This window comes from Meriones unguiculatus, chromosome 1 (assembly GCF_030254825.1).
Source record: "Meriones unguiculatus strain TT.TT164.6M chromosome 1, Bangor_MerUng_6.1, whole genome shotgun sequence".
NCBI lineage: Eukaryota > Metazoa > Chordata > Mammalia > Rodentia > Muridae > Meriones > Meriones unguiculatus.
The window spans coordinates 48,717,574-48,838,692 of record NC_083349.1 but is presented as its reverse complement, the minus strand read 5'-3'; the positions used below and the strand labels follow the sequence as shown (position 1 = coordinate 48,838,692).

Below are 121,119 nucleotides of genomic sequence, written 5' to 3'. Positions count from 1 at the left end.
GGATCTCAGCATCTGCTTTGATACACTGCTAGGTAGAGTCTTTCAGGTGCCTTCTGTGGCTGATATATATTGATGTAAGGTCTTACAAAATGATTTATGTACGCCTTTCCAAGATTTGTTCACAATTCTGAAGAGTTGTCATGGCCTCTTGGTAGCTCTTTACACTTCATTGCATACATTTCTTGGCCTACTTTGCCCTGCTAATTGATGATAAGAGCCACCAGGTAAATCTGGGGAGAAAACAAAGAGGAGCCACAAATGGCACCATTCATTCATTCACTCTTTTATTTTTTGAGACTAGATCTAACCGTGTAGCCTAGGAAACATTGAACTTCTGATCTTTCTGCTTCTACCACCCAAATGCTGGAATTAACACATGCTTCTGTGCCTAGTTACACAGGGCTGGCAATCGAATCCAGGCCTTTCATGTATGCTAGGCAAGCAGTCCACCTACCGAGCCACATCTGTAGCACCGAGGGATAGCTGTGAGTTGGCTATTCCTCTGTTAGTATTTGTGAAGATCAGTAGGAAAAAGTTGCATCACGCCATTAGAAGTCAACCAGATGCTCTGGAAGAGGCACCGGCTGTAGCCTGAGGGCCATTGAGGTGAGAGCAGAGGAGGTGCACTGCCGTAGGCACACACCACTGCTAAGGGAACACAGTGGAGGCTGCGGAGGGGGGAATGCAGACAGTGATTTAAGCTTGTTGGTGAAGCTGGGGGAGGCTGTTCCTATAAGAACAAGGGCTTTGGCTTCATCACTCTAGATTGTCTTGCCATGAAATGCTGGGCAGAGGGTGATAAGCCACCTCTGAAAAGCAAGTGCTCAGCTAAGACCAGGAGTCATTTACATCTGAAGTTCAAGCTAGAGAATGACATGAATAAGGGCAAATAGCCTCTTAAAGCCCTAGAGAATTGTTACTGCTCTCCGATTACACAGTGTTCTGACACCCTCAAGCAGCCATTGATGCCAGCCAATACTCAGCATTACAAGACAAAAGGACTAGCTTGGTCTTCCAGAGGTTTATTGAAGAGCAGATACCAGTTGGACAGCAGAACAGTTACACTAACTGTAGCACTGCAGCAGAAAGGCAGCTTACTGTCTTCAAAGTCACAATTCGCTTGTTAAGGCACTACAGTTCTGTCGTGTCAGTGACTGTGTCGTCTTAGAGGCAGCAGTGAGTGGCTCTGACAGAAGGGAGCACAGGCACAACACAGTTGAAGACTCACTTTGCTGTGGTCATGGTACATAACTTATTCTCAGAAGAGCTTTTATTAACTTTAAAAAGTAGCAGTATGAAAAAAGTGAATTTCTCTTTTCAGTCTGGGGTCTCTTCCAGGGAAACCTGTATGTAAATGATGCTTTTTATTTATGTATTCCTTGGCAATAAAACCATCAAAGGATGTCTCTCGACAGGCACAGTCTGGAAACTTGTAACATTGAGAGTTTGGGATACCCTGAGCCCTCAGTCTCCAAGAAGGTTGCTTTTTAGCATCCTCAAGGAGAGCTTTGTTGAGTAGCTTCAAGGAATCAGAACCTGCTCTTGTGCTGTCTAAGGTAGACAGGGACCCCGCTTAGGAGTGTGGCGGCCTGGGCAGTCTTTCGGTGTGAGCAGTATTGGCTAATGCCAATTTTGTGTGTTACAGTGCTCAGCACCCCCAAAGCTTATGTACATATCATCTGTTCACTAGGATAAAGTTTGCATTTTATCTTCAGATACCAACAGTTTTAGCTTCTCACTAATTTAATATGTGGGTTTGCTTTGGTTACAGCAATCAAATAGGTGCCTCCTTAAGGTAACTACAACCACAGCAGAGTAGGGAAAGAAGTCTTCTACAGTACACCCCGACGATTCCTAAATCATCAGGGAAAATTCTTCACTAAAGCACACTATGGAAGAGTGCTGTTGAACTAAGAGTTACTATTCATAGAACGTCTCTTTGTATTGGACTATGTCATTTTCACTGCAGAAGTGAACTACATAGCTCTTTCAGATTTCATTCACGTCTTCACACACGTTTCTTCCAGTTGCATCTTCAGTTCACACACTGGACAGTGAGGCCGTGTGTAGTCGTGAGGTAAGCTGTTCACGGGGCGTATTGCTTCTGGGATTCCAGGTTGGCAACATGAAGCTGGTTAGTATCATTCTGTGTTGGGCAAGTCAATTAGGCATAGTCACATTTCTAAAAAGTCTGGACATCTGCTGAGATGAAGTAAAATACAAGTGTTTTCACTCTGGAATGTTTAACAGTATAAGCCTAAGACTTAGTTTCCAGTGTGACTTCAATAAATGTAACGAAGTTGCCTTTAAATTATAGGCACAACTTTTTACCTCGTTGTAAAATACTAACTTCGAAAAGTCATCAAGGAGCAATTGGATATAGAGCATCTAATCACAAAGATAGAAAAAAAAAATCGTCAGTCAAAGAGCACTTGAGAAAGAAGCCAGAACCAGGGACACCTAGTTCATCTTCTCCAGAGACCTGTAATAATCTGTCAACACCTTCCATGCTTTGGGGGCCATGAAGCCATCTGGGGGATCTTCTCCTTCCCGGGCAAGCTTCCTCATACGAGTTCCTGAGATGAAGTCAAACTCGGCATGCCTGTCAGTACAGCAACAGAGAGCTCAGAGCAGGGAAGGAGCAAAGATCCCTGGAGTTAGATTGCTGGTGTTTAGAGTCCCCCCACCCAAACACAGCCGCATGCTTTAAAATAGTTCTCTCATTCTTCTGTTCGTAATCTTACAAAAGAGGAATAAAGACATGTCTATGCAGTGTTTCATTTGCCTTTTTCGTATCTTGAGGCCAGAGATTACCTTGCGTGAACTTAGTATGGGGCATGAATGTACCATAAATGCTCACTGACAACCTTTTCCCTTATGTCCGTTCACCTAATTTGCTAGGTGCTCACAGTGTGTACATAAGGTATATATGTGGAGAGGGACAATTTTGTTGCTATTTTGGAGTTTCATATAGCCCTTCTCCCACCTCCTGTGTGCTGTGACTATAGGCATGTGCCAGTATGCCCAGCTCGAAAGAGCTTTTTGTGGGGGTGCTGGAGATCAAACCCAGAGCTGTTCACGTGCTGGGCAATTATTCTACTAGTAAGCTATACCCAAAGAGATATTTGTGGACCAACAGCCACAAGCAGAAGACTGCTATGATGTCAGGTGACACAGCCTGTGCAAGAGCAGCTCTTAACTCCTAAGGGAGTGTCTTTCCAATTGGGAGCATGTAAACTGGGGATTTTCCCAGAGGGTCAAAGTTTTGCCTCCTCATGCCAATTGTGCCAATGAAAATTTCCTCTAGACCTACCTTGCTGGATCATAAAAGTCCATGGCCTTTTTGGTTTTATTGTAGGCAGCCACTCGGAATGGAATGATTTCCACAGAGGTGAGGCCAGGGGCCATACTCAAGACCTTGCCCCCATGGGTAGGTTCATACAGGTCTTTCTTTGTCTCAGGGTGGGGCATTCCAGCAGGATCCCTGCCCACAATGTAGAAATTGGCCCCTGCAATCATCCGGCACCTGCAGTGCCACTGGACCTGGAAAAAAACCACATAGGGGACATGATGGTCGTGGGCCAAGTCCACAGGTTCCTCTCTGTGCTGATTCCTGTTTTCAAGATGATTGCGAGAGGCAGGTCAACTAAAAGTAGCAAGGAAGTCCGTGAGTGCTGAGCCCTGAGCACTTTTCAAGGTGGGTTGTATTGGACAGGAGCTCTAAAGTCATGAGCTATAGGGATCTCAGTGAAGCAAGAAATCAGAAATACTATTACAAAGGATTGTGCAAATTACACATTTTAGCTTTGGGGCAAATCAAATTTTAAGCGATGTTACAGATTCTAAGTCATCATCGGATTGCCAGTAATGAACTAGTTGCCTTTCATATATAAGTATTGATTCCAGTTCAGCATAAGACTTGCTATCTTTAAAGCTCAGGACAAAACAAAAAACAACAACAACCAAAAAAAAAAAAAAAAAAAAAAACCCATAGGATGGAAGGAGAGCTGTAGAAAGGTGTGGAACTCTGATGTAACTGAAGAGAGTTTCTTAAACTCAGTTAAGGCTGTTTGGAAGAGTTAGTTAAGATCCTTTCAATCGTACTTCTGCAAACTCCAAGTTCACTGCATGGCCAGTGCTGAGGGACCAAGAATCTCAAATAGGGTCACTGTGATATTATGACAATGCTGTCTTTTAAAGATCTTTCTCCCTTCTAAAAATTCCTGGGTCATAGTGAATCACATAGAACAATTGGCACTAATAAATTGTTAGCTTAGTATGGTGGTCTGAATGAGAAAGTTCCCCCCTTAGTCTCAGGCATTTGAACAGTTGGTCTTGAGTTAGTCCTACCCTTCAGGGAGCTTTAGGTGGTATGGCCTTGCTGGTGGAAAATGCCACTAGGATGGACTTCGAGTTTGAAAAGCTTCATCTACTTCAGTTTGCTGTCTGCTTCAATTCATGCTTGTGGTAAAGGTTGTAAGCTCTCAGCTTCCTGCTCCTGAGCTCAAGCCTGCCACCAGCTGCCATGCTTCCCTGCTATGATAGACTCATCACCTTGGAACCATAAGCCCACAGAAACTCAGGTCATGTTTTATCAGTAACAAAGGTAACACAGATACTACTTGCCCCATGACTCAGGTGAGTTGTGCTGGCTACCTACTTCAATCACATGCCGACCTCCATATTCTCCAAACAATGTGTTTATATTGGACTTGATGCTTCCAGCATCTTTACAAATACAAAATGGTTAAAGTTTAGCTGGGGTGGGAAAAGTAGAATTGGCTCATTAAGAATGAATCCCAAAACTTATTTTACTCTTCCAAATAAAGCTTTAGCTGGCATTCTTAGTCCTTGGCTGAGCTCAGGGAATTGCTCACCTCTGTGGGGCCAGCATATAACATAGGAGACGGAAAGATGGCAACAATAGTTGACTTGGGATCCAGGACCCCTTCCTCCAGGACAGCTGCATGCTGCTTCATCCTCCAGTCCAGAGGCACATCGTCGTCCTTGGTCCAGCCCCCCAGAGGGTGTAGCAGGAGAACTGGGTGCTTGTAGCCCCTCTCCAGGAGCCTGCGGCGGGTATCCTGCATCAGCAGAGCATGACCATTGTGGACAGGGTTGCGCAACTGGAATGCAAACACAGCATCTAGGAAAGAAGAGCCAGGATTCAAAGTAAGCAGTGTTGCTTGTCCATAAGAACGGATGGGGAAAGGTGAAGTAGTAGATTATTCAGTTCCCTCGTTCAGTCCTCCGGCTTTTGACAGTGGGAGAATGTGCCTGGCTGTTAGGGATGTGAATCCAACATCAGCAGCAGGGCCCAGGTGCTTGGACAGGATGGAATGCAGAGGCAGGAAACCGCACAGAAGAAAGCATGAGTCATTAAAACAGGTGCTGTCTACACCCTTACTGAAACCCCGGGCTGCAGCACTCACGGGTGTTGTACCTGTTGCAGGCGCACCTTCATGAGAGCATGAGGTAGAGCACACAGAGATGTGCACAGGGACCACAGTCTACAGGTGAAAACCAACTGAACCTCTACTTAAATCTTAAAAACACTTGCACTTAAGCATGAACTTGTGACGTTTGTATTTTTTCTAGTTCTAAAGTGTAATTAATATAGATATACATACACACACACACACACACACACACACACACATTGCAGAAAATGTAGGAAATATATAAAAGCCCAAAATGGAAAATGAAAATCATGACTTCCTACCATTACCACTCTCTCAAAATGTACAGAATGAAAAATGAAAAGGTTTCCTTTCTTGTTCCACCACCTCCAGGAGGTAGCACCAGCAGTCCAGTGCTCCCAGAATCCTTTGTGCTTCTGTAGACAGAAGTAGGTTTGTTTGTTTGCTTGTTTCAACTTTCTTGTTTTCTAACGTGTGTCTGTATCGTTCTTCTGAAATTTGCTTCTGTACTTAATGGATCCACTTCAGAAATTATTCTACACCTGCATATTTTAAACAGCTGCATAGTGTTCTAGTATGCAAATGTAGGGCGATTGTGGTATATACAGACCAATAGATGTCATCACTTAAAAAATGCTGGGTTGGAGAGATGGCTCCATGTTTAAGAATATGCATTACTCTTTCAGGGAACCCAAGTTTGATTCCCAGCACCCACAATCAGACAGCTCACAAACTTCCCACAATTCCAGCTCCAGGGGATCTGACCCCTCAGATCTGATCCACACATACCTGGCAACCCCCTCCACACTCACCTCATTAGAAGTAACATACCTCTCTCTTTTCAACATCATATTTTATTGATTCTTTAGGAATTTCACATCATGCACCCCAATCACACTCATTTCCCCATCCTTCATGTCTACCCTCTCACCTTTCTGACCTCTCCCCCTGCCCCAAAAATTTCTTTAAAAAAAGTTCAATTTCTGTTATCTATATACTCAGTGGAGCATGGTCAAACTCTTAGTGTCTCGCCCTTAAATAAAACCGAGTCAACTGTGCATCTGCAATCACCCATATCACTGCAAAAGCAGCTTCCTTGCTCTTTATAGTCATCTGAGCATCAATCGTGGACTTACACATGATTTCTAGCAACCACAGACCCTGAACACAGACCCAGACAAGGCCCTTGGGGGCATCCAGAACCACAGACATCACCATGACCTCAGATGGCAGCACAGACTACTCATCAATATGGCTTTAGGGTGCATTACAGACCACTGGCATCTCCATAGCCTTTAGTGGCAACACAGGCCACAGACATCAACACAGACACTGGCCTCAGCAGGCCCTGACATGGTCCTAGGTGGCAGCACCAACCTGGCCATCATCGTGGCCTCAGGTGGCAGTGCAGGCTGCTCACATCACATTATGGCCCCTGGCAGCTGTACAGTCTACAGATATTAACATGGCCAGGCTGCAGCCCAGACCACGGACATCCACATGGCCTCTGGCAGGCTTCTACCTCTGCGCTTTGAGGTGGGAAGGCCTGGCTGGCTTCAACCTCCCTCTCCTCTTCTCCCCCAACTCCCACCCCCGCTTTTAAATGCTGATTCAGCCAGGCCTGGTGGTACATGCCTGTAATCTCAACATTTCGGGGCAGGATTAGGATCAAAGAGTTCAAAGTTACCATTGGCTGTAAAATAAATTCAATGCCAGCCCCTATATTTAAAAAGACAAAACAACAACAACAACAACAACAAACCCAACTGATTCGTGGTACACTTTAATTTCTGGCTAGAGTACTAAAGAGTATTGCTGTCAGTATTGCACTAGAACCAGATTACATACCAGCATTCATGTCTTTACACTTCTGTTTGAGCTCTAGTGGCGTCAGGCGGTATTGGTCCAGTCCATCATCCCACCTTATTCTCTCCAGCACCTGTAGGTCTCCACCAACGAGCCAATCCCCGCTTTCCATCACCATCTAGAAGGAAACATCACTAAAGTTAATACTCACTAGACAGATTTCATTTTACTTGAAGTATGTGTGTACCTATGTGTACATACATGTGGAGATGAGAGGGTAGAGTTGGGGGACTTTATCAATAGCTCTTTATTTTTTGAGGCAGGATTTCTCACTGCACATGTAGCTTGCAAATTTGGCTAGACTGCCTGGCCACTGAGGCCCCAGGATCTGCCTGTGTTTCCCTCCCCAGCAGTGGAATTAACCTCCTTGGCCACACTGCACTTGGGTATGTTACATGGGTTCTGAGGGGGTTAAGTTCAGGTCTGCATGCATGTACAGCAACCTCTGGGCTGCCTGAGCCTTCTCCAGCCTTCCTGTTTATGAGTTACTGCACTGCATCGTTTCTAACAGTATCAGTCAAATTTTTTATCTCTTAACTTCCTTGTGATCTTCTCAGAACTTTCTGGGGAGGTAGGTAGCAGAGCAGGAGCACGGCTGAGTCCTAGCAGCACAATCACATAACACACATATTGAGGAGCATCCCCCCAAAGTTTCTGTTTATACGGATTATAGCGTCAGTTTCCGGGTTAGAAATGAAAGCTGAGAAACTTCAGGTAGAAGTAGTAATGAGTCTATTGCCTGTTAAAACTAAACACTCCTCCGTCCCCTTCCCCCCAAATAGAAAGGCTGACATTACTTTTACCATTTGCAATTCTGCTTAAGTATGGCTTAACAGAAGACAGCTACATTTTCATAGCTACTCCTTCTAATCCAAGCCCAGAGAGGTTCCTGTCTCTACTTGCCTCATGCTGGAATTACAGGCAGCTGTTGCTGCGTCTGGCTCTACGATATGAATACTGAAGATGGATCAAAATCAGGTCTTGTTGTTCAAATAGCAATTACTTCACCCACTGAGCCATCTCTCCAGGTTAGTTAGCCATTTCCTTCCAAGGTTAGTTTCTTAAATTGCACTGTGGAATCTGAAACTTTATGTACTTTTCATACTCTCTGTTACTAAAACTCCATTGTTTTTTGAATGAATCTTTTACCTAATAATAATTATTATTCTTATGCATAATAATTACATAATACATAAATATATAATTTATATATAAGATATAAATTTATTATTATTTTACTATAATGTGATTGTCAACGAGAAGCTGTTGGTTCGCTGAGTTTGTCAGCCTTCAAAGGCTGACATATTTTATAATTTTAATTGACACACACACTGGTAAGCGTCACTGCTAGTCCTAGAAGAAAATCTAAGTATGAACTTGCTGCCGCACTCATAGTGATGAATAAAATGTTTTTGTTTGAAACCTCAAGGTTAATCGTTGACAACTGATAAGTACTCTTTCTTCTTTTTCTTGAAGTAACATGGTTTTGTTCATTTTAAACAAAACAAAACAACCCCAAATACTTGCCAAGTGTTCATGTCTGAAGACATGCATTTGTAGCGCCACATTCATGACACCAGGGTTTCAGTGATATTTAAAAAGGGGGTGAGGGGATGGATAGCTGCTTTTCCCAAAGCTCAAATAACTAGCCAAGAACGTTTCCTTACGCAGTCATCAAGTCTCGGTGTATGTAGCAGAAGTATTTTTTATACTGCTTTGTTTTGGAATAAGTTACAAGAAAAAAAACCCAATATGGACTCAAAGGTCATTTTTACAGCATCATAAAGAATGTCCTTCAGTGAAACTGGTGGTTTTTTAGTAATTGTCATAATCCGATGAGGCGCCAGCAATTTACCCACTATTGCTTTTACCAGCCATGCCAATGGCAATACAGGAAAAAGGCTAACACTGTTACATGGTTCTCTGGCTAGGTCATGCTTACTGATAGAGTTCAGTGAACCATACTTTGAAATTTTTTGCTGGCACATTCCTATTACAGTCCAATATTTTTATTCTTGGTTGTTCTCAATAGAATGTCAAAATCGAAGCCATAGAGGAAAGGTTGTGTTTGTTTTGTTTTGTTTTGTTTTTTTCTTCCTACCAAGTAATTATTGTTTAGCACAATTTCCATGGAAATTACCCACAGATGCAGCTTCCTTCATTTATGCCCACTTTAGAAATAAAAGAATCCACCCCATGGGAGAAAGCCAAACCCTGACACTATGAATGCAACTCTCCTATGCTTGCAGACAGGAGCCTAGCATAACTGTCTTCTGAGAGGCTTCATCCAGCAGCTAATGGAAACAGATGCAGAGACCCACAGCCAAACAATAAGCCAAGCTCATGAATGTTATGGAGAGTTGAAGGACTGAGGGAGCAGGAGAGGTCAGGGACACCACAAGGAGACCTTCAGAGTCAACTAACCTGGGCCTATGGGGGCTCACAGAAACTTAAGGACCAACCAGAGAGCAAGCAGGGGCTGGACCTGGACCCCCTACACATAGGTAGCAGATGTGTAGCTTAGTCATCATGAGGGTACCCAAACAATTGGAAAGGGGGCTGTTTCTGACTCTGTTGCCTGCCTTTGGATCCCCTTCCCCTAGCTGGGCCGTCTTGTCTAGCCTCAGTGGGAGAGGGTGTACCCAGTCCTGCTGTGACTTGATGTGCCAGGGTGGGTTAGTACCCATGGGTGGCCTACCCTTCTTTGAGGAGAAGAGGAAGGGGATGTGAGGATAGGACTGGGAGGAGAGGAGGGAGGGGCTACAATCAGGCTGTAAAGTGATTAAATAAAACAATGAAAAAATAATTAGGGGGCTGGAGAGATGGCTGAGAAGTTAAGAACACTGGCTGCTCTTCCAAAGGTCCTGAGTTCAATTCCCAGCAACCACATGGTGGCTCACAACCATCTATAGTGTTTCCCCCTTCTGGCATGAAGGCACACATGCAAGCAGAATACTGTATAAATAATAAATAAATATTTTTAAAAATAATTATATATTTATTTTATATGAAAATTATAATAAATGATATATTCTTTTATATGAAAAAAGAAAATCCATCGAGCAGCGAAGTGTAGCAAAATCAGTGTGTATAATGAAAAACAGACTCAGCTAAAACTCCATTTTCTCAAAGGATCCCTGGCCAGGATACCAAGAGCACTCTCTGGGGAAAGGGACAACCTGTTGAGCAAATACGTTGAGGTAACTAGACACTCACATGCAAAAGGAAGAAACGAACCCATATCCCATGTATAAAAGATTGAAATTATAAAATGCTTAAGAAAATAAAGGGAACAAGGCTTCATGATATCGTGGTTAGCAGTGATTTCTTGAACATTGTACCAAAAGCACAGACTACAGAAGCAAAAACAGAAAGCGGGAACTACCCCAAACTGAAAACTTTCTTGGAACTAAAACACCATGGGGTGAAAAGCGAATCTGTTCATGGAATGACTATTCCAAATCATCACATCATCAGGGCCGTTCCTACAACCTGGGTGTGGTGGTCCCTGCCTAGAACACCAGCACTCAGGGGGCCAAGGCAGGGGACTGGAGCTTGAGGACAGCCAGGACTACAAAGTGAAATCATATCTCAAAAGAACAGAAAACTCCTCCAGACCAATCATAAGTAAAATAACTCACAATTAAAGTGGCAGAGCTGGCGAGACAGCTATGTGTTTAAAGGTGTAGATTCAAGTATGATGGTGTGAGTTTGATACCCGGGACCCACTTTGTAGGGAGAGAGACACAACTCCAAGAAGTTCTTCTCTGATGTCCATACGCTCATGCACCCTCCCCCCTCAAGAATACAGGCACATCACTGAAAACAACAACTTACAACCTTTTGATCCAGCAGTCCTTTGGGTATTTCTGGAGTGGGGGGATCAACTCTGGAAAGGCAGCTGCGTGTCTAAGGCGCTCTGACTATCCCTACAACTTCCAGCTCCCAGGAAGGAAGAACCAGCATGTCATTACAGCTTAGAATTCCCCATGCCCTTCCGAGCTGCCTGACAAAGGCTTATTGGGACTTGAAGATCTTGTGGGCTGAACATCTTCGCTTGCAGATAGGGAGGCCATGTTACAGAAGGGAAGTGGCCGAGTCCAGGTGCACACAGCTATTGTACCAAAGTCAGGGCCCCAATTTTGAACTTGAGAAAACCAGGCTTGCTCTACCACCATAGCCACTGGCTCTCATCAACATCACCCTCAGTAGTGCCTGTTACAGGTACGGACAGTACTCATTGATCTGGGAGGACACCAAAGCCCATTGAGTTATACATATGAATCAGGGGAGGTAGGACTGACTTCAGGAAAGGAAGAAACAAGATGAGAATGTGGGAGTGGGAGTGGGAGTGGAAGGAATGAACATGATGTGATGACCATCTCTGGAATGTCTGGAGAAGAAATGTATGGGTGCTAATGCTTCTGGGCTGAGAGGTAAAATCTTTGCAAAGAATCCCAAATAAAGTTTGAACAGTTCTTTGGCTGAAGAAGGGACAATGGATTAAAGGCACATAAACAAGAAACAGAGGGTGTAAAATCATAACACTTGGAAGGAAATGCTGCTGAACTTGGTAACTGAAGAGGAAAGGGAAGGAGAAAAGGCAGGAACAGCATGCACATTTCGTTAATGGGCTTAGTGCATGCTGTCAGGGAGGAAACATGAGAAGAATGAGTCTGGGGAGAGGTTGACACCATTAACTTGAAGCACTTTCAGGACGTATCTAGATAGCTCTCAACCGTTTTATGAACCTTCACATTGTATGCCAATCATAGGCAACTTCAAATTCCCAAGACCCAACCTGGCCCCAAGCCAATCAAGCCAGAATGACGTCTTCTGGGAGACGCAGTTTGGGTTATTTGAGATAGGGTCTTATGATATAACCCACGATGGCCTTAGCTTTGGGGTCCTCGTGCTACAACCTCCCTGATGCCGGAATTGAAAGTGTGAACCATCACGCCTGGTATAACATGTATAAATTTTAAGTGACCCCATTGATCTTGCTGTTCATCTGGTCTTCATGTGGAGACAAGGGCTGCAAAATCTCGGTTCCTGCCTTTCACTGGGAAGATGTACTTTGTTCTTCTGATTTCTACATCTTTAAAATGAGAGTGATCATTTTTACTTAACCAGGGAATCATGAGAAATAATTACTGGTTGATAAAACATAGAGCCATGGATAAAAAGGTGATGGGTTTCCTCCAAGCGTTACTTCCACACATTCTAGCTGCTCCTCACAACAACTCTCAGATTATGCCATATGGTGCCTTTGTGAGTAGAAGGGTCACGTGGTGATCTCTATAAGTTCATATAGTGACTGCTTGGTCATTAGGGAGCGGTGCTAATTGACATGGATTAAGAGGGTGGCCTTGTTGGAAGAAGTGTGTCACTGGGGTTGGGCTTTGTTGTTTCAAAAGTTCAAGCCAGGCCCTCTCTCTCTCTCTCTCTCTCTCTCGCCTGCAGATCTAGATATAGAACTCTCAGCTTCTCCAGCACTGTGTCTGCTTGCATGCTGCTATTCTCCCCACCATGCCGACAATGGACTATGGACTGAAACAGTAAACCAGCCCCATTGCAATGCTTTCTCTTATCAGGCTTGCCATGGTCATGGTGTCTCTTCACAGCCCTAGAACAATGAGACCGATCAGGAGTACCCTTAGGTAAGGAGTTGTGGAACAGAGACAGGCCATTTCCTTGCTAACTAACAATTTTCTCTGAATATTCCCAGTGCCATTTGAAAGCACAACAGCCACAGTTTCTATTGTGAATAAAACTGTAAAGGGCCTTTGTGTTCTAAAAAAACAAAACAAAACAAAAAACAAACAAAAAGGTATGAAAGTATTAGTATGAGTTTCAGGGTATTAAAAGTAAGAGTTCCTTTACTCAATAAAACTCATTCATTTTGTTCTTGTGAAGTATGCCTTTAGGAAACCCAAGTGTAATATATATGGAGTGGATGCTTTCTGGTTATTTATGACCCATTTCTTACCATTAGTTCCTCTAATGGTGAATAGTTTAGAGTCACTGACCATACTGCCAGAGCCACAGGTCCCATTACCAGTCATCCTGCCTTCTCAGAAGCTCTAACTACAACTGCTGACATACATCACAAGACAAGATGAAAATAAATAGCCATTCAAGTTCCCCTAATCATTATCTGAGGTTAGTTTTATGTCTTTAGTGCAAGTCACATGGGTATTAAGATGTTAGACCCAAAGAGGGGAGATCTTTGAGCAGAGATAATGGTAGGCCGTTATTCTTTGGGCCACTGAAGAAAGATAAGGTCTCAAACCTGTGTGATTACAATCATAAAGACATGGTCAGAAATGTAATTGAAGGCCAGAATGTAATATTCTCAGAGCAGCTATCTCAAAGACCTTCTGCCAGACTCAGGACGAGAACGTCCCAGATGACTTTGACCTGCTCGGGCATGAAGACAAGAGATGCTTATCTCGAAGGCTTATGGCTGTGTGCAAGAAATGGAAAAGCTGCTTCCCCTGCTCCCTGAGCTCTTCTGTTCAGATTAGGATGACTCTGAGGGCCACTAACTGAACCTTGAGACAGTCTTTCCTGTCTTGTAACATTTCACAAGTGAAGAAAAATGTAATTTTCTTCAAGGTCATAGGGGTGGAAAAGTTGTTTAGTATATCTCGGCCTCATCTTTCTTCAGAAGAGAAATGGAGGACAGTTTAGTTTGCCTGGCACAAGGTCCTTGGGAGCGCCACGGTGCGTGGCTGCTCACAGTGTTACACATGAGCTTGAAAGCGAACCAGGCTGGGAAGCTGAAGAAGTCAAACGAGATGAGGGCTGTTTCCCTTCGCTTCCACCCAGACGCCTGTGTCTTGGCTGAAGAATAGATTTCCACAGAGTTTTTTGGGAAATGGGCTATATCCGGTGACTTCTTAATACCTCCTCACCCCCACTTCGCTACCAGCTGCTGCTAGAAGTTGCTGAGGAATCTGATTTGCCTTTAGGGAGGAGAGTTCACCCTAGTCCGACGAACAGGCACTGACGAAACTGTAGTTATCTTTCTTCTCAGAACTTAGCCACTATGTCTCCTGATCTTTGTTTACGGATCGACGTCATTGACACCTCCCCTCACACACACACACACACACACACACACACACTGGCCATAGAACATGAACTCTGAGTTCTTTTCAGGGGTTGGTTGGGTCCATTCCATGGGTTCGTTGTGCACTTTTGTTTTTGGTTGCTGTTGGTTTTGGACAGAGGCTTCTGTAACCAAACCTAGCCTCAGACTAGCAAACTGGCTATTTATTGGAGTTTGACCTCTGACTGGGCCTCTTTCTCCCTAGCATTGGGATTTCTAGGCTTTACCATCATACCTGGCTTCAGAAAAAAAAAAAAAACAAAAAACATTTCTATACTCAACCATGAATTTGGGGAGATGGCTCAGGCAAATAAGGTCTCACTGCATAAATATGAAGAAAGACCTGAGTTCGGACTCGGCATGTAAAAAGCTGGGTGTGTAGGCGCATCCTTGTCCTGTTAACTATGGGAGGCAGGGACTGGCAGGTCCTGGAGTTTGCTGGCTACAACTCCAGGTTCAGTGAGAGACACTGTCTCAAAAAAAAAAAAAAAAAAAAAATCAGGTGAGAACAAATGCCGTATGTCAGTCAACCTCTGGCGTCCTCACACATGTTTACGTGCATATGCTCTTGCATGCTCGTGTACATACATATGAGCACATACCACATATGCATGCATACAAAAAAATAAAAAGGGATTTCCAGATGGGTCAGTTAATAAAATGCTTACCTTGCAAGTATGAGGGCCTGAGTTCTGACCCCTAGATCCCTAGATCCCACGGGAACGGCCAGGCACGGTGGGCGTGTGCCTGGGGTCTCAGTTAGATGAGAGGCGAGATGAGAGGTGGTGATGGGAAGATAATGGAAAGCTCTCTGGCAGAGAGGTGTTTGAGACAGGGTCTTCTACCGGCTTGGGACTTGGCCACACACACACACACACACACACACACACACGCCTTTGAAGAAACGTCCTTCCGAAGGTTTCCTACTTACTTTGATGTGGGGGTGCTTTGCAGTGGCTGTCCCCCACACGCGAGAGCAACGCTCCTCTTTCCTGTGCTCGTAGAACTCAGGGTCTTGTAGGACAGCCACCCTCCGGCCTTCATACATCAAGGCAAACTTGATGCAGCCTTCGAGCCGCGCTTTGTCGTCCGCAGAAACGGGCAGTACGATGGGAATGCTCATGTTGATGACGCCATCTACGGAAAGACACACACTGTGTGTGAGTACCGTATCCCAGGCGAGGCGTCCCTCAGGATGGCTAATAGGTGCAAAGCCTCTTCTGGGGCCTCAAGACCTACATCCAACATTAGACATGCCGCTGTTCTGCTTTCTCTAATGCTGTCATGGGAACTTCTTGACAGATTCTTGAGGTTGGTTGTCTCAGTAAGTAATCTTTGGGGGCAGGATGGAGATATCTCTTCTGGATTGCCTTTTAAAAACCTTGGTCCTGACCCTAGTGCGCTATGAAGAATACAGTCCTTTGTTGTTATTGTTGCTGTTGTTTTTAAGACTATCTATTAATCAATTTACTTATTTATTTAGAGAGAGGAATATGTGTGTGTGCACGCGTGTATGCATCTGAGTGCACCCAGAGGTCAGAAGAGGACTTCAGATTTTTCTGGAGCTAGAGTTTTAGACAGTTGTGAGCCCAATAACACAGATACTTGGAGCTGAAGTTGGGTCATCTGGAAGAGCAGCAAATACTCTTATACCACTGATCTATCTCTCCAGCCCAAAGCTTAGTCTTTGAAAACAAAAAAACAAAACAAAACAAAACAAAGCAAAACAAAACAAAAACAAACAATGAAACAAAATAAAGATTGGTCAAACTGAAAGCTCTACTTGTTCTTGAAAATGAACCTGTGTCCATGTTGGGCATTACCAACATAAATGAATTAAAAAGAAAGGGGGAAAATCACAGAGTTTACACCCCAGACAAGCAACCCCTTGATGGTTGCTTCGGGCCAGATGCAACGTTGAGAGACTGACTGTTAATCTCTCCTGTCTGGGGAAAAACAGCCTTGCTAGCTCAGCTACAATTAAAGCCGTCACTTAAAAAACATGGGCGTAGGGCCTGGAGAGACGCTACCTGCTTAAGAGCTCTTGCTGCTCTTGCAGAGGAAAGAGATTTGGTTCCCAGCGCCCACACAACAGCGGTAACTCCTTCTCCAGAGGATCAAATGCTGTCTCCTGGCATCCGCAGGCATTGCTGTCATGTGGTGCACAGCCATACACGCAGGCAAAACACCCATACGTGTACAATAAAAACGAACAAATCTTTAAAAAGGACATGGAATGTTACAAAGCCGTTTAGTAAACTTTGCTAAATGTGCACTTTCTCTAGAGAGTAAGACCATCTCCCCTCTGCTGAGTTTCTCATGTTAAAAGACATTTAGAGGAAGCTAGCTTCTCTAATCCCTCTGTATGTAACGTCTTCATAACATGTGCACATGTATGTACATCTTTGTAACATGGCAGCAGCTTGGCCAAAAGAAGGGAGAGGAAAACTTGAAAACAGACATAGGAACTGCTAGTTAACTTTATGTGTTGATGTGACGGGGCTGTGGTGCACAGACATTTGAGCTAACACTCTCAGGGTGTCTGTGGATTTTACCTTTAGATGACACTGACATTTAAATCAGTGGGTCCTGGGTAAAAAAAAATCAACCTCTGTAAGGTGAGTGGGTCTCATCCAAACAGTGACAGGCCTGTGAAAAGAAGACCTGTTTCCCCCAGGAGAGGCAATTCAGGTAGCAGAATGACTTTGAGCTGAAACTGCATTTCTCCACCTGGGTTTCCAGCCTGCAGGTAATCTTTCAGGTTCTGAACATTTCTAGACTCCATAGTCACATGAGCCAATTAAAAACAGTTTTCTCTCTCTCTCTCTCTCTCTCTCTCTCTCTCTCTCTCTTTCTTGAACTATCTATCTATCTATCAATCTATCTTTCTCAGTTGTATTTCTCTGGAAAACACTGGTAAGTACACACACACATATATGCATCTGTATATTATTTTTTAATGTTATCCTGTCTCAAAAAAAATGTAGGGTGCTGTAGAAACAGCTCTTGCAGAGAACACATGTCAGGCAGCTCACAACTGCTTATAACTCTAGCTCCAGGGTGATCAGATGCCTCTGGCCTCTGTGGTGCCGGCACTCTGTGCATATTTTCACAAAGAGACAAGTAATCTAAATAAGCTTTAAAAAAAAATTCATAGAGGCTTCTCACTATGGAGATAAAAAAATCCTACAAGTATCTCAAGTTGTCTTATGAGGGTTGTGTGTGTGTTTATGTATGTATGTGTTATGTATGTGTGTATGTATATATGTGTATATGAGTGTGTGTTTTTATGTGTGTGTGTGTGTATGTGTGGTGTGTGTTTGTTTTGGTGAAGCTGTAGATTTAACAAAATGCCTTTTACATATTAGGTAAGCAGGCTACCACTGAGGTACATCTCCAACAATTTTTTGTGTTATGTGAGTGAATAAGATTTTTTTAAAAAACCACAGGGTTTATTTTTGTTTCTTTTGTTTTTGAGACAGAGTCTCTTGTAGCCCTGGTTGACCTAGAACTAACAGGATAAGATGACATTGACCTGCTGATAGATCTTCCCAAGTACTGGGACCATAGGCCTGTACCACCAGGCCCAGCTAAGGGTTTGCTGTTGTCTTCATAGCAACAGCATCCAGGAGCCATAACCATGACTGTAATCCCAGCATATGGGAGTAGAGACAGGATGCTCAGGCCCTCAGGGCATCCTAGACTATCACAAGTGAGTTTGAAGCCAGCCTGGGCTATTTGAGACTATCTCAAACTCCATCCACTCTCCCAAAATAACTATGAACATTTTGAAGAATTTAGATAAAATAGTTAAAAAGACTACCCCCGCCCCCTGAGGGAGGAGCAGCCTTGCCAGGCCACAGAGGAGGACGTTGCAGCCAGTCCTGATGAGACCTGATAAGCTAGGGTCAGATGGAAGGGGAGGAGGACCTCCTCTATCAGTGGACTTGGAGAGGGGTATGGGAGGAGACGAGGAAGGGAGGATGGGATTGGAAGGGAATGAGGAAGGGGGCTACAGCTGGGATACAAAGTGAATAAACCATAATTAATATAGAAGTATAAAAATTTAATTAAAAAAGTTAAAAAGATGTGGTTGCTTTCTAGTTTGAAGCTTAAAAGTATAAAAACTGGCTCTCATTTCTTAATGATGCTAGATAATGTGAAAAATTATGAGACCATGCCCTCTTTCTTTCTTTTTTCTTTTTCTTTCTTTTTTTTTTTTTTTTTTTGTAAGCGTACTCAAAGCTCTAACTAGTCTGCCTTTCTCAGATATACTTACATAAAAAATTAGGGCCTTAGTTTAATGTGCAGTGTGAGAGATTCAGAGTGGGGTCATGGGTTGGAAGAGAGTGAGAGGAAAACCAAAGAGGAAACCCCCCAGGGGCAGAGAATCCTCTTGCTTTATTTGTGGGCGTGAGAAAATATGTTAGTGAAGTCCCAAAATGGCAAATACATTAGCATGCCTCTGACAGGTAAAGATCTGCCCTGTTTTCCTGTGGGACATAAAACTGCCTTGCGGCTATGAAACCCAGTTACAGTCAGGCGGCTTGGTCTGCTTCAACTCTCTCAAGCTAGTAAGACCTGGAAGGACATCACAGCTATAAACAGCCACCGCCAGCAATAAAGATACCCAGTCGGCCAGAACAGCCTGCAGTATACAGTGGACGCCTTTACAGATTGCGAGTCAGATACCACGCAGGAAGGTCTTGTCAAAGTAACTATTTCAAAGTTCACGAGAAGGCGGAGAGCCAGCCCCTTAGCAGAGGACAGCAAACTCAAAGCGGGGTTCATGAAAAACGAGGCGGCACTGGGCACCTCCTCAGGTTCCTGGACAGCACGTGCCGGTGAAGCAGGGCATTTGTAGACGTCTGTGCTGAAGCACAGCTAGATCCGCCGGGAAAGGGGGGTCGGGAGCAGAGAGCCACACATTCAGACATGCTCTCGGTGGACTGCGTACCGAGACAGAGGCCGTAAGCTCGGTTCGGCTTTCAGAGCCTTGGAGCAAAGGTCAAAGGGAGTGTCAAGAAGCCCGGCCCTGCCTGCAGCATGCCCGCAGCGAGGCATCCCGAGGACGCTTCGTTCTCACACCAACTCTCCTGACCACACCTGCCGGGATAAAGACTCAGCCTGTGGTCCCCCAGGGCAGGGCTCCTGCTAAGTAATAATACAACGATGCCCACGTGTCAGGGACTGCAAATGGGCCGACGTGGCCACGCTCACGGGTTCCCCGGCATCCTTCCTCACTCTTGGCGCTTTGCTTGTTTGTTTTTGGCGGTGGCGGGGATTGAACTCAGGGCTCCACCCTAATTACAGTCCCAGCCTTTCCTCTACTTTGTCTTAAGAGATATATTTTTAAAGTACGTGTATCTGTGTATGGTAACGGGCAGGTGAGTGTGAGTGTCCGTGGTAGCCAGAGGCATTCGATTCCCCTGGAGCTAGGGTTCCAGCTGGCTGTGAGCTGCCCATCACGGGTTCCGGATCCCAGCTCCTACCCTCTGCAAGAGCAGAACATGCTCCTAACCACTCACTCATGTCTACAGCCTCTTCTCTACTTAAAATATATATATATATATTTATTTTTATTTTATGTGTATGGGTGCTTTGCCTGCATGTGTGTCTGTATTCCATGTATGAGCAGTGCCCAAGGAGGCCAGATGAGGGAGTCAGGTTCTCTGCAACTGGAGTTAGGGGTTGGTTGCTAGCTCCCACGTGGCTGCTGGGACCCGGTCCTCTTCAATGCTAAGCCACCTCTCCAGCCCCCCTAGTTTTTGGATACATAAACGTGGACAACAGTTGAGCTGTGCTGAGCATCGTCTGTGGCTTCAAACAGTCCCTGAGCTTTTGGCCTTTCCTTTCATGTGCTTCAGCTCTGTTGAGAGTTGCCTTGGTTATTTCATTATGCTTTATCTGAATTTGGAAGACTATTGTTGTTTTTAAACATAGGGAAAATCCAACAGATAATTTCCTGTCTAATTGAATAATTCTTCTTTTGCTTTAAACAATTACCAAGCATTTTCTCTTTAGCATAGTAGATCTGCTTATTCTTTCCAAAGGATAAAATTAACCTTTATTGCATAATTTGACTTTTTAAAGGAAAAAAATGATGAAAATAATCTCTGAGATAAATGATGTTTTTGGGATTTTACTTCATTCTTGCTCAATGGTGAAATTTACGGTCCGGGTAAAAGTGTATTTCTTTTCACTTCTGTAGCTATCAATTATGATAGCTTGCAATTAAGGCCATGCATAATCATACACTGCAAACAAACAGGGAATGATCGTACACAGTCCAACCAGATACGTTTGCTTTAAATTGAGTATAAAATGGATTTTTTTCACTGACTTGAAAAGGTTTTGTAAGTGTGACAGAATATTTGAATTTTTCAAACTTCTGAAATGATAAGGAGACCAGAAGTCATTAAAAGAACTCGGGAACAAAACGTGCAATGATAATTTAGGAACAAGTTTGCTTATGTCAGCCAAGTTCAACACAACAAACAATAGTTTGACCTGATCAGGAAATTTCCTGTCGTTTGTGTTTGAATAAACAGAACAATGTGGTGTAGTTTTACTATAACTGGTTGGATTATGAACTGACCAATTCCAACTTGTTAATTTAGATTTAAAAAAAATTATATTCTAATAATTTCTTAAAAATTAAGTAACATATCTAATTACAGAAATTTGACTACTCGGAAAGTGAAGTACATACCACGATGGGCCATGCCTAGAGAAATGCAAACACAAGAAACATGCTTTCAGCTCTCCACCATGAGAATCTCGAAGTAACCATGCCCAGGAACAAGTTCCTATTATGACACTTTGCATAGACAACATGAAAATATTTTCAGCTCTTCTTATGCTATTTTTTTTAAATAAGCACATGGCACCAAATATATGATAATATATGATAATACCATTTTTTTGTGGAATATTACTCAGTCCACTCTAAAAACATTGTTCAAAGGATTATCCGTTTGAGATAATTGTAACGCGTTACTCACTCTTTTAATTTCAGCAAGCCTGCCAAGTGGCTTCCAAGCCGGACGCTGGGAGTCGGTGTGGACACACAAAAGCCCCAGACTGTAGAAGCCCCGATGTCTGGAGGCCCTGACCGCGTGTGCCCAGGAAAATAAGCACAAGTGCTGGAATGACCAGAACCTAAATTCGAATGCCAGCTTCAGGTGGGATCCTGCCCTATCTAACACTCACTGCCTCACGAGAGCTAAACGTCCTCATGCACACTAGACGGGGTAACCTGCACTAAACTGGGGTCGTGAGTGCTCAGGAAGCCCAGAAGGTTTATGTGGGGGCCCTCGTCCCTGTCTTGGAAGGTTAGCTGGTGAAGAACAATGGAGTTGTCCTCATTCCACCCCCGCCTCATATGTGACATTTAAACCAGGAGGGTCTGTGGCAGCCCCGAAATGACATTTCCAGTGAGAGATAAAGCGACAGAAGACATGGATGTGAAAATACTAGCTCAGAGTAATAGCTCTGGGGAGTTATTTTGTTTCGGTTTTGTATTAAACCAAATTATCTTTGTAGACTCAGGGTAAAAAGCGAACTTTAAAGAAAATTAACAACTAACAAAATGCTTTGCAGGAGACCAGGCAAGAATGAAGTCTATTACTTCAGATCCTAAGCAACCAAAGGATGGACAGTCTGACGGGGAAAGGTGTGGCGTGGCTGTGCGGCTGTGTAGATGCGGCACAGCGCAAACGTTTCAGCCTCGGTGACGGTGACTCCAGCCTTCACGAACCGTCTACCATGAAGCAGTCTCTCTATGAAAGAGCTCTTGCTAGCTAATGACCTTATCTTGGCTGACGCCAGCTGATTTGACTCCAGACAAGCCATTTCCAGTTTCCAAGCCCTCTTAAACTGTCTGTAGCAGGGGCTGGTTCTGTTCATAGCTAACATGTATTGAACTTCACGACTGGAGCGGCTGTTTTCCCAGGGAGGCAGGCACTGTCGTCACCATCTCCCTCATACAGGTGAATGACCTAAGCCCGGTGAGGTGAGGCAGTTTGGTAGGTTCACAGCTAATGACTGCAGCCAGCTTGGCTTCCCAGCTCACACCCTCACCCACGATTACATCCTATGTCTAGTTAGGCCAAGCTAACTAGAGAGAGATAACTAACTAACTAACTAACTAACTAACTAACTGAGAGATAGCCATGATGTCTGGACATTGAACTCAGGGCCTCACCCATGCTAGGTAGGTGCACTACCACAGAGCCCCATGTCCTGGCTCTGCCCTCCCCACCCCCCCTTTATTTGAGGGTCTCACTAACTTGTCTAGACAGTCTTTGAATTCGTGATCTTCCTGTTTCATCCTCCAAAATAGCTTGAATTACAGGCCTGTGCCCTCTATTTTTTTAATTTAACTTTTTGGTTCCTGTGCATGAGTGTTTTTCTTGCAGGCATGTGCACCACATGTGTGCTGTGCCCATGAAGGCCAGAAGAAGGGTGTCAGGTTCTCTGGAACTGGAGTTGAAGATGGTTTTAAGCTGCCAGGTAGGTGCTAGGAAATGGGCCCTCTGGAAGAACAGTCAGTGCTCCTAACTGCTGAATTCCCTGTGCTATTTTTTATCAGTTAGTTTACATAAGAGCTGAGGAGGTTTTGGGAACCATGTAGATCTTTGAACCCTGGTCTGTGTAGTGTATCCAGTGGACTCATAGAGTCTCAGACAACAGAGAATTCTGGAAAGAATAAATAGAATCTCGTAGAAATTCTCAGAAATATCCTGCATGAGTTTATGGGAACTAAACAAGCATCCAACCTTGAACACAGTTTAACACAGCCTCGCTGGAGCCTTGGGATAAAGCAATCTGTGTAGATTACGAGAGTATTTACACAAGGCAGAATCAACCTCTGGGGAGTCCTCATCTGAGGCTAACCCAAAGGTACTGAGAGTTTCCTACCCAGAGACTGGTGCTGGGAACTTTGGTGTCTGTTGAATGCAGAGATCCACATAGAGCAAGTAGCATGTAGTTTTGGACTTACTGTGGGGGACACAGGAAACACACCTACGGGTTCCTACAAACACTTGGGTTTAGGTTTTGCAAAGAACTGAGATTGTACAAGCAGGTAAGGGGCTTGGAGCTAGTGGACTCGAGTAGTAATAGGGTCAAGTTGGGGCCTTTACGGGAAATGGTAAAGAAACGAAATAGAAATGATAAAAGAGAAAGCAGAGAGCTATTACCTAAATCATCCAGAACCAGGAACATTTCCTTTTGCCCCTTTCTCAAAACACAAGACCTAAGATGACTTTGCTTCCCCCGCCCTACAGTCCTGGATCTCAGGCTGAGGACCCTCTACCTCCACTGGCACTGACCCCAGGAACCCTGGCTGCCACTCAGGCATTTTTCTTTATGAAGCAAGTCCTGTACAATGCACTCTTTGGAATGAATCCTCCTCTTCAGTGTGGGTTCCCCTGTCCGGTGGCCAAGCCTGCAGCCTAGATGCTCCCTCACAGTCAACCTCTCTGATATGGCTGGCTGCTGAGTCCAACGTGTGCTTGATGCAACTGTGTTTACCATGTGTCAAAATTATGTTGTCAAGATGAATGCCTTATTTCCTTGTTTAGGCATCATGGCTGCCTACAGTCTGTTGCAAAGGACATTGGGAGAGTAGCCTGGTGTAGAGGGAGTATCAGACACGAGTCTTGACTCTGATCTTGGGGCCTCACGAATAAGCAAGTCATTTATCCTGGGCTCATTTTCCTCATCTAAGAAGGGGATCATTTCTGTGGGTTTTATAAAAATCAAAAGAAACAGTGCCTGTGGCTGCAAGCTAGACTTAAACAATGTGTGGGTTTGGAATGCTACTTAATCTGAGAAACAAAGGCTTCGGGTTGTGGGGCGTGCTCAGTTGCAGCAGAGGAATTAGGGTGAGTTCTGGTCTGTCTTAGCATTCTACTTCTAGGCCATTCCCTAGGCAGCAGCACAGGCCCGGGAGTATCTCTCCAAACACCTCCTACTAGGCCTGAAGCCTTGCCCAGGACTATATGTTCAGTGTGATTCTGCAGTACGTCTTTCCACTTAGCAGCTCTTGAAATAGAGAACCCATGTCTGGGGACCTCAGAGGATTCTGGGAAGGACATTCTTAGAGAGCAGCCTGGAATTTTTCTGAATAATTTGGCACTTGCTTATGACCTGGGCCAGATCAGTCTTTTTTTCCAAAGCCATTGGCCTGTGAAAGTTACTATCACAGTCCCTTGTCGGGTTTCAGAAGATGGAACCATCTTCATGTATGTCAGGGGAGGGCTCAAGCGCTGACACTTCAGCAGCCATCAAAGAATGCAGCCCTGTGACGTCATGTGGTGGCAGCGCGAAGGAGGAAGGGGAGTCCCCACAAACCGCTGTGATTTCCGGATGCTCCCAAAGGGCGCCTCCGAATACGGACCCAGCAAAGGACGTTGGGGCTCAGAGCTGTTACTGTTTTTTGGCTTCATGTACAGGTAAAGCCTTCATTTCTCAGAAGCTTGCTTTTAAATAATAAATCCTTTGAGAATGAAAAACAGAAATCCTAAAAATGGAAACAGACCCAGTAGAAGGGACACACTGAACAATGTAAATATTGTCACAATAGGATCTTCAAACAAGGTTAGCAGTCCTGTGTATGTGCAGACTCGTGAGAGAAGTACTCTTTCCTTTAATGATAAGCAGTGAGAGACAATACAAAACATACCATCCAGCAGAGTGTCGAAATGTAGCGTTTGCAAGTACTCCTTCTCCCGCATGAAACCTTTGAGGGGAGTGGCCCAACCTTCACTCAGAACCTGCACCCACTGCAGGTCCAGCTGGAAGACACAGAAAACAAGGGAATGTGTCCATCACCTCTCTTTTTTAGGCCTTGGGTCCCCAGGTACATCTCCACCTCCCTTATTCAGCTAGCAGGAGGATAAGAGAAAAACTTTAATGTTTTAAGTGTTGCCAAGTACTCTATGGACTTCTCATTCAAGGGCCAGCTCTGTGTAAGTCTAGAGATTTCCTATAAAATCATGATCCCATGATTCCAAATTGGGATTGCTTAAATACTTTTAGCTGTAACTGTTCCCATAATGGACAACAGAGTTAAAAATCCACTGCGCCCCCACCCTCAAATGTTGGTTTTCTTGTGCTTTTTCATTAGATGCACGTACTGGTACTGGTCATTTGACTGAATTGAGCAAGCCATTGACTCTAAGACAGAGGTCAGTGTTATTATTGCAGCATGAAAACTCTTTAAGCCCCAGCTCCTGGAACCCATGGAGGAGAGGTCATCTCCTTTCCCTCCCTAATTGGGACCAATTTGCCAACACTGCAAGGCAATGTGTGGTCGAAATACACAGGCACTTTTAGCTGATAGGAGGCTAAGGGCTGTCTCCCGTCTTCTTGACCACCTGAGAAGCTCTATTGATCTTTTAAAACTCAGCACACAGGTTATTGCTCTGAAACCTCTCCTGTGGTCCCTAGGTACAAGTCCATGAAAGAACCGGTTATTGGGTTCTGAAGTTCTCTATGCTTTAGACCACATTGTTGTTGGAACTCTCACACCTCATTGCTTTGATGTGCTCACCTGTCTGCCCTGAGTACTGGGGGTGCTTGAGTTCATTTCACAGAACCAGGGGGCTCTGCTCATAAATCCTTTGTGATGGCCCATCTCATAAAATCTCCAGATTTCTAATGAATAATAAAAAGATAGCAAGAGAGACTTGACCATCTTGATGCTTAGGTAAGACTGACCCATAAAAATGCTACAATGCGGTCAGTAGCTGGAGTTGCATCTCATATCTCCTAGCTAATGAAATCAACCAACAGAAGCTGTCTCCCTCTTTCCTCAGGTTGGACTCTCCCTGATGCTGGAAGGGTGCAATCTTCCCAGGAAGCTTCTGGAAGAACCACTTTTTCTTGCTTATCTTGGATCTTGCAGTCTTCACACTTGATGATCATGGTCTCCCATATGGCTTTGCACTTCAGATCTGGGTCTCTGAGGACATATTTGCTGATGACAGCTTTATCCAAGAGGATATGCACAAAACCCCTTGTGGGCGAGAGCTGATTACGGTTATAAATTTTCCCAGAAGACTTATCTTTGTCCTGTTGGTTATTTTATTCTTGCCTGCGGTGGCTGTCATTTTGCAGAGGCGGCAATCAGTTCTAGGCACAGGAGCAGGCTCTTCATGGTAATAACTTTGTGTTTAGAGTGGCATCCAGCCAGGATCAGCACCACTTTCTGGAGTTTCATGGACTTGCACATATCAACAGAACCAGCAGACACTCAACAGAAAAGCCTTCATTGTTTTAGATCAGGGACATCTGTTCTGTCCCCCTCCTAACCCCCATTCCTTCTCAATCGCCAAGAAGTGTTCTCATTCTGGACAAACTTTCTCAACCATTGTTAACAAACTATTCCTGGCATTGTGCCTCTATTTCAGCATAAATGAAGGCGTTGGGGAGCTATGCAAATTGTCCTATGCAAATATGACAACTTTGCATATTTTGCAGTAGGCATCTCTACCTGGCCTTTGTGAGAAGTTTGCTCAGAGAGAAGGTGAGGAGGTAGGGAAACGTCTCTGTAGATTCACTTTTACTCGATATTTCTTATGTTCACAGGAAATGTAGGGCCTGCAAGATGGCTCAGTGGGTAAAAGTGCTTGCCACCAAGCCTGCTAACTGATAACTTGGGTTTGATCCCTGAACATGGTGGAAAGAAGAACAAAACTGACTCCAAATGTTGTCCTCTGACTATACTCATGTAGTCTATCTCACACACACACACACACACACACACACACACCTGAGGGTTGGGGGCAGTGGGGAGAAACACACAGAAAAAAAAGATAGCTTTAAAGACGAAATTGTGTAGCAGTTTATAAGGTTAGATATGAAAGCCAAGTCAAGCAGTCTGTACTCTTACCTTGGTTATTGGTAGTGACGGGAGGGTGTCAGCCTCAGCTCGGACTTGATCAATTTTGTTTTCTGGCACAAAGAGTTCGTGGATGCCCTTGATGGTGGCGTGGGGTACAATGTTCTGCAATGAAATTGGAGTTGGCAATAGTTGCAAATGAAGAACGGTAAAGGGAGGATTTTAGTAAAGAAACTCGGGTTATCCTTCAGCACACACACACACGCATGCACGCACGCACGCACACACTGCATGCAGGAACAAGAACCACTATCCTACCTGCTCTTGCAGAAGCTCCACCACCTGTTGCACACAGTCGCTTACTGAGGACAAGTTGGTCTTGAGCACACACTCTGGAGTTTCAGGTTTCTCGTAATCAGAGTCGATGCCTGTAAACCCTGCAGGGCATAAGATCTGAATCATCTCTGCGCCCGTGGAAGAATGTTGTCAGTCAATAAGGCAGAACACACACTGTACCACGTGTGAAGCTGAAAATGTGATTTTATGACTGAAAAGCTCAAACTGCCGTTCCTGAGCCTCTTGCTGTACGTCAGGAAGACACAGCCGTATTTTCAATATGGAAAACCTCAAGTTAGCGATGATGTCTGGCAAAAAGCCAAGCCTTCTACCACTGATTAGAATTCAAAAGGAAAGCCAGGAGGAAGTTCAATGAGACCCGTTTCTAAATCCAGTCTCAGTTGTATGTGACTGTCTTGAAATGTCATTCCTCCTGCCTGAGGCGACAGTTCTTCAGAGACAAACCCCGAATCTTAGCAAGCCCTTGTCCACCCTGAACTCTCTGCGCTTTCTTAAGCGTGTGCTTTCTGCAACTGGAACACAGAGCACATAGCAACAGACAGAATTGGAAGGCTGGCAGGGCCAGCGACTGTCCAAGGTGCTGCTGGCTGCGTCTATACCTTTAATCTCTCCTGCTCGTGCCCGCTTGTAGAGCCCCTTTACATCTCGGCTTTCACAGATGTTCAAAGGTGCATCCACAAAGATCTCAAAGAACGGGAGTCCTGCTAACTCGTGGATTTTTCGGGCATTTTCACGATCCTGGAAAACAGTGTGTTTAAACGGATAAACAGAACCCATAAACCCAGCACTTAAGGAAGCAGAAGCCAAGGGTCAAGAGATTCAAGGATCCACAAGTTCATGGCCAAGCCTGGGGGATGTGGGTGGGGTGGAGGAGTGGGCCCCAGTGAGCCTGACACTTGCTCTTTTTTTTTTTTTTTTTAATAAAATCGTGTACGAGGCTCTCACCAGATGACACTACGCCCTTGGGTCCCAAAGCCTCCAACGACACGAGCCAAATAAACCTCTAATCTTTATAAATCATCAGGTCTGGTATTTTGTTAGAAGAGGACAAATGGATGAGGACAAATATTCCCAATGAGATTTTTTTTTTTCATGGCAAAACACAGTGTACTCTCGGACTTGATAACCTTCCAGTAACATGAGGTATGTAGCCCCGCAGAGTCCTTTCAGAAAGCCCAGAAATGTCACTCTGATAAGCACACTGTCTGATGAACTGCCAGAGCCAGCTACGGGACACAGGCCCCTTAGCAATGCTGTGCTCTTAGCATGGAAGGGGTTTGCTAGCAACCTCCTGCTTTAGAAGTCTGGGACACCCGGGTCAGTGCTGTCCCCGCTAAGCCCAGAGAAGCCAGCGCTGGGCTGCTCTGTTTGGGCCAGCTAAACATTCTTGCTCCCAAGACTGAAATACGGGCTGTGGAGTTCTTGCTCAACTCTTTCACCTCTGACCGCATGTTCCTGGTGACTGTCATCCATAAAGGCTTCTTGTCAATTGGGTCACTGGCTTCTGGCAATGAGGCAACCGTCTTTACATAACCAACAGCAAATGAAGGGAATGAAGGGACGCGTGAGGAGAGGGGCGATGGGTGGGGAAGTGGGAGGCTGGTGGCCATCTGATCTCCCCTAGTTCCGCTGGCTGAGGGCCACAGCCGAGGGAGGCCAATCTTTTTACCTTTGCAAATGGAGAAATGAAGCTGGTAATGCAGACCAGGCCAGCGTCAGCAAAGAGCTTGGCCACCTCAGCGATCCGGCGGATGTTCTCTTCCCGGTCCCCAGAAGAGAATCCCAGGTTCTTGTTAAGGCCATGACGGACATTGTCCCCATCCAGGGAGTAACAAGGGATGGCGTGAGATACAAGGTACTCCTCCAAAGCAAAACTTATGGTTGTTTTTCCAGCGCCAGAGAGACCTGTTGAGAATAGGAAAGACAGACTTAAGATGAAAAGTGACCAACTTGGGAATGCTGGAGCAGGCCTATAATCCTAGTGCTGGTGAGGTGGAGAGAAGAGAAACGGGAGTTCAGGGCTAGCCTCCGCTCCAGGAAAGCCTTATCCCAATAAACCAAAGTCTCTCAAAGGATGAAAAACCATGAGGTAACCTGTTTTTTTATACATGAAAAACATATAATACACAACATACATAGACTCTTATGATAACACTCCAGCCTTAAAAAAAATATATCATTAAAATCCAGAAAGAGTACAAAATCTGAGTACTCGCATTTATTTTATGTTCTGGAAGTTTTTTGGAGCAACTGGGGTTTGTAAATAGGAAGACCATGGACTGTTTTGTGCTGTTTTGCCTACTAACATTTTAAAGATTAGAAAGGTGTTGGTGAAAATTGAGGTGCTGGCTACTCTTGCAAAATCAAAGCAGCAGTGACAGCAGCCTTGCCTCTTCTGGTAGCACTTTGAGGACAGGGGGACCGGCACCCAGAAGACTAGCCCACCTCCCTGCGGACTCCGCTGAACAGCCACCAGGCATCAGACACATCGGCTGAGGCGTTTCTGAGCTCTTAGGTGCATGGGCACTCTGACCGAAAGACAGTTCGTGTTTGTACGTAAAAATGGAGTCAAGACACAACACTTATCATTCGATAAGCATGATAGGTCACGATATAATTCTCTAGGTAAGGAAAACATGAGAGGAGAGAGAGACAGAGAGACAGAGAGAGAGAAGAACAAATTATCAAAGGGCTGACCTACCCCAGAAAGTTTGTACTGTCGCAATTCACTTGTCCTAAATATCTTTGAGCCTGAAGAATATTCCAAGATGCAAGGCTGATGCCTCACAGAACTCAACATGGAAATGGGAAAATTGGGAGAGAAAGAAAGAAAGGGGGGAAAAAAGGCAAGAAACCAATAAAAACACAGAGAAGATAAGTGTGTGTTCTCACGCGCTAGTGTGCTCACGTGTGTGTGTGTGTGTGTGTGTGTGTGTGTGTGTGTGTAGAAAATGGAACAAAGCTGGAACAAAGCTCAGGGGAAAGGAACCATGAAGAGGGAAGAGATGAAATCTGCAAGTGTAAATGAATAGTCCCCAGGTTTACAGTCTCATTTTAAAGCCATGCTCTTAACTCTGACAGGGGGAGCTTGAAAACATGGCTGTGGAAGGTTCTAGGAATCTTTACCGAATCCCCACAATTTCTTTTGAATAGATCTCAGTTCTAGAGTCTTCTTAAAATTTATGTCAGCTTGTTGGTGATGGAAAATAGGAACCCTGACTCTCTGTATGTTCTCTTGCGTCTGAATAATGAAATTAATTTCCTTCTATTTGCCTGTTGGAGAACAAAGGCCTCGCCTCACTCCTGGTCAGCATGTAGCCTAGCCTGGAATATGCTGAAGTTGCGCTGTATTTGGGTGGGGGTGTGGGGGCAGACTTTGGGCTGAACGCATTGATGCCTTATTTCACTTAGCTCCACCTACGGCGCCCATGAGGCAGGTTCTAATCCGCCTTAGCACTGATATAAGCAATGATATTGGGATTCAGAGAGGCTAAGTGACTTGTGCAAAGCCACACGGCTGATGTGGGTGGACTGGGTTCTCAAATCTGAGCCTCCGGAATAATTGGTTCCTTTCGGTCTGCGTGGCTGTTGTCAAACCTTTGAGGCACAGAGACAAAAATAGAAAGTCTGGAAAGGTAGAAGGAGGAAAGGTCAGAGGAAATAAAGCCTTCGCGTTTCCCCCATCTCAGACCTGCCAGTTTTTCTTTTCCTTTTTAAAAGAGTGCACATTAGGGAATATGAACTTTATGTGTCTGCCTCAACACAAAAGTGAGCTTCCCTAGTAAACAGCTGGAGAAAGCAAGCAGAAGCTGTGGGAATACAGGTGTCTGCTGCTACAAACAGCGCCTTACGCCTTACGGAGGGAGCTAGGGGACCACAGCAGACATAACAACACCCAAGCCTATCCTAGTGGCACTTGGGGCTCATCATCTTGGCATGCAGGCTTCCATGCCCATTGTTTGACTAATGACCTTGTTTTGATGCAAATCCCAGCTGTGAATGAAACCAGGAAACCACAGGCACCAGAACAAAATTCAAGAATAGCAAAAGAAGAAGAAGAAGAAGAAGAAGGATAAGGAGAAGGAGGAGGAGGAGGGGGAGGAGCAGGAGGGGGAGGAGCAGGAGAAGGAGGAGAAGGAGAGGAAAACAAAATAAAAACAAACCAAACCTGGGTGTGTATCTCTCAGCCCTAGGATCCCAGCACTGAAAAGCTAAAGCAGGGGGATTGTGTATTCTGGGCCAGCCTGGGCAGACCTTGTGCATTCTGGGCCAGCCTGGGCTTGTCTCACAAGCCAAAAACAGTCCAAGTGGACAATAACAACAAACAGAAAACAACCAGGAAACATTGGAGGCAGGTCCTCCAGCGCCATGTTCTTCCCAGATGCTCTCAGATTAGACCTTTTCCTGTGTGAGCAGAAAATAGCCCACGTGCCTCCCACGGCCCAAATAAACATGCTTTTGTTTCTGGGCTCCTCCCTTTTTGGGAAAGTCCTATCTACGAAAGAGTTTCCTGTTCTATGTCCTGACTGTATCAACTCTCTACGTGAGGTAAGAGCTCAGACCTGGTTTATCAGGGTTCTTAAGGCCTAATTGGCAAATTCATTGCTAAGCTCTCGCTTTGGAACCCATGGTTCAAAAAGGATAAGAAAGGGGACATTCCCCGGGTCATCTCCATGGTACCAATCCTTTGCCAAGATGAGCGTTCCAGTAGTCATTCTCACAGACTCTTAAGTTCCTCAATGAAATAGGCCCCCAGAACATCAAAGCATTAGGAAACAAGCTCTAAACATCCATAACCTGACAGACTGCCAAACACTCAGCGTCAAATTAGGAAAAGCACAGTTGTCATGGCAGGAAATCCATTCAGGGGTGAACATGAGGAGCTGAAAGGTGTCGCAATCCGCTTATCTCATCTTGTGCTGCCAAAGAACGGTAACTAATAATTAGTGACCTCCCTCAGCGCGTCAGTTCTCGAGGATAGGGTGATGATCAACAGCCCTGTGTCTGCACAGCTCTCTGTTCCACTTCCTCCAAGGTTTCAATAAACACCTCTAGGTGTCATATGTCACCCCGAGCTCCTTAAGATCATGTCACACGCCAATTTCTGATTTAAAAAAAGAAGTTTCTTGAAAAATGTGTGTGTGTGCATATGTGTGTGCATGTGTGTGTGTGCATGTGTGTGCAAGTGTGTATGCTCATACCTGTTAGCCACACGGTACATCCTCGGAATCCTCCCCTGGTTCCCACCACCTGTCCTCTCTTATTTCTGCTTACATGATGGGCCTGGTAGACCACATTGGTGGATTTTTGCTGGTCCTACAAAACAAGATAAGATCACGCATAATGTTTGATTAATAAAATGTGTATGCTTTACACAGAACATTTACACTCATTTTAACTTGAAATTGTAGAGTTGCAATATACAACAGTTTCTATGAAACGTATTTGAAAAAGTCCCGCCCTCATCTCCCCGGGTTTGAGCCTCCTTCATCCCATTTAGTTACCTACACGTAAACCAGGAGAATTTTTGTTTCCACAAAACAATTAATTTTGAGATATTGACTCATGATACACAACTAGTAGAATTATGGCTCTGGCCTCCTCAGCTGCATCTCCTTTTCTGGAAAATGGAGCAGCAGTGATTAATTTTACTAGTTTAGAGACAAACCCCGCCTTTAGAACAACCTCCACACTCCTTTCAGACTATTCAAGTGAAGACTATTTGGATGTTGTCTTAGGTCGGATTCCATGGCAGTTAAAGTTGGGAACCCTTTATTGGGAGGGGGAGAGGGAAATGTCTGTTTCTGTAAATGCTTGTTCTCCCACGGAACAACCAAATACTCCGGCAGCACGGTGTGTGTGTGTGTGTGTGTGTGTGTGTGTGTGTGTGTGTGTGTAATTCTAGTAGGGCTGTGGCCCACCCTGTCCCTATGGAGCCGGGTGGCTCGGTAAAGGCTTACTAAAGACAAAGCCAGCTGTGGCCGCTCACACCTGTTATCCCTGTACTTGGGCGGCTGAGGCAGAAGGGCAGCCTGGAGTTTGAGGCCTGCCTGGGCTGCACAATGACTTTCAGATCATCCTATGCTCTAGTATGAAATGTCTCAAAAAGAAAAGAAAGCAAATCAGCTTGGTGAGCAGGAAGAGGTTAGTCTTCTTCTCAAGCGCATTGGCCACTGTCTCAAAGGAACTAAATTTTGTGGGTTTTTTTTTTTTCTACTTCCCCAAGGTCAACGTGTGAACATTGTCACCTTCCAAAATCCCAGCAGAAATGAAAATGTACCAGTTACAAGGCATGGAGGCCATCCCACACCTCACACATCTGCATCTGTGTCCTTATAACATCAGCCTAGCCAGGTCACACAGACTGTCAGACCAGAAGGTGAGATGTCTGATGGATAATCAAAGAAAGGTAAAATGAGCCAGCGAGCAGTTTGGGGTGAACTTTTATAAACATAATCTGGCGGATTAACAGATTTGGGACTACTCATGTATGTCTACGATACAGTAATTTCTGAACTGTAAATCTCTGTCTCTTTCTTTGTGTGTGTGTTGGGGGCTGTGCATGGGTAAGGGACGGAGATCAATGCTGGGTGTCTTCCTCCATCACTTTCTGTTTATTTCTGAGATAAGCTCTTCCACTGAACCTGGAGCTCAAGATCCAGAATTCTCTTGTCTTAGTCTCCCTAGCCCTGAGGTTACATGTATGTACTGTTACACCCAGCTTTTTATTTCATTTACTATTTGAGAATGTCACACATGTATGCAATTAAGTATCATATCCATCCACATTTCCCTCCTCCAAACCCCCTCCATCCACTCCCAACACACCCACCTCCCTTCTCATGTCCTCTTTTTTTTTTTTTAATAACCCACTCCATTCACTTAGTGCTGCCCTCATGTACACGGGTCTGGGGCCATCCACTGACAAGTATCCACACCCCCAAAGGTGAAAGATTCTTCTCCCTTAGCAGCTGTCCATAGCCAATGGCTCTGCGGTTAGGGGTGGGGCCCTGTGAGCCCTCCCTCCCTCCCTCCCTCTGCGCCCCCCATATTGGCTGCCTTGATGTAGTGTGGGTAACCAGAGCTGCCACGGGTTCATGAGTACAATCCCCCTGTCTAAAAGACAGCTTTCTGCCTCCCAGTCCTCCAGCCTTCCATCCTTCCTGCCTCCTGTTCTGCAGTGTTTCCTGAGCTTGGGCAAGGGGTGCCCAGTTTTTCACGTTGGTGCTGGGACCCAAACTCTGTTCCTCAGGTTTTCATGCCAAGCGCTTTATTCCACCGAGCCGCCCTTCCGGCCCCTCCATGCGCTTCACGCACGCTTTGACCCACCAGAGTGAAGAAAACATCGACACTTTCGAATGACTCCTCGAGGATCCTAGAAAAGTCTGGGCTGCTTGGAGGCAGCATTCATGTGCAGAGCTCTTGTCTGTATCTCCCTTAGAAGTTAAAAAGCCAAGGGGGCCACAGGTAGAGAGAGGTTGACATGGATAATGAAGCAATATGTCCTGTCAATGCCAAAAAGCCACCCAAATGCTGTACTGCTGGCCAGTATTCACTGTCGACCCCAGCACAAGAAGCTGCAGACACTGCATTATAACCATTCGCTTGGGCCTCCTTAAGACACTTGAAGGGATCAAGAATGGCAGGGCGGCCCAGAGGGAGCAGGTCTAGTAATGAGGAAGAGCTCACCCCCATGGGGCATTTGGCAGGAACAAGCATAAAAACGGTGTCTGAGGAGGCCAAGAGGAAGGTGGCCCACCACCCAGGGTAAGGGGGGATGTCAGCCATGTTAGCTACCTGTGTCTTCAAAAGAGGATATTTCTGATGCTGCATCAGACAAGTGATAGCTCTGGTCCCAGCACACTATGAGCTAGACAAGGGTTGAACTAGAGGGTACACCAGTCACTTTATAATTCAAGGAGAGCATTCATCTCCTCGTTCCGTCTTTGCTAGGTCATCAAACCAAGATGGCCACGTCTAGACTATCAAGACTAGAAGGCGGTTCATTAGTTCCTTCCTTGATTCGTTCAGTGAGTGTTTATTCAGCTCCTACTCTGTGCTAAGAATCCTGGGTATTAATCCAGCAGAATCCTTGGCATCATTTTGAGTATGAAGAAGAGGAGAAAAAAAAAAAGGAAGTACCTCTACTCCTTTTACTCCTCTGAGAAGAGCACACTTGAAACAGTTGTCATCAGTTAAAAAGAGAGAGAGAGAGAGAGAGAGAGAAACACACCCCTGATAAAAACCCAGCTCAAACGGTAGAAGGGTCACAAAGTGGAACGCGATTCAGAATGGATGGCTGAGGTGTACAATGTGGATGGAATGAATGGGAGGCCTCCGTCAACTCCACGACGTCTTACAGAAAACCACTGATTCCCTTCATGTGAAGTCCCAAAACAGGGGAGACAGATCGGCCACACTGGAACAGCAGCTGCTATGGGGTGACGCCAGCGTTTCTGTGCTGATAAAGGCTTGGTGGGTCTTTCCTCATTGAAGGCACACTCAGGGTGTGTGTCTCATGGTGAGTTAGAGTTACTAGATGCATGAAAGTCAAGGAGACATAAAGCATGTAAAATTTCAGACAGAGTCACCGCCTTGCTCAGTGCTGATGTGTTTATGAAAAAGGACTTAGCTCTTAGCCACAGGGCACCAGACCACGGTGTCCTAGCCAACTGAGCGCAAGAGTTTACTCTGTCTCTTTTGGGCTATTTTTTTTTTTCTCTGCATGTGGGCAGAAATCCGGAATGAACTCAGGTTCTGTTAATCTTCTGTGGGTACTTTGACATGATACTGATGCCATCCCCAGAAGTTTTTCATTTAAAACCAGTTCAACAATCTGCCGGCCAAAACTGCTCGGAGGTGGTATTCGTTAGAGTTACTTATCTACTGTGTTTGGACCATGGCAGAGAGCCTCAGCCTTGACGTTTGTGTCTGAGGAGAATAGCCTGGGAGAAAGACTTCTGCATGTTCACAGTGGGCTGGGGCAGTCCCAGAGCCTAGCCGAGTCACAGTGAGGAGTGTCACAAAGCGGGAGAGCCCGGAAGGAAGGAGGAATCCAGGAACTGCATGTCCCGCTAAGTTTCCTTTTGAAGGAAAAAAAAAAAGTTGCTTGTGAGGGCAGCAAAAAAGAGTTAATAAGTAGCAAGTTCAGTTGAGTTTTTCTCTTCACCGTAGCTCACCCTCCACAGTGCAAACAAACCCACAAGGTCCCTAGAACAATCCACTGGCTTTTGAACTTGACCCCCGCAGATGTTTCACCATGCTTTTGTAGCTCTCGCTGGCGAGTAGCTCCATGGGAGGAAGTAAAACTATGCAATTTTTCTCAAGAACTTGGAAGCGTCGCTCTGACTCTCTTCTGTGTTACACTCTGGCTTTAAAAGAATCCCTGCAATCATGACATGCAACTCTTCTTCAAAACTATTCCCAGCAGCGCTATTCAAAATCATCAGATTAGAAACCACAAACATCTCCCCAGCCCCCTTAAACTCACAGTTTAAACATAGGTGTTTATATGGTTTATATGCAGAAGGCTACAGAGAACAAGAAGTCTGGAAAATCAACAACAGAAACAGTAATAGTCATCATCTTGAGATTCAGGAAATTTTAGGTACTTTGTTTGCCATCTTATTTCTGTGTTCTGGTTTTCCTGCACTACATTTGGAAGCAATATGTTTTTCTTTGATATAAAGATTTTGCAATGAGAAAACAAGATGCTCTCAAGGATTCCAGATATGCAGGCAACCGCTAGTTCTGAGGTAAATTACAGCCAACTGAACAATCGCCAACCCAAAGCAGTTGCTAAGCAAACCCACAGATAACCCCGATACCCGAGGAGCCGGTTCCCTGCAGGCCGAGTCCCTCTCACAAGCTCGTGAAATGCGATGGACTACACAGCTTTTCTAAGTATTTTACTTAACCGTGCTGGCTACCGTTATCTAGGCTGTAATTGCTTCCTTTGGAGAATAAAAAAAAAAGAATGTCCTGAACAAAGGCCTAGCAGCTTTGAAAAGCTACCGCAGATGGGAACCTCTCTTCCTCAAATTCTCCTTTGTAAGCCATTCGCCTTCTCCATTTGCGTATGTGTCTGCTGTGTTTGCCCTGCAAACTCCCCACAAGGCATGCTAACTGCATAGGAGAGTCTGGCAGCAGCTGAGCACAAAGGCCGTTTCCCTTGGTACAGTTATTCCCCACGGCACAGCCAGCATTTGACTCCAACCTCATAGTTATTGGGGGAGCAGGGAAGTTTTAAGTGAAGAGGAGTCACTAATTTTTATTTTTCAAGATAGGGTTTCTCTGTGTAACAGCCCTGGCCGTCCTGGAACTTGCCCTACTATAGACCAGCCTGTCCTGGAACTCATAGAGATTCGCCTGCCTCTGCTTCCCAAGTGCTCGGATTAAAGGTGTCAATTTTTAAAATAGTTCGTGTATTGGGCAGAGCGCAGGGAGTCTTAATGGAAGAAGAGGGGGTTGGGATTAGAGGGACATGGAGGGGACAGGAGCTCCACAAGGAGACCAACAAAGCTAAAGAATCTGAGGGGGTCCTGAAAAGACTGATGCACGAACCCAGAACCATGCATGGAGAAGACCTAGACCCCCTGCTCAGATGTAGCTGATTGGCAACTCAGTCTCCATGTGGCTCTCCAAGTGAGGGGAGCAGGGGCCGCCTCTGTCATGAACTCAGATGCCTGCTCTTTGATCACTCACCCCTGGTGGTGTGCCCTTGCCTGGCCATGGAGGAAGAGGATCCAGGCAGTCCTGGTGAGATTTGATAAGCTATGGGCAGATGGCAGAGGAGGAGGAGAACTCCCCTTTTCAGTGGACTAGGGGAAAAGAATAGGGGGAAAAAGGGAGGGAGAGTGGGAATGGGAGGAGTTGAGGGAGGGGCTTCAATTGGGATAATAATGAATAAATTGTGGAAAATAATAATAATAATAGTAACAATAATAATAAAAATAGTGCATGTATGTTTAAGGAGTTTATACAGAGAAAAATGTGGTTTTAAATGAGTGTGTATAAACAGCCCAAAGATAAAGGAAGTTAACAAATGACCCTGTTCAATCCAAGCTTGTGAGTACAGTTTTCACAGTAAAGTGTATTCACTAATTACGTACCTGAGCTTTCTGTAATGCGACACTTCCTGAGATGTCAGGAAGGAAAGTTCGTTTGGGCGCACGGTTTTAGAGTTTGTACTCCCTGATAGCTTATGGTTGTGGTATATCAATACAAAAATATATATATCAATACAATATAGATATATATTTTTTGAGAATATATATATTTTTTGAGAATATATATTGAGAATATATCAATACAAAACATAACAGGTAGGCTCGTTCACTTTACGATGGCCAGGAAGCAGAAAGAAGGGAACAAGGTCCCAGGACCCCCTTGGGCGTACTTCTTAATGACCCGACTCCTTCTACCCAAAATCTTCCATCTTCCTCTAGAGCCACGGGCAAGAGAACAAACATTTGACACGTGGGTCTTCAGGGGACACTTCAGAGACAGCCAGAGCACAGCACCATCTATCATGCTAAGCACATTTCCCTAAAAAGTGTTTTAATACCCTTGAATCGTGAGGGGGGAAAAAAGCCACATTAGATGTCCAGGGACAAAAACGCTAGTGGGTGACAACTGAGACAAAAGAGTTGACAACTCACTTAAGAGGACTAGTTGAAACATTTGCCAAAAAAAGTTATTGCACAATATAGAAATGACCCGAATCTAGAGTTTATTACACAGAAACTGTGACCACAGGGCAAGTGTTATCATGGATTAGAATTAGAATTTCCTTAAGACCAAGTGGATCCCTCCCACCAGTTCCCATCACTGAGAGCTTAATTGACTAGATTGTACTGGTGAAAGAACATTATTTAAAGAGGAAATTACCTTGACAATTTAGATTACTGGACTTTTGGAAGCCATCCATAAAAATGCACAGACTGACATCAGCTGGATGATAATTTGAATAATTTTGGTAAAAAAAAAATAAAACAAATATATTTTAAATAAATATATTTTACAAATATATAAATACATACATTTATGTATATTTTAACAAATATACATAAGATTTGAAAAAAAAATATGTGTGGCTCCCCGCCCCCCACCCCCAAGCTCTGAAGAACACATGTAAAATCCTGAATGGCAGATCCAGTGAGCAAGCATCAGCCACATATTTTAGAGGAGATTACGGGCGCTCCTCTCCCTCCTGGACCGTGTGCGCCGTCAGAGCTCTTCCGGTGTTTTTGTGAGAAGTCAGCGCAGCGGAGACAAACCAGGCAGCGGCTGGAAGGCCAGCACTACGGAACTGCCAACTGCCTGCCCCTAGGCCGGTGACTCTGCAGTCTGGCCTTTCCCCACGCAGAATTCTGCAGGAAGGGACAGGCCCACCACCCAGGACACTAAAGCTAAAGCCCTACATGTCCCCAGGTCCCTGCTGAACTTTCACTTCTAACCGTCTGTGCACATAAAGCTGTTGGATTTACTGAACTGGGCAACAGACATTGAATCTCTCATGCTCATTCCCTCAGTGATGCCTGTCCTTGCGTCATTTCTCAACTTGCCTGTCGCCACCCCATTACAATCTATAACAGTAGCAAATTCCGTCATCAGGTAGCACCGAAAACAACTATATGGCTGGAGGGTCATCACAACCTGAGGAACTGTATTAAAGGGTCACAGCATTTAGGACGGTTGACAAGCATTGAGACCATAGAATCTATTGTTTCCCAGACACTGGTATTTGTGGGAACTTCAGCTGGCGATAGCCAAGTGTTCCTAAAGGTTCATATAGGTCAGCCCACGAAGGGCTGATTCCCCTCCTCTCCCCTCAGGTTACACAGCCTTTGTCTCAAGGGGGTGGGGGTGGAAAGCTACGCTACTCAGTTTCTGTCGTCACAGCACACAGATCCCATTGTCACCCATGTTCAGGTTCCAGGAGCCAGGCCGTGAGAGACTCCTTCACTAATGCTCGAAAAGCTGCTCCTGATCCCGGTACAGATCCAGGGTTTTCTTTGATCATCACAGCTTCCGGGACAGGACATCATCAAGGCCTCCAGCTGTGTGCTGAGTCGTGGGTTTTCCCTTCCTCTGTATGAAAGGTCAGACCTGAGGGGCACCGTCTGTCACTTCTACCTATGTCTTCCTCCTCACCATCTAATTCTTCCTGTGGATTCAAAGTTTCTGGATCCCAGAAGGGCTCTTTAGTAACATATTGTTTGATTTCTGTTTATTATAAGCCTCCCAGCTTCTTTCATAGCAGCGCTCTCCCCATCCTGTTTTCTGCAGACCTTCGAGCGGACACGCAGTGATCTCACCTGGTAGTAGACTTTGCCTACCACCAGGCTGCTAGAAACCCCAAATCTGTACCTCTAGGTACCCCAAATGCCCATTACTTGTGGTTCTCCCCAACCACTGAAGCAGCACAACCAAGATGGAATTCATCCTTTTGTCTCTGACCCTCCTCCACTTCCCTTCTTCCTCTCCGTCTGGCCAGAACTCATACTGCTATTCATCATCTCCTTTTCAAAGGGTATAAGCTTCTTTCTAAGTCTTATCGCCAGATTCAGCCAATTATTCTCAGACCATCCTGTTCCTGTTGGCCAGCTGTTCCCAGGAGCCTTCTTGACACCTTTCAAAGTGGAGTGCGTGTGTCTCTCTCTCTCTCTCTCACTCTCTCATCAATCCCTCTACTGGCCAAGGGATTCCCTTGCTTCAAAATCTACAACGGACCATGTGACTTTCAGAGTAACGCCCATAGACTTCATGTTGGGACACAAGTTAACGATGTCAGCCTCTCCTATTGCCCTCCCCTTTGTCTGTTCGTTTTCTAGGCAACCCAGGTTTACCTGAAACGGGTACTAATCCTGCTTCAGCCTCCCAGAGCTGGGATTACGGCTCTATGGCCCCATGCTAGCTCTTTCTATTGACAGTCACATGAACCCCATTCTTCTTTCTAGAACAAGATATTCCTTTTGAGGCTTCTAAACTTCGGGCGCCAGAAATCTCCTTGCTTAGTCGCCTTTATCTACTCATGTGCTTGCTCACTCAGGGATGCCTGGCTCACACGCTACAGCCAGGCTTCCGTCACCCTGCCCACCCACAGACTCGCTGCACAACTTCCTTCTCTTACCCCACAGGAGCCTGTCTGCCCTGATAGCTGCTTTCTCCACCTTGCCTAATTTCTCCTTGTGGAAAATACCGATTCCTAGGGCCCTCCCCAAGAAATTCTGATTCAGCTGGTGAGAAGTGGAGTCCATGAATCATGGGATGGTCTTATCGTTTAAACAACACCAACAACACAGTGTCTCAGAGGACTTCAGTGCTCAGGCAGATCTAGGAAACGCTGGCCGATATGCTCAAGCGGAGGTTACAAACGTTTGTCTGCTGACATACCTGTTTCTCTGCTCACACCTGCCTTTGAATTCATGTGCCTGCAATACCATAGGGCTTCAGATTTGCCAGATAGGGTGCTGGAGATGTCTCAGCAGTGAAGAGCACTTGCCAAACAAGAATGAGCCTAGACTTCAGATCCCAGCACCCTCTGACAAGGCAGGCCTCCTGCAAACACCCACAACTGTGGCTCCGGGGAATGCACTGCTCCCTGCTGGCCTCCACACGGGCACAGATATGCACCTTCCACATGCATATCCAGTCACACACACACATGCAAATAAAATCTATGAGTTAGGGCGTATGTTAGGGGAATATGGGAAGGGTTGGAGGGGAAGTGAGGGGTAGATATGGTGTTATTTTGTTGTATACACACATATATAACGTACATCCACACATACACATATAAAATTCTCAAAAGTAAACATTTTTCAAGGGTTTATTATTTTTTTATGTGTATGAGTGTTTTGTCTGCCTGTATGTAAGTGTACCATATGCCTGGTATCTGTGGAAGCTGGGAGTGGGTGCCCGATCCCTTGGAGCTGGAGTTACAGATAGTTGTAAGCTGATGTGCAGGGGCTGGGGACAGAACCCAGGTCCTGAACCTCTGAGACATGTCCCCAGGGCAAGAGATAGTTTTAAAGTGCTTATAGTTATAGATTTGAATAATACAGTTTATGGTTAAAAACCTGACAAAGAGGGCTTATGTATGTCTAAACTCAGCAGAAGGAGCATATCTAATAGCAAAATATTTGTATAGTAACTATACTTCAATTAAGCTGCTGTTAAAATTACTGTATTGTGTCAAATAAATAATATTAAACAAAAATTAAGCTTAAGAAAAGAATATATTAAATTTTGATAAGACGATTGTTGTTTAATCACTACTCAATCCTAGCGCATCCCTCCTTCTTACTGAAGTGGGCGTGACCTAATTAGTATTGAATTACTTACTTCCATGATCTAGTTTATTAAGTAAGTTAACCAGTTACAACCCCAGATACGCTATTAGTTGCGTTATCTTTTCATAAATGTAACTTTGTGTTTCTGCCTTGGTTATGAGAATCATACTATTTTTTAGGCTCTTTTATTCCTTTAAAGTTTCAAAAAAAAAAAAAAAAGAAAGAAAAGAAAGAAAGAGACCCAAAACAACCCATTTATTTCTCACCAAGCTATTTACTAAGATCTGTGGGCTGGAGCTTCAGAGAGCAGCGCAGATACGCAGCCCGTAAGGCCACCTCTGAATCTTTCCACCATTCAGCTAGTAACTCCTCAGAAAAACTGTTGAAACCATCACGACAAAACACCAGGCACTTAGTTAAAAAATAATATAATATGTTCAACATGCTATTTGGACATACGTAACACTAATGGAACTGTTAATTTATGCAAAATTCAAACTCACCAGACATTTTTGTATCTTAGCCTGTGAGTGAGGGCTAACCTCTCAGAAAGCAAGCCCCAAACTTGCGTTAATTCTGTACGTACGCCATCCGAGCACTGTAGGTGTTTCCCTCTGTGCCTTGTTCACCTGCGATTTTGTGTCACTGATAAAATTCTAAGGAACTGATTTCAAAGGAATGCCTGGCTCCTCTGATGTTGATCTGGTTTTGATTTCAATCTTTTCACCGCTAAAAAAAAAAAAAAAAAAAAAAAAAAAAAAAAAAAAAAAGCACTGTGGAAGAGCTATATATCTGGTCTCAAAAGCTTGCTCTACGGTTCATTTTGAAATTTCAGACATAATAATTTTTTTTCAGAGTTTAGGTAAGTTCTTCCAAGACATGCTATCTGGTCTATCTGGTGTTGAGCATATCCAGCTTCTAAACATGGCCTTGGAATTAGCTGCCCACCTGTTTGCTGGCCAGGAAGTCAGGGACGGGATCCAGAGTCTGCAAAGGTTTGTGAGTGGGGTGTGAAGGGACTGAGGCATAGAGAATACAGCCTCGCACTCCGGAACCCTGAGTTCAGACTTTCCGCCTCCCTCTCTATGAACCAATGAGTAAAGGCTCCCTCAGCCCCCATCCGTTTTTGTTTTGTTTTGTTTTTGTTTTGTTTTGTTTTTTGGAAAACTGCCATTCCCCTTCTGGCTGTCACAGCTCACAGATTCTGGAGTGGAAAGGAGCATGTGGGAAGAAAGGACAATGTTCCTCAGAGGGCAGCTTGTGCACTTGTAATAAATTTCTTGGAGAAAAGCAATTATTAAAACATAGCTGTGCATACATTCCTAGTCACCTGTGTTATTGATTTTTCCCATCTAGACTGGACAGTCGCAAACATTGCCCCCCATTTTCCAGGTCAGGAAGCAGGACCTGGCACGCTCTGGGCATCTAGCAAGCATGTAGCTTCTGGTAGGATAAGGTGTGGGCTCCTGACAGGAGGAGGCAGTGAGGTGTACCGTGTACTCTTATCACTGCACCGAGCCGACAGGACATTGGCAGAATCAGAAGACTTCTGCACTGTTCTGAAATGCCCAGGGAAAGACACAAGAGCAGAGGACCTCATATCACATGGCGAATGTGGCAATACATTTATACCCTTTCACTCCTATATCCAAGACCTCTTGACACCCGAGTCTTTTTCTGTAGTTCCTACCTAAACGTGTCTCTGGATGAAGAGGCAAGAAACATGCTTTTTGTGAAGATTTTATAGATAAAGGCAGAACCAAACCAAATACGGCTTGGCATTTCTTTTCTTATAAACATTAAGATGAATGTGCCACATGGGTTAAGGGGATTTCTCAATCAAGGAAACAAAAGTGAAGCAAAACAAACATGTCCTCAGGGCTCTTCATTCTCCACATGGCAAAAATGGAACCCAAGCAGAAAGAGCAAAAATACCACAGCCTAAAGACATGCCAATTTCCTGCCAAGAGCCAACTGGACTTTTAGATATCTTTGGAAATGGGAAGCCCTGCCTGAGTCTGCAGAGGATTTCTTGGGATTCAGATATATTAGTTAAACAAGGAAGCCTTTCCCTAAGCAGAAAACTTGACTCTGGGACCAGTGCCGAGGCTGAAGAGGAGTCTACGAGAGCTGGATTTATCTCCCCACTCAGCTATCAAAGCCTCACGCTTAAATCCTTCACAGAGAACAGAGAGAAAGTTGGCTGTGCTAGCTCATTTCTGTGATCCTACCCAGGAAGCCGAGACAGAAGGATTGCTGTGAGTTTGAGGCCAATTTGTTCTGCAGAGTGAGATGTGGTAAGAGACCCCAAACCAACTACCAGAATCCAAACAAGGAAACAAAAAGGATGGAAATAATAACAAGCGCCCAACGGTCAATCGACAGGAGGCTAAGGAAATAAATCATAATACTTATACAATGGAATACTACACAGCGATGACGATAAACAAAAAACTGTAACTGTTAAGGACAGATCTTACTAATGTGCCGCTACAAGAAGTCACAGAACACATGCTAGAAGATTCCATTTGCCTACACCTTCGGTCTAAGTAAATAATCCATAGAGTTCAAAACACAGCGGATGCCTTGAGTAGCTGACTATACTGGACAAGTCATACCATAAATGGGACTTGTCATGGGAATGTGACAGTTGGGGACTCTGAGGCAGTCTTAGGAAGCTAGACTCCAACCTGAAAAACATCGGTTACCATTGAGACCGCAACTGAAATGTTGGCGTAGCCTACCCCATGTCTAACCACATTCTGTCCTTGTTCTCATACACACAGACAAGAGCGAACTTTTGGCAGCAATTACCCTCCAAGTCCAGACAAAAATCTAGCTCCTGAGGGTGAAGTCTAGGAATTAACAACAAGAGCAACAACATGTTCAGATTAACCGATGCTCTGGCTTCAGTCTTCACTGACTGCAATTAAATCATGGAGTAACTCTATTTTGCTGCATTTTGTTGAAATGTGCTGGTACAGTATGGTTCGAAGTAGACCCCCCCCCCAAAAAAAAAAGCCTGGGCAGGCTATAGGTCAACTTTATTCCCCCTCCCTGGCACACAGTAGACAAAAGCCATTGCATTTGAATAAATAAAAGAAGCTTAAAATAACTTGTAATGATGCCCTGGGTTTAAACCTTCACTAATCCACATCAAAGATGTTTTCAACCGCAATTCTTCAGGCGCATGGAGCAGCCCCTTAGCTCTCTCCCGCAAATTCACACTGACTATGCGTCTAGGCTGGTGGCAGAGGCCTGGTGAGCCAAGGCGCAGTACCCCTCACAGTGAGACCACAGTATCTGAAAACATGCTTGTGGGCTTATGGGTGTCTGGGTCGAGATCACAGGAGATCACAAGTGAGCTGCCACACACCTTGAAACACTCCTCCCCATCCTCGGAACCCGGGGGAAAGGTGCCAATGATATCCATGGGCTTCAAGCGCTCTCTCGCTGTCTTGTTGCTTTCAAGCCTAAATGGAGAGAGGCTTCCAGTAAAGGGGAAGCCTTTACTGGCTTGGATCTACTTCAGAATTGCTCAAATTGCTCACAATCACCAACGTGCTCTTTCTTATCATAGTTCCTGCCAGCCACCCAGGGAGGACAAAGAGAAACGTCACCACCCCCACTTCTAAAATCTACACTGTCTGCATCTTCATTTGAGGCAGATGGCTTGACACCAGAGGTGGGAATTTTCTTTACTTTTCCATGCTTGTTTGTAGCGAGCATTTCCTTTCTTTCTTTCTCTCTCTCTCTTTCTTCCTTCCTTTCTTTTTTCTTTCTTTCTCTCTCTCTCTTTCTTCCTTCCTTCCTTTCTTTCTTAAAACATTTTATAATGCAACATTTTATATTTTTTGTTTAATAAAATTATTCTAAGGACTTAATCCTAAAACTCTAATAATTCTCATAGACTTGAGGTGGGAAATCTTCCCAGAAGGAACTTGTTTTTTTAACTTGAAAAAAAAATTTTTTTTTTTTTTTAAAAACACCATCATGCTATGTGGTCCCAGCCTTTCTTGAACTCCCTGTATAGCCCAGGCTGGACTCAGGTTTGTGCTGCTGTTACCTCTTCAGCGGGGCTAGTGTAACAGGTGTGTGGTTCAAGGCTGTGGGAAGAGGACAGAGACTGCACCCTCTGCACGTCTGTACACTGAAGATCAGGCTACCCCAGCCAACCTGAAGCACGGATCTTTTCTCGGACCAATGTCAAAATGGAAACAGATACGATAAGCAAGATTTTCAGCCCCCCTCTTACCTTCCTCCCTTCTCTTTCTTATTTTCATTGATGGAAACATAGACCTGAATTTTATTGAATGGACAGGATAAAAAACAGTATTTAGAAAGCACGAGGGATTTACACTACCTCCCCTACCCATTATTTACACAGATGTCAAGTTTTCTGAATGCTTGATTGAGCACAAATGTAACTGACTCAACAAATAGATAGTGAGTGAGCTCAATTGGATAACTAAAACCTGAAGGGTAAAATTTCGTGCCAGTTCTTTAAGATGAAGCAATGCAGTTGGCTGCTAACTGCCATGAGATAACATTATCAGCAGCCAGAAACTTTAGAGATAAGCCTAATCTCACTCACTCATATATATATGTGTATGTGTATATATATAAATAAATAAATATTTATATAAAGAGATTTTTGAATGGTAATGGAGGACCTCTTTAATTTTAAGCTAAAATATGATGGATTTGATTACTAAGATTTCAGTCTAAAATTTAAAAAAAAAAAAAACAACCCACAAATGATAAAGATGAATTACATCAATGCTTCACAAGTTACTTTCTTCAGAATTCCCTCTGTGATGTTCCTAGGTGTTTTCTTAGAGGGCATTTGACAAGTAAGCTAGCTTTGTCAGCCATTTAGCTATGCTCCAAAGTCCTTGGTGTACTTTCCTCACAACAACTCATAAGTGAAACAACTCAGATGTCTCTCAATCTGTAAATGGACCAAATTAAAAAAAAAAAAAGGTTTATCTATACAATGGAATCCTACTTTACTGTAAGAAGGAATGAGGCCCTGACACCTGCCTCTCTGTGATTAGCCTTGAAAACTTGCTAAAGCAGACACAGAAGACCACATATCATTCCACTAGTGGGAAAGGAAAATACCTGGAGATGAAAATGCTGGCAGTTTCCCTGGCCTCAGGGCAGGAGCCGGAACAATTGCACAAGGGTCTGGGGACTTGTGGAGCAATAGGCAGGTTCTAACATCGAAGCAATGGCTGTGCAACATTTCTAGGAATCTCTGGATTTTCGGGTTAAAATGAGTGAATTTCTGGTATGAAAATTACCCCCCAGTGAAGCTGTCTTTAAGAAAAGTCCCTTCGGTGTTGGAGAGAGAAGTCCACAAGTCAATTGCTTGCAAGAGCAAGGACCCGAGCTTGGATCCTCAACACCTTCATACAGTCAGTTGTGACAGTGCCTGTAACCCTGGGCTAGGAGGAAGAGGCCAGAGCATCTCTGAAGCTTGTGGGGTAGTGAGTGGAGGCCAGAGGGTGGCTTTCTGTTCGGCAAGACACTCTGCCTCCAAAGCTAATGTGGAGAAAGACTGAGGAAGACACCGGGTGTGGAACTCTGGCTTTTACATGCATGTGAGCCCACGTGCACATACATAAACATGTACACAAATACATTGTACACACAAGGGGTGACTGTCATCTTTGGGGGCTGGAAAATGTCTCAGTTGGTAAAGTTCCTGCTGTGCAAAGCCTATTTCTTAGCACTCATGTAAAAAAACCAAAAATCCAAAACAACAACAAGAACAAAAAACTATCAGGCATGGCGGCAAATGCCTGCCTGCCTACTGCTGGGGAGCCAGGGGCAGGAGAATTGCCAGGGTTTGCTGGCCAGCCAGTCCAGCCAAATCGGTGGTCTCCAAGTTCTGTTAGAGATCTATTTCATTACTGGCCTTCACATACACACACGAGTACACACACAAACATGGACACAGCACATGCGTGTGGGCCCTTTCATTCCTTGACAAAAAGCTCGTGAGACTAGCTCATTCCTCTCTTATTTAGAATCTCTTCAAAGATCAAATAACAATCCAAAACTCTGACGTTTTTTACTGCGGTTGAGATCATACACAACAATTCATCTTCACCCCAACGCTTGTTCTCACCATTACAACTCCTCTCACTAGAATGTCTTCTGTTTTGAGAGAAGGATCTCATTATATGACCCATGCTAGCCTCAGTCTGGGGAGATTCTGTCTTCTGCCTCCCAGGGGCTGGGATGTCATGTGTCCATGGTCATGCCTGGTTGCTTGGTAGACTCTTTAAGCATGTATTCAAGAAGTTCAGCTGGGCGGTGGTGGTGCACACCTTTAATCTCAGCGCTTGGAAGGCCCAGACGGAAGGATTTCTGAGTTCGAGGTCAGCCTAGTCAGCCTAGTGAGTTCCAGGACAGCCAAGGTTACACAGAGAAACCCTGCCTCGGAAAACCAAAAAGCAAAACAAAACAAACGACAACAACAGCAACAAAAGCTTAAAGCCACGTCTAGATTTCACAATGCTCATGAGAGTACACGCGTTAGGCTCTAAGAAATACACAGGTAAATAAGTAGAATGATATTCATGTGGCCATATTCCTGAAGACGATACCGACTCTGTCTCCATCTCAGCACTGGTTGTGTTTCATGCCTGATGACTCTTGTCTGTGTTGAAGGGTGGTTAGCAGCAACCTCCTTCCTAGCTCAGCTGTGAAGATTATAAAATCCAACGACCGGCATCTCCCTCAACATGGGACGAAATGAGTCCAGGTGTGAAGCAGCAACAGGCATGAACAGAGTCTGAGCACCCACAAGCGATGCGTGTCGTACACAGGCACAGCGCACGGCACGAGGAGACGATCATGGGAGACCCTGCAAAGCTGAGTTCTGTTTAAGAGAGCTCCAAGCAGTCTTGCTGATCAGGAGGGAGGCACGAGGGCTGTGGGAAGTATCCTGTTTCCTCACCAGGTGCTGATTACACCAACACGCTCACTTTGTGCAAATCCAGTGAGCCATATACTGAGGGTTTATATATTTCGTTCATGTATATTATCTTTAAATAAAAAGCCGTAAAACATGGAGCAATGAAACATGGGTCATTGGTGCTACAAAAAACAGGGCATTTCAAGGTGGCCCGGGAGAGACTTAACACCCGCCTGAAGGTGCCAATTCATCCTTTAGTTAGACCCACCACGGCTCCTGCTGGGCCACCCCAAACTGTGAATCAGAAACCCACTGTGTTCCATTGATGAATGTAAGCTTGTTCCTGCCACACACTTCGTTAGCCAGGTGCCAAAGCCTAGACTGAACCTCCAATTCCAGTTCTCGGCTCGGGCTTGCAAAGCACAGGCTTCCAATCGATTTCATTGTGACATGGAGCCAGAGAACAAACTCCAGAGACCCACTCCAGTGAGAAAGAAAAAAAAAAAAAATGGCGTCACCTCCCAAACCTGGAGCCTGACAAAGCCCCTTTGGGAGTGCCGAGGTGGCATGCTTACAGCTGCACTAGCTGTTAGTAGGAAGAATGGATTGTGCTGATTCATTCACGTTCCTAATCTCAGTTGACCAATAACTAGTTCTGACAATAGCTGGCCAGATAGGAAAATGGAGTTTGTGACTATAGCGCCCTTTGTTCCCGGCTGAATCAGAGATGCAAGATTCAGGGCTAATAATCTAATCAATAAAGAATAAACACACACCCCAGACAGCTCAGCTAAGAGCCTTAGGGCATCAAGAGTTACCTTTAGCCTTTAAGCTTTGCCCACATTTGCAGAAGACTGTATATGAATCTATTTTTTTTCCTTAATTAAAAAAAAATTATATATCACTATTTACTGTTGAGATGGGATTTTTGCAGTGCGGACCAGGCTCATCACAAATGTGCTGTGACTGCCTTTCCTTAGCATCTTGAGTAGCTGCATGCTACCATGCTTGGTTGTTTGTATTCTTCCTGTCCTCTCTGCCTTGGAGGGTATAGTTTGGTAGGAAGCATTGACTCCTATGGGCTTTAGATGTTTTGGAAAATAGCCCATGTCTTGTATGAGCTGCATATTACTTCTCAGGGTGGCTATCATTTGATTTTTGTTTTAAAATTGTAATATCTGAAACTTTTTTTTTTTATTACTCTCATCTACTCTCACGCACGTCAGAGCACAGCTTGCGGGAGTCAGCTCTCTCCTTCTAACATATGTGTTCCAGGGATAAAACTCAGGCTGTCAGGCTTGGCAGGGAGAGCTCTTGCGCTGAGCCATCTCACTCCAAAATATTTCCATGTGAAACACATGTTGCAGTATCCGAGCATATGTCATCACCGTCCTGAGACTGTAAACCCGTTTTCTTCTTGTGGTTCTATGCTGTTTATTTTAGTGGTTGTTTTTGTTTGTCTCCTCTAGCAAACTTCCTTTTAAAATCAATTCTAAAAATGCTCGTCTTTACTTACAAGGCTAAGCCTGTCTTCAAAACAAGGTCATTTTCTCAGCTCCATGGATGTTTTTTAACTTTCACTTTTTGGTTGTCACTGACTTATACGGCCTTAGATACAGCACGGCTCAAAGTCTAATACGCTCCTACACACACACTATTAACCTTATATGGTGAATGCTGTCAACCCACAGAGACAGCAGGTAATCCTCCAGTGCCAACTTTACTTTTCTTGTAGTTGCTGAAGACTGAACCAGGGCAGGTGACAGGTGAGTGCCTCCGCTGAGCTGTCTGCTCGGTAAAAACTCTACAAAAGAACTTCCTACTGCACAAAAATGTGGAATTATACTGCTGACAACAAAGAAGATGACCCGGAAGAGACAGAGCTTCCCTAGGGAAGCAATTCACTTAGTTATCAGTGCTGCTTCTACAGTGTGGCAAAAGGACTTGGCAAGGAATTGCCTTCCCTTTATCTCCACCCCAGTTCCTGTACACCAAACCACTTCATCTCTCACTTCTGGTCCCAAGTATCCTGACCATTTATTTTCCATTCAGAGATGTATATAGAAACGAAAGAGGAAGCACAAAGTTTAAATTTCACGTACACATTTGTGTTTCAAAACAGTGTCACTAAATTCACTTTACAATAATATGACAGGAAGAAGAAAGTAAAGGAAGGCTGCTGCCCAGCCACTGAGACATACCAGGGGCTGGAGAGAGGGCACAGTGCTTAGATGTACTTGCTGGTCCCCCTGAAGACCTGAGCTCAAGTCCCAGCTCTGACCTTGGATGGCAGCTCACAACTCCAGCTCCAAGGTATGAGAGCTCTTCTGGCCTCCATTCTCTCTCTCTCTCTCTACACACACACACACACACACACACACACACACACACACACACACACAAAAATTAATATATTTTTTAATTTGTTATAAGCTTAAATTATCTAATCGGAGTAAGCCTGAATGCCTCCCCTACACACCTGCCTTTTGGTTTGTTCACGTTCTAACAGTCAATAACCTTTATGAAGATCACAGCTACATAAAGTAACATATTAGTTTTACATTTCATGGGATAAAGATAACAGCCACAACTAGTTAAAGCAATGCCGGGTACCTATCAGTTTGGATGAAAAGTACAAAGATTGTAAGTTCATTTTATTCACTGTAAGTATTTTAGATGGCAGGTATTAGGCATAAGTAATAAGATTTCTGTCCTTGAGGTACTTCTTAAAAATTTCTTAAAAATTCCAGATTTAGGGCTGGACAGATGGCTCTGTGGTTAAGAGCACTGTCTGCTCTTCCAAAGGACCCGGGTTCAATTCCCAGCACCCATATGGCAGCTCACAACTGTCTGTAACTCCAGTTCCAAAGGATCTGACACCTTCACACTGAAATTAAAATACAATTAAATAAATTATGTTTTTAAAAATTCTAGAATTAAGCCAACTCATGGAGGAAAAGCAGCTTGCCTCTAGAAGTTTCTTCCAGTTTGGTCATTGACATTCATGTCTGCCAGATGTGCTAAGAGAATTCTTATAGACTTATTCCTGTTCTAACATTTTACGGAGCAATAGTGAGATCTTGCGTGTCAACTCTCAACCATCACAGAAGAACAGAGAAAGATTCAGGGACAGCTGATGAGAAAAGAGCGCATTCAGTCATGCTATCACAGCACAAGAAGAGCTAGCGGAATGCTCCAGCCAGCCTGGTGTTTAGTTTTATACCTAGTATGAGGAATGTGGTGACTGCAGAGCTGGGAATGACCCAAAAGACGTGCTGAAGCAGAGTAAAACTACTGGCTAGCCCTAGCCAGGCCCTGGCTCGTTGCAAAGCTTCTGAACTGAGGAATCTCCTCAACAGCTTTTAAAGACTGTCACTTTGCTCCAACACAGACCAGTTTTGTCAGATGCTCCAGAATGGGATCCAGGCTTGGTAAGATTAAGAAGCAGAAGACATAATCTTTGTGCTCTCAGCCAGATCTCAATAAAGGAAGAGATGCAATCACATAACCAGCACAGTGAACAGACACAGGAAAGCACGAAGCCCGTCAGGTAGATAGATGCAAGTCTCTAACATATAACACTGAGCAATTACATTCCCAGGTAAACCTTGGCTTCCTTGTACATGAACAATACGTAATATACTTGACTGAATATAGGCGCAGAATGACGGGAAAGACATTAGGCGACTGGCCTGCACTAGCATTTGTGCTCCTTATGAATTCCAAATCTAAAAAATACGTACATAGCATATTTTGAAAACCCAAAACAGAAATTCTTTTAACACAAACTGTAATTCAGTTGTGAAATGACAGGCATTTAATTGGTCGCTGGAAAATATTGAGTAACACAAGATGCAGGCCAAGCAGAGAAAGAGGCAATGCTAAATGATTGCTTCTAGCATCACTTAAGGCTAGGACTATGAGGGTGGTGCAAATCAATTCCTTTAAGAAAATCATGTGAATGAGAGCTTCAAAGTAAATAAGGGTAGCTCAGTGGTTAAGAGCACTGGGTGCTTTCCCAGAGGACCAGTTTTGATTTCCAGCACCCACATGATGGCTCAAACCGTCTGTGACACCATTCCAGGGGATCCCATGCCCTCTTCTGGCCTCTGCCAACACTGCATGCACGTGATATACACATAAGATCATTTTTAAAAAGTAAATAAAACTCTCTCATATCACCGACTATCATGAAGCTTAGCAAATAGCACGAGGGTTCTTAAAATGCAGCCACCAGAGGCTGGCCTCATCAGGGGGTTCTGTGAAACCCTAAAATCATGTATAAAGTGTGTGTATGCCCACATGTTTGCACATTTCTCATTCTTTTTTTGAATCAGGATTTCCTTTGGGAATTGGGAGTAGTGGCATATATCTGTAATCTACCATTTGCAAGAGGCGGAAGCTGAGGCAGGAGAGCCTTGTTAACGTGAAGCTAGCCTGGAAGATAAAATAAGACCTTGACCCAATGAAATTCAAAACAAAGAAGAACTCTTTGTTAGCCTAGGACCCCTTCTTAGGAAAAAAAAAAAAAGAAGTTTCTAAGTGCATAAAATGCGAGGGATTGCAACAAACAAAAACCAAATTACAACCGTCAGAGCATTTAAATCACAGTAATAAATATACTTATCTATCAACATTAATTGACAAGACCTAGCTGTCTATGGAAAGCTATAGCAACAATCTTAACTCTGTAGTGATAAAGAGCTCAGATACCCTGTAGCATCTGCAAGAGTGTAGGTGATGTGCAAACACCTGCTGTTTCTATTGACAACAGGGCTATCCATACTGTTAACGTTGCTGTACTTTGCTGTCTCTGCTTACAATGTATTAAATTTCAATCAGAGATATGTGTTGCCCCCTTTTAAGTTGCAACTAAAATTCAAACACATTCCTTATTTGAACTAAAACTTGAATGCATTTAGAATTCATTTTTGCACACTTTGGGTGTTCTTCATTGTTCCTTAAAAATGTACGGCAGAAGTTCATGAATCAGAGGGGAGAAGAAAAGAGAAAACAAGCCAAGGACATAACGTGTTCCTAAAGCTCTGATGCAGAAACCAACGTAAGGCACAAATTCAGTTCTGGGCAGCAGTCGGTCGTGCATCTAGCATCAAAAACTTGGATAGTCACAGAATCCAGAAAAACATTAAGCCCTGCATTAAGATGGAAATCCTCCTTGTGGAAATCTACAGAAAGAATGATTTATAAAGCGGCATTGCAAGATGGCTCAGTGGGCAAAGGTGTCTGTTACCAAGCCTAGTGGCTTGAGTTCAAGTCCCAAGACAAACAAAGTGGAAGGAGTGAACTGACTCTCACAAATTGTTCCCTGGCCTCCCTCCACGACAAAGCACTGCCTGCCCCATGTAAATTAAGTGTCAATTCACTGAAGAGAACCCCACAGAGCTTTACAAAGAGAGTACTGTAAATAATGAGCCTTAACAATACTAGTAAGAGTCAGAAAAAAAATTCACGAAATTTTTAAAACAGTTGACGTGTTTTAAAAACAAAACAGAAGAATGGCAATGCAGCAAGGCCTTCAGCATGGCTGGTGGAGCACAGCTCAGCTCTCTAAATGCAGTTGCCTCCAGCTGAGTGCTAATGGCCTCGTCTTCAGGACTGAGCAGGGAACCCCCTACAGCAGGAGGTGGCAAACTTCCCTTAAGGTTGCCAGTAGTATTTATCCTGAGCTTTGCAAGAGTCACAGACTGGGGGAGAAACTGCTGGGACAGCAACTGTGGCCACTGTAAAATGAGTGTCCTGTGCTCCAATAAGGTTTATTTACAGACACTGAAATTTGAATTTCTTCCATGTTTCATATGCCGTGAATACTGTAGCAAGTCCCCTTTTTATTTTTTCCCCTTAAACCTTCTAAAAATAGAAAAAAACAATTACTTAGGTTATCAAAATAAGCAAGGGATGAGATTTCATCCCCAGAAAAATATGAATAGCTAGTTGAATTGATTCACGTGGCTTGTTTGTGTGTTTGTATTTGTGTGTGAGTTTTGTTTTTCAAGACAAGGCTTCTCTGTGTAGCCTTGGCTGTCCCAGACTTGCTTTGTAGACCAGGCTGGCCTTGAACTCACAGCAATCTGGCTGCCTCTGCCTCCCACAGTGCTGAGATTACAGGCCAGTGCCACTGCACCTGTCTGATTCACGCGTTTATAATAGTTTGTAACACTAGACCTGCTAAAGAAAATGGGGCCCCTTCATGGTTCAGTTCACAATGAACCTTAGAACTGGTGAGAAGAGCCCTTCCTTCAAAACAGATAACTCTAGCTTCTCTCCGCTCTGAGAAGGGGTGCATGTTGGGAATTCCCTCCACGATCTATTGGCTGGCCATTTGCTCCATCTTTCTGTGACAGGAGATGCTCTCAGTGAACCCTTCACAGCGCTGCTGGCATAATTAGTAAACGGCATGAATAAAGCCTTGGCAAGAATGATGAAGTGAAGACTCACATACACCCAGAGGAGTCCCGCTCTACTACATGGTGACAGGCAGCCTCACGGAAACACAATACACATCAAGTGGAGGAGGTTCCTGGAATGTGGGACCCCTTCCACACAGGAACAGTTCAGTAGGGATCATCCTAGCAGCCCCCAACACTCACCCTACTGGTGTCTTACTGTAGGCTGTACTGTGTTACCGCTGTGTAATTTTTTTTTAAGTTTGTTTTTTTTTTTTTTTCTATTTTCAATTGGTTCTGGTAATCAGGCTGTATATATAACACGGGCTCCTTGAACCACACAAGATTAAAATTCTTTGCTGAGCAGGGAAAATACCAACATCCCAGACCAGGCCCAAAGCTTGTTGCCCTTTGGGATCCTGTAACTCATGAATTCTCGACTGTGAGGCACTTACATAATGAACAAGGCAAGGTCTAGAGTTACATGTAAGTTGCAGTAGTTATTTCTAAGGACGCTTGCTCTTGAGTGCATGCATTCATTCACTGGAACAATAAAGCCTTGTACTTTAAGGTGGAATCTTAAAGGGGTTTGAGACCAAGGACTACTGTTACTAAGCCTAGCCACAGGGTCTTATCCAAGCTAATATTTATTGCCTATGAATGGCATTTGCTAAAATCCATATCTTCTAAGGTTTATACAGCCTCCCAAATAGCCCCCGAGGAAAATAATTTTCTATGTGACCACCATCTTTTAAATTTCTTCGCTTCATTAATCTGACAAAATTGAAACGTGTGTTAAAATAACCAAAGTCTATGTTCTTACAACTGTAATATCTTTTATATCTATCCTATTAACTGGGATGGGGGTGGGCTGGTTGGAAACAGGACAAACAAGTCTCAGAACGCCAGCTGCTCCACAGTGCACCGTGAGATAGAGCTGGGCCATTTTATGGAAAGGTCCCCTACAAAGGCTACTCCCCTTCCCCAGTTAGCAAAAAGCTTCATCAGATTTACAGTGTACCTTTCCGAACACCCAGGGAGTTTATGTTCCCAGCGAGAATTCCTAACACAAGGGATCTTCACAACACTTTGTTTCAACACTGAGAAAATTTTGAAAGAACACAGGTGTATACAGGGATCCACATTTCCATTGTGAAGTCGTGGCAAGAGAGAGTCAGTCTATGCAGTGACCACTATCTCTTTTGTTTAAATAGTGCAACTCTTCCCTGGTAAAAACTCCACTTTTTTTTCTCCATGCGACATAGCCAGCCAGCAAACATGGACGCCATGCTCTTCCACAGCAGGTTTCTAGGAACTGGAACCCAGACTTTCTTACCACCCAACCTTTTGACAAAACACTTGGGCTTCCCTTACTGTGCCAGGAGAAAGTGATGCCCCCAGATTTCTCTTCCAATCATGACATAAGATGCCCCTCACGGCCCTGTGACTTCTAGTCACTTTTCACCGATTCCCAGTGAGGTGGAATAGATCTGGGGGCTCGCACATTGAAGCCTTGCATTCTAGTTGGGTCGAGTTTTTACTCTGTAAAAACAAAATCCACTGGTGGTCTAGTTTCTGGTTGCCTTTTATCATCTACAAATTATGCCTACAGCTTGGTTCACATATTACCCACCTCCATGGAAATAAACCCTCTGTCCACATTCGCGGAATACTGCCTAAGCAGTAAAGTGGAGCCATAAAAACCACTGCCCACACAAGGAAAATATATTCACTTCTGTCACCCTTAGGGAGGAACACATGTCTGATAGTGAGAACAGAATATAACCACTCATTTGTACCACTTACTCTTTAAAAAGAAAAAAAAAAAACTGCTGAGGAATGCCTCTAATTTGAATTCATTATTCTTGTCTTGAGACATTAGTGGCAGACAGCTGCCAAATTATTGTACAAATGAGGTGGCAGTAGACGGTGAGTTACCTGAGCCAACTGGGCTCACCACTTGGCAGTAAGCCTCCCTTCCCATGTGAAATCCACAGCGTAACTGCGCCGAGCTAAAGGCGCACCTGAGCAGGGAAGCTCCCCCCGGACAGTTGTTCACGCACTCCTTAGTGGCCTGGGAGGAGCTGAAGGAGCTAATGTGTAGGATGCCCCAGGATGGGTGCCAGGCAAATAAGTATGCAGTAGATGCTGGTTAAAAAAAAAAAAAAAAGACAACATGCTCACAAAAATTGAAACTCTAAATAAGCAGGCAGATTCCATGGTCAGGGTTTTACTATCCAGGCTTTATTTGCATGGCTCCTTTAAACCGAGGGATGAATATGATTTTGTTTTCATTATTTTTTAGTAACCACTCAAAACACTGTGGTAATAGGGTCCCGGGGGACTGAGGGCTCTAATTAGTGATATAAATGAGGGGGGAAATGCTCTATGGGGACTCAGTGAGAGAAGCAGATCTATGAAGGGGCCTTGTGACCATTGTCATCAACCTCCTGATGCTTCATGAACCTGAGAAATAACAGCAATGGGTAGGTGAACAGACAACATTGAATGGAGGCTTTAGCACATAACTGAACCCAGTCCGGGTTTTCCCTAGTATGATTTTATCTGTATTGCCCATGAGGCAATTCTCTCTTGCTCTCTCCCTCCTCACCCCCCCATCATTCCCTCTCAATCAGGATCCATGGATTCCAGGCTGACCTCACCACGTAGCTGAAGGTGACCTTGAACTTTGATCCTTCTGCCTTTATCTCCCAAGCTTTTAAGCACCAAGTCCAGTTTGTGCAGCATTGATTGGGGTTTAATCTGGGCTTCCAAATGCTTGGTAAGCACTCTAGCAGCTACCAACCCTAATATCTCCTTTTAGATTAAAAAAAAAAAAAAAAAAAAAGCTAGCCAATGGCTTAAGAAGGTTTAACTGGCTAGGATATTTGGAATTGCCAAACTCTACCTTTCAAATACTGCTCTTTGGTCTCTCTATTAGAACAAAGTGCTAACCTTGAGTTGAGAGTGACTCATTCACGGATAAACCACCTAAGAGGAAATGTTTATTTTATTTATAGAAAACATTTCTTGGTGACTAGAAGTCAAGACAAAGTTGCAGGGAGCAGATAGAGCCATTTTCAAAGGCCGTGTGATAAAAAGGGCTGGGTATAAGCTGTGCAGTCAGGATCCCGGTTTAACACTGGGGTCGGCTAGGAGGATGGCTCCAAGGTCTAACAAAGCTTTCAGCTGCATTAACTAAACTTTTATATATGGCACAAGAGAGGTAGGTTCTTAATTTTCTGCAGTGTTACTATTCTTTGCATACTTATACACACACACACACACACACATACTCACAGGCACACACTTTTAGAGTGTATAGATAACTCAAATGTTTTAGAAGTACAACTTGACAGATTAGTGTAATTTTCCATCAAAAAGTGAAACAAAAGAGTTGGTGCTATCACTCAGTAGTAGAGTTTTGGTTCTGTGAGCCTGCATGAGACACAGGATTCAGTTCTCAATATCACACCTGTAAACATTAACCACAGTAGAAAAAGGATTAAGAATAGAAGGGAAATTATTTGGAAATTTTACTGCTTTTGGTACAAGACACGCCATTTAAAAAAAAAAAGGAAATGATGCGTTTACAATTGTCTTAAGCCATTTGAGTGGACTAAAATCCATAAATAAGGAATAGAGTGCTTCAGTAGCTAGACTTGTTTGTGGCAAGCAGAGTTCCTGGCTTAGTCATTCAGTCCATATTTGAAAGTCAGCAGACAAATACATAAATGAGGAAGGACCTTGACAGGAACTTAAAAGAGACAGGTTAGAGACCTTGGGAGAAGACGGGAGCCACATACAGAGCAATGTCCAGCAGGGAACATAAAAGTCAGGTTTTTAAATGCTAGATAAAACATAAAAATAAAGAAAATCACTAATGTCTTTTTTAAAAATATTACTTTGGTGTGTGAGAGTGTGTGTGTGTGTGTGTGTGTGTGAGCATGGAGCAGAAGAAAGCATTGGGTGGCATGGAGCTGGAGTTACAAGCTATTGTGAGCCACCTGATCTGGGTGCTGGGAACTGAATGTGGGTCCTCTGGAAGAGCAGTAAGTACTCCTAACAGCTGAGCCCCTGCCTCTCCAGCCCCAGCACTAACACCTTAAATTGCCAGTTCTATTGCACACAGGGAAGGCATAAACTGTCCATACATTAACTGACTGAAGCAGGGTACAGATAAATGAGGCAGGTGGGGACAAAATCTCTCATTTTATTGTAGGTGTTTAAAATCAGTAAGTCTGAAAATAATTTTTAAAAAATCTATTAGATACAGGTTAAAGAAAATCAATTGTCATGTTATGCTGGATATAATTGCTTAGCTGATATATATATATATATATATTTTTTTTTTTTTGAGACAGTGTGTTTCTGTATAGCCCTGACTGTGCTGGAACTCACTCTGTAGACCAGTATGGCCCTGAACTCACAGAGAATTGTGCACCACCATGCCTGGCAAAATTGAAATTTTAACAATGAAATATGCAAAGCAGGTATTAACTAGTTAGTCATAGCTAATGTTAGATAGAAATGAAAGCTATATATAAACAAAGCAGCATTTTATAGAATACCTTTAGATAACTATTTTAGGAACATTTTTATAGCAGATCACAGGCTTATATATTTTTGTTACCAACATTAGTATTTGTACTAGACAGATGGCGTTTGCAGTGTTTAAACTGTAGTCACGCTTCCACAATACTGATTATTGAAAACAAAATTCAGCAGTGACTTCACAAACGCAGGAAGAGTTGGCACAGCCAACAGGACACATTACGCACACCAGGTATCATTGGGGGGCTGGTTATATACCTTGTACTTTTGCAGAGAGAGAGGGGAAACTTTTATATGGGGTACCTATACATCCTACCTTGGAGAAAACAGTGATTATGAAGCGTGAATGTGAAAGAAGAACACATTTTTAACAAACCTGAGGCCTGTGACAAACCAGTCAGACCTTCAGGGAAGGTTTTGCTTAATCTTAATTAGAAGAGAGGCAAGAGGAGCTTGGATGGCGAAGTGCATTAGGGAAGGAGTAGAGCTGTGTTCCTCTGCTAGGTTTTGGGGAGAGGGAGAGCAGAGCTACGGGGATACTGAAGGGTGCGGACATCGTTCCCTCATCTCAGGGGGAAGAGTCCTAGGTGAACCTCAGCCGTCCCCAGGGCTGCTCAAAGTCCTAGCAAAGCCACCACAGACCAGGAACTGCCACCCACACTCCTGGGAATAGTGTGGAAATGTCAGGGTGCTTACTTGTCTGGCTCCATCTGTTTTTCCCAGAGGGCTCCACCAGAACAACACAGGGATGATACAGGCTCGGGGAGGAAAGATGTTGAAACTGAAGGGGCCTTTCTCAGACGAGAGCCAGACTAACACAGAGGGTGTGTCAGGGAATGCACATCTCCAAGGAAAAAGGTCACCAAGGCCAGGTGAGCAACCCGACTCTGCCCAACCCCCCAGCTTTGCAGAGGAAGGAGGATCCAATTTCCTATTCTGACTACTGATCTGACCCAGGCTCTCTCGTTCATGGACTATGGCCCTTTTTAGAATGACACACGGATGCTGCCTTGGTTGAGAGCACTTGCTGCTCTCACGGAGGACTGGAGTTTGGTTTGCTGTGTTGACCCACCATGTGCAGCTCAGAACTGCCTGTGACCAGTTCCAGGGGCTCTGACATTCTCTGCTGGACTGCGCGCAAAGGTGGCAGATACAGAGAAATAAAAGTAAAACAGATCTTTGGTTTGTTTGTTTTCAGACTGACGCGGGCATGGTCAGATACAGGTAGGACATGGCATGTTAGTGATAACAGCACTTGAGGAGAGACAGGGCCTTGTCTCCACTGCACTGATGAGTTAGTCCTCCCCTGATAATCGCTAAAAGCTCTTGTTAAAGTGATGAATTAGCCTTCCACTGATAATCGCTAAAGGCACTTGTTATAATATAAAATACTCTAATCAAAAACAGATTGTAGCCGTGAAGAGGAAAGAAACTAACAGGCCGAAATCCGGAACAAAGTGGGCCCTTTTATCCTTCTGGGGCATGTGTGCCAAACATATTTGAACTGATTGCTGCAGCCTCATTAGCAGGAGTAGAACGGAAATCAAAGCGGGAGGAGCAGGACAAGCCCTCTTTCTAGCCCTCTGAGGACAGTCACTGTGGAATATGAAGGGTGTGTCAGTGTGGGCGGAACTGGCTGAAACGCCACATCCACAAGGTGGATCAACTCGAACTCAGACCGCTTGGGTGGTATTTAAAAAAAAAAAAAAAAAAAAAAAAAAAAGAGCGGGGCTGTGTCCTAATGAGCCCAGACCGGGAGTGCAGCCAGACCAAAAGCAAGCCTTTCCTGAAAAAGCCCACTCAGCAGCAAAGCATCCCTGTAGATAATTTTTAGGGGCCGGTAATAACCAATCCCTAATCAAAGATAAGCAGACACATGAGAACAAAAAAGCGTCAAGTACGGAATCTACTGAAAACACACCTTTCGAGTTGAGGCCCCGAAGAATGTTGAAGCTGTGAGTTCGGGTCATTTGTTCTACCGTCTTGGGTGCTTCCTCTGTGTGAGGTGGAGGTGTGCAGATGCTGGGCGTGCACTCGCTGTTCCAGCGGTCACGGGGATAAATCGCCTAGGCTCTGCACCATCACAGTGCAGCTTGTTTCCCTTTATTTTCCGAGTCCCCCAAACGTTTCCGAACACAAGGACTAAGGAGCTCCCATCACCACCTCAAAGCAGGTTTTGGAATAAACAGAAGCCTCCTAGGAATGGAGTTGACCTCACTGGTTTCTTTCTCAGAATCTCGTTCCCAGAAGGTTCCACGGTTGAGCTAAGCCTAATTAGTCCCGAAGAAAACCACAGAGCCATTCCTACGAGCAGGAAGGTGTAAAGCAAAGAGAGCTGTCTAGGAGATGTAAACCTTAAGGGTAAATATCTCTGACTTTGCGTCAGTCCAAACAGGTGGTCTATTATTGGGAGTCATAGCATGAACTGGAAAACATTGATTTTTTAAGGCCCGCCTGGAAACAGTCAAAGGCATAGGAAGGGTGGAGGAAAGTTAGAGTAATATTTAGTTACAGGTGGACCGCCTATATTCAACAGCGCACTGGCAAAAATATCAGTAGCACAACATTTGGGTTACTGAAGTGTGTTTGTGTTAATTATTAACCCGTACCGTCTACCCAGCTTTTCACCGGGAGTGTTTAAATCCTTGCCTCCACAATTCTGTGTCTGTTTTTCTCTTGTTAAAGATTGTGGCAGCTGTCGTCTGCTCAGCCCCCGGCCACCCATGCTTTCTTCTTAGTTATGCCAAACCACAAGGGTACAGGATAATAATAATAATAATAAAGATCAGAGTCAGCCACGGGCCTATCAGCCCAGCATTCAGGATGATGTCAAGGCAAGAAGGCTGTGAGTTTAAAACCAGCCTGGGCTGCACAATAAGATGGAGCCTGAAGGGGGAAGAATAATTAACGCACTCTTATCCCATTTTACACATGAGAAGACAATGAGCAAGGCCGACACTTACTGAAGCAGGTGCAGAGAAGCATGTATTAGTTTTACCGGTTCAATAGACCTGAAGTTGAATCGTGCCCTGCCAGCAATTCTCTTCTCCTGGAGATGAGGCTCGGTAACTTTCCAAGGTGAGGGGTGCTGTGGGGATGAGAGGAAGCCTGGTGCATTTGAGCGCACTGCTCTAGCAAGGGCCCGTTTTCCCTTCATCAAAGATGCTTCATCCCAGCCGAGTGCGGTGGCGAACACCTATAAATCCCAGCACTCAGGGAGGCAAAAGCAGGCAGACCTCTGTGAGGCCAGACTGGTCTACAGAGTGAGTTCCAGGACACCCAAGGCTACACAGAAAAACCCTGTCTCGAAAAATCAAGAAACCAAAATAAATAAATAATAAATAAATAAATGATAAAAAAATCATCTACCTATTTATGTCTTCAAATGGTTTAAAAAGTCAGTTCTTCCAAGAAAATAAAGCACCTCTGTGGAGAATTTTTAGAATCATGAGAATAGAGATTCTCGCCATAGCCACAGAGAGCCTTCAGGGTTTTAGTATCCCTTCCACTTCCACACGTTCTGAACACTGACTTGTTTTATCCTTCAGAAATTATCATACTGTCTCAGTTGTAATTTTTAAGTTGGCTGCCTCCAGAACATCGGAACAGAATCTGTGGCTCTTGAAAAACGCTAACCCAGGAAATAGTGGTCATGGCTTGGCCCTCATTGCTGGCTTCTCAGACAGCCACTCTGCCTTTCCTTCCCCAGGTATCTGTGTGTACAGGGGACAGAGCTGGAGGTTAGCCAGTACTAGAGTTAAGTCCAGGGTAGAAGAGAGACATGACTGACAGCTGATTCTTTGGTCTTCATGGGTAAAGGTGGCTAATACAGAAGGGATGTATTCCCTTCCCTTATTAAAGGAACATTCTTCTTTTTTTTATTTTCTAGAGCTCATGAATCACTTTTATGCACTCTTTTATTTAGACTTTACCATTTCCTGGTCTTAGAGTGGTGTGGAAGGCTATTCTCACCCAGCAAATAAGCAAAAAACCCTGAGGGGGGAAAATGTATTGTTGACAAAAATTTGCTAACATGATATTTGGATTACTTTGTTACATCCTTACTATCCACCAACCCACCGACATCAGGAACACAGAAGGGGCCCCACAAGCATCTGATGTCATTGCAGTGGCTGCTGTGTGACCAGCCAGAAAGCACCATAATGGTCTCTCCCAGTCAGTAACGAAAGCCCTTACCTAGGCTGCTTTCTGAGGTGGCCAAGACTCCCTTAAGTAACTGTTGAGTTCAGAGGCCACATGTTCTGTGTGGGAAGGTTTGTTCTGTTCTGTGTGGGAAGGTTTGTTCTGTTCTGTGTGGGAAGGTTTGTTCTGTTCTGTGTGAAGGTGTCAAAACCCAGTCTGAGTTGACACTGGCAGTTTGAGAGATTTCACATCCACTTGCAGCCAGCTGGTTCCAGGATTAGCAGCAAGTCCTTGCCCCTCTGAGAACTTGGGAAAGTTGTTGGAAAATAATCGTTAGGATAAGGAAAAGTTTGGAAGTTCTGTTTCAGTTAGCTCTTTAGGGTATTAGCTGATCACTGCCTCAGGAGAAGGAAATGAAGGAGGGGGGGGAGGAGGTGAAGGAGGAGGGAACGAAAGAAAAGGAGGAGGAGGAAAAAAGAAAGAAGAGAAGGAAGAGGAAGAACAACAACTGAAAGCAAATCAAAAGTTGCAAATTGTATAAACACAAAAACGAAACTCTGGTGCTCAAACTCCTCACTGGTAAGGGCCCAGCCTCCCGGGATGGACCTTTAAGGCCCTGCCTTCAGCCCCATACCTCACAGACTCTCTCTAGCTGGAGACTTGAAAAGGGGAGTCCACTTGCTGACTGATGCTTCACAGAGTTCCTCCTAGGAGCTGGATGTTCTTGATACAAGTAAGGAGGTGAGACTAAAGCGCCACCAACCTTAAAAAACGACTGCCACAGCAGACGACACAACTTAGCACCTGATAGAACTTGATCCAGTGGATTAGGAATGCAAGTAATAGTCAATTCTCTAAGACTCATTCCACACAGTATTGAGGATCCTTCTACTTTGAAATTACCCCGATTAGAGGCAGCTAGAGTCCAACTGTTGCCCCATCCCACAGTGACACCACCTTCCTCCTGAGCTCTCCCGCTGATCCAGGGTGAAACGCCAACCAAGGACACAGAACCCTCATATTTTCCGATTGTACCACCTCTGGTTCCTGCGCGACTCCCCGACTCTCCCTCCCTTTTCTCTTCTTCTCTGTCCCTCACCAACACTGTGTGCCTTAAAGTTCGCTAGTGAACAGCATAAAGAAATAACTAACCTTTATAGAACACCTACTATGTGCCGGGCATATGGTTGATTACTTGAGGACTTCCAATTTACTCCCTGCCACAGGCGTTTGAAGCATGCAAAGTGGTGGTGAGAGGCCAGGGCTGAGCATCTGGGTAGCCGGGTGGGATTTTAATTAAGGCTCCTAGACCACATCTGAGGGAACCCAAAGGCTGTCTGTAAAGTTTCTTCTTACTCAGAGTCTATGATTACTACTGATTTTCCTCCACTTTTATTGGAATACAGTTGGGCATTTTTAAGCATGTAAATTCCCTCAGAGCCAGGGCTGTTACATGGGAAAGATACTTTAACATACCCTGATCTTTCCCATCAAAGGGGGACTGCCTCCGGAAACCCTCCACTTATCTTACTTATCAAATGGAGCCCCCCCCACCCCACCTCCCAACCTCTACTCCCCCTACCCCATCCCACCCCGTGCCAACAGAGAGAGAAGCAGGCTAGAGGGTTAAAATCTGCTGGTATGGAAATACAATTTCCTCCAGTTAGCCTAGATAATTGCAGTTCTATTAAAGTCCACTCCGAGAAGGTCCCAAAGGTTAGAAGAACCCCGGTTGGCAGAGATCAGACTTGGCATAAAAAGAGACAGCTCAGCCCACCACCCACTCTGTGCCCACGGGGGTCCTGTGGAAGACGAGGAGGGTGACCGGAGGAAGAAGGGACTTTCCCATCGGGTCCTGGTTTCTGGTTGGAACCCACTTCGCGAGCTCAGGAGGGCTCAGGCGAGCAGGACCCCTAGGGATCGGAGGTTCCCAGCGGCGGCAGCGGCCAGGGCAGCGAGGGGCTCTCCCGGGGTGGCCCCAGAGAGAGGAACGCGGACCTAGCCCCACGTTCCTGCGTGTCACAGGGAACCCGTGTCTTCCCTCCCGGCTCCGAGTGTGCCGGGGAGGGCGGGACCCACTGCGGGTCGGCAGGGCGGGAGGGGAAGGCCAGGCAGGAGGCTGGCAAGCCTACCGTCTTCTGCTTCTTGACCCCCGACATGGTGCGGCCGTGGCGGAGCCCGGGTCCAGGGCGCAGAGAAGTGGATGGCGGCAGTGGCTGCCGGGCTCCAGGGAAGGAGGTCTAAAAAGGCTCCTCAGACACGTCGCACTTCCCTTGACCGGCCCCCTTCTCCTACTCCTCCTCCTGCCCTGCTCCTCTCCGCCCCGTCGGCTCCGCCAGCAGCGCCCAGCCCCGGGGACCCGGCAGCCGCCAGGGCGGGGTTCCCCGCCGGGGGCTCTGCCAGCTCAGGTCCCGGGCAAGCCTGACACACGTTCTGCCCTTGGCCCCGGCAGCATCCTTCACCTCTCACCCCATTTCACATCCTACGAGAAACCCTGGGACCCCAGAGTGCACTGAGTTAAGGGCGAGCGCGTCTGAGGCCACCAGGCTTGCCGATGCGGATCTCAGGGCGCTAGAGCTGTACTTAAATCTTTGTGGAGCCTTACTCCGCACTCCAGTGAACTCTGCTTTGTTCCTTGAGTGCTGTCATCGCGGCCTGGCTTCAGGCAGCGTGCCCTTTCTCTTAATTTGCAAATGAGGTCATTGAGATATCTGGGGTTTCCCCAAACCTGGGCTGTTGGTGAAAAGTGTGGCACTTCCCTCCCCTCCCCCCCCCCCCGCCCCCTAGCATCTTTACAGCAAGAAGAAAAGAAAACCCCAAGCTGGTAACTTTGGGCAGGGATCCTTTTCAGCCCACGGGGGCACAGACCAACCAGAGGATGGGCAATGGACCCACAGCAGTTGCCTGCCAGTTCATCCCAAAAGGCAGCAGCTCTGTCCACGGAATAAGCCCAGAAGAGGAAACCATACCAGTTGAGGATTATGGCTTCTAGGTTTTATGGGATTCCACTCTCTGGAAGGACCCAGGTGTCAGCGATGAGTAAGCTGGAGAGAAGCTATCTTGACCAGCACCTTTGGGAGCAGGCCTCGGGGTTTCTAGTAGCCTAGTTCCCTGTCTGAGGACAAACAGGCCTATGGAACAGCGCCTTCAAGGGAATCAAGAAGATGCACAGGATCCGCTCGCTCTTCCCCACGCCTCCCCCCATCCACCCCACTCTTCCGTGAAAGGGCTGGAGAAGCTCTCTCCAGAGGTGAGGGATGACATTTTTCTTTCATTCCTAATTTACTTTAAAAGACCATCTTTACATCTGAAGAGTTACTGGCGGCCCTTCTGCATGGGGAGATGGCAAAGGAAAACAAACCAGGAGCCAAACTTAAAAGGCAGCCTGAGCAGATGAGCACCCTCGCCATAGCTCCCAGGCTGACATTCTCCCCAGACTGTGTGCGTCACCTTGAAGCACGTGGGACTGACCTACAGTCCTCGATACCACTCACAGCATTCACACGAGGGCCCAATTTTGCCCATTTTCTCTCCATTCTAGAAAACTGGCGAGGCTTGAGCAACCTGAGAAGATGGCGCTGGGTCCTTTTATTGTTCAGGAAAGTTGGGATCCGTAACCCATCCAAACCATCCGGGGAAGCACAAGGAATTTCAGTGTTGGTGAGTGTTTATGCCAAAATTCCCCAACATATTTCAGGGGTGCTCAACATATTTCAATCGAGGATCTAACGAGGCACCACCCATGCGTGGTCATGACAAAGGAATGCAACCGTGGTGCCCCCTACTGGCTGTAACGAATAAATGTTTGAGAAAAAAAACCTGAATTGCTGAAACTCCTTACATATGTAGCATTCCATTCATAAAGAAGTCCGGTCCTGTGGCTTCAGAACAGCTTCCCAGATGCAGGCCACAGCAAGGCAAGAAACTTACAGCCCATCAAAAGAAAGGTATCCTCTTTAATCTAGTCACTTCGACTCCTGCATGTTTGGAACAGGTAAAAAATAATAAAGGCATGCCCTAACTGCTTGACCAAAAGCACATAAACGTAAAAAAATATTTTGATGCAGGGCTATGGGCTTCTACCGTGGTGTGGGGTTTACTGACAGGATTTTCCATACTACCCCCATTAGCTATTTATAATAATGTCCGGTTTGGAGTCTTATAAACGCGAGCTTATAGTTAAGAGTATTTGGACCTGAAAAGGTGGATCTGAAAAGGTAAGAGTGCTTGCTTGGGAGTTTAGTTCCTAGTGCCCATGTCAGGTGACCCCAGCTCCATCCAGCTCCAGGAAATCTGATGGCCTCCTGTCACCTCTCTGGGCAGTCTCCCCCACCCCCCACCCCCCACCACCACCCCCCGCAGCCCTCATACATATAAGTAAGCTAGCCCTAATAACGCTAATACTAACAAAAAAATCCTATAAAAATTAAAATCATCTTGACCATCTTGATTCCTTCAAGACATAGCAATGTATATTTGTCTGTTGTCCAGCCTGCCACCAATTCTGTGGGAACACAGAGGGGGCACAGCAGAGACCAAGTTTCGAGGTTTCCATGGGGAAGATTAAAAATGACCTGGGACTTTAAGAACCGGTAGAGCTTTACAATCTTCCCTTCTCCAAAGTGGGTGGTATGCAAGTTAAAAAAAAAAAAATTAAAGTGGCATGCAATCATACATACCGTGTCCAGCAGATTACACAGATCCGGGCTGCTGGTTTTAGGAGACACGACAGAAGAAGGGAAAAGGCTGGAGGTGCGGTCATGCTGTCCCAATCAGGCATCAACAGATGTGTGCGTTTCTTCATCACGCCCACCAGAGTGTGTTGGCTGTGTGGCTGGTCTTCACTGGAACTGTGGGACACTTGTCAGGTCTGAGGATGAGAACTAACTGTCCTAAGGTATTCAAAGTCTGGTAAGCAAAGTGTGTGTGTGTGTGTGTGTGTGTGTGTGTGTGTGTTTACAAGGAAATGTCTTTGTTCTTTTTCTCATGTTACGTTCATGTGGTATATATACATGTTTGCATGTGTGCACACATGTACACGGAGGCTCAAGGCAGATATGGAGAATCTTCCTCAGTGGCTCCTCTACCTTATTCTTTAAATTGGTACTCACCGATTCAGCTAGTCTTGATAACCAGCTTGCTCTGGGAGTCCATCCCTGTACACCAAGACTGGAATTACGGTAGACCGTTATGCCCACCCGTTATTTCCCTGGGTCTCTGGGGGATCTGCTCTGAGCTTCTTAAGCTTCAACTGCTGAGCTCTTTCCCCAGTCCCTGAGAAAATGTCTTAGGAGCCGGTCTAGTTGGGCCTGGTGCCACGGGCTTGTAATTCTGGCTACTTGAGAGGCTGAAGCTGGAGGGAAGTTTGGGGCCTGCCTCCGCTACAAAGACAGAAGAGCTGCAATAAACGTACATTTGGAAGAGCAGAGAAAGCTCAAGAGCAGAAAGCTAAAAACTGCGGTAATGGCTGCAGACTTTGAAAACATTTCTATTCGATCTGAATTTTCAAGGGTAAAAGGAGGCTGAAATAGGGTAACATGCTGCCTGCTGACTGACCGTTGAGGCTGCCTCTGGCTCTGTGATAGTTCACTTCCTGTCTTCGTGTTCCGGAGCCGTCTTTCAGAAGGAATCCAGCCTGTCACTAAGGCTACAGTCTACAGAGGAAAAGTAGATGTGGTACACCAATGCAGACCCTGCCACTCAACAGCCGCCCCATGGGGGAGGTCGGATAGACACCCCAAGGCAAAAGAAACGCTCTTCTCCCATTTTCCCAGGTGAACTCCAACCTGAAGGTATGATGTCGTCTTTGTATTAATTTAGAGAGACGGCTGAGTGGGTAAAGGAACTTGCTCAAAGGCCCATGACCAGAGTTCAATCCCCAGAACCCACAGGGTGGAAGGATAGAACCAACTACTCTAATTTGTCCTTTACATATGTATGGTGTCGAGTGCATACACGTGTGTGCACAGACACACACACACACTAAGTGTAAAACGAAACAAGCATATGTCTTAGTATATTCATGTGCTACGTAAAATACAAACAGATCATTATAGAAATTGCAAGTTTTCATTAGAGAAAACAACAGCTGCATTTGCCTAAAGTCAGGTAAACAAATGACATTGGTCCATTAACTGAATTTCTCAGCTTTAAACAGATTTTTAAAAGAGATGTTTAGCAATGTGGCAAAGGGCTTAATTCATTACACTTGCAACTTTAAATGATTGAAATAACATTCAATTAAACTTAAGTTGTTAAATTATTAAATTATTGACTTATTTAAATAATTTATTAAGTGTAGAGTTTTTTGGGACTTATATTTTAAAGGGGGGGGAAGGGAGACAAGAATAAGAAGAGTATAAATAGTGCTATTTAGACCCAAACTGAGCAAAGATGTCAAAACACGACCTTTGAAGAAATCAAAGTATGAAAAGATACATTTATCTTGAGTGATAGAAGGATAGAGTGTCTTTTGGGACAGAGTCGCACGTAGCTCAGGCTGGCCTCAAACTGACTACGTGCCAAAGCTTGCCTCAAACTCTCTATCCTCCTGCCCACACCTCCCAAACCCTAGGTTTGTGGGCTTTCACTAAGATGGCAAGTGCTATCATTCTTTAATATAAAAACAAAATTCATAGTGATCCATAGCTTGCAGGCTTTCAGGCTCCTGGAAGTATTATAAAATCCTATACATTTTATGAAAAAAAAATTCTATATGTGAATTCATATTGTTCAAATGCTCTAGAAAAATAAATCATAGTCACTCTAAATATTATCAAATTCATTTACTGGTTTTCGTATAATATTTCAGCCACTGAATATTAAAACTACAGGTACAGTCATAGAGGCACCCTTCATTTCTTAAAAGATTGCATACTATTGTCTGTAATCCTAGCATTTAGGAGGCAGGAGGATCTTGAGTTTGAGATCTATCCGAGCTATATAAGACCATTTCATAACAACAACAACAACAAAATGTCCAATAGGAACATAAATAGTGGTCAAAATCATTTGGAACCAAACACAAATTTTCATAAATCTTAAAATCAGCCCAGTCTCAGATCCTGTATTGTCTTCATCAAATCACATATGCATTCTTTATTTACATTTTTTCTAGAGACAATTTTGCCCTGGATTGGGTAAGTTCTTTGAAGACCCACAGGCTCTCAAATTTTGTTTATATTATGATCACTTAGGGAGTTTTAGAGAACCATTGTTTCTCAGGAGTCGGTCTAGGTCAAGTCACAGGAAGGGCTCAGTAACCTGCAGGTCTTACCTCCTCCCAAACCACTGACTGTCCAGGGGTCTCAGCCAGCAGGTGGGAAGAAGAATTTCTAGCAAGTTGTCTGGTTACACCTGTGAGGCTGACCAAGGACTGCATTTTGAAAAGCTCACTCCTCCACACACTATTGTTACAGTCAATCTAGAACTAATGTGAAAGAGAATAATCCATACGGAGGAGGCAACCCTGAATACTGTTTTAGCAGTTCACTACTCTGGATTATTAATGACACAAAATTTAACGGGATTGTTGGAAAGGAGCTAACAGAAGCATGCAGAATGTAGATTTAAACATGAGCATGTAAGGAGAGGGTTACACATGACATGAAAGCAGAAGAGTGGCTATTAGGAGAAGAGAGGGGGATATGAATGGGGGACATAAGCTAGGTAGACACCGATGAGATACAAGCCTGGGCGTAGAGCATACTGGTTATTGTAGTTGTCTGAGGAACTTAAAACAAGCAAGCAAAACCCCCAGCAGCCCTGCTGCCTGCCTCACCTCCCCCCAGATGCACAGCTGTGAAGGGCCTGCCATAGAATAAGCCACGCCCCGGGAGGATTCCGCTCTGCAGTCAGCTGGGACTCGCAAAGGTAGCCACAGGTTCTCCAGCCCTGGTGTGTACAGAAATCCCTTAGGGTGCTTACAGAACCACACATTCCTGACTCTCTGGCATTCCTCCACAAGGTCATTTAGCTCTAATCTTCGTGGAGAGCGTCTTGTTTGACTGGGCGTTCTTTTAGCAAGTGTTTTTGTTTAGTCTCAGAGAGCTTTCAAATGTTCAATGCCATCACGAGAAGACACTCACTTCTCTGTTACCGCTCTGAGACCAGAATGTTCTTGCTTGAACGGCGGTGAGTATAGGAAACGGGAATGGGAAGTGCAAATGTGCTGTAATGTTTTAAAATGTTGTCACAATATGCTTTTAGAGCTTTTAAAATTAATTTTTAGGCAGCTTACAAAGTGATGGTTTTCATTAAGACACTTTCACGTGTTTATCTCTCTATACCGAAAAATAAATGTAACTAAAGAAGTGAAAGACCCCTACAATAAGAAGTTAAAACAGTGAAGGAAAAGACTGAGGCCACTAGCTGATGGAGAAGCCCCCATGCTCATGGATAGGGAGAATTAATATTGTGAAAATGGCTGTACTGCCTCTTACACCTTGTTCATCTTCCCCTCCTTCCTGTCAGTCATTCTTCCTCCCTCAAACAGTCCCACTTCTGCCTTCATGGCATAGATGTGTGTATGTGTACACACATATATTATATATTTTAAAATACAGATTCACATAGAAGAGGAAAATGTGATGTCAGTCTTTTTAGTTCTGACTTGTTTTTTTTTTTTTTTTTTAGTAATTTATTTAATTTTACTTTATGTGCATTAATGTGAAGGCGACAGATATTTTAGGATTTGGAGTCACAGACAGTTGTGAGCCGCCATGTGGGTGTTGGGAATTGAATGCGGCTCCATGTAGGAAGAGCAGACAGTGCTCTTAACCACTGAGCCACCTCTCCGGCCCCTGACTTGTTTTGATTAAAGCTATAATCGTTGGTTCCATTTATGTTCCTACAAGCGAGATAGATCCTTGTTTTAAAAATAAAATCACAAATGTTTAATTTTACCAATAAAGACCCAGGAGCCAGTTGCAGGGGCAAAAGCCTGCTAGCTCAGAGAGGCAGAGAAAGTACCTAGATTTGTTAGTATGATGACTTCTAGATTTATTTATTTATTTTTTTTTTATTTTATTCTGTGACATGTTCTTTCTATGGCCTTGAGCCCATAGAGCTCAATCTGCCTCTACCTCCTGAGTGCTGAGGTTAAAGGTGTGTACCACCTCACCTAGCCTACTCTTGTTATTTTAAGTCATGTTGTAGGTGTGTCCGTAGCGCCAATTCCCGAGGAGGCCAGTGGTATCAGATCCTCCTGGAGCCGGAGCTACAGGTGGTTGCGAGCCACCCAGTACGGGGTCCTGGAAATGGAACTGGTGTCCTCTGCAAGAACAGTGCATATTCTTAACTATTGAGCCATCTCTCCAGCCCTTTTTTGATTTTTTTCCCCCTTTGGGTGTGTGGAGAGACACATGCCTGCGGGGTCAAAGGACAATTTGCAGAAGTTGATTCTCTACTACCTCGTGAGTTCCTGGGATTGAATTTAAGCAGTTTTGGCCTTTACCCACGGAGCCATCTCACCAGCCAACAAAACCTTCCTTGAAACAGCAAAAGCTCCAGCAATGAGTTAAGCTGCTGACTTAACATACTAAGCACAGAACAGTTCAAGAATGAGCCATGATAGGTCATCGTCAGTTGTCTTTAATTTTTGAGAGGAGGCGGTTGCTGCCAGGAATTTGTATCCCGGAGAACTCTTTTCTGGGATTGGTGCCAGAGATCAGGAAGGGCACAAAGCTGTATATATATAGGAGACAGCCCCTGAGGTAAGTCATATTGTTCCCATTCCCTGCTGGGTCACCTTGGGGTTGGGCTGGATTGCTGGCTGGCTTTCTAAAGATGGTGGTAGGGTAAGGTTAGGTCACAAAAGACAGACTCCCTGTCACCCCATCTTCACCTGGTTGCCTCTCCACCTCTCTCACCACCTCTCTCTGGCTTCTTCTTTCTGATCTGCCTTAGAATGAGATCCATCTGGGAAGGACACTGACACCTGTACCTATAACCAGTGATTGCTGAGACCTGTCAATAGCCACACAAGTGAGCCAGGAAGTAGATCTTCCCTTGGTAAGTCCCTAAGACGAAAAGTCACTTACAGTGCAATATCTGTCTCTTGAGCCAGACACTTATAGCTTTGAGGCATAGAAGTCCAGCTAAGTCATGTCTGGAGCCCTGACCTACATAAACAAAGATTACAAAGATTTGTTTTAGACCACTCTACCTAAAATATTTGTTTTTAGATAGGCATCCGACAACACATTACTGGAAAGAAATAGGATGCTAATTTTGCAGACAACCTGAACAACTCTGAGTGGTTGATGTCCCGAAGTTTGGCCTGCCCAGCTTCAAAGGGCTTGGCTGGGACTCAATGCGGCCTGTGCTCTTGCCTTCCCTTCAGCTGCCGCCACTGAACGGCCCTTCTGCTTTCCTTAGGACATTTTAGTAATGATGAGCAGTCCACCAAATCAGTACTTCATCAGACCAAGAACAACCTCCATTCCATTAAAGGCTCAACCAGTAACCCCCCTCTGCCTCTTGAGCAAACTGTTGTCTTCCTACCTGCAATGCTTGCGTGGTCCCTGGGGGCATCCAGCTATTCCATGCTTAGAATAAGAGCATAGACCTTTTCTTTGTTGTTGTTTTTTTTTTTTTCCTTCTGGAAGATTCACCACATTCACATTTTTCTGCATTATGAACCAGAGTTATTTTGTTTCTTTTGAAAATAAAAAACTTTTTATTAATTCATTGAGAATTTCATATAACGTATCTTGATCATAGTCACCTCATCTTCCCCTCCTCAATGTGCTCCCACCCCTCCCCCCTTTGCATCCTGTGCAAAAAAAAAAAAAAATACTAATTTGTGTTGGTCAAATACTCTTGGGTTTGAGCTCTGTCCTGGAGCATGGTTGACTTACCAAGTCTATCCTTAAGGAAAGCTGACTCTCTCCCAGCAGCTAGCAATTGCCAGTAGCTCCTTAGCTCTCAAGGTATGACTTCATGCCCACTTCCCCACTCCATACTGGGGTTTTCTCTGGCTTGAGCTCACAGAGGTTTGTGCATGCTATGCTAACCACTGCGAGTTCACATGAGCAACTGTTGTGTTGTGTCTTGAGAGCACCATTTCTATGTGTCATCTACTGCCTCCGACTCCCCCAATCTTTCAACCTCCTTTTCTGTGACCCTGAGCCTTGCATGGAAGAGTGTGATATGGACAGTTCATTTGGGGCTGAGCTCTCTGCAGCCTGTTATTTTCTGCATGTTGACCAGTGATAGGTCTCTGTGCTAATTGCCATCCTACTGCAAGAAGAGGCTTTTTCCGTGAAGGTCGGGGGATACACTAACCTACGCATATAACTACAATAAGTCATTAGAATTCACTTTAATACTATATCCATTTAGCAGAATAATAATAGGTTCTTCCCTAGTACTGTCTAGCCACAGGTTCTTGGCTCTAAGAACAGTGCTAGCTATGGCTTCCATCGTGTGTAGCAGGTCTTAAGTCTAATCAGAAACTGTTAGGTCACTCCCATGACATTTGTGCCACAGACTTCCAGCACAGTTTGCTGCCTTAGTCCATGCTCATTAAGAATAAACTTTATACGCTGAAGGAGATATATAGCCTCTACAACAGCCATTCTATGCAATGAGGCGTCATTGCATCATAAAGGGCTGAAAAAGCACTGAGGGACTCACCAAGGCTCCAATGCTTCTGTTTTTTTGTTGATACAAATTCCCAGGCTGGTGTAACCCAATGACCGTGAGCTGTTCGTATTTGCCGTTTTAGGCCTAATGCAGAGTTGGCAAATGCTGACAGCGAGGCTGAGGGCCAGAGCACTGGACACTACTGTGAGTTCTCTATCTTTACTTAGTGGTTCTAAGCACTCTGCCGATGATCATGCTGGTCCCCTTTCTGAAGGAGGGAATGAGGTGCAAAGAGGTTAAGGGACTAAGGATAGGACACACCAAGATTCAATGCAGAGGCAGGCCTTTCAGTCCACACCGACCGCTGCTTTGCAAGCTGCCTGCCCTGCCTCTGCACAGGCAGTCTGTTTTAAGTGGTTTAAGCAGAATCGAATGATCACGAACTTGCAATCATTTAAAGAACAGTAATTCTGTATGAGTGAAGGAAGAACTTAGGTGATTGTACAAAACACACCACCTTTTAAGCCTTTGATGATTTAAAAGAAACTGTTTTATGGTTTTTGTTTTCATTAACCTCCAATAACTGGAATTTTCTCTCATACCTGACCTATGTTTCCTGATAGACAGTCTGCTGTAGGAGCATGAAGTCTGTGTTTAACCATTTAAGGGGCTGCCAAACTGTTTCTCAAGGTGGTTGAACAAGTTGACAATGCCATCAGCCAGTGTACCAGGGTCCCAGTTCGCAACAGTCTTATTCAACACTGTCTGCCTAAAAAAAGAAAAAACTATCTCCCAGTAAATCTGAAGTGCTATCCCATGTTTCTGTTTTCTTTTTTCCTTTGATTTTCCCCCTGATTTTTAATGTTAAATATCTTTTTGTGAGCGCACTGGCCATTTGCGTTGTGTCTTAGGAGAGCTTTCTGTCTATCACTTATTTCTCACCTGCTTCAATTTCTCCTCTTGTGGAAAAAGCTACTGCAGCTGAACCCATCACTGGTTCACTTACCTCATTGCAGTTCATAATCTCCAGGAAATGGTAAAATGGGTTTGTACAGCATATGATCTTGGCATTATTAGTATCTTAGTTTTTCAGAGTTCATGACGTCAATAAAGACTCCGAGAACTCAAAGTTCATTGCAGATGGGTTGGTCTTAGGTCTGAGAGGGTTTAAGTATCCAAGATACCACTGAACCTTTGGGGCTTTATTTCAGGGCTATAACTCAGAATGAGGGTCACTCCCAGAATATCAGTTGAGAGATCTAGAATTAAAACAACAACAACAAGGAAATAGTGTAGCTCAGGGCCTTTGAAAACCACCAAAAGTTAACCTACCAACATGGGCTGCCTTGATCCTTCCTGCTTTTTCTGAAAGTTCTGGAAAATACCAGAGTCCTGGTTAAAGGTCTCCACCAGCCACCCAGCCTGTCTCATGTGCCCAGGTATATAGGTGACAGGGCTGTGAACACGGAAGCTGTGAAGTGCATTGGCTGAGCACTAAGTCTGTGCCAACATCATGGCTTTGAACTTGGCTTTGAACTTGGCACTGGCTGTTTATTTGTAGCTTGTGAATCTTGACATTCACTTTACTACTGCGCGCCTCAGGCAAGCTCAGATGAGAGACAGAGGGCCTCAGGTGCGCTGTGGGGCATGGCGAAAGTCGGTATCAATTCCTATATTGTCATCAGTAACCTTGGAAATCTTCAAGTTCAAAGGCAAGTACGTGCCAAGTTTAGAGTTCGGTGCAGACACTGCTAAATGCAGTTTCTTCAGATTCCTCTCCCCCCCCCCCCATGCCTTGTTCATTATCTTCATTGCACCAGTTCCTTGACTTCTTCTGTGAACACTCTCACGCCTCTGGCAGAAACAAGAGGTTCACTTGGGGATTTCAAACCTTGGCAATCACTTTCCCAATCTCTCTGAAGGTTTCAGCCCACAAGTGAGGCTGGCCTCAAGTACGATTGTATCTGCAGCTCACTCCAAACTCATCCAGTGACTGTTAAGGCATTTCTCATAATACTCTAATCCTTCCTCTCTCTCTCTCTCTCTTTTTTTTTTTCCCTAAGTGCTCATGTAGATTTTTTGCAAGTTAAGTGTGTTCATGCTGTTTCTCTTTTACGGAGCACACAAGCCATTTAGCAAAGCGTTTAGTAAAGCCCTCTCACGAAAGACGTTCAACACATGGCCAAGATGTCAAAGTACCCAGATCTAAGCTGCTCTGTTGACTGAGGTGGTAAACCTGGAGATTTCTCTTCTGCCCCAAGGCAGCATCTAGTACTTGACTCTGGTTGCCAGCTCATGCGGAGGCTCTCCCACAGCCAATGTTCTGGAAGCCTTCCCAAGTCAGTGTGCTCTACCTAGCCTATCACTCAGTCCACATATCACACCTGTCATGCCAGAGGTCAGCTGGTGCCTGACTTCATTTAAACCGAGCTAGACCCAGAGCTTCCAAGCCTGCTCTTAGCAGTAGCACTGGGGAGAGGCAAGAATGTAACGTCATCCATCTTACTGTCTGCCAGGAACAGGAAGAGTGTGAGGATGCAGGTGCCATCAGCCAGGAAGATGAAGGCATTTGGAACTGCACTGGGAATACAAAGTGGAACCTTGCCATTATGGTGGTCTATTCATTGAGAAACTCCTCATTGAAGAGCTTTAACAAAAGAAGAACACTTTCAGTTGGCTGAGGCAGAAAGGCCTTATTGGTGAGAGACTGTGCCATACTTGTGGGTTGGCTCATAAGCATTTGCCTCATAAGCCTGGGGACCTAGGTTCTACCCTAGGAGCCTACGTAAGGATTAAAGGAGCAAACCAATTCCACAAGCTTGTCTTCTGACCTCCAAACTTATGCCATTGTATGCCTGTACGTGTGCACACGCACACACATACTAAAAATACTGCATCAGTTCACTATTCATTGGCAGAGAAGTGGTTAAGGCAGTTATGGTATATTGTCTAATATGGGACAGATTCTGGGGCCTGTAGGTAGGTGGAAAAAAGCAAGATGCAGGAAAAATAAAAAGGGGAAGGAAGTTGTAGTGATAAGTACATATCCTTGTGTTTATATTTGCTTTGTAGATTTCTAAAAAGACACATGAAATACGATTAGCAGCTGTTGCTTATATATAGGAAACACCTTTATACTGTTTAAATATTTTATGTGTGCTTGTATCAAATTTGTAAAAGAAACATAATATAAAATACAACCATAAGAAAGCTTAGAAAAAGAAAAACCCACCGCATGTATCTTTCCTTTGTCTTACCAACAGACTGGTGTGTAATAGGATTCCTGCAGCTCTGGCCTTTCCTGGCAAAAGGATTTTACAATCAAGTAATCAAAGGTTGAGTTGGATGTCTTCCCCACACTAAACACAGAAATGTACAGTCATCTTCCAGAGATCAAGTATAACTCAGCTAATGATAGCACGTGAACCAGAACAGGGAGCTGCAATGTGCTCCCTTGGGTTAATTCGTACACACAGAAAACGGGACACAGAAAACAAATACCCAAGTATTCCCCCTTATGTAGGAGAAGGAGAAACGAGTCCCCCAAATATACTCAAACGTCTGTGAGTATTTAGGACATGGTGACTCATGTCTATAAGCCTAGCACTGGAGAGGCTGAGGCAGGATTGTGAATTGGAGTCTTGTCTGGGCTAGATGGTGAGATTCTGGCAGGGGAGAGAGAGAGAGAGAGAGAGAGAGAGAGAGAGAGAGAGAGAGAGAAGATAAGGAAGAAACATGAGTTTCCTCCCCATAACTGTATGAGATTTAAGTTTCTGCACAGAGAAAAAGCAGCAGTTTGCTTTGGTCCTTCATTCATTCCACAGTTTCTTGTTAGTTGAGGACACTAGTGCAAGGTGCTAGGGCTGTGTACGGAAGCCTGGCTGCCATTTTCCTCATAGAATCCATGCCCTCCTTTCCTAGCGGCAGGACCTGGTTTTCCTTTGGGGAAGCACCAGGATTCTTACTCTTGGTTCAGGTGGTTTCTTCAACGAAAGGGTAGCTTTGCACCCAATGTCACCCACAATAACCATCAGCAGCCTCAGGAGCTGGGTGGGTACCTGGCACAGTAGTCCTGGTCCCAATGCTATACATGGAAGCCAAGAAAAGAAATCCTGGGACTTTTGTGGAACTGTTGACAAAAAAGGATGAGCTAGCTCCCTCAGTGGAGGCCGAAACCAGAAAGGTGTGACCTTCAGGCTTCTGCAACTAGACCAAGCAGCCAACTGAAATGAAATAATGAGGAGCAAGATAAATTCTGGGTAGCATCAAGTCTGCTCCTCCCAAAAGTCAAGAGCTCATACTAATTTCCATATTTTGTCTCATGAGTTTAGCAGTATTCTTTTTCAAAATCCATTTACTGGATGCTGATTTCTCATCTACATTTGTCACTCAAAACTACAACGCTCCCAACAAATAGAAAGGCTGTAAGATGAATCATGCATGAGACATGCTTCTTTCCCATGAGGCGAGGCAGGTGTGGGATTGAGAAACACTTATCTTGTGATAGGTAATCAGCTGTGTTCCATGCCTGGCACTATGAGGTCACAAAGAGACAGATAATGTGGTTTGAAGCCTCAGAGTTGTGAAGGAGCCTAGAGCTTATCTGTGCTAATCACCTCATTCAAATCTAGACCAGAGGCCAGGCTCACTCTACGTCACTAGGAATGGCTCTGAACTGTCCTTTCCCACTCTTGCATAAAGGTAATTTTTAAATGCCATTTCCCTCACCTACCAAAAATACAATTTTTTTCCAAAACTCTTTTATTTGCTCTTCAATTTTACTTGTTCATCATCACTGTAGAAGATTTATTAAATATGATATGCCATTGGCCAGGCATGGTGGTGCAGTGTTTTAATCCCAGCACTTGGCAGGCAGAGGTAGGTTGATTGCTGTGAGTTTGAGGCCAGTCTGGTCTACATAGTGGGTTTCAGGACAGCCAGGAGTACCTAGAGAAACACTGTCTCAAAAAAAAAAAAAGAACAGAAAAGAAAAGGCCAAAAGATAAAATTAAAGTCATCCATCAGCCAAAAGAACCTTTAGGGACTTTTGTTCTATGAATTCTCTTAATTTTAATGAAACTACTGTTTTATGATCTGCTTCTTAACATAGTATTAAATTATTTCTCCCACATTATTAGATGTTCTTCTATGAAGTTTCATTGGCTGCATAACTTATTTGCCCTTCTCTTCTTGGCTAGCTAGGCTGTTTCCAATTGTCTAGTTTCTTATGCAGTACAGAGATGGGATTTTTAATAGGTAAGTCTTTGTAGCCACTTTATTTCCTGGGGACAAGTCCCCATCCACGAAACCGTTAGACCAAAGAGTCCCGAAAATGTTAAGACTCAGGCTCGCAGTGCATGGTTTTAGGCAGCACCAGTAAATACTTCACAGCACACACGCTCAACCTTATTAGCAGGGGCAAAAATTGTCAATTCAGCTGCCTGCAAGAAACAACAAGTATGACAGCAGCGGTTATCTCCTGACGCAGCCAGGCAACGCATGTCCCGAGAAAAGGGTGTGACTACGCATCGAGTTCCTGTCAATGTACAACATCTCATCCAGCCTAAGCAGTGTGTTGCAGAAGAAAAGTTAAAAGCACAAAAGAGAATTTGCCCTAAACTCTCTTCACATTCTTGAATCATTCTTGAATCATTGCATCATCTTCGCCAAGAATCACTGGTGTGCGGCACAGCACGCTCACTCGTGTCTTTGCTCAGATTCTCACACGTCCTCCTGACAGCTCCTGACTGAAACCATGGAGTGTCTTAATGACACGACTTAAAAGCCATATTCTGAAAACCGCCTTTCTGGTCATGTGTCCCAATGAACCCACTTGCACACAGGCATGTTCACCACCTGCTGAGGGAGATTTACACTTCGGTCACATGAGTCTAAAAACATCTCTATCCCTTGAATCCTGCCATCTTCACACCTCAAATGCCACCAAAATGCCAGCCTTGCCCCAGCAAATCTTAACCTTACAAGGAACTGGGCATCCCTGTGCCTGGGGTGGGGGGGTCCCTTGAAGGTGGGGACCTACCTTATCAAGCTTATTTTTTCAGTCAGCTCTGTGTCTCCTGCCCACAAGTCATTAAGTAAGTGTCTGCCAGGTGGCATTTTGCAACCTTTACATGTATGTTAAGTGGCACAGAGGTGAATAATCTTACGAGATTACACTTGATAGAGATCCCTTTCTCTCTTATGTGACCAGGTTGGCCAGCCTTTTCTTGATCCCAGCTTTCCTAAGCAATCTGCAAGAGGCTCAGGGTTTTTTTTTTTGTTTTTTGTTTTGTTCGTTTTTTTTTTGTTGTTGTTTGGTTTTTTTGGTTGATGTTGTGAGTTTGCCCAAAATTTTGGCTGGAAACTCAATCTTTCAGCGTTTACTCTGGGTAGAAAGTCTACATTTTTCCTGGGGAGATTCTGGAAACTGATTTGAAAATTGGCAGTATTGTATCATTTGAAACACAAACAAGGATGTACTATGACAGTATTCTATAATGGGGTGGGGGCTGTTGCTAGCACTCACCCTAACTGAGAAGCTATGGCCAGGTAGAGTCAAATGGAGGGAGAATCTCTTTTACTTAAGAATGTGGCCCTTGTTAGCTTCCAGTCAATGGCCCCACAACCTGGAGCTTATGGGCAGCACAAATTGTGCTCAATGGTTTCATTATGTTAAAAAAGAAGACATGAAGTTGGGAGATAAGGAAGTGAATGTAAATCTGAGAGGAGCTAGGAGCAAGTATCAGGGTGGATGCAATAAGAATACATTGAATGAAACTCACGAGGAATTAATAAAGGAAGTTTTAGATGAAGGAGAAAAGAGGGTATGGTGGCACACACCTTTAATATCAGCACTCACGAGGCAGAGCCAAGCAGATCTCTGTGAGTTTGAGACCAGCCTGGTCTGGATAGTGAGTTCTAGGCCAGCCGGGGTTACACAGTGAGACCGTTTCAAAAAACAAACAATAACAAAACCCCAACAGTTTTCTAACATGAGCCTGAGCCAGCAATGATCATCCATGTACAGAGCTAAGGAGAGAATTCTTAACAGAGGAGCCTCTCATGGCCAAGAAGCACCTAAAGAAATTTTCAATGTTCTTAGTCATCAGGGATATGCAAATCAAAACAACTCTGAAATTCCATCTTACATCCTTCAGAATGGCTAAGACAAAAAACTCAAGTGACAGCACATACTGGCAAGGATGTGGAGCAAGGGGAACCCTCCATTGCAGATGGGAGTACAAACTTTTACAACCATTGTGAAAATCAATCTGGAGGTTTCTCAGAAAATTGGAAGTAGATCTAGCTCAAGACTCAGCTATACCACTCTTGGGCATATACCCAAAAGATGTTCTAACATACCACTAGGACACTTGCTCAACTATGTGCATAGCTTTATTTGTAATAGTCAGAAGCTGGAAACAACCTAGTGTCCTTCAACCAAAGAATGAATAAAGAAAATGTACATTTACACAGTGGAATACTACTCAGCCATTAAAGACAAAGCATGCAATTTGCAGGCAAATAGATGGAACTAGAAAAGATCATCCTGAGTGAAGTAACTCAGACCCGGAAAGACTCGTATAGTGTGTACTCACTTATAGGTGGATGTTAGCCATAGAGTACAGGGTAATCATGCTACAATCCACAGACCCAAAGAAGCCAAGGAGAGAGGCCAAGGGAGGATGCTTGAATCTCATTCAGAAAATGAAATAAAACAGACATTTGAAGTAGATAAAGGGAGGGAACTAGGTGGGAGAAAGTGTGGGGAGGGTAGCAGGGTGGAGATCAGGTATGGGAGAGCAAAGGTGAGAGGGTGGGGGGAAGGGCTGGGAGAGAAAATAGAAATCAGTGGTGGGGGGCGTCTCAGGGACAGGGGAGGCTTCCAGGAGTCTATGGGGGTGATGCCAGCTGAGACTCCTAACAGTGGGGGTTAAGGAGCCTGAAGTTGCCACTCCTGTAACCAGGTGGGACTTCCATGGAGGGAGGGTGGGGACACCAACCCACTCAAAACCTTCGACCTAAAATTTGTCCTGCCTACAAGAAGTGTAGCGATAAAGATGGAGCAGAGATTGAGGGAGTGGCCACCCAATGAGTGGCCTAACACTGGATCCACCCCATGGGAGAGAGCCAACTCCTGATACTATTAATGATGCTCTGATATGCTGGCAGACAGGACCCTACCATAACTGTCTTCTGAGAGGCTTCATCCAGCAATTGATGAAAAGATGAAGAGACAACGAAACAACGGGCCAAGCTCAGGGAGTCTTGTGGAAGAGTGGGAGGGAGGACAGAGGGAGCTGGAGGAGTCAAGGATACCAAAAGAAGACCTACAAAGTAAACTGACCTGGGCCCATGGGGGGGCACGCCAAGAGTGAACCAACATGGGGGGGGGGCACCAAGAGTGAACCAACAACCAAAGGGCATGCACCAGCTGGACTTAATGTTGTTGAAGATTAATATTTACTGTTGATTTACCTTTTAGTTAAGCAGCAGTTATTCCTAAACCAGCTGTGTACCCAAATCACCACACAGAGACTGGGATTTATTTAATTAACCTGGAGCACAATGTTGGGCAATAGTTACTCCATCCTAAACTTCTAAGCCCGCATAGTTTCCTACCATTCAGATTTCACCCATTATACTTGCTTTTAGTCAAATCTTAGGTCCAGTTCATCTCCCCTTCTGACAATCTCTCTCTCTCTCCTCCTACTCCCACGTGCTTCCTTCTCCCCCCTGGACCAGGATGTCCCACCTTATTCTCTCCATTGCACGGCACTGTGGCTGGTTGCTTTATTGACAATACAGAGAACAAATGGTGGCATGTTTACACAAACTTGAGACAGGTGATGCTTACATCACAAAGCAATGTCCAGATTGAAACCAGATAGTGCGGGAGAGAAATCAGCATTTGAATGAACAAGGGTAAACTGTGTACATTCCAAAAGAACATTATACCCACAACCTAGGTCCCCTGCACATATGTAGCAAATGTGCAGCCCTGGTCAACATGTGGGTCCTCTAACAATGGAAGTAGGGGCTGTCTCTGACGCTATTGCCTGCCTTTGGATTTTTTCCCCAGCTGGACTGTCTTGTCTGGCTCTCAATGAGAGAATACAGTTTAGTTCTGCTGTGACTTGAGAGGCTGGGGTGGGGTGGTACCCCTTGGGGGAGCTATCCTTCTCTGAGAAGGAGAGGGGGAGTGGGGGAGGGGGCATGAGGGTGGGAATGGGAGGAGAGAAGGAAGGAGGTTGCAATCAGGCTGTAAAGTGATAAAGAAAGAAAGAAAGAAAGAAAGAAAGAAAGAAAGAAAGAAAGAAAGAAAGAAAGAAAGAAAGAAAGAAAAGAAAGAGAAAAAGAGAGAGGGAAGGAAGGAAGGAAGGAAAAGAAGAAAGGAAGGAAGGAATAAAGGAAGGACAATAGTGGTTTTTCTGTTTGTTTTTTTTGTTTGTTTTGTTTTAACATGAGCTTGAGAATGAGCCAGCAATGTTCATCCATGGTTTCAGCTTCAGGTTCACGCTGGAGTTCCTGCCCTGGCTTTCCTCAGGGATGGATAACAATCTGTAAATTGAAATAACCCATTCCTCCCCATTGCCCCTAAAAAGAATACACTACAAAATGGACTAAATAAACATGTTTATGCTCCCCCTCAGGCTCTCCAAAACGCACATAAACATCTGTGGGTCAAATGCAACCCTCCCCTTCACACTGCTCCATGAAACGAATCTCCAGGCTACAAGTGCTGCAGCAGTTTTGAAAAGGCCTCGGAACAGCTTGTCCAGGCACTGAGACCCACACAACAGAGCCTTGTTCCCTGCTGAATTGCTCTTTGCTCTCACTGAGGCAGTTTAAGAACACTGTCCACGGTAATTTGAACATGCTGTGGGTAGTTGGTGCGAGTGAGGTTGACACCAGGAACTTGCCAAAAAAAAAAAAAAAAATCCCCAGTACATTCATTTCCTCCAAGAATCTATGCTGTGCCTAAAAGGAGCCTCTCATGGCCAAGAAGCACCTAAAGTAATTTTCAGTTTCCTTAGTCATCAGGGATATGCAAATCAAAACAACTCTGAAATTCCATCTTACATCCTTCAGAATGGCTAAGACAAAAAACTCAAGTGACAGCACATACTGGCAAGGATGTGGAGCAAGGGGAACCCTCCTCCATTGCAGATGGGAGTACAAACTTTTACAACCATTGTGGAAATCAATCTGGAGGTTTCTCAGAAAATTGGAATTTTCTGAGAAGCCAGTTGGGAAAGTGTTGCCCTTTCCTACTCTTCCACAAAGCGCACCACATCTGCATCCAGGAGAAGCCCAAGAGCTCCTTTCACGGGTCACATGTGTTCTAGCACCACTCGCTAGGCCCAGAGACAAACGGGGAAAGAGCACAGGGGTCACAGGCCGCCTCTGTTCGGGGACGCTGGTGTACGCCGAGGAAGTGCGTACAGTGTATACAGTGCCGGAGTTCTTGCGTTCTGTACAGCAATGAAAAACACGGGGCAGTAACAGAGAAAAGGCGGAGGCCTCGAGGGCCACCGAACAGTAGACCTGTGGGACTTCACGAAGCGTGTGGCGTGAGTACGAGAGGATAACAACAAGGCTTTGCTAACGGATGGAGTAAAGGACAAAACGGGCAGATGGAGTGCTGTGTGTAGAGGCTCAGCTGCGTGAAGCACTTTGCTCCCTCTGGAGAGAATTTCCAGAACCTCGGGGAATGGAAACATACAGGGAAAGGTGAGGGAGAGCCTCTCCCCTCCACCCCCACCCCCAGGGGGAAGGGGAGGGATACTAATGAGAAAGATAAGGCTGTGCTGGACTACTCCCTCTTCTCCATTTGAGACAAAAGTTCGCTAATGGGGCGTAACTAAAGCGGTTAGGGTTGTACCGGGCAAATGCCTCTTGGAAAAGTTCCTCTCTATGTTTGGCAATCCTGAGTTGACCCTCCAGATCAGTTCTTGGTGTTCGTAGTGCTTGTCATGGTCCATGATCTGTGTGCCAATACATACAGTGCATAAGCAAAAACATTAAAAGAATGGACGCTTTTCCTCCCACCTGTAAGAAAACTGACTTAAAAAGTTTGGCACAATGGGTCAGTTAAAGGCTTTAACTGAATTCAGGCTGACAACCTGAATTCAATCCCTAGAACAACAGTATGGTGGAAAGAGAGACTCCTCTGCCCTCCCTGTGGCCAGAGTTTGTCAAAAGGAATATGTTTCACAGGGACAGATGTTTCTAAAGGGACGAATAGTAAATCTGAAACTTCAAGGACCTGAATGAAATCACCTGCTTATTGAGGTTGTTGATAGTAAAAGGTTTGTGGGGGGGCGGGGCACATAATCCCTAGAGAAAATGAAGGTTTCCAGGAGGGCCAAGCTTGGTTAAGTCAGTCGGCTACAGTTTTTAAAGATTCGTGTGTTTTACGTCTGTGAGTGCTCTGTCTGCACCTATGCCGGCATGCCAGAAGAGGGGATAAAGGAGTCACTGCAAGGTATGATCCCACATACAGGTCCCTTTTCCCAATGGGTTCAAACATGTGGAAACAGGGCAAGGTGGGCAGAAATTGCTGGGAGACTTTTGAAAACTTGTTGAGGTCACGAGTGGAATGAGATGCTTGAGGAAGCTTCCTGTCCCACGTTTCATATGTGTGCAGGAAGCTGAGCCTTTGAAAGTATTTTTTTCACTGTTTGGAAAGCTGGGCTTGGATGGGCAACATGCTTCTTCCTCAGAGAGACACTCAAACACTGTCAAGGATGTGACTCATCTCCTAGAGATTTTTTTTTCTCCTTCTCTCAAAAATATAATTAACATATGTAGAGTTTAAGGGCTTGTTTACAGTAACTTAATTTTGTTAAAATTACTATCTTGGCATAAGAAGGATTTTCACTGTTTTACTCACTGTATCCAATATAATATTGATTGAACATCTAATAATATCAACAATATTTTCTAATAATAGTGAGCATATGTAGGGTTAGATGTCAGTCTTTGGTCTCAGAACATATTAGCCTATTTAAGAATAATCACAGCCCTGTAAGCAAGGCTACAATGTTATCTCTAATTTACAGATTAGGAAACTGAGTCCCAGTGACATCAAGAGTCCTCAGGTAGAGGCAGAGGTAGGTCTCAAACCTGGAAAATTTGCATTTGGATTGTCACTGTCAACAACCATACCAACTACTTGTTTCATGCAAGAAGACAGGCTTAGGACTGACTACAGTTAGGTAGGATGTCTATAATCCATGATGGTTTCAGGGATATGTCTTGGTTAGGGTGACCATCACTTCAGAGAAACACCAGAGGAATGGGAGGGAGGCCCCAAAAGCCACTTAAAAAGGGAAGAGTTTATTTTTCTTACACTTCCACTCTGCAGTCCATCATTGAAGAAAGGTCAGGCATCCAAACCAGAAACAAGAGGCAGGAGCTGATGCAGAAGCCACGGAGGGGTGTTTTTTACTGCCTTGCTCCTTATAGAATGCTCAGCCCGTTATATTATAGAATCAGGACTCCCAGCCCAGAGGTGACCCCACGCACAGTGGGCTGAGCCCTCTCCCATTAACCATTAATCAGGAAAATGCCCCACAGGCTTGCCTATAACCCAATCTTATGGAGATATTTTCTCAAATCAGATTCCTTCCTCTCAGATGACTCAAGCTTGTGTCCTGTTGGCACAAAAACTAGCCAGCACCCAGGGCGAATGAAAATATTTAATTTTTTTTTAATTTGGGAGAAAAGTAAAATCATGATATTCACAATAAAAATGAATGAAGCTAGAAGTCATTATGTTAAGTGAAACAAACCGTACTATAAAGGTAAACACCACATGTTTTTCTGTCATACGTAGATCCCAAATTTTAATGTGGGTGTCTGGGTTTGTGTCTGATACTCAAGTCATGATACTCAAAAGGGGACCATGAAAGAGGAAGAAGAGATCTTAAGTGAAGGTGTGTGTGTAATTGAATGCATACAACATGAAAGCAGAAGGATGGGGGCACATTGGAAGAGAGGAAAAGAACCACAAAAGAGAGGAGAAGGGGGATGAATAACAAGGTATGTATGAAGATTTCACAATGAAATCTATTATTTTGTAAAACCGGCTTAAAATAAAACCTGGATTGAAGAAAACATTTTTATTTATTTTTCTCATTCCAGGAAATAACAAAGCAAAGCAAAGCAAACAAACAAAAATCCTCTATTATGGTGAAAGAGCCCTAGAGGACAATATGCACCGAAGCAGCCCCATCTGAATTTCAAAACAGGTTTCTTCGAAAAGGTGGTATTGCAACCAGGCTTCGGGGACAGCTGCCATCCTTTGATGTGGCAGCAAGGGAACGAAAGGGATGGCGAGGACATTTCAGAGAGACACAAAATCACTGTCAAAAGCAGCAAACAGGAGGGCGAGAAAAAACTAATCTGATGTGTGGGAGAGGTGAGTGGTGCAGGGCAGGGATTGCTACTCCACTGGCTTGCTGACAGCAAGCTAGCTCTAGATGGCAGTGGGGAACGTACCTTGAGTTAGGCCAGGAGTGCAAAATCTACTTAGTCCCACAGCACAGAGCATACTGTCCTGTATAGAAACAGAATAACTCTATGGAGAGCCACACAGAGGCTTGCGTGTGGAAGAATTCTGGCATGTGTGTCAGGGAAATGACATTTGCCCTGGGTTGCTAAGGATGAAGGGTGGCTGCTCTGTTGCAACACAGAAATAAGACACTTCTCAGAGATGGGAGGATGCAGGCAAGGAAGGCACTGTCCTTGGGGGAATGTGATCTGCTAGGTGGAAGAACATTCCAGAAGCAGAATTTGATGGTATGAAAGGCTCTAGTGTATCTAACTGAAAAATGTAAAGGCTGTTCAGAGTTAACTACTGAAAGCATTGGAGAAGATGAGGGTCTTTATAGTGTAGGCTTTTTTTTGTTTTTAAGTCTATTTCAGTTCTACTCAGCTGTCTAGTTTAACAAGCATGAATTTGATAAAATCCAATGAACACTTACAGCAAAAAAAATTTGAAAGAAACATTTTTTTGTGTGTGTGTGACAGTAATATATCTTGTTGATGCAAGGTATGGGAGGCCTCTGCCCCAGCCCTGTGCCTCCAAAATCCCACACTTTGAAGCATTGTCCTTAAATGCTCTCTTTGTCTGGGATTCAGACTGGAACCACTTGAACTCAGCTCCTTTTTCTCTAGAGAGTGCTCTCTGGGCTTTACCCCAAGCATGTGAGGTTGACCAGATGTCCCTAGGAAATACAGACCCTGTAGCCAGACTCAGAGGTAGCCTGGGGATAGAAAGATGGTACTCAAGCATGAAGATCTGAGTTCAAGTTTAACACTCACTTACAAAGTCTGGCACCATAGCTTCCACCTGTAAGCTCAGGGGAGGCAGAGGCAGGAGGACACAGGAACTTGCTTGCCAGCCAATCTAGCCAAATCTACAAGCTCCAGGTTTAGTGAAAGGCTGTTTGAAAAAGTAAGGTGGAAAGCAGTTGAGAAACACCTAAGGTGTCAAACTCTACCATTTTCACATGTATATAAACACACACACAGAGAGAGAGAAAGAGAGAGAGAGAGAGGTGGACTAGATTGCTTTTTCCTAGGTTCCTTCATTCATCTAAGATATACTTCAGATAGTTTATATAAAAAACGTCTTTCATTTTGCAAGGCTCCACCCCCAGATGAAGAGTATAAGCAATTGAAATTCTCCCTCCTGGACTGACACAATGCTCCCCCTAAGAGCCATAGAGTAACAGAAACCCCAATTCTAGGCATGAAAAGCCCTCTTTCAAGTTGTTGGTCAGGGGTGACCAAGAGATTTCCCAAATGTTATAGGCTATTAATGTTGCCCTTGGTTGTCTCTCAGAGGTTGAAAATAAATCGCTATTGCTGAAGACACATGCACTCAGACATAAGACTCAGAGGATCTGACCTGAAAGTCTCCTCTCTGAGGTTTGGCTTTCATGGTACCAGAAAGTGTCACAGAAGCTTCCAAAGGGGGAAAGAAATGAATAATCCTACCCAGCTAGGATGCCTATGAACCACAATCAGAACCTTAGAGTTCTCATTGTGCATGATAATCCTAGAGTTGTAATGGTGACGCTCAAATCTTTGCAGCAACTGAAAGTTGTCTAATTGGACTTTAGGGCCTGCTCAGTAAGAGGGAAATTGTGCCTGGTACTGGAAACCCAGTCATCTGCCTAGAGTTACTGAGATCATGAATCTTGGAAGAGAACCTAATTCTATCACTAGGCCAACATAATCCCTAATGACATTCTAAATATTTATCCTTATACCCAAGATGAGTGTAGCTCTTCTGACACAAAAGAAACTTCTCTTTGCTACAGATGGAGACCATTACAGAAAACCACAACTCATCAAACTGCATTGAACAAGTGATTGTGTGGTGTCCAACTCCAACGGACACATCTATCGTATACCTCCTGCACCCAGGACCTTCACAGAACATTGAGGAAGAAGGGACAGAAGAACTCTAAGAGCCATACAACAGAAAGTCCAGATTGTGTCTCCTAGAAATGACAGGAAAGCTACACCCATGAAGTAGTGTACACTCAATAACACCTAAATAAAACCTGAGCATGCACAACACCAGTGGACATGCTAACATGGAAGGATGAAAGCTCATGAGGCATCAACACTAGACAAAGAACTACAGGCAACTAAGGAATGCTGAGGGCACAAGAAATAGCCTTCCCCAGGAAGAGACTTTCAGTTGGTTATTCAACACAGGTGGTCAGCCCTGAAATCTTATACATACTAGTAACATTCTACAGGCTAAACAACTTGTATTTAAGACTATACAAATATACAAATACATAACTACCATTAAAGAAAAAGGCCAAGAATAAAACTCAGGTGGATCTCTATGAGTTCCAGGCTAGCCAGGACTATATAATATGGACACCCTGTCTCAAAAAAAAAAAAAAAATTCTTTGAAAGGAAGAATTTTAGTGAGTTTTTCATCTACACATTGCAAAGCAAAAGAAAAGAAAAGAAAAAGAAAGGCCTTACAAGTTCTCAAGGATGGACCCTTGTTAATTATATCTCAGACAGCTGATGATTATGATAGAGAATAATTATTAAAGTAGACAGGGATGGAATCTTTTGAATTTGAATCGTAAATACTTTATCTTTCCATAATTTATCCTTTCAGGTACAACATACATTAATAACCAAGTATTTAATGCATAGATCAAGGGATGGGATTAAAAATTCAAAAATGGGTGCTAGAGAGATGGCTCAGAGGTTAAGAACACTGGCTGTTCTTCCAGAGGTCCTGAGTTCAATTCCCAGCAACCACATGGTGGCTCACAACCATCTATAGTAGATCTGGTGCCCTTTGCTGGTGTGCAGGCAAAACACTGTATATGTAATAAATAAACAAAAAACCATTAAAAAAATTAAAAAATGAATGGACTCGTTTATTTTGATTTTTGACAAGAGAACAGAGAAACCCAAAGGTGGGGGGGGGGGAAGGTGTTTTCAAAAGTTGAGACAACTGGCTACACCCATTCCAAGAACTGAACTGAATCCCTGTCATATATGACAGAAAAATTAACTCCAAACAGATCAAGGACCAAAATATAAGCTACAATGCTAAAACTTTCAGCAGAAGACACAAATGCTGATCTTTGCAGTTTTGAATTAGGCGACAGTGCTTTAGGTGCTAGTAAAAGTATGATTAACCAAAGAAAAACCATGAATAAGCATGAGGCTTGGGTGTGATGGTGTTCACCTGTAGCTCCAGCATTTAGGAGGGTGAGGCAGAGGATAACCCCAAGCTAAAAGCCATATAAGAAGAAGCAGTGTGATAACCAGGGCTACACAGCAAGACCCTGTCTCAAAAAATACGTTTGTGAAAATTCCTAAGAAAGAACGTGGCTGGAGAGATGGCGCAGAGGTTAAGAGCAGTGGTTGCTCTTTTAGAGGACCCAGGTTCACTTTCCAGCACCCACATGGCAGCTCACAACCATCTATAAGACCAGTTTCAGGAAACCCAGTGCCCTCTTCTGGCCTCTGACACATTTGCAATGCATAGATATACGTGCAAACAAAAGGCTTATAACATAAAATAAAATAATTTAAAAAATGTTTGCGCTCTGCTTTGCTCCCCTGTTGGGTGAATCCTTTCAGAGGACCCTGTATACTAGTCTGTATACTAGACTCCCATCCTGTTTCCTCTCTTCCACCGCTTCTGGTGTCTATCCTCTTTGCCATTCTGAATGAGATGTAAGCATCCTCCTTAGGGTCCTCCTTAGTGTTTAGCTTCTTTAGGTCTGTAGATGGCTGTCCTATATTTTACGGCTAATATCTGCTTATTAGTGAGTGTATACCACGCCTGTCTTTCTGCTTCTGGGTTACCTCACTCAGGATGATCTCTTCTAGTTCCATCCATTTGCCAGAAAAATTTCATGACTTCCTTGTTTTTAAATTTTGACTTTTATTCCATTGTGTAGATGTAACACCATTTCTGTATCCATTCCTCCGTTGAGGGACATCTAGGTTGTTTCCAGATTCTGGCTATTACAAATAAAGCTACCATGAACATAGTTGAGAAAAGACTCAGGGCCAAACTTTGGGCAGAGCGCAGGGAGTCTTATGGAGGAGGAGAGGGGTGGGATTAGAGGGACATGGAGGGGATAGGAGCCCCACAAGGAGACCAACAAAACTAAAATATCTGAACCCAGGGGGTCCTGCAAAGACTTATGCACAAATTGAGGACCATGCATGGAGAGGACCTAGATCCCCTGCTCAGATGTCACATATTGCTAGCTCAGCCTCCATGTGGATCTCTGAGTGAGGGGATCAGGAGCTGCCTCTTATGAACTCAGTTGACTGCTCTCTGATCACTCGCCCCTGATGATGCAACCTTGCCAGGCCATGGAGGAAGAGGATTCAAGCAGTCCTGATGAGACTTAACAAGCTATGGGCAGATGGCAATAGTGGAGAACTCCCCCTTTCAGTGGACTAGGGGAAGGAGTTGAGGGGAAAAGGAAGGGAGGGGGCTTCAGTCAGGATATATAATGAATTAATTGTGAGGAAAAAAAATTGTTTGTGCTTTAAAGGCCACTGTGTAGGAAGTGGAAAGCTAGAGAAACCCACAGAACAGCATGAATCATATCTGATAAGGTCTAGTATCCAGACTAGAAACTGAATAAAAAACTCTAACTACTCAATAGAAAGAAAACAACTCAACCAAAAATTAGACAAAGAATTTGAGTAGGCATTTCTCCAAAGAAGCTAAACAAATTCCCAGACACATGATAAGTTTCTCAAGGCTATTTGTAATTAGAGAAATGTACATCAAAACCACAATGAGATACCATTCACAATCATCAAGATGACTATAACCAAATAGACAGACAGTGAAAAATGCTGACATGGATTTGGAGAAGTTGGAACCCTCATGCATTTCTGGCACAAGGTGGGTGTTTGGGGATTGGGAGAGGAGGTACAGTTATAAAAAGCTGCAGCCACTTTGCAAAATGTGTAGCAGTTCCTTAAATGACCAAACATTTAGTTAGTAGATGGGGCAGCAATGGTATGCTTATAAAAATACATAAAAATAAGTGAAAACAAACACCTCAAAATATTGGACAGAAATATTCAATTACAGCTATTCTTAAGAGGTCTAAGGCAGAAACAGCCCAAATAGCCATCAATTGATTAAGAGCTGAAGAATGTGTGGCATGTCCATTCAATGAAACATTATTTGGTCATGAAGAGAGACGAAGTACAGATACACATGAGTACTTCAAAACTAAGTCTTAATATAACACTTAAAAAGCAAGACACAGATGTATCATTCCATTTATGTGGTATGTCCAGGAACACGATAGAGACAGAACTGATCACTAGTCACTAGAGGTTGAGAGTGGAAGGGAAATCAGAGTGGCTCCTATGAATGTGTTTCTTTTGAGGGTAAGAAAAATACTGTAAAATTAGGTAGTGGTAATGTTGGCATAACTTTGTGAGTATAGTCAAACCCACTAAAATAATACCTTAATAAAAGAAAAAATAGTATTATAATAAACTAAATTGGTCCAAACTTTTGAATCAAAGATTGAATGTTTAGCTGGGCATGGTCATGTAGGCCTGTAATCCCAGAGCTTGGGAAGGCAGAGGCAGGCAGATCACGGAGGCCAGCCTGGTCTACAAAGTGAGTCCAGGACAGCCAAGGCTAGAGAAACCCTGTCTCAAAAGAACAAAATAACAAGAAGAAGAAGAAGAAGAAGAAGAAGAAGAAGAAGAAGAAGAAGAAGAAGAAGAAGAAGAAGAAGAAGGTTTTTAAAAAGTCTGTTTCATCATATTACTTTTTGCAAAAGTAGAGATGGTTGTGCTGATCCTAATTTAAATGTGCTTTTAAGATAGTAGGTTTATATTATCCTTTAAATATATAGCCTGCTTTACATTATATGCAAAACATCATTTTATTTGCTTTTTTTTCCTATTTAATTTTTAGACGGGGGCTAAAAAACTTGTGGTCCAGTTTGGCCATGAATACATTGTGTAGCTGAGGATGACCTTGAACTTCTGATTTTCCTGCCTCCATATCCTGAGCACTATACTTATAGGTGTGTGCCTATAATTTATATATAATTTCATGCATTCTAGGCAAGCACTCTATCAGCTAAGCTAAATTCCCAGCCACACATTATACATAAAATATCAGTGAAACAGTATAGCAATATAATTTCTAGTATATAGGAGATACATGCACAAGGCTTTCTATTGATGGGAGCCACAAAAGGTTTGAGACCATTTAGTCAGTGTTTTATAATTGAGAGTAAAAATCTTGGGGAGACTGACATCAGCAGGGGCTAGTGACATATTAGATTTTATCTCATAAATCCAGGAGATAATTTATGTGTATAATAAAAATAAATCAGATTGTCTCTATTAGAAATTTTATATGCACAAATTATTAATTTGTCACTTAATTCATCCTGTGCTGACAACTTAGTAAGTTTCCAGTACATGTTTCCACAGAGGAGGGTCACACCTCACATACCATGTACTAAAATAAATCCTTCGAGAATAATGACGTTACAGTTCCTTCAGCCAGGCCGCTGACTGCTAGCCAGGTCCTGGCATCCTTTTCCAATTCAGCTTCAACCATAGGCGTCGTTGTCTGGACTGATGTCTGGTTTCTTTCAGCAGCTTGCCCTGAAAACACACAGTGGTGTCCCTGTAGTCTGTGGTCTGCTTCCTCAAATGTTTGCCTGACCTCGTTATCCAGAACAGTCTGCAAGTGTAGCCTGCCTCACAGCACCGAGTCTGCAAAAGGGCAGCGTACTCCCTTTAAAGTGACAAAGCAAAATAGAACCATCTGTCTAGCCAGGCTTGGAAAATACTGGGGCCAGGTTGCTAGGTTCCACACCCCTGAAACCCTGCCGGGAAAACTTTTATACAGTACTCAAAAGCTTGGAGGAAAGACTGTTTTGCCCAGGGCTTTCCTGCTACCTAGGTGTTCTGAAGGGAAAGTGTGGTCCTGTTTGAGTAGCCACAGGCTTAGTGCCAGCCTCGTAGCCCAGAATCAAGTTGGGTTTTTGTTTGTGTGTGTGTTGTGGGTTTTTATCGTTTGTTTGGTTTGTTTGTTTGTTTGTTTGTTTGTTTTTGGTCAGGGTGCTGTAGCAGGAAGTACAGCCAGGGAACTTCCATTAAAATTCTTTATCTGTGTTCTGGAAAGACGGCTCGGCAGCTAAGAGCTCTGGCTGCTCTTCCAGTGGACCTGAGTTTGATTCCCAGAACCCTCATGTCAGCTCACAAATGTCTGTAACTCCAGTCCCAGGGAATCCAAGGGCAGCAGGCACCCAGGTGGTACACCCATGCAGACAAAACATGCATACACAGGAAATTAAAATAATATTAAGATAGATCTGAATCTTTAAAAAAAAAAAATCTGTGTTTTCTGTCCCTGGTGAGTCCCTCGTGGCTTTGATCTTTGCTGTGCCCATCTCTCAGATGGAGGCCACGGGAAGTAGATGATGTGTGTCTAATGTAAGAGAGCGTGTTGCCAGACAGCACAGGGCTTGGGAATTCGTAGATATACAATGGATGCGCTGTGTATTGGAAGTCAGAGATACCAGCTCTGAAATGGATTCTCATTACACAAACTGTATCGTCCAGCCTGGCAATGGGTAAATAGCTACATAGCAGTTCTCTTAGAATGAAACATGGCTTTCATTCATGCACTGTCTGAGCATTGCCCTCCCTGAAGGCAGAATCTGAGATAAGGCTAGTGAGCATATGTTTATTTGCAAGATGACCCAGGGAGAGTGGGTGAGATAAAGAGGGATTATGGTCACCCCCCCTCATTCCCAGGACTTTTCAAGAAACAAGCAAGTGCGATGATGACTGAGACACAGGAGCGTTTCTCACTATTTCCCATCCTGCCCTGGGCAAAGCTTTCTTTCTGAGCTGACCGCATCCACCAGCTGATTCAGCACCCTCTGGTAAATGTTGCTTCAGGAACGCCAGGGAGAGAAAGCAACTGACTGGGCTTGGAAAGCAACCAAGAAAAGGCCAGCCAGAACCAGCTGAAAGTTCGCAGTGCAGAATCAAATGCAAACTGAGAAGGCAGGGCTCTTTGTCTATAAATGATTAAGAATTTTAAGGCAGCATTAGCGGAACGCTAGCCTAAGCGTAGGCTGTGTTAAATGAGGAGTCACATGCTTCAAGCAGTTATCCCCAACTCCAACCCGGGCTGACATTCAAAGCAAGGCCAAGGACCAAACATGTCAAACACAGGCAGAGAGGTGCTCAGCACAGGAGTTGGACTGAAATGGGTCTGATAAAATCTCAAGCCCGTCTTGTTCCCTTCCTACAGTGATTGGCTGGAGTTAGTCATGCTTTAGTCAGTAAGATGTAATGGGGAAACCTAGTCAAGGATGCTGTGCTCAGACAGGCAAGCCATATAAAGGTTTTTGTTTTTGTTTCCTCCCCTCTGATGCTGTCCTCTGACGGCATAAATGTAGGGACTGTTACGTAGCCATGAGCTATCACTGTCACACTGAGGAAGGAGAAGATTGGGGACCTTGAATTCCACTAACCTGCTGGTCCACCCCGAAAGCATTACTTGTATCAACAAAGAGCAAGGACAATTCTAAGAGCAAACTCACTACCAGCAACTAGAAGCATTCCTAAGTTATGCAAGCCTGCTCTCATTGGTACATCCCCATGCTCTTTGAGGCACGACACTCATGTCTGTCTGTAGACCAGCTTTGATTAGACCAGGGCAGACATGAGTTAAAGAGGAGAATCTTCAGTGTCATTGACTGAACAAATGGAAGCCATATTTGGTTCACCAACCCTGTCTGAGTAATCTCTGTCCCTTTCGTCTTACTACTTTCCAGTTTCTTCACTGAGAGGAATGGTAACGAAGGGACTGACCATTGGTGCCCTCTCCTCACCAGGGGATGAATTAAGCTGCAGTTGGAGTTTATTTAAGGCCTGTAGAGGATACTGATCTTTTCGCTTGTCCCAAACCCCCGCTGTCTGGCAGAGGACGCCGCCCGACATTAAGAAATTGTTTAGCTTTCTATGTGTAGCCTTAACGAAACAAATTTAGAGCCATGGAACCTGGTTCGTACTTGGCATAGGCTTGGGCACCAACCCAGAGACCAATCAAACTCTCTCTCTAGAAAGCATTAATTCCAATGGCTGAGCTCTGAATGGATCAGACATTCCTGATATGTAGGTTCTGCTTTGTCCTGGATTCCTGAAGATCAAACTCAAGAGTCTGTGATCTATCCCAGTTCTTGACACATACAGACACATACGTGTGCACACATGCATGCACACTCACACACATGAACACATGTACATGCCTGCAACTCACCTGCAAGCACACACACACACACACACACACACACAAACCTGCACATGCACAAACACTCAAATACACATACACAGAAAGCACGCACACACACATACAAGCACCTATACCCAACACACGTTTTCATACCTGTTAACCACAATTCCATCGTGTGCCACCAAAGAATCAAAGGGCAAACTTCAAATCTGAAATTTAAAAGAAATGGCAAAGGTTGATTTACAATCAACCCTCTTCATTTCCCATGTGTTCTCATGTTAATGGAAGATACAGTGGGACACTGATAAAAAAAAAAAAAAAGAAAGAAAAAGAAAAACTGACCCCAATTACCCAAACTTCCCTTTGCAATGTGATTTTAATCCCCAGCCACAGTGACTAGAACCATACAGTTGACTGATAAAATCTCAAGCCTTAGTCCCTATTTTAACCCCTTTGAGTTTGGGATTGTTTGTTACACAGCAGTAGCCAACAGCTATAAGATCCAACAGGCACCCATGCTCAGCCAGTTCCCTTGTTAGGGATTTATCACTCTGCATGTATGAGCTCCTATTGGGATTTTTGAGGCAATCTCAAAGCAGTTTCTGTATTTGTTGGTTTTAGAAATAATGTGGCTCATCTCTACCTGCACATTTTAGAGAGACAAAGCTTTAAATGACTGTTCTGTCTAAATGGCAACTGGCAACTGTATCAAATACAAGAGTGTTTGTTCTTTCTGGCAGGAGCTGAGCCATGAACTAAACCCCCTTGAAAGAGGTCAGTGTGGACTTTCAGCCAGGATTGTTCCTACTGTGTTTACCGTACTGTTTATTCCAGGTTTGATAACAGCAGATCAGTTATTTATGTCTGCCAGAGCAAGCCTGTTGGTTCTACTCAAGACCAGAAAATAATCTCTTACATTTATGATTCAAACCAAAACCCCTTCCCTGCCAAATACACTCAGAAACCTTGAGTCGATCCTAGGATTTCTGGGAAAACTGTATGAATAACTGTGCATGAAAGGAGCCTATTAGAAACAGCGTGGTTCAATGAAGCCATTCACGTCACAGAGTAGGACAAAGTTGAGTAACGGGTGTGTTTGGGTTTGTTTGCTTGGTTTTTTTTCCTCTTTGGTTTTAAAATAAACTTCGAAAGAGCTGTACTTAAATCTCATATATCAGACCAGTAGTTTCTGTGGTGCACACAATATTTTCATTGCACAAACATTTCTAATAAAATATAATTTTTAAAAATGTCATTAGTAACTTGGCTGGTAGTTTGGGAGGACCTGCAGAGTATTTACAGTTATTACAGTTATTCATTTGAATCACAAATTGCCTCAAACAGAACGAAAATCCGTGTTTGAAACAGGTTTTCTAAAACAAACAAACAAACAAACAAACAAACAAAAAACACGTTCTGCCAGTGCCACCAGTTATAATGCTGCATAGGCACCTTGCTTCTTGGTAAGTCTGTTTGCTCCTTTATTTATTTATTTTTCCTGAAACCTATAGAAAAATGAATGACCCACCAAGTTGCCTAAGGCTGACCTTTAACACTGTCAATCTATTGTTAGCAAAGCCCATCTCTCAAAGGGATGGAGAGAGTAAGTTACTCACACATCTCTAAGAAACTTCTAGCAAACAAAATGGTTCTGTTTTTCCATCTCTAGCCATGGTATTTCAGGATCTTTAGACAGATGCTAATTTATCTATGGTTACTACAAATGGTAAGTAAATCTTTATAGAATAAGATATCCCCCAGGCAGGACGTAGGGTGAAGTGGAAAAATAATGTCAACAATGATGCAACTGTCGAGGCAGCTGTAAATTTTATTTTTCTGACCTTGTCCTGCAGTTAGATGCTTCTCTAGCAGTAAACCTAAATAAATGCTCATTGGCACTGATTGGAGCCAGTTGCTCCATGTTTGTTCTTACTTAGTCCGTATTGAGCAACCACCTAGCAAGACCAGGAAATTTTTTTCACTCAGCAAGGCGCAGGCGCAAACTGTAGGTCCCAAGGAGGAAGGCCAGTTAAATCTCTCCCAAAGCAAATACAGCTCACCCTGATTACAGAATTCAGATTTCCAACATCAAACTCCACATCTATTTTACTTCCTGTAGCTGATGTTGGCTCATTATTTATCCTTCAGATTGGAAACCGCGCATGCCAGAATCCATGGCCACCTGTTCTGTGTGTCCTGTGTTGTCGGCCTGGTCATTTTTCATCTCCAAACCTGTATCTTTCAGGCTCACCGCTGAGGTCTAAAGAGAAGAAAAAAAGAAATTAACTTCCCAGCTCTTCTCCAAGGGGATGTCATTAAATAGTTTCAAAGATAGCAGTTCTCAACCTGTGAGTTGTGACACCTTTTAGGGTCCTTTCATAAGGGTCCTTTATCAAATATTTACATTATGATTCATCTCAGAAGCAAAATCACAGTTATGAAGTAACAATCAAATAATTTTACAGTTTGGGGTCACCACAACTTAAGGTTCCCAACATCAGGAAGGGTGAGAGCCGCTGCTTTAAGAGGCTAAGGTTTATCTCAGAAATTCATCTGTGTCCAAACACTACCCTTTTACAAGGATGGAAAAACAGTAAAGGGAGGGTACTTTTATATCTCCTTCCTCTAGAAGCAGGTAGCTCTTGAAGCACTGTTTTAATTTAGTGAATTCATAAACAAGCCTTTTCTGTTTGGTCTTTGTGAATGCCGGGCTGGAAGGCAAGTGAGGAGATCATAGGAGTACTCAAAAAATATATAATCAGGTAGAAGTAAAAGCCAGGAGACAGCAGAAAGCTTTGAATTAAAAAGTGTGCTTATTGGCAATTAAATGTCAAACATAATTGTGAAACTTAAAAAAAAAAAACAACAGATGAAGTTAGTAGCAGATCTTGCACTGTTGGAGACTGAATGGTTAAATGGTTAGTCACAAGATTAGCTTCTAGAATGCAGCCTTAAGAGAATGAAAACACAAAACAAAAACATACCCCCTTGATGCATCATGTCAAATTCCATATCAGAGACAAAGCACACATCCTAAAAGCAGTGGGGAAAAGGAGGAGACATAATTAAAGGCAAGAAGAATGCGATTAGCAGCATCACTGGAGACCAAACATCGGTGTGGATCTGGGGCTCTCTACACACCGTCCAATTACCTAAAGAATACTCTCAGTCATACAAATACACAGACCAGTTAATATCCAAAAAAGCTTCTCTGAGAGAACTACCTCAGAGTATGTTCCAGAAAAAAAGCAAATGAATTAAAAAAAAAAAAAAAAAAGGCAAACGTCAGGGTGCCTGCAGCCTGAGCACCCGTGCTCCATCTCCAGAGCCCTCACGGCAGAACTGACTCCCCCCCACAAGCGCACCATGGCAAGTATGTTCTCACGTCTGTCTATCTCCCACAAAAGACTAAAATGCAACTTAAAAAAAAAGGAAAAGAACATAGCAATAAATCTAAATAAAAAATGCGTTACTAACGATTGTGAGCTTAAAAACAAACTGAAGCCAACATTTCAGAAGGCATTAATTAGCAAGAGAGCCGGGGAGGAGAGCATACTGTGGAGGGCTCTTCACTGCTTGAATAGATATTTAGACATTACTGAAGGTCAACCTTTAATTCTGTTTTAAACGTTCAAAGGAAACATTGTCATACGCACATATAAAACCATGGAAGAGGAAAATAGACACATAAGTTATTAATGTAAAAAATAAATGCAATGAAAGTCAGGACAAGGAGAGGAAGCTAGAGCCCTGGAAACAAGCTGAGGCCGGCGACAGGCTGGGAAGAGGTGAGTTACAGCCCTGCGCTGCCACAGGCCGGCATCACGCTTTGACTTGGGGCATTTCTGGAGGACTGTACCGCGTGCATCCCAAACATCCGAGCCACGTGCTGGCTTAGCTCGGCTTCTTTCTCCGGCGCATCCACTTTTACGGCACTGCCTATCATCACTAGGCCTATGGGAACTCTCACACGTCCCTTCATCAGTTTGTGAAGTGTATTAGCTAGCTATTGCTCCGTAACAAATCACCCCAAGTTTTGGGACTTAAAAACTTTTAGTGGTATACATAGCGGACAGCCTCAGCATGCTTGTGAAGCCAGACAATGGCCCTCACAGCTAATACTTTCTGAATCCTTTCTATAACCCAGGTGCCCCAGATGCATTCTTTACACTGATTTTGTTTAATCACTGCAGAGCTAACAGACTGAAGTACAAATCCAATCTGTATGTTTGTGTATTACTGCTTAGTGATCAGAATTTCTGTTAAGGGTAAAGGAAGTTTTGGAAGTCCTGGCACGGCTTTAACAACGTTGGATATTTAATTGATGCCACCAAACTACACTTAAAGATGGTTTGAGGGCTAGGGAGCTGGCTCCTTGGGCAAAAACGCTTGTCATGCAAGCATCGAGTATCTCAGTTTGAATCATAAGAACTCGTGTAAAAGCTGGACATGGATTACAAGTGTGTGATTTCAGTGACCCCCACCCCTCCATGGGCAAATAGCAGGTTGCACACAGTGGGAAAAAAATAACGAAGTGATGGTGTCTCAAACAAGGTAGAAGCTAAGGAACAAAACCTGAGGTTTTCCTGTGATCTCCCCAAGTACACCATAGTGCGCGCGCACGCGCGCACACACACACACTTTAAGAAATGGTCTCAATGGTGGATCAACGTATATGCTGCGTGAGTGTGTGCACACACGTGCAGCTCATTGCCCCCTTGTGTGCCTGCAGGAGCCGAAGGTCAATGCTGGGCTGTCTTTCTCCATCACTCTTCACCTTGTATTCGGAGGCAGGGACTCTTACTGAGTCATGCTTTCCGCTAGCCTGGTTGGCCGGTGAACTCCAGGTACCCTCCTGCCTCCAATCACCCCACCAAATGGGGTCACGTATGCACAGGGCCATGCCCGGATTTTTGATACAGGTGCTATGAATTAGAATGCAGGTTCCCACGCACAAGTAGAAGCGCTGCCCTCATGTTTTACTGAAATAAGAAAACAGGAAAGGAAAACAAATGAACTCAGAGATGATATTCTTCCAAAAGAGAAACTGTGTTTTTAAAAAAGCCTGTCTTTATTCACATCTGAATTTACTAGAGGAGACAGTTTGATTGCTTTGTTGGGTCAGGTGTACGCTAGGGAACTAAATGTTGGCTCTTTCTACTGAAAGAACCAAACAATACTAGCAGTCCCCAGGATTTTACAAAGTACTCAGCGACGTCAAACGTTCATTCTGCAGAACTAGCGGCCTTCTCTACCCTGCAAGATATTATCACACTAAATAATACATGATGTTGCTTATGAAAGCACGGGGCTGGTGCTTCTAGCTGGGTTGAAAGATACTATCCAGAGGTGGTGGCTGATATCTTGGTTCTCTGCTTTGTTTTCAGCGCCAGGGACTAAAGCCAAGTCCATGCGTATACCAGGCAAGCACGTGACCACTTAGAGACCCAGCCAGAGAAGACTGCTTCTCAAACGGGCTCTCATACTGCTCAGCTGACCACATCTTACATTAGTAGGTAGGATTCGTTATTTTGAATAGTATCCTGTAAGTATCCAGCTGATTTGAATCTTAAAGCCACTAATTTTACTTCACCCCATTCGCCTTAAGGTTTCTATTGCTGTGATGAAGCACCATGGTCCTAAAGCAAGTTAGGGAGAAAAGGGTCTATTTGACTTATACTTCCACATCACTGTTCATCACCAAAGGAAATCAGGATGGGAACTCAGGCAGGGCAGGAGCCTGAAGGCAGGAGCAGAGGCCCCCGGAGAAGGGCTGCTTACTGGCTGGCTCCCCCTGGCTTGCTCAGCCAGCTTTTTCAGAACCCAGGACCACCAGTCCAGGGAGGACCCCACTCACCATGGGTGGGCCCTCTCCCATAAATCACTAATTTAGAAAATGCCCTACAGCCAGATCTTAGAGGGGCATTTTCTCAGTTAAGGTTCCTTCCTCTCAGATAACTCTAGCTGTGCCTAGCTGACTTAAAAGTATACAGAATCCACAGGTTATAGGGCGTTTTTTCCCCCCTGCGGGATGTGGTGGTGCATGCCTGCAATTGCAGCAAATGGGAACCCAAGATCAAAGGACTACTACAAGTTCAAACACAGACTGGGTCACACGGAGTACATGGGATAGCCTGGGCTATAGCAGGAGAACCACAGCCTAAGAAGCAAACAAACAAACAAAAACCAAGCATCCTTTTCATGTATAACTTCGTATAATTTCAGGTAGGCCATGTTACTGGTGTTTCACATTCATAGATGAAGACAGAGGAAGATTCTCCAGTTCAATTCTGGGGGGTTCCACACCTCCTCCTCCTCCTCCTCCTCACTAATAACCGAGCCTCAAAAACATGACTTTGATTCCCTTTTAGCTTGTGTGTGTGGAATCAGTTGTCCCCTTGTCCTGGTTGGATTTTTGTCAACTTGACACAACCTAGCATTATTTAGGAAGAGGAGCCTCAGTTGAGAAAATGCCTCCATTGGATTGCCTATAGGCAAGCCTGTGGGAGAATTTTCCAGCTTAATGACTGAGGTGAGAGAGCCCAGACCATTTTAGTGGTGTCCTCCCTGGGCAGATCATCCTGTGTTGTATAAGGAAAAGGCTGAGCAAGCCATGGGGAGCAAACCAGTAAGCAGCAGCCCTCCTGCTTCAGTTTCTGCTTCCTGGTTCCCATCCTGACTTCCCTTCATGGTGGACATCAATTATAGGCTGAAATAAACCTTTCCCTCCTTAACTTGATTTTGGTCCTAGTGCTGATCAAACCAACAGAAAGCAGATTAAAAGACACCCCCCCCTTTTTTTTTCCTTCTGTGGTAAAAAATAAGAAGAACATCTCTGACATAATCTAAGCGCACAAAATTACAGCCAAAATCAAACATGGGATGCATGCCATTTATCCAGTCTTTTCATGCCTGGTTTGACTGAGACAATAGCCCGAGGACAATTAGACAATCATAAAGCAAATCTGCTCCAGAGAGCCTGTTTTGCAGGCTCTACCTCCCTGCAACGGCCAAGCAGACGGCATGTTCCTCAGCCTTATCTATAAAGGAAAACACTCAATCCCATTTCTTCCTTTCCTCTAAACCCCCCAGCCAGGGTCCCTTCTTGGCCATCTGGAAGGTGAAAGCATTCTTTCCATGAACTTTGCTTTGCTCCTAGCCCACAGAACCTCTAACCTTGTACCATTTACACACGTCTTGTTATGACATAGTTGTGAGTGGTTCTATCTTGGTAGTTTTTCAGTCGTTGTGTGGAAGAGCGATGCTGTAACAGAGCTATTCATCTCAGAGCCTGCCTCAGTGGACGGTTACTAAGTGACTAAATTGGGTCACACATCCATGTTTCCATCTACCGTTCGTTCCAGCCTCCTCACCTTTGCTTGCATCGCCTCTCCCAGCCTTTCCAACATCAGCCTGATGCCGCTCTATGCTGAATTATACATTCAAATCGGTCTCAGGAAGACTGTCAGGATGTCAGCCTGGGAAACATAGTAAGAATCTGTTTCAAACACACACACACACACACACAGTTTGACAATGATTAAGGAAGACATCCAACATCAACCTCTGGCCTTCATATGCACATATATGTATGCGCAACAACATGTCCACACACATATTCATGAACGTGCGCATCTACAGAATGTGAATGACTTGAGCAGGGTCCGAATTCCCCACCCCCGCTGACACGGTGAGGAAGTAACTGAGGAGGAGCTGGCCCTAGCCAATGTTGAGGGTGCAGCCACCACAGACAACTGCCGTTATGGTCCCGGAGCTCTACAGGTGAAGAGGTTTCAAATGACCACTGACTTGTGTCATTTGGATCTCTGTCATTCATCCTCTCTGAAAGAAAATATACCAAGTAACTGAATCATGGTCTTTCCTATGGTATCCTTGGTGCCCCACAAAGAGATAAGATATATATGGGGAATTAGCTTAAGAGTTGAATGAATGAGGTTTTATCCCAAAGGCACTTAAACGCTGTGGTCATTTAACTCTCGAAGTCTCATGTTAAACATGGGCACGATAAGAGACTTTGTAAATTTAGGAATATCCGTATTAATTCTTTGTCTTCTGATCTCCAAGGAGGTGCCTCCTAAACAGTGGTAGCCACTTCTTATTGAAGGATCAACATGCCTGGCCAGCCTGTAATTTCTTCACTGATTTTTATCAAAAGTGCTTTTAGCCAGGTGCTCTAAGGAATTCTCACACAAGGTTAAGGACATCTGGTTATTATTTTACAGTAATTGATTTCAAGAACTTTGTAATGTTACCCTTGTACCTTGATCAGCCCAATGAAGAGTGGCAGCAGTCAGTGTTATCAAGAAGCAAATTATAAAGTAGGAAAAGTTTCTGAGTACCTAGAAGAAACATTTCCATCAAGTCTGAGGCCATGGCTCAGAGGGCAGAAACCAGGTAACATGGATTGCCCCCTCCCACTCCCCAGACTCTCCTAATAGAATATTGTGAGCTGGGCCTGGTGGCACAGGGCTGTAATCACAGCGACTCTGGCGGCTGCGACAGGGGGTCTGAAAGTTCAAGGCCTGCTTGGGTGAGCTCATGGTTGGCCTGGCTAAGTTGCTAGGGCCTTGTCTCAAAATCGAAAGTTTTAAAAGAGATGGCTCAGTGGTAAAGCGCTTGTCCAGACTGCATAAGGTTCTAGGCTCAAACCCAACTCCCTTCCCCTCCCAAAAAAACCTTCCCAAAACAGTGGAAAGACAGGAAACAGTTTCAGCAGCATAAAACCTGGAAATGGTCCTCAGCCAACTCCCACGTGTGAGCCTCCGGCGTGGGTGATGGGAAGCAAATGAGGGTCCTCTGCAAGAGCGGTATGCACTCTTGTCTGCTGAGCCACCTCTCCAGCCTCTACGTTTTGAGAATTTTTTATAGATTACTGGCATAAGCAATTACTCAGACATTTTCTTTACAGATAAAAGTAAATACTTGTAAATATGCTATCCCAGATGTTCAGAAGGACTCTTTAAAGTATTTTTTTTATTCTTTTTTTTTTTGAGATTATAACATCCTTACGTTGTTTTCCCTTTCCTTTCCTCCCTCTGAGCCCTCCCATTTATGCCCACAGTCTCTTTCAAATTCTTGCCTTCTTTAATGGTTGTTACATACATACATGCATACATAAACTTGTGTGTGCGTTCCTAACTGCATAACTACAGTCTGTATAATGTTACTTGTATGCCTGTTTTCAGGGATGATCATTTGGTATTGAGTAACCAGCTGGTGTCCTCTTCCCCGGAGAAGATGGCTTCTCCCAGGCTCAGCCTTCTTTAGCTGCCTGTAGTACTTTACTGAGGGGCTGAGGTCCCATTACCTTCCCTCCATCCATGCTACTGTGTCTATCGGCGTCATACTTGTTCAGTTCATGTTTTGGAGCCCATGTTGGTGAGACTTCATAACTATGGTTTCTGACCTCTCTAGGAGACACAATCTCACAGCAAACTCTGTTTTCCTGGCTCTGACAAATTTTTTTTGCATCATCTTCCATAATGATCCCCGAGGCCTCGGGTTCAGGAGTTGTTTTGTAGATGTGTCAGCTGGGACTGGACCCCACGACTCCGAGTGTTGATCCGTCGTGCCCGTCGTGGTTCCGTAATGGTCTCCATCTGTTTCGGACAGAAGTTCCTTTGATGAGGGGTGAGGACTAAGCTCATCTGTGAGTATAAGAACAAATATTTAGAACATAGCTGTGTATTAGGCAGGGTTAGTAAAGTGGCAATTGTAGGTTCACCTCAAGATCCATGACTCATTAGCATAGGTTTCCAGTACCAGACCCGATTTCTCTCCTGTTGAGTGGGGCCTTAAGATCAATTAGAGAACTATCGGCTACCACCAAGGTACACACACTCCAGTATTGCACCGTTAGTGTTATCACGCCATGCTGGTCATTGTTGTGACTTGTTGTCTGTTATTTAAAACCACCAAAAGTACTTTAAATCTATTCATGTTTCTCTTCTTTTTTTTTTTTTTTTTTTTTTTTTTTTTTTTTTTTTTGCACAAGCAGTGGCATATAAAAGCACTACTTACATTTAAAAAAAATATTGCGGCAGCTGCTTCCCACCAGAACACAGAGAGCCTCCTTATTTCTTAACGGACACAGACAATGGTAATGTGTGTGGCATAGTTTATTCAACCAATAATACACCGGCAGAAATTCTTACTCATTATAAATGATAATGCAATTAAAAATCTTGAGAGTAGCACATTACTTTGCTGTCAAGGTACTTGTTTTTCATTTGTTTGGCAGTATGGCTTTTGGGATAGATTTCTAGCAGTGTGAATGCTGGGATAGAGGGTACATGCATATTATATAATATTCCCAGTAATTAATAAATTCCTTTCCTGGCTTATTTTGCATTCCTATCAGCAGTGTGTCGCAGAAGCTATTGTCCTATAAGCTGGCCAATAAAATATGTTGTTCAACTCTTGCAGTTTGCCCTCCGATAGATAAGTGTTATCTCAGTGTTGTTATAATTCCTATCTCCTACTTTGAATGAGGCCTATTTAAGGGCAAATGTTTAAGGGTGTGTTCTTATTTTCTTTTTGTGTTTTTTCAGACAGAGTTTCTCTGTGTAGACCTGGCTGTCCTGGGCTTGCTTTATTGACCAGGCTGGTCTCAAACTCACAGAGATCCACCTGCCTCTGCCTCCCGAGTGCTGGGATTAAAGTCATGTGCCACCATGCCCGGCGTGTTCTTATTTTCAAAGTGGTGAGCTACATTTATGTCAAGGCAGAGGGAATGGCCGGTGGGTTTCATAGAGAAACTCCTATAAAGCCTTAATTAAAAGACTGCACGGAGGAAAAACTTCCCCGTGCTGACCACTTCTCTCCTAGTTACGAAATACCTGAGTGAATCAATTTGTCGAAGAAAATAGCGTACTTTAGCTAGTCCTCCTAGAGGTGTCGTTCCATGGTGGATGAGCACCATTGTAAGGAGCCTGTGGTGACGCAGGGCTTCATGGCGCATGTGAGCAAAGACTTTTCCTCTCACAGCAGCCAGGGACAAGAAAATGCCCACCACAGACATGCCTCTATGGCCTGACCCACTTCCCAACAACCCATTCAGCTATGAATTCATTGATCCATGGATTAATACATTGAAGAGATCAGTGTCCTCCCGAGCCAGTCACCTGCCAAGGGTGCCACCAGCTGAGGAGCAAGCAAGCTTTCAGCATAGACCACTTCGGGCCATTTCATATCCAAACCAGGACAGTATCCCTCAGAGTTCCATGAAGGTCTTTACAGGTTCCTTTAGAGGGACAGGCACTCACTGACATTTTCACCCTCAGCAGTGTACCGCACTCAAACACAAAATTTTAAAAGAAGAGAAAGAAGAAGCAAAGGTGCATGGGTTTCCCGGATCTACTCCTGGTATTCAGATCTGGTGACCGTGGAGTTTGTGGCCTTTGTGGTTGTGTCTTTTGAGACGGTGTGTGTGTGTGTGTGTGTGTGTGTACATAATGTCTGTGTGTGTGGTTGTGTGTGTTTGTGTGCACATATGTCTGTATATATGTCTGCATGTATGTTTTTATGTATATGTCTGTGTGTGTATGTGTGTATTTGTGTGTGTGTGTGTTTGTGTGTATGTGTGTGTATACATTTGTTGCTTTACTTTTTTAAAGCTGCGGTGATTCTGTGCAGACAGACCTGAAAATAAAATGCATATTTAATTGGGTCCTTACTAAGAGCCAGGCAAAGACCTGGCTTTTGGGTGTTAGAAACACAGTAATAATAAGACAACAGTTCCTGAACCCCTGGACTGTGGACAGGTGGAGCAGAAATATTTAATAAATTCACTTCAAGCCTTTGGAAATGCTGTGAAAGGACTCAGGCTGAGATGTAGCAGCAGAAGGAATGCTCTTTGGTAGGCATGATACCTAAGCTGATTTATAGAATGACAATGGCCTCAAGGCTGGATCGACCTATACTTTTAAGGGTTTTTGGAAACTCTTGAGTGGAATTACCATAAAGCGTTGGGTTCTGTGCCTGGCTCACAGGAAATGGCAGCTACATTGGCGGTAGAAAAGAGGACCACCATTTCCTGCTCAGCCAGATCTTCCTTTCAGGCCCATTTTCAACTAAGGAGTTTCCTCAAACCCTTCGTGGTGAGCCCAGCCCACTCTGATTCATTCGTTTATAAGTGAACCCTCCAGTTGGCCAGGTGCTGGCAATGCTGTGACGTAGTAACCAGCCTACCGTCTTGGAACACGGTTCCAGAAATGGCGCAATAAAACAAGCACATCTTATTGCTTCTTCGCTAGATTTAAAAATAGGATTGTGGATTTCTGTGATGAGGAAACCAACCCTTCTCTGAGCTGCTCTGGTCTTTCCAGGCACAGGCTAATCGTGCTGGGCTTCCAGCTGATTCAGTCTGCAGGATGTTTGGTCAGACAGGGAGCTGAGGCCTGGCGTTGCTGCTAGTCAGCAACTGTGCTCTTTCAGCCTGACGAACAGTTCTAACGTGGTGTCGCGCCTCTCATTCCTCCACCCTGACCTATGGTTCTTAGAAATGTGGCATGTTTTTGTGGGTGGTGGTGCTACCGACCAACTTGAAAAAAGTTCTTTTCAAGATAAGATGCTCCTTAGTCTTGGAGAAACTCCTAAAATTTTTAACACTAATAGATAACCTTCTGCTCCCTTAAGTCTCTTTTATATATATCCTGTGCAAAGTCTGTTCTTTTGTTCAAAACTCTTATTGACTTCAAGTCAGTACTCCCTCGTCTGAAAATACTGATCAGAACAGCTTAAGACGGGTTTCACTCATTGTTATTTATTATTGGACAAGTACTACAGAGTACCAGTTAACCTTGAATCTCATATACCAAATAATTATTGGCATATCCGCCATGAGGTATTTGGGTCACACTTACGCTTAAAGATCATTTCCTAAAAGTAAAATTTAAATGGGTTTTTTGTATTTTCCTTCGCTACCTCTGAGTCTTACGCGTTACAGGCCATTATTTACCATGTCTTTTGTTACTCATAGAGAGTTGTGCAAAATATCCGTGATATTTTTTAATAAATAACGAAACAGGATCAGAGGCGGCAATGATGTCAACAATATAGAACTAGCATGTAGTAGAATCAGGGTTCAGCGCAGTCCAATACAAAAGCAACTGTTTTTATATGTGTGCTGCTCTCGAGCCACAGCTCTTTACCACGCTGAAGCTCCGGGAGCTGTTCTGTCCTGGTGATCAAAACCTTCCTGACTCAGCCCACCCGATGCCTCATGAAGCATCTGCTGACCACCCCAAGAAGAAAGCTCTCGAAAGGCCACCGCTACAGCGCTTGCACAGTATACGGGTCATCTTCCAAAGCGTCTGTCTCTCTGGAAGGCCACGGGCATCCTGAAACAGAGACCATCTCCTCAGTTTCCAGTGCCCAATATGAAGGGCTCAGTGAAGGAACAAGCCCTGATTCTTGGCACCAGATGCTAAAGCATGTATGGGGTACTGACTGGGAGACAGTGGCTCTCTGTCAATGGGAAACATCTTTAGAGAGCAGGTATTAGAAGCTGGCCTAGGTCTCAGAAACCATAATCCCTTTATTATTTAATTTGGGAACTACTTCACCAATTACAACTTGTATTGCTATTTTTCTGTGACCTCTGACACAGTTGTAACTTGTATTATTGCATCATTATCTTGAGTGAAGCATTTGAGGATGAATCAATGTTAGCTCACCTTCATAAATATCCTGAAGGCAAGGAGACAGACCAGAAGAAACCTGAGCTCTGGCTCAGTGAGCTTCAGACAAGTCATTTTAAAAAGCCAATTTCACGTGGAATTACTAAGTCTTTTCAACTGCTAAAGATACATATGGCTTGGCCTGTAAGGATGCTACTCTTTTCTTGACTTTATTCCAGAGAGTTAAAAGTTAATTGCAATTCTAATGAACGCAGGGATTTCCCTTGTCTTTTCTCATTTATGGACAGACTTATCTAATTAGATAATTAAAAAAGGATATGGGACAGGACTCTTGTCCCTTGGCTGAACTGCTCTTCACTCTGGACTGAGGCTGATTATAGGCAGTTAAAGCATCAGTTCTGTGAGGACAGGGACACTCCATTCTTTCTGGTTGACCTTTGACTTATGTTTTTTGGCTTTTCTTCCTGAAACCTTCCAGATAGAAACAATTATTAAGCCAATGCATAAATGCCACAGGAGGTAGCCATTTGTGCTGATCAATACATGGCTTAATAATGATTGACCAACCGTTGCAGATTTAGATGATTTCTACTGGCACAAGCAACGGTTAAACCCAGCGGCCCCTCTCCTAAGGTGGAAGTGCAAAGCGCAAACGCACACTCAGCAACATACATGATGTATGCTGTCACATCAAGGAAATGACAGTTGCAGTTCGCTGCGTCACTTGATCAAGCGGGCAGAGTTTGGGGTCAAAAAGGAGTTTAACAGTAGAATTCCAAACATCAATCCTACAGTGTTGTTCTGCACCCTGAATCCGGGGAGTGTCCTTCTGTTCCCAGAAACAGCCAGGCAGGCTGGAGGGACAAGCAATTCTTGGAAACTCGGGTTCCAGTCAGATGACTGTGACCCGACCCTTCTTGATTTTGGACAAGCTACTTCTCCCTCGGTCTCGTTTTCCTCACCTATAAATACAGGTGGCAGGAGTGTCTTCTCATAGACTACAATGGGTGAACAGGACTGTAGGAGAAGGGGTCAGCCTAGGGCTCAGGGCACAGGAGGCACAGATGTGCTGGCACCTCTTGCCATCTTCTGGGCCCTTCAGCACTGCACGGATGAATAGCAAGTTAATACACACGGACAAAGTTTCAGCTTCTGACCACACCTTTTCCGTTGACAGATTTCCATGAATAATTTAAAAAGTCCTATTACAAAGGAACAGAGATTTATAGACAGAGGGATGGATGGCAAGAGCTCAGGACTTCAAACGTGTCTGTCTTCCTCGTCCAGTTTTTTTGGGTTTGTTTTTGTTTTGGACCCCTTCTAACTTAACAGTCTTGAGGGAAACAGCAACAGCATAGAGGGTAGGCCAATGCCTGCTGGGAAACTCTGGCCCCCAGTCTCTTAGCAGACCTGAGGAACTGGTCTGGCCTTGTAAAGGACCCTTTTCACAGGGCTAAACACAGTCCCAGGGCTGGATCAATGCAACATCCATCGGCCTCAGCGTTTCAAAGCCATACCTGCCTGTTTGGATCTGACAATTTTAACAGGAAAAACAAAGACAAAAACACAAAGGTGAGTGGGAGGACTAGAAAGTGCTATGAATATAGCAAAGAACCAACTCATTCTGGGTAATTTGGCACTCCGCCGGTCCGAGCATTCTAGGAGGTGAGTGCAAGCACGCCTCAGGACCAGCCTCAGAAAAGAGAGAGCAAAAGCCTGAAGGCAAAACCAACAACAGCCACCTTGTTCGGGCGCAGAAATTTAACTCATCCAATTCATTCAACACATTTCCTTGAGCCTCCTCCGTTATGTGGTAGGCTGTTGGACATAAAGGAAAGCGACTAATTCCAAAGATGGATTCCCAGGCTTCGAGCCCGTGACTGGTGGTGAGTCCCTCCAATTAGACCCCTCTTCTGCCAGAGCTTCAGCCCTTTCTTTGTTCAGTTTCTGGCTTCGAACCTGGCCCTGTTTTCTTCCGTGGCAGAGTGAAGACTGAGAGAGAGGAGGCTGTGTGTCCAGTGCAGGCAGCCCACGGAAGGGAGGTGACCTCTGTTGCTTCCCCCATTGTCAGATCCTGGTCAGAAAGCAGCAATTCCTTTTCCATGCATGTGTTAGCTTTTTGTTATTTCTGTTGGTGGTGGTGAGGACTAGGGGAGGGGAATAGGGAGGAAAGAAGGAGGGAGGGTGGGACTGGAAGGAGATGCAGGAGGGGGCTACAATCGGGATATAAACTGAGTAAATTGTGAAAATAAAATAAAATATATTTTAAAAGAATAAGTAAAAACACACCCCAAGGGAAAGAAACAGACCACAGGACTGCATTCTAAATGCAACTGAGGGAAATCCTGACATGTTTCAACAAAACTTTAAAAGTTTTATCACATTGCATGTATTTGTTAACAGTTATTTTGAAAGGGGCCTCATTTTGTAGCCCTGCTGACCCCAAATTCACGCAGATCTGCCTGCTTCTATTCATTTGCTTGTGTTTTGTGTGCATGTATTGGGAAGTTGGGGCAAGAGGGGACTTCTCAGGCCGTGCCACAAATGTGGAGGTCAGAGGACAGCTCAAGGGAACGGGTTCTTTCCCTCTACCCTGTGCGCCCAGGGATTCAGCTCAGGTCGTCAGGCCTGGCAGCAAGCACCCTTACCACTGAGCCATCTCACCAGCCCTGGTTTGCATTTATAAAGCTTGAAGACAAGGTGAGAGAGTTTCACCATGGTGCTCAGACTGGCCTCACACTCATGATCCTCCTGCCTCAAACCCTTGAGGGCTAGAATTGCAGATTTGAACCTTAGGAAATGACTGTGAGATTTGAGGCCTGATACTTCAAGGATGGAGCCAACCCAGTTACTGCTTAAATTTTATGTATTAATTAGTCACACACACACACACACACACAGCAGCAATTCTGGGACCGAAGTCACTACCTCACACCTGAGTCTCCATAAAGCCCAAGTTCTGACACTGGGCTGTCATTTGGCCCAAGATTTAAAAATATTAGAGGTGGGGGAGGGGAGAGGGAGGGAAGAAAGAAAAGCAGCAGTTTATGCCAACTAGGAGAGGAAAAAAAAGCCAAAGAAAACAAGTTTGCACAAAACACCTGGGAGTCAGGTAGCCAGCTACCTGTTCTCCTCTGCGGTGGGAACTGAGGAGCGCTGCCTCTCCTGAGAAGCAGGAATGCTCTCAGCATGGGATTATCCAGATTCATAACAATCCGCTCAGTGCCCAGAGCCAGGCGGGGCGGGGGGGGGGGGGGGGAAGGCACTAGCTGCAGACCAAAGGAGCCCACCAGACACTTCTATCCAAACCAACCCGGATGCCCAGTTGTGCCGACACAGATCCCAACTGGGGGCCAAGGGTATGGAGGGCTTAGAGTCACCTGAGGGCCCAATCTGGGGCTGGGCCTTTAAATTCCTACCCAGCCACTCCCAACCTGAAAACTCAAATCAGGTTATAACCACAAGCCATGCTTTTATCTGGAGTTTGAAATCGGACCAGTTCAGTCAATCGGGATCTTTTCTGTTCAAACACAAAGGCTACAATTCAAAGAGGAGAACCACATCCCGATTTCACGATTCAAGTAGGGTGTGTGTGTGTGTGTGTGTGTGTGTGTGTTCTTCCCTCTCTGGAACGTTCTTCGTTTTCCAGAAGAGAATAAAAAGGTGAGATGCAATGATAGGGTAAATTGGCCTCTCACGTCGCACAGTTTGTTTGCTGCAGGGGACACATGGGACCCACACTCTCTCTGCTGTTCATAACTCATGTCTTAAGCAACTCTACACTGGTTCTTAGCATGTCATAGCAGAGGCCGGTTCCTTTAATGGTCTGAAAAAAAAAAAAAACAAAAAAACAGAAACCTCATCACTTTCCTAAAGCCTCATGGTTTATGAATTTTAAAAATCATTTATTCAGGTGGCTTAATTATCAAGCAAAAAGTAACAGGTGTGTATCTTTTTAATTTTTTTTTTTAACTAGCCAAGCTCTGTCTTCCCTGATCGTGTAGTTATTGCTTTTATGCTGTAAGAATCACCCCAGGGTGGTCGCCTCTGTGGAGTGTAGGTCAGGCACAGGCTCATCTGACTATTGCTGCTTTCCGAGGTCATCGTGACCATGCAGAAAACTTCTTCCTCAGTTTCTACCCTTTGCTCTCTGTATAAGATTCAACTTCCATGTCAGAGGGGTTGTACCCTCAGAATCTTATCTGTTTTTTATATATGGAACTTCAGATCATGGCATAGGAGCCAGCTCCGTCTTGAATGAAGATTAGAGAAATCTCTGAAGCTCTCTAGAATGCCTGTATATGGAATGCCAAGGATTAGATATCTTGATTCTCAGCCAAGTGAGGCAGAAACAGCTCTTGATCCAGAAAGCGAAGGTTCAAAGTCTCCTGTCCTCTGAATTAACCAAGCGAATATGGTAACAGCCCTAAGTTATAGGGTTGATACACTTAGACTTAAAAAGAGTTAAACATCTTTGTTTGTTTTTTTTTTCCCTCTCAAATGGTTAAACTTGGGTTCATAAAAAATCAGTAATGTTTCCTTTCATTTGGGGGGACATACAATTTAAACAGTGTAATTGAACTTTTGTGTAAGATGATGCAACAAGTCATCATGTAGGCACACGCCTGTAACGAAGCTCTGGGGAAGGTGGGAGGGGAGGGTCCCTTGCATCTCAGAGTTTGAGACCAGCCTGAGCAACATATCAATATACCACCTCGGACAGGAAAGTTAGACATAAGTAAGGACCGGGCGACAGCTCAGCTGGGTAAATGCCAGATGCGTAGTTGTAGTAGTAAGACAATTGCTTAAAAAGCACCAGAGGGAGGCAAAGGCTTTCAAAGCACAAAAAAAAGCAGCCAAGAAGGGTGGAGGACTGGCTTGGGATGGGGAAATGGATCAGTATTCGAAGTGTTTTCTACACAAGTGTGAGGACTGAATCTGGAGTCCCAGAACCCGTAAACGCTGCATGGCTGTGGCTGTAATTCCTATGGGATCCTCAGGGTAAGCTGGCTGGCCACGTTAGCAACACTGATGAGCCCTGGGTTCATTTGAGAAACGCTGCGTCAGAGAATAAGGAAAAGAGGTTGTGGATGTAAACATGTTTTTGTTTTGGTCCCAGGTGTAGGGACTGATTCAGATGGTCCACAGCAGCAGGCTATTTGCCTCATGTGGGCTCTGAGAAGAGTTCTTTGCCAGCTGCAGATAGTTTAAAACTGAGGACTCTGGAGAGAGAATAAATGCCAGAGCCCAGAGAGTGGAGCTCCAAGAAAGAACAAGGCTGCTGCAGCTTCCGCCTTGCTGCTCCTGGCAGCTGCTGTGAGACAAGAAGTTGGAAATCTCCTGAAGCAAAGATTGGACCGGCTCCAAGGAATCTGACGACCCTAACCAACAGGAAGCAGCTAAGAGAGAACTGTGCCTCTTCTCCCACTAACCCTTTCTCTCTCCTACCTGCCGTTGGGGTATTGGAAGGGATTGGGGTGCAGTAGAGAGAAAAAAAGATAAAAGAATGTAAAGAAGAGTTTCAAAGAAGTATGCTAACAGAGATGGAGGCAGATTCCCCATGGCAACCTGGGGCTTCTTTGCTGGCATGAGCACACATACACAAACACATGTCAAAGGCCAGCTTTGACACCAGGGTGGACTGAGGCGAGACCCAAAGTTGGTGAAAGAAGCCAAAGGCTGATTGCTTCTTGGTTCTGGGGCCAGTACTGTTTGTGACTGATAAAAAGCTCTAAATTCTCTTAATACTTTGGTGCCAGTACTTTGAAACTGGCGACTTGGGGCCAGAGGCTGATAGCTTCTGGTGAGAAACTCTGAAACTCTCTTTAATTCTTTTTTTTTTTAATTTATTCACTGTACATCCTGAACACACTCCTCCCTCCTTTCCTCCTGATCCCCCTCCCACTCTCTTCCCTTTTCCTCTTCGCCTCAGAAAAAGAAAGGAAGCCCCCCCCCCTTATAATTCACCCTGGCTCATCCAGTCCCATCAGAACTAAGCGTATCCTCTTCCAGTAAGGCCAGACAAGGCAGCCCAGCTAGGGGCAAGTGATCTAAAAGCAGGCAACTGAGTCCATCTCAGAGACAGCTCCTGTTCCCCTTGCTAAGGGGCTCACATGAAGACCAAGCTGCCCATCGGCTACGTGTTGGGGATTTGTATCAGAGGCCTAGGTTTAGCCCATGGCTGCTCTTTGGTTGGTGCTTCAGTCTCTCTTCAAGTTCCCATAGGCCTAGATTAGTTGCCTCTGTTGGTCTTTTAGAATTCTTGTCTCACCAGGTCCTTCTATTCTTCCCTTGTCTCTTCCACAAGAGTCCCAGAGCTCTGCCTAATGTATGTCTGTGGGTCCCAGCATCTGCTTCAATCTGCTGCTGGGTGGAGCCTTTCAGAGAACAGTTAAGCTAGGCTCCTGTCTGGAAGCAAAGCAGAGTATCATTAATAGAGTCAGGGACTGGCGCTCTCCCATGGGGTGGCTCTCAGGTTGGGGCAGTCATTGGTTGGCTATTCCTTCAATCTCTGCTCCATCTTTACCCCTGCATTTCTTGTAGGTAGGGTAAATTTTGGGTCAAAAGTTTTGTGGGTGGGTTGGCGTCCCCCTCCCTTCACGGAAATCTTTGCCTGGCTATGGGATGGCCTGTGTGGTCTCCAGCTACTTGGAGTCTCGGCTAGTTTCACAGCCATATCCTCCCAGGCACATACCCTGTTGCAGGTTTCCAGCTTGTCCCAGAGATGCCCCGCCTCAGTTTCCCTTCTCTCCCCGAGCTTTCTCATCTCTCACCCCCCACTCTCCCCACATCTGATCCCCACCTTTGTTCCCCTTCCCACACCCTCTCCCACCCAGGTCCCACACTTCATCCACTTCCGGTGTCTATTCTAGTTCCCCTTCTGAGTAGGATTCAAGCCCCCTCCCTTGTTACTCAGCTTCTTTGGATCTGTGGCAGGTAGTGTGATTATTCTGTACTCTATGTCTAATACCCAATTTTAAGTGAGTATATACCATGCGTATCTTTTGGATCTGGGTTACCTCACTAAGGATGACATTTTCTAGTTCCATCCATTTGCCTGCAAATTTCATAATTTCCTTGTTTTTAATAACTGAGTAGTATTAGTATTCTATTGTGTAAATGTACCACAGAATATTTTTTGGTTGAGGGACTCTGGGTTGTTTCCAGTTTCTGGCTATTACAAATAAAGCTGCTATGAACATAGTTGAGCAAGTGTCCTTGTGTTATGGTGGAGCACCTTTTGGGTATATGCCCAGGGGTGGCATAGCTGAGAAAGTATCAGATTAATTTCCTAAGTGCTTGTACAAGTTTGTACTCCCACCAGCAATGGAGGAGTGTTCCCCTTGCTCCACATCCTTGCCAGCATGCACTGTCATTTGGGTTTTTGATTTTAACCATTCTAACAGGTGTAAGCTGGAATCTCAGTCTTTTTAATTTGCATTTGCCTGATGATTAAGGATGTTGAACATTTCTTTAAGTGCTTCTTGGACATTAGAGATTTCTCTGTTGAGAGTTCTATTTAACTCTGTAACACATTTTTAAATTTGATTATTTGGTTTGTGGGTGTTTTAATTTCTTGAGTTCTTTACATATTTTGGATTTTAGCCCTCTGTTAGATGTATGGTTGGTGAAGATCTTTTTGAAATCTGTAGGCTGCCATTTTGTTCTGTCGACAGTGTCTATTGCCTTGAAGAAGCTTTTCAGTTTCATGAGATCCCATTTGTTAATTGTTGATCTTGGAGGCTGAGCTGTTGGTGTTCTATTCAGAAGTTGTGTCCTATATCAATGAGTCCAAGGATCTTCCCTATTTTTTCTTCTATTAGATTTAGTGTGTCTGGTTTTATGTTGAGGTCCTTGATTCAGCTGGACTTGGATTTTGTTCAGGGTGACAAATATAGATCTATTTGCATTTTTTTCTACATGCAGACATACAGTTAGACCAGCACTATTTGTTGAAGATGCTTTCTTTGATCCATTGTATGTTTTTGGCTTTTTTTGTCAAAAATCAAGTGTCTGTAGGTGCTTGGGTCCATTCCATTGATCCACCTGTCTATTTTTATGCTAATACCATGCGGTTTGTATTACTATTGCTTTGTGGTACAAATTGAAATCAGGGAT

The 121,119-nt window shown here is 44.3% G+C and overlaps 1 protein-coding gene and 3 long non-coding RNA genes across 7 annotated transcripts; 3 read left to right on the top strand and 1 right to left on the bottom strand.

Moving 5' to 3' along the window:
• Window positions 1–1,006: 1,006 nt before the first annotated feature.
• On the bottom strand, window positions 1,007–67,229 carry Papss2 (3'-phosphoadenosine 5'-phosphosulfate synthase 2). 2 transcript variants are annotated; one of them, XM_021659833.2, is made up of 13 exons: window positions 67,065–67,229; window positions 32,809–32,923; window positions 29,277–29,512; window positions 28,207–28,345; window positions 27,569–27,687; window positions 27,302–27,415; window positions 25,091–25,202; window positions 21,113–21,127; window positions 15,332–15,537; window positions 7,269–7,404; window positions 4,878–5,146; window positions 3,314–3,543; window positions 1,007–2,602 (listed from the first exon to the last, which is right to left on the bottom strand). In XM_021659833.2, the coding sequence occupies exons 1-13, from the start codon at window positions 67,089–67,091 to the stop codon at window positions 2,461–2,463; spliced, it is 1,860 nt and encodes a 619-aa protein (XP_021515508.1). In that variant the 5' UTR covers window positions 67,092–67,229; the 3' UTR covers window positions 1,007–2,460. The 2 variants fall into 2 exon arrangements, with proteins under 2 accessions (XP_021515508.1, XP_021515509.1); XM_021659834.2 differs by lacking the exon at window positions 21,113–21,127.
• A 3,942-nt stretch (window positions 67,230–71,171) lies between these two features.
• Window positions 71,172–81,681, top strand: LOC132655393 (uncharacterized). 3 transcript variants are annotated; one of them, XR_009593211.1, is made up of 4 exons: window positions 71,172–74,645; window positions 74,839–74,943; window positions 79,035–79,217; window positions 79,782–81,681. It is a non-coding gene; the product is annotated as an uncharacterized LOC132655393 (long non-coding RNA). The 3 variants fall into 3 exon arrangements; XR_009593210.1 differs by lacking the exon at window positions 79,782–81,681 and having other exon boundaries at window positions 71,172–73,065; window positions 74,078–74,645; window positions 79,035–79,760; XR_009593206.1 differs by lacking the exon at window positions 79,782–81,681 and having other exon boundaries at window positions 71,176–74,645; window positions 79,035–79,760.
• Window positions 81,682–86,831: 5,150 nt separating this feature from the next.
• On the top strand, window positions 86,832–92,916 carry LOC132655392 (uncharacterized). The gene is made up of 4 exons (XR_009593204.1): window positions 86,832–87,252; window positions 89,360–89,565; window positions 89,668–89,944; window positions 91,854–92,916. It is a non-coding gene; the product is annotated as an uncharacterized LOC132655392 (long non-coding RNA).
• A 14,729-nt stretch (window positions 92,917–107,645) lies between these two features.
• Window positions 107,646–109,003, top strand: LOC132655390 (uncharacterized). The gene is made up of 2 exons (XR_009593203.1): window positions 107,646–107,755; window positions 108,776–109,003. It is a non-coding gene; the product is annotated as an uncharacterized LOC132655390 (long non-coding RNA).
• Window positions 109,004–121,119: the final 12,116 nt, after the last annotated feature.

What these genes read in the sequence shown, in the direction of transcription:
- Papss2 (XM_021659833.2), bottom strand. Translation starts at nt 67,091, where the DNA reads ATGTCGGGGGTCAAGAAGCAGAAGACG. An exon ending in GTGTAAAGACATGAATGCTG is followed by an intron (nt 5,147 to 7,268) that starts GTATGTAATCTG and finishes CTTCTTTCCTAG; the next exon opens with ATGCTGTGTTTGCATTCCAG. An exon ending in TATATGCTGGCCCCACAGAG is followed by an intron (nt 3,544 to 4,877) that starts GTGAGCAATTCC and finishes GTTTTTTTCCAG; the next exon opens with GTCCAGTGGCACTGCAGGTG.